This window comes from Poromitra crassiceps (genome assembly GCF_964638095.1).
Source record: "Poromitra crassiceps genome assembly, chromosome: 2".
Taxonomy (NCBI): Eukaryota; Metazoa; Chordata; class Actinopteri; order Beryciformes; family Melamphaidae; genus Poromitra; species Poromitra crassiceps.
In genome coordinates this window covers 20,778,474-20,893,760 of record NC_139624.1, presented here as the reverse complement: position 1 = coordinate 20,893,760, position 115,287 = coordinate 20,778,474, and the positions used below count along the sequence as shown (strand labels likewise).

At 44.9% G+C, this 115,287-nt stretch overlaps 1 protein-coding gene across 1 annotated transcript; it reads left to right on the top strand.

Annotated features, from left to right (window-relative positions):
- Nucleotides 1-54,959: 54,959 nt before the first annotated feature.
- On the top strand, nt 54,960-114,982 carry ptpro (protein tyrosine phosphatase receptor type O; the record flags this gene model as incomplete). The annotated part of the gene is made up of 26 exons (XM_083661364.1): nt 54,960-55,634; nt 62,934-63,204; nt 67,504-67,659; nt 69,772-69,924; nt 72,468-73,013; nt 77,283-77,444; nt 77,657-77,853; nt 80,715-80,835; nt 83,748-83,941; nt 88,873-88,984; nt 89,321-89,484; nt 94,732-94,852; nt 95,750-95,883; nt 99,101-99,239; nt 100,927-101,047; nt 103,222-103,290; nt 105,720-105,803; nt 108,513-108,548; nt 109,642-109,723; nt 110,488-110,578; nt 110,797-110,873; nt 111,515-111,649; nt 112,093-112,215; nt 112,818-112,972; nt 113,675-113,810; nt 114,878-114,982. 26 exons carry the CDS (start codon nt 54,960-54,962, stop codon nt 114,980-114,982), a joined length of 4,359 nt encoding a protein of 1,452 aa, XP_083517490.1.
- Nucleotides 114,983-115,287: the final 305 nt, after the last annotated feature.

The window sequence follows — 115,287 nt, the reverse complement described above, 5'->3', positions numbered from 1 at the left end:
TATAGGAGCTAGCCCACTGGTTTTAACTGACTTTCTGAATCCCTGAATCCTTTGTCGTGTTCAACCTGTACCAAGTATCGCTATGTATGTTTTTACTTAGGACACAATCAATGTGAACACTGTAGAAAAATGGAACAGAGATGAGCTCCCTCATCGCTCTGCTTGCTTCCCTGTGCAGTAAACTAAATTCTGGTGTGGGTTTGGTGACTGGCATGATCCCCCCCTGTCTCTCTCTCATCTCTCTGCTTCCCTGTGCTGTAAACTAAAACATCACAGAGCGGCCGGGTTGGTAAACACGAGCGTACTGTGGTGAGCAGTTTACTGACGTCACCTCGCAGGATTTCTGGGTATTGGATTCCTCAAAATTCAAGCAGTTACCTCATGCTGCTATTTGGGGCTGCCAACGAGTGCAGTTAGCTAGTGCAGCTTCAAGGAAAACATACAGCTCCCTCCAGATGTTCCTGAAGGTTTCCTCATAATGTCTTTCTCTCACAGAAAGCCTTTCACACTCGGGTCTTTTTCTAGAATTCTACCATGGTTCCTTGTTTCTCCGTAGAGGTGATTGACTCATTGAACTGGATTACATGCTGCCTCAATTGATGCACACCTCTCTGGAAGTCAATCTGAAGCAGATAGTAGGGCTGCAATAACGATTATTATTATTATTATTATTATTATTATTATTATTATTATCACCACTAATCGATTAGTTGTTAAAATGTCGGAAAATCACTTTTTCCCCAAAGCCCAAGATGACATCCTCAAATGTGTTATTTTGCCCTGACCAACAGTCCACAACCCAAGACGAGTAAGCAAACCAGAACATATTCTCATTTAAGAAGCTGGAACAATGAATAATCGATTATATATATATAAAAAAAGATTGATTAATCGACTAATCATTGCAGCTCTCGATCATGGCAATACTTTCTTGAGTTGTGCTTGTACCAGATCCAAGGGCATCAAATGAAAGGGCCCCCGGGTGCCACATGTCTTACTATTCCGTTATGTTTGAGTCCATGATGTTTTACTCTGTTTGCTATGTGCTGTGTATGTGCCATGTGTCATTCTCAGTTGCTGATCATCATCGCCGAAGCAATTGTTTTCGCCCCACCTCCTCCCCTGACCACCACCATCGTCATGACTCCTGAAGAATTCCCTATGGGGGATTTCCTATCCTATTCTTCACTGATGACGCCCTCTCATCATCTCAGGAGAGCGTCATCATATCATGGAGTCATACGCCAAAATTAATTTGTATACCCACAAACTAAATCTCACTTCAACCCCTGAGTATACCCACAAACTAAATCTCACTTCAACCCCTGAGTATACCCACAAACTAAATCTCACTTTAACCCCTGAGTATACCCACAAACTAGACGACACCAGTCTGGGTGGATTTCAGGCATTCGCCATATAGTTTGAAGAAAAGAAAAAAAACACTGGAGCAAAACAGGCTTGTGTTTTGAGTTATGGTGCAATAATAAGAATTGAAAGAGCACATTGTCCATCTAGAAGTCTGCGAGTGCGTGTGTGTGTGTGTGTGTGTGTGTGTGTGTGTGTGTGTGTGTGTGTGTGTGTGTGTGGGGGGGAGGTTTCACACATATCCGAAAACTTTCAACAGTTTTGCAGACATTCATTTAGTTTGACAGTTAGAGAGATGATTTGTGTGAAGTGTGGACTAGTCATGTCATCAGAAGGCACTGAATCATTATCTACAGTCTTGTGATGACATCACTGGTCCACACTTAACTCAAGTCAACTCAACTCTCAGTACTGTAACTGTCAAACTAAATGAATGTCTGCAAAACTATTCACAGTTTTAGGATATGTGTGAGATCATGTCCAAAATAAATCTGGATTAAAAAAAAAATATTATTAAGTGTTTGTGGTTCAGTGGTAACATATCATTGGAATATGCTCCTAAATACTCTGCGTGTGCGTGTGTGTGTGTGTGTGTGTGTGTGTGTGTGTGTGTGTGTGTGTGTGTGTGTGTGTGTGTGTGTGTATACTAGACTTCTGGACAATGTGCTCTTTCAGTTATTATTGCACCATAACTCAAAACACAAGCCTGTTTTGCACAAGGTATACATATGTATATATATGTATATATATGTGTGTGTGTGTGTGTGTGTGTGTGTGTGTGTGTGTGTGTGTGTGTGTGTCTGCGTGCGTGCGTGTGTGAGTCCATGCATGCGTGCGTGTGTGCCTGCGTGTGTGTGTGTGTGCGTGCGTGTGTGTGTGTGTGTGTGTGTGTGTGTGTGTGTGTGTGTGCCTGCGTGCGTGCGTGTGTGAGTCCATGCATGCGTGCGTGTGTGTGTGTGTGTGTGTGTGTGTGTGTGTGTGTGTGTGTGTGTGTGTGTGTGTACTGTCAGTAAAGGATTGTGTGTCGGAGTTCTGCGATAATCCCGTCATCTCAGCCCAGGGTAACATTAACAGGACATTGTGTCATACATGGACAGGGTTTGGGGCGGTGTAGATAGAGCATGAGGACATTGTGTCATACATGGACAGGGTTTGGGGCGGTGTAGATAGAGCATGAGGACATTGTGTCATACATGGACAGGGTTTGGGGCGGTGTAGATAGAGCATGAGGACATTGTGTCATACATGGACAGGGTTTGGGGCGGTGTAGATAGAGCATGAGGACATTGTGTCATACATGGACAGGGTTTGGGGCGGTGTAGATAGAGCATGAGGACATTGTGTCATACATGGACAGGGTTTGGGGCGGTGTAGATAGAGCATGAGGACATTGTGTCATACATGGACAGGGTTTGGGGCGGTGTAGATAGTGCATGAGGACATTGTGTCATACATGGACAGGGTTTGGGGCGGTGTAGATAGAGCATGAGGACATTGTGTCATACATGGACAGGGTTTGGGGCGGTGTAGATAGAGCATGAGGACATTGTGTCATACATGGACAGGGTTTGGGGCGGTGTAGATAGAGCATGAGGACATTGTGTCATACATGGACAGGGTTTGGGGCGGTGTAGATAGAGCATGAGGACATTGTGTCATACATGGACAGGGTTTGGGGCGGTGTAGATAGAGCATGAGGACATTGTGTCATGGACAGGGTTTGGGGCGGTGTAGATAGAGCATGAGGACATTGTGTCATACATGGACAGGGTTTGGGGCGGTGTAGATAGAGCATGAGGACATTGTGTCATACATGGACAGGGTTTGGGGCGGTGTAGATAGAGCATGAGGACATTGTGTCATACATGGACAGGGTTTGGGGCGGTGTAGATAGAGCATGAGGACATTGTGTCATACGTGGACAGGGTTTGGGGCGGTGTAGATAGAGCATGAGGACATTGTGTCATACATGGACAGGGTTTGGGGCGGTGTAGATAGAGCATGAGGACATTGTGTCATACATGGACAGGGTTTGGGGCGGTGTAGATAGAGCATGAGGACATTGTGTCATACATGGACAGGGTTTGGGGCGGTGTAGATAGAGCATGAGGACATTGTGTCATACATGGACAGGGTTTGGGGCGGTGTAGATAGAGCATGAGGACATTGTGTCATACATGGACAGGGTTTGGGGCGGTGTAGATAGAGCATGAGGACATTGTGTCATACGTGGACAGGGTTTGGGGCGGTGTAGATAGAGCATGAGGACATTGTGTCATACGTGGACAGGGTTTGGGGCAGTGTAGATAGAGCATGAGGACATTGTGTCATACATGGACAGGGTTTGGGGCGGTGTAGATAGAGCATGAGGACATTGTGTCATACATGGACAGGGTTTGGGGCGGTGTAGATAGAGCATGAGGACATTGTGTCATACATGGACAGGGTTTGGGGCGGTGTAGATAGAGCATGAGGACATTGTGTCATACATGGACAGGGTTTGGGGCAGTGTAGATAGAGCATGAGGACATTGTGTCATACATGGACAGGGTTTGGGGCGGTGTAGATAGAGCATGAGCTTAATCACTTTATTGCAGGGCTGTTAAGGCTTTCTTGGAAACTGGTACGGAGGGAGGGACCTGGACACAGTATGAACTCTTCATTGATCTTTTCACAAAGACAGAGTCCTGGAATGTGGTCATTTTGGTTACCGTGGAAACCACGTCCCTCTGCTACGGCACAGCTGGACAGGAGATGAATAAGAAAGAAGTGTATGCGGCGCTGTTATATACTGTAGGTATGGTTGGGAGGGTTACGTTACAAATGTAATCCGATGAATCCGGTACAATTACAAATGACCTGTTCAAAATTGTAATCAGTGACCATGGCCCCTTGACAATGTCCCTGAATCTCTCTCTTGCCAAACTAACGTAGCCTACTCTTGGCATTTCAACCATTCCTTATTCGCTGAAGGGAAATTCATAGAATATATTACCACCAAATTAAAACATTTTTTGGAATTCAATGATAATAGTGAAGTATCAGACTTCACATTGTGGGAAACATTAAAGGCTGTTATTCGTGGGAATAAAATCATCTCATAGAGTCCGCTGCCAAGAAGGAGAGAGAGAGGCGACTATTGAGATTGCTCTTCCCGCCATTGAAGCGGCATACCAGATCTCAAAATCTTATGGATTATAAGATTATAATAGGATATTGGTATTGCTATTGGTAGATTATAATATGATATTGGTATTGCTATTGGTAGATTATAATATGATATTGGTATTGCTATTGGATTATAAGATGATAATAGGATATTGGTATTGCTGTTGGTTATATATTATAATAGGATATTGGTATTGCTATTGGGTTAGGGTTAGGGTTATTGGTAGCACGCGTACGACGGAGGCTCGGCCCTTTGCATGAATCTGACTCAAGGTCCTTTGCCGCATGTCATCCCCTCGTATTTTGAAGGCAAGGGGCTCGAGCGCAACGCCGAAGAGGGCCGAAGAGAGAGGGCAGCTCTGCTGAACCGAGCGAAGTATGACATCACATTTGCTCTTATGACATCACTGATGATGTCACAATGCCTATGACATCATCAGTGGGACAAAAATGTAAACAGAGAACAGACAGAGAACAAACATTGCTGCACTTTCTCCCTTTCAATATAGCAGATATGCAGCACATAGCATAGCCTAGCAATTACCATGATTTAATTAACATCCTTGCAATGTAGGTTATCTTATTAAAATCATGTGGAGGATGAATCAATGAACCCGTCATGAATGTTTGCACTTAGGGATTCTCTGGGCCTAGGAGTAACTCACTCTGTTATCTAACTTACCGAGCAGGTTCCCCTTTCATTCATTGATAGAGAAGGCAAGAGCCTTCTTCTAAGAGCTACTCTTGCCTCGTATTATGGTGCAAGACTGCCATCTTGTGTTGGGAAATAAAACTACATACAATGTACAGGCTGTTTACATGGAGACCATAACCTCCTTTGCCCCTCTCTCTGGCCGTGATGCCCTGAGATCCCTAAGGCCACCTTGGCAGCAGTGCCCTGCTACCAGCCTGCTACTGTCAGTTGCTTTAAAAGCGTCAGTAATCTCAGTTTAATGTAGCTGCTCTATGCAAAGGATTTGTAATTGGCTCATTTGAACAGACGTCATCATCATCATCATCATATAAAAGGGAGCAAGTGGGCTCTGTTTGTTTGTCTGTTTGTTTACATTTTTGTCCCACTGGATGATGTCATAGGCATTGTGACATCACTGACACTGATGATGTCATAGGCATGGTGACATCATCAGTGATGTCATAAGAGCATTTGGGATGTCATCAGTGAGTGATGTCATCAGTGATGCGAAGTTGGGCAATTGTGCCCTGCGCATGCCAATAGAGCAGGCGAGGCCACGCAGCAGCCAAGCTGCAGGCGAGGCCGCGCATCGGCCGAGCTGCGTATGCAAGCCCGCGTAGCAGGCGAGCTGCAGGGCGGGCGAGGCCTAGGAATCGAACGTGTGTAGCGCGTGAGATTTCTATCGATTTTCAGATAAATCGCTCTTCATCATGTCAGTAGAGCAATTGCCTTTGTGCCCTAGCTGGCATGTGGCCTTGTGCCCTAAAAGAATTGCGACGCCAAAGGCCAGGTGACCTTGCTTCTAAAATGATGAAATTCCCACCCTGCTAACACCCCAAATACACCAGAAGTCTATCTGACGCAGGGAGCTTCATTTCGGTGTCCTTGTTAACAGGAGAGATCGATCACACCGCCCGTGTTGCCTCACCTCGCCACGATGTAGCAAGAGTTTCGCCGTCAGGTCTAATCGAGCATCGCGGTAGTTCAGGCAGGTCAGGTGGTCAAGCCCTGCTTCAACCTAGCCCACAGCTGATTAGAGGTGATCTCAAACCCAGCCCACATCAGCTGACGCATTCAATTGGCTCAACTCAAACAGGGCACCATGTAGGCCTATGCTCATGGAAGGGCAGGGAGCCTCCAGAACAGAGCCATGCAAATAAAAGCTTTAATTTGAACTAAAGTGGTCCTGTATTTTTGACTCAAGTGATGCTGACTGAACTCTATTGTTGACGTATGACGCAAGCGGCCGTGTGCAGCCAGGCGTGAAGTCAATACAAGTTGTGTTCGGGGCGGGGCCAAACAGAGCGAGGTGCGGAGCAAAACAGAGTGCTGCGGGTGTGCTACCCTGACGCTCTGCTTCTGAGATCCTGGTGTGTCGCGGCCGTAAAACCCTATAATCCAGTGTACATTTGTACACTCACACATGGCACACACTCAACCATGCATGTGTACATGTGCAGCCAGACTGTTCATTTGTAATCAACTTCACTTCACACACAGAGGCAGAGTCCCAACTGGGGCCGATTCACAAAGAATGGATTGCGGCCGCTAATAGTACCATGATGAATTGTGTAGCATTTGCTATTTGCTCCATCTCAGGGACCAATTCACATAAGATCTTGTGCTAATAGACTAAGATGAGTAAATGTAATTAGTTACTTCAGTTCAACCCTTTGCTTTCAGTAGCCTATGCCTCTGTCTTTTACTGTCTATGGTAACAATACCACTATTTGCTGGACATTTATTTGACTTTGCAATTAAAGTGACTATGATAAGAACTTGCATTTAGTGCAGCCTTCCATCATCATCTACTCACCCTATCGCACAATGAGAGAAAAGCAGTCACCATTGACTTCTGTACAGTAGCCTAACTGAAGTGAATGGTGACTGGTTTTCTTTCAAGTTCAAGTTCAAGTAGTTTATTAATGTCCCAAAGGGCAAATTGGATTACAGCAGGCATAGAGGCTTGAAACATAAAAACATAGAAGTGCAATACCATACGTACAATGACATAAATAAACAGGATAAAACAACATTAGGACATAAGATGAGCTAACATAAAAGAGCATACGTCTGGTGCGCCCGATAAAATAAAAAATAAAACGACACTAAGCACTTAAGATCGGGATGAGCCAGCGGCTGATACGGCCGATAAAACAGTATAAAAACAAATTAAAAACATAAGAAGAGCTAAGAACATAAAAGAGCCAACTGCTGGTAGGCTACAGCAGATTAATGAAACATTATTTCCTCAGTCATTTTTTCCTTCCTCCAGCAGCATTCAAGGAATACTTATACCTGTTTTTGGTGGTCCGTGGGACACACAAGCGAAGGCCGGATGGCAGCAGCCTATACTCTGAACTGAGTGGGTGGGCACTGTCTGTGCGGATGGACAGAGCTTTTTTGAGCACCTGTCTGTTATAGATGAGGTCAAGGCTCTCCAGTTGGATGCCGGCTACAGTACTGTAGAAGCTGTTTTCACAATTCTCCAGAGGGAGTTTTTATCTTTGATACAGAGGTTACCGTACCAACAGATGGAGGAAAAGGAAATAACAGATTCAATATAAGCACTGTAAAACAGTTTCATCAGGCTCTTGTCTACTTGGAACTTGGCTAGTTTCTTCAAGCAGTAAAGGCGTTGCTGGCCCTTCTTGCACAGCATGTCGGTGTTTAAATTAAATTTCAGTTTGTCGTCGATAATCGTGCCCAGATATTTGTAGTTGGTTACAATGTCCACTGTCTGACCATGGACGACACTATTCTGGGTAATTCGGGGGGGACGTCTGAAATCAATACAGATCTTCTTTTGAGTTGTGCTGGCATTCTGGCACCCCTCTTTGTGTTATATGGACAAACTTCACCTGTGTTTCAACTGGCATGGGGGCGATTGTGATGGCAGATTTGTCATTTTTCGGTGAACTGTACCCAGGTTCTTGTGTTGCCTCACTGATAAACAGTCGCCTCCCACAATGCAGAGTGCAGACAGCTCCTATCTGGCTGCCTCCAGGTTGGTCGGTCTGCTAGAACAGCAGGTGTCTCTGAGGAAGATAATCAGATGAGGGGTTAGACAGTAAAGCAGTTTGTGGCCTTGTTCTAAGAGAGACAGACTCTGCACCCCTCCTGTACAGTGCTCCAGTTGTAAGAGACGGCCAAATGCTGGGTTTACTTTTCATTCTCACCTCAGTGTCGTGTCATGGTAAGAAATGGTGTGCTTGTGCAACAAGCAACGTATTTCACATTTGCAATTGTAGAGTCTGCTAATGCTAATGCTAACAAAGGAACTGATCATGTGATTGTGTTGTTGCAGTTGAGAGTATTGTGCAACCTGCTGCCAGCGGACTATCTGCAAATACAACTGCTCAGACAAACACATCAAGTATTTCTACTAATGGTGGGACTATCTTAAACTTGAGACTTTCTGCATATATTAGCAATGCTTTCTTGTGACTATCAAGTTGGAGACTTCAGTGTTTTTCCCTCCATATTTTCTTTAGATGGAGTCACCCAGATGGCGCAAAGTACCTTACATAACCTAACCCTACAGAACGATGCGCCCTCCTCCCTAACCCTACAGAACGATGCGCCCTCCTCGGGTCGCTTTTCAATTTATGGTACCCAAACCCTACTGCTATTTCTCATGAATTATTAACTGGGCAGCATGGCATCTGGTTGAGATTACATGCTGCATCCCGACCCAGATAATTTCAGTCACTCAATTGTTCCATTATGAACCATATTTGCTTACCTTTTTTTAACACTGTCCACTACAGAAATCAAGTCTTTGTGTTTTTTACGCAGAATTGTCCGGGATCCGTCCCTTCACTCCAGAGCTGGAAATGGAGACCAGGATCATCGGTGGGCGACAGGCCTGGGCCCACTCCTGGCCTTGGCAGGTGTCTCTTTGCATGGCTACAATGCCAGCCTGTGGAGGAGCCATCATCGCCCCTCTGTGGGTCGTCAGTGCTGCACACTGTTTCAAAAGGTGGGGGACCATGATGCTACCGTCTAGACTCAGGACTAACACCGTATAGACTCAGGACTAACACCGTATAGACTCAGGACTAACACCGTATAGACTCAGGACTAACACCGTATAGACTCAGGACTAACACCGTATAGACTCAGGACTAACACCGTATAGACTCAGGACTAACACCGTATAGACTCAGGACTAACACCGTATAGACTCAGGACTAACACCGTATAGACTCAGGACTAACACCGTATAGACTCAGGAGGACTAACACTGTATAGACTCAGGAGGACTAACACCGTATAGACTCAGGAGGACTAACACCGTATAGACTCAGGAGGACTAACACCGTATAGACTCAGGACTAACACCGTATAGACTCAGGAGGACTAACACCATATAGACTCAGGACTAATACCGTATAGACTCAGGACTAACACCGTATAGACTCAGGACTAACACCGTATAGACTCAGGACTAACACCGTATAGACTCAGGACTAACACCGTATAGACTCAGGACTAACACCGTATAGACTCAGGACTAACACCGTATAGACTCAGGACTAACACCGTATAGACTCAGGACTAACACCGTATAGACTCAGGACTAACACCGTATAGACTCAGGACTAACACCGTATAGACTCAGTCAGGAATAACACCGTATAGACTCAGGACTAACACCGTATAGACTCAGGAATAACACCGTATAGACTCAGGACTAACACCGTATAGACTCAGGACTAACACCGTATAGACTCAGGACTAACACCGTATAGACTCAGGACTAACACCGTATAGACTCAGGACTAACACCGTATAGACTCAGTCAGGAATAACACCGTATAGACTCAGGACTAACACCGTATAGACTCAGGACTAACACCGTATAGACTCAGGACTAACACTGTATAGACTCAGTCAGGAATAACACCGTATAGACTCAGGACTAACACCGTATAGACTCAGGACTAACACCGTATAGACTCAGGACTAACACCGTATAGACTCAGGACTAACACCGTATAGACTCAGGACTAACACCGTATAGACTCAGGACTAACACCGTATAGACTCAGGACTAACACCGTATAGACTCAGGACTAACACCGTATAGACTCAGGACTAACACCGTATAGACTCAGGACTAACACCGTATAGACTCAGGACTAACACCGTATAGACTCAGGACTAACACCGTATAGACTCAGGACTAACACCGTATAGACTCAGTCAGGAATAACACCGTATAGACTCAGGACTAACACCGTATAGACTCAGGACTAACACCGTATAGACTCAGGACTAACACCGTATAGACTCAGGACTAACACCGTATAGACTCAGGACTAACACCGTATAGACTCAGGAATAACACCGTATAGACTCAGGACTAACACCGTATAGACTCAGGACTAACACCGTATAGACTCAGGACTAACACCGTATAGACTCAGTCAGGAATAACACCGTATAGACTCGGGACTAACACCGTATAGACTCAGTCAGGAATAACACCGTATAGACTCAGGACTAACACCGTATAGACTCAGGACTAACACCGTATAGACTCAGGACTAACACCGTATAGACTCAGGACTAACACCGCATAGACTCAGGACTAACACCGTATAGACTCAGTCAGGAATAACACCGTATAGACTCAGGACTAACACCGTATAGACTCAGTCAGGAATAACACCGTATAGACTCAGTCAGGAATAACACCGTATAGACTCAGTCAGGAATAACACCGTATAGACTCAGGACTAACACCGTATAGACTCAGTCAGGAATAACACCATATAGACTCAGGACTAACACCGTATAGACTCAGGACTAACACCGTATAGACTCAGGACTAACACCGTATAGACTCAGGACTAACACCGTATAGACTCAGGACTAACACCGTATAGACTCATCATCAGGTCGAGTGGGTTCCTCGGGCAATGATGGATCTCCATTCCTCCCTCGCCTGCATACACGTTCCAATTTCTCCTGAAGTCAGCCCGGTGTCTCGCCTTATAGTGTCCACGTATGTTAGTTGTTGTCTTCCCCTTCTTTTAGCTCCGTGTGTCGGTTCCCACAGTACCAGCTTCTGTGCTGCTAACTCTGGGTGTCTATAGCAGTGTCCAGCAAGCCTCAGCCGCCTGCATCGTATCTTCTCACTTAGCTTAGGCAGCTCTTGGTAGAGATCAACGTTTGTGATATGGGTGCTAGGGTCGATGTTGAGGGCATGCTTAAGCATCCGCGTGTAGCATCCATTTAGTCTGTTCTCCCTCTGTTGACTCAAGGTCCATGTTTCAGAGCCATAGATCAACACTGACTCCACAGATGCAGTGAACAGGGCAAGCTTGATTTTTCTAGAAAGGCCTGTCCTCCATATATTATTCATTGAGTGGAGAGCTTTCCAGGCCAGGGCCTTCCTGACCCTGATGTCCTTCTCTGTACTGGCCACCCATGATCCTAAATACTTAAAGTCTTCCACCTTCTCCAGTGGCTCCCCCGACAGAGTAGTGATGGGATTATCATCTCTGCTGTTTTGAGTTATGTACTGTGTGTACTGTGTGTACCGTATAGACTCAGTCAGGAATAACACCGTATAGACTCAGGACTAACACCGTATAGACTCAGTCAGGAATAACACCGTATAGACTCAGGAGGACTAACACTGTATAGACTCAGGACTAACACCGTATAGACTCAGGACTAACACCGTATAGACTCAGGACTAACACCGTATAGACTCAGGACTAACACCGTATAGACTCAGGACTAACACCGTATAGACTCAGGACTAACACCGTATAGACTCAGGACTAACACCGCATAGACTCAGGACTAACACCGTATAGACTCAGTCAGGAATAACACCGTATAGACTCAGGACTAACACCGTATAGACTCAGTCAGGAATAACACTGTATAGACTCAGGAGGACTAACACCGTATAGACTCAGGAGGACTAACACTGTATAGACTCAGGACTAACACCGTATAGACTCAGGACTAACACCGTATAGACTCAGGACTAGCACCGTATAGACTCAGGACTAACACCGTATAGACTCAGGACTAACACCGTATAGACTCAGGACTAACACCGTATAGACTCAGGACTAACACCGTATAGACTCAGTCAGGAATAACACCGTATAGACTCAGGAGGACTAACACAAATATCTGCCCTCACACTACAAGGGCCCATTTCATTTCCCTCACCCCTTCGACTTTGGCTCCGGGACTCGGTCACACGACGTTACCGTCCGTGGTTTGAGGTGCCGGGGGGGGGGGGAGGGGGGAGTATAACGGTGCTTTTTGTTTCCAACGTCTTATCGCAAATTTTAAGATATTCACATGGACTTACGGATAGTAAGGTTGGGGTGTTAAAATGATAAGCCGCTGCGAAGCAACCGTTTAAATCTAGTATTTGACAGCCTGTGCCGAATCAGTAAGACATAAGATGTGAATATTATGTCAAAATTTGCGATATAACGTTGGAAAACAGGTAAAAACTAGAGACCATCTTGCGATGGGATGACACCAGCCGCGACTTAAAATGAATGTGAGCCAGGGGCGTAAAGTGGGGAGGCCAATTTTGAGGAGGGGGGGGGGGGGCGGTCCTCTTGCTCGGATGACGTCCATTTTCGAACTCGGATCTTCATTTTTATGTCAACTACACCCCTTTAAAATGTCATGACTGCATCTTGCATGGTTTTGATGCTATCTTGTGGGAGAGGGCGGGACCCTTGCTTGGAGCATGCCCATTTTCAAACTCGACCTTAAAGTCCCTGGAAACCAAACACATATTTTTAAATATGTGTTTTGAGTTTGTCACACCACAGCAACATTTGTTTTCATTAACCACCCAGTCAAATTTGAACAGAATTGAATGTCGCCAACTATGTCAAATTAGGAGCTGGAATCTCTTATGTTTAAAGGAGAGAACAGCCAGCACACTTGAATGTCCTTTCAAAAGTTGAGTCCATCATCTGGGCAGTCGGCTACAACGGACGTTTCAGCCAAACAGGCCTTCTTCAATGCTGAAGAAGGCATGTTTGGCTGAAACGTTCGTAAACGTAAACATTGTTTACTGTACATACAAAGAACTGCCGCGATCAGACTTTTGAAACGCGCATTAAAAAAAACATGCTGTATGTCTGCCTGGAGCTAGAGGTTGCGCCCAACTCGCTTCCTCAAATAAAGGCCGAAGTGGGGCACTCTGCAGCGGATGATGCAGGGGGGCTTTCTGGAGCTCAATGAGCGAGTGACAGTCAGTCCCTGCACTGGTGAATGCAGAATGACAGCGCATGCGTGAGTAACGTCTCAGGCTGGGTAGGGGGAGCGAGATTTCTTTTTTTTAAAATCTCAGCTTTGACAGACAACTGAGAGCAGCTTTATCATTCGTTCGTCTTTTTTTTTTTTTCTTCAATGTGACTTATTTATGACTCACAAATATGGGAGATAATGAGCCCTAAGTACCGCCCACTTCAACCCCAGCCTCAAAAAGCAGTGAAAACAGGTAAATGGCAATATTTAGGATTTGGATTTAAACTAATCTCTCCTACTTTTTGATGCTTACAATTAGTCACATAAGACTCTAAATTACATAGTGGGAAGGTTTTGGTGCATTTAGCTTTGGTGCATTTTGCTTGCCAGGGTCTTTAACTTTTATGTCGACTACACCCCTGTACAGTTTTGTGACTGGATTCTACAAGGGTTGACGCTGTCCAGACAGACAGACAGACATATAAACACCCGGCAAAGTAACGGATTCTGCGGTGGTTCCCGCTACAATAGATGTCTCCGAGACCACATTCTGCCATGATCACACACACACACACACACACACACACACACACACACACACACACACACAATAGCAGCCCCGCTGTCGCGGGTGCTAAACACCGTTAAGCCCCCGGCACCTGAACACCATGGATGGTAACGTTATGTGACCGAGTCCCCGAGCCACAGGCGATGGCTGAGGGGAACGTAAGGGGCTCTACCCTCACACATAACATGACATTCTGTTTTCCAGGTATAAGAAAGCCTCATCCTGGACTGTTCTGGCTGGAAAACATGACCTGGATGATGATCATGAACGAGGTCAACAGGTTGGACACGCACACGCACAGTGTATTTAGGAGCATATTCCAATGACATGTTACCACTGAACCACAAACACTTAATAAATAAATAAATCAAGATTTATTTTGGACATGATCTCACACATAAAACTGAATAGTTTTGCAGACATTCTTGTAGTTTGACAGTTACTGAGAGTTGAGTTGACTTGAGTTAAGGGTGGACCAGTGATGTCATCACAAGACTGTGCACAATGATTCAGTGCCTTCTGAGGACATGACTAGTCCACACTTCACTCAAATCATCTCTCTTCTCTTAACTGTCAAACTAAATGAATGTCTGCAAAACTGTTGAAAGTTTTCGGATATGTGTGAAATCACGTGCAAAATAAATCGGCATTGTTTTTTGGTGAAGTGTCCCTTTACTTCCCTATAAGGTGGGCGTCGTCTCCAGGATCGTCTCCCACAAGGGCTACAACACCAGGACCAAAGACTGCGACGTGGCCCTGTTGAAGCTTAAGGCACCGCTCGTATTCGACCAGTATGTCAGGCCCATCGACGTATGGATGATGCCGATGGTCAATTTGAAATGCACCATCACCGGCTGGGGCTCCACCAGAGAAAGTAAAGAACAGTATAGTATATAATATATGCTATATTTAAGCAATATAGCATGAGAGCCAGTGTGTTGTGGCAAATATATCCCGCTGATCAGCTGTTATCCCACGAGGCCGCAGGCCGAGTGGGATAACTGCTGAGCAGCGGGATATATGCCACAACACACGCAGCTCGAGTGCTATATTGCTTTTATAAAACGGTTTCCAAGTATGATAATATAATAATAATAATAATAATAATAATAATAATAATAATAATACTATAAGTCCGACTGGCATGGCATTCTGATAGAGTCAGTTGAAACACTACTGTAAGGCGGGACCTCTAGCAAGAAGATAGACGTGCGGGTGATTTGATTGGATCGTTCTGGAGACTGAAGTTGACATTGGCCAATCCTGGCGCTTGCTGAGAAGCTGAGAGCTTTCTGCAAAGCCCGACACGCAGCTCGAGCGCAGCGCTGCATTCTCAGCGCTTGCTGAGAAGCTGAGAGCTTTCTGCAAAGCCCGACACCAACTAACGTTACGGGGTTAAATGCGAGGTTAAATGCGGGGTTAACAGCCTTTTTTTTGCAAAGAAGACATTAGCCCGCGTCTATTCTTGTACAAAACATAATTTTCTGCGAAGTATTAGTAAAGTTATAAGCGAAGATCGATTCACAAGGATCTGACAGCTGTCTCCGCCATTTGTTTTTTCTACATTGTCATTTGAGGTAACCAAAGCCTTTTAGTAAGAGAGTTGCCATGGCAACTCATAACCCATGGCCATGGGTTATGAGAGTGGGTTACGGTATTTATACAATGGCTGTGAACCAATCAGATTGCTTGATTTGAGAGAGCCGTTTTATAAATGTGTATATATTATAAACAATAAGCACTCTGGGGCTCCACCAGAGAAAGTCATGAAGAGGTTCAAAGTTAAAGGAAGCATTTGTTTGTACTAATGCTAATCAGTGTTGGGAGTAACTCATTACAAAAGTAACATATTACATGTAATATATTACTTTTAGCAGTAACTCAGTAATATAACTTATTACTTATAGGATTTCAGTAATATTATACCAGTTACTTTGTCAAGTAACTCAAGTTACAAATTGAGTTACATTTGATTAAATCAAAGCACATATTTAAAAAAGATAAATCATTTCCTAAACAAACTGTGTTTTTATGCAAATAACCACTATAGATGACAATAACAAAAGGAAAAGAATAACATTTAGAATTTTGGATTGTTCACACTGATTTCAAGGCGGTTGAAATAATTTTTCGGGATGGTCCCGGGGCGGCGATGTCATTCTGCTGCTGCTGTTGTTTTGGTAAAAGTAATGCAAAGGTAGTGTAATAAGTAATGAGTTACTCTACACAGAAAGTAATATTGTAAAGTAACTTATTACTTTCAAATGAAAGTAACTAGTAATATGTAGTATATTACATTTTGAAAGTAACTTGCCCAACACTGATGCTAATGCAACATTAGTCTTGTCTGGAGTGAAGGTTTGATGCTGAGTTGGCACTATGCCCTCCTCTTCTCAGATGGTGCACGGGTAAACAGACTCCAGGAGGTGAATGTGACCATGCTGCCCTCTAACACGTGTAACCAGTATTACCGCGGGAGGATCCGGTCGTCCATGTTCTGTGCTGGAGAGAAAGGAGGAGGTGCAGATGCCTGCCAGGTACATCTTGGAAGGTTTCAAAACCCTGCAGGGAGGTGTCTGAACCATTTAGACCTGTCTGCTGTGATTTAAACCATAGACCTGTCTGCTGTGATTTAAACCATGGACCTGTCTGCTGTGATTTAAACCATAGATCTGTCTGCTGTGATTTAAACCATAGATCTGTCTGCTGTGATTTAAACCATAGATCTGTCTGCTGTGATTTAAACCATAGACCTGTCTGCTGTGATTTAAACCATAGATCTGTCTGCTGTGATTTAAACCATAGACCTGTCTGCTGTGATTTAAACCATAGATCTGTCTGCTGTGATTTAAACCATAGACCTGTCTGCTGTGATTTAAACCATAGACCTGTCTGCTGTGATTTAAACCATAGACCTGTCTGCTGTGATTTAAACCATAGACCTGTCTGCTGTGATTTAAACCATAGACCTGTCTGCTGTGATTTAAACCATAGACCTGTCTGCTGTGATTTAAACCATAGACCTGTCTGCTGTGATTTAAACCATAGACCTGTCTGCTGTGATTTAAACCATAGACCTGTCTGCTGTGATTTTGTTTTTGTTCTGGGAAAATCCACCCTGAAAAAGCCATTAAACAGCTAGTGGCCAGCAATCTAACTTGCATTTCTAACCCCTCAGAATCCAAGAGCTTCATTCTAGACTCTAGATTTTTTTTTTTTTTTTTTTACACACAGTGCACCTGAACGCAACATGCAAGATACCCGCTGAATAAGTGTCCAAATGTTCATGTCATTCTGGCCAATACTCCACTTCTGTTATAGCATTTCAGTCTGGAATATGGAATATCTTTCAATAATCTTTATGACTAAAAGGCTACATTGAATTAGAAATTTAAATAATTAACTCATTGGTTTTGGATTTATTTAGCTTCAAGACTGCATTTTTGTTCATGTGACCCTCAACACAGGCTTTGATCATCCCGGGCCACTTGATACTTATGCTTAAATTAACCCACTCATATTCTGATTTATTTCAAGAAAAACATTTTGGCTAGTGGAAATTCTAATTGGCTGGTAACTTTAAAATCTAGCAGCCATATTGGCAGGTGGTCAAAAAAGTTAATTTCAAGCCCTGAGAGCAGGTGGTGACATAGGAGTGAGTGAGAAAAGGATGAAATATTGGTGGTTAAGACTGAATAATGACATCACAACTGTTAATTTAAAATGAGTTATTCCTCTAAACGTGGCTTCAAATGCACCAAATTTTTCACGCTGGCGACGTTCGCCCCTCAGCAAAACCCGGTAGCGAGGACATTTTTTGTGGCCCTCTCTATCATCAAAGTTACCCATCCATGGGTTACGGCATGACAATATTTGTTCGGCCCCCGGCAACAATCTGGGTTTCTCATGTGGCCCCCCATGAAAAATAATTGCCCACCCCTGTTCTAGAGGCTCCATTTTGCACCAACAGTCACCTGTATATTCCCTGTATGTATCATACAGGGAGAAATCGATCATACATAGATACCAATTTCTCCACAGACACTAGCCTCAACAATCCAACCCAAATGTATTTGTAAAGCACATTTAAAAACGGCACAGTTGACCAAAGGGCTGTACAATCAATCAAGATGGCAAAAAGAGAGAAAGAAAAAGAAATGTAACTCGTACTGAGTGAAAAGCCAAGTTGTAAAAATGTGTTTGGATCATAGACATGCTCCAGCGTTCACAAAATAGCTCGCTATATTTATATGCCCATATACCCATCTTTGATTGCAGCAAGTTCACACACCTTGGGGTTGTCGAAAGGCATTCTGGGAAATGTAGGAAATGACTAGAAGTAGAAAAGGCAGGTTGAGGGGAAAGTGGATACACCAAAAAAGTGAATTGCAACACATCACAAAATGCCTCCTTGACTGTATCCCAACATCACAACTTGATCTAATAACTGCTGAAGAGTAGCCAAGGCTGGATTATTTCTACTGTAAGGAGGACTAATGTGTTTAGCTGTAATCAGTCATGCCGTTGTCCCGGCTGTCCAGGGTGACTCTGGAGGTCCTCTGTCCTGCTTCACTGGCATCAAGTATGAGCTGGCAGGGGTGGTGAGCTGGGGAGTTGGCTGTGGAAGACGCAGGAAACCCGGGGTCTACACCAAGCTACAGGACTACAATACCTGGCTCTCTGATGTCATGAGTAAGTGTTCACAGGAATTTGGTTGTTTTTGGAGCTTAAATGACAACGTCCACAACAAGAACTGGAAGTCTCCTCTAGGAAACAATCCCTCACAAACATGTCACCTTGCGTTATCGTCCACGACTTCTTCTTTTTTTCTTTTTAGGGCGTCTTTGTTAGCCAGCAGGACAGCAGCTAGGTTTACTGTGAAGTCTGTGTGCTTTTTATTGCCTGTTTTGTGTTTTTTACTACGTAGCTATTATTGCTATGATTGTTTTACTCTGTGCCTGTTGGATTTATGTGTGTATTTATGCTTAATAACTAATAACTCTGTAACTGCTTCATGACTATTGATTATGTAAATAAAGCTAATGTAACTTAATTTTCCACATCAACAGGTGAACATAATATGATGCATGCGGATTCGGGCACTCTCACTGATGGTAGGTTTTACCTTTGCAAAATATGTCAAGCCTTGTACTGAAACGAACAGAATTTATTCACAACTCGGCTAAAAACTGTAGCAAGTCTTTCAGAACCAGAACTGTCCCAACTGGTCGAGATCAGGGCTTTACTTTTCAAAGTCTTGACACTGTGGGCCTCCCCTTAGACTTAGACAAAGCTCGGAAAAAGGAGCCCGCTTGCTTAGTTTGGCTCCATCCTGGCTGCCTATGGGATCCTGATTGATATTGATCACATAAACAATAGCCTGATATTGTCTTTGATTTCTGATTTGATTTACTTTATTGTCCACCTTAGTGGAAATTTGTCTTTGGCTTCTCTTCACAGCACATACAGTATGTTACGTATTGTGCACAATCAGCACACCATAAAACATAGAGAACATAGAACATAGAACATACATCATACATGGTGCAAGTTAGCAGATAGCAGCAGCGTGTCATGGAAAAACAAATACAAATTACAAAATACCTACCTATCTAAATACCTACCTACCTAACCTATACATAACACAGCACGCCATACAAAACACATTCATTTATTTATTCAGTGCTAGTATGGCAGGCAGAGGGGCTAAAGGAGTTCTTATAGATATTGCGGCTGGCCCTTGGGACCCTAAACCGACGGCCGGATGGGAGCAGCTCAAACGCCAAGTTGAGTGGGTGCGAGGCATCACCACTGATCTTTCTAGCCTTCCTATTTACAGCCCTGTCCAAAATATTGCAGAGCTGTTTTTGTGGCTTACTAATAATCTTACCTGCTATTTTAACAATTCTAGAGAGTTTGTTTTTACTTTTTTAGTTTGACACCTCAGATGACATTGATTTGTTTCTGACTCTGGGAAAATGGGAAAAACTAACTATTTCCCCATTCTCCTTTTGATAACTGTGATAACTAATGTAATATTTTTTCACTTCCATTCACTGAGCCTCCCCTGAAACTGTTTGGACTCCCCCTGGGGAGGCCCGCCTCCCACTTTGAAAGCCCTGTTTTTGCTCCTCGTTTCCAGAGGAGAAATGTGGTGAGAGGGAGAAACCGACGGCGACCTGTGAGCTGGGGCCTGTCAGTCCACCGGCTGGACTGACGCTGTCCCAGGAAGGTGACGTATCGGTGGGCAATGTGACAGAGGCCTGCCCCAACGTGTGGCCATGGCAGGTCAGCCTGCAGTCCCATGGCACGCATTACTGCAGCGGCACACTGATCCACAAACGCTGGGTATTGGCACCACAGCATTGTAATGTCAAGTAAGCAACATACTGTATACCAACATGCCAGGGGGTCTGGCAATTGTCCGCACACTGTAGCCTATGAATATGCTCCCAGTCAGTAGATTTGATAAACGTTTAGATCAAAGGATCTTTGTCAGAAATGTTCTGGTATCCATCCCACTTTATCCAATCGGGAAAGAGAACTCGAAGAGGATTGTGTCAACATGGTTCTCATTCCCAAGTAGTCGTATACTCTTTGGGTTGGTGTTCTGGACCGGATCGCCGCTTTGTCACGAGCCTTGGCGTCACTTTTATAACCGTCACTTCAAGCCGCTGTAAGTGATTTTAGTTCAAATAAGTGTTAAATATCTTTATATTCTGACAGCAATCACTGATTATAGAGTGTTTGGTCAGTAACATGGGTCTCCCACTCGCTCTGCTTTGTGGTAAACAGAAGATCAACTTTTCTGGTCTCCCATCCTACTTTATGCAATCAGGAGAGAGAAGTCCATAAAGAGGATGGAGTCAACATGGTTCTCATTTCCAAGTAGTCAAATACGGACTCTTTGACTTGGTGTTCTCGACCGGATCACCAACCCAAAGCATCACCAGGCCTGGTGTGAAAACATCGTGACTGTTGTTGGGACATACTGCTCCCCCAACTTGGAATACCTTATGCTGCAGTGTATAGGCCGTTTTGGCTACCACGGGAGTTCATGTCGGTAGTTCACGTCTCCTGCTCGTCTTTCTGTTGTCTCTTGGTCAGAGGTAAAGAGGACACAGTGAAGCTGGCTTATAATGTAGACGGCATGTTGGTAGTAACTGTTAAAATCCTGCTTGTGTCTTTCTGTTATCTCTTGGACAGAGCTAAAGAGGACACAGTGGAGCTGGGAGTCCATGACCTGAGGTTCTTTTCGTCCCAGACCATCCCAGTGGACAAGGTGGTCAGCCTGCCTCAGGACGGCAGCTTCCCCCCTGCCTGCGACCTGTGCCTGCTGCGCCTCAGCGTGCCCGCCCGATTCAGTACTGAAAACCTGACCATTAAACATCCCATGTGTCGTCATAGCCAAACCACACAATACGTCCATTTCCAATTACTCCCAAAATATGAGTGAAACGCTGCGTGCAGTGGATACGCCTCGCGTCGGTTCATTTGAAAACATCACATTGGTTATGTTTAAACGTTGTTCATGTTTGGGCAACTAAAACACCTTGCCTTGGTCAAGGTTAAGGTTTGGGTAGTCAAAACACCAGACCCATGAGTTATTTTGCTGATACACTACATTACTGCATGCTGCAGATCTCTCTCTGGGTCTGATACACTACATTAGTGCATGCTGCAGATCTCTCTCTGGGTCTGATACACTACGTTACTGCATGCTGCAGATCTCTCTCTGGGTCTGATACACTACATTACTGCATGCTGCAGATCTCTCTCTGGGTCTGATACACTACATTACTGCATGCTGCAGATCTCTCTCTGGGTCTGATACACTACGTTACTGCATGCTGGAGATCTCTCTCTGGGTCTGATACACTACGTTACTGCATGCTGCAGATCTCTCTGGGTCTGATACACTATGTTACTGCATGCTGCAGATCTCTCTCTGGGTCTGATACACTACGTTACTGCATGCTGCAGATCTCTCTCTGGGTCTGATACACTACGTTACTGCATGTTGCAGATCTCTCTCTGGGTCTCGGACACTTCTAGCTCCAAACTGCTGTCTGATTCCTGGTCAGTGATTGGTTCAGCCGAAATCCTGGGGGCACCACCACTGACTGTTGACTTTTGAAAACAGGCCACTCATTGATGCTGCTACGACCTGTCATTCAATTTCAACCCCCTAGACCCACCCTCAAAACAGCAGCTGTTAAGTGATACAGACTCATTTATTAGCGACAATGTAATATTTGCGTCTGGGTTACAATTAGAAACGGAACACATTGGGAGGCGAACCGGGTCTCTCGTGATAAGGAAGTTGAAAGACGTGGAAGTTACCGGCCAACCAATCCCACCCATTCTCCTTTGGTTGTCTGCAAACTATTTCAATATTAGTCGTTGCGTTAAAGACCGCTAGAGGTCGCCGCTACTTCCTGGTTAGAGCTCCCGACTCTGGCGTATGCACTGCATACGCCGTCATATGCTTACTCACATGACGGCAAGAGGTCGCATTCGCAAACAATTGCTTGTTTTTTAATCGCCTTGAAAATCGACCAATATTGTCTCCTTGTGAGGACTGGCTGAAACACCGGTTGTCTGAATCCTTCAGACCAGGGGTTCCCAACCTTTTTTGTGCCGCGGACCGGTAGATAGATGGAAAAAAAAAAGTCACGGACCGGTTGTCAATTTATATATATATATATTTTTTTTAATAAACATAGGCTATAATATTATAGACTGTGTGGTAGTTGAAACATAGTTTCAAGTTGACGTTTATTTATGTTTGTAGTTTGTTAGGCTCGTGGCCCGGTACCAAATGCGTTGCGGTCCGGTACCGGTCCGTGGCCCGGTGGTTGGGGACCACTGCTTCAGACGACACATTCCAGATGCAAGATTTTTGTCTTTACATGGACTATCGTCTGCCATGGTTGCACACAACATTTTGTATCATGCTTTCTTCTGTCCTGAAGGTGGCAGTGTGTTTCCAGTTTGTGTCCCTGATGATGATGTGGAGCTTGATGACAGCTGGTCTTGTGTCACAACAGGCTGGGGAGCCACTAAAGCAACAGGTAGGAATTGTCACATCTATGATCTGTTTACACTCAACATTAATGTGTCTGTGGCATGGGGAGTGTCACAGAGCTTCAGATAGTTTAAAGGGATAGTTCAAATAATTTGACGTGGGGTTGTATGAGGTACTTATTATCAATAGTGTATTACACAGTAGATGGTAGGCGCTCTCCCAGTGAAGTAGAAAGAGCTGCGGTGCAGAAGCAAAATGGCAAAGCTCATGTGAGGGGCTCAATATCTACAAAAAAAATAAATACAGATCAATATGTTTGAGTATAAATGGAAAGAGTGTGACTCGAAATGGTTGACAAGCTAATGTTTTGGTCACTCAGTGGTGTTTTGAGCCTGACGTCATTACAGGCAGCGGGATTAGCTAACGGCTAGTTAACATGCCAGCTCATCCTAGAATCAAATTGTCATATGTATGACTATAGCAGTCCATTGAGTCGTACGTCATCTTCCCATTTTAGCAACTAACTTAACTTTTGAACTTGAGCACAATATTAAAGTTATTCATGAAAACATATTTGGCGAACAGTGTGGCTAATAATCAACACTGTCAGGACATGAAATATGAAATATTTAAAAAATTACAAAATACATTGGAGGGGTGCTTTATTAAAGGGGAAATAAGTAAGAATTGTAATAGACTGTAGTAGTGATGATCCATGTTTGTATGCCTTCACCTGTAGTGAAGACACCCTGCAAACCAGACACACTGCACCATGCCAGGCTGGCTCTAGTCAACCAGACGGCCTGCAGACAGAAGTGGGGAGGGCACTTCATCAAAGAGACACACCTCTGTTCAGATCCAGCAGGCTCTGTCTCCTGCATGGTAAGCACCCGTCAGGCTCTGTCTCCTGTATGGTAAGCATCCATCAGGCTCTGTCTCCTGCCTGGTAAGCATCCATCAGGCTCTGTCTCCTGTATGGTAAGCATCCATCAGGCTCTGTCTCCTGCCTGGTAAGCATCCATCAGGCTCTGTCTCCTGCCTGGTAAGCATCCATCAGGCTCTGTCTCCTGCCTGGTAAGCATCCAGCAGGCTCTGTCTCCTGCATGGTAAGCATCCAGCAGGCTCTGTCTCGTGCATGGTAAGCACCCGTCAGGCTCTGTCTCCTGTATCGTAAGCATCCATCAGGCTCTGTCTCCTGCCTGGTAAGCATCCAGCAGGCTCTGTCTCGTGCATGGTAAGCACCCGTCAGGCTCTGTCTCCTGTATGGTAAGCATCCAGCAGGCTCTGTCTCCTGCATGGTAAGCATCCAGCAGGCTCTGTCACCTGTATGGTAAGCATCCAGCAGGCTCTGTCTCCTGCCTGGTAAGCATCCAGCAGGCTCTGTCTCCTGCATGGTAAGCATCCAGCAGGCTCTGTCTCCTGCATGGTAAGCATCCAGCAGGCTCAGTCTCCTGCCTGGTAAGCATCCAGCAGGCTCTGTCTCCTGCCTGGTAAGCATCCAGCAGGCTCTGTCTCCTGCATGGTAAGCATCCAGCAGGCTCTGTCTCCTGCATGGTAAGCATCCAGCAGGCTCTGTCTCCTGCATGTTAAGCATCCAGCAGGCTCTGTCTCCTGCCTGGTAAGCATCCAGCAGACGCTGTCTCCTGCCTGGTAAGCAACAAGCTCTGTCTCCTGCCTGGTAAGCAACAAGCTCTGTCTCCTGCATGGTAAGCATCCAGCAGGCTCTGTCTCCTGCCTGGTAAGCATCCAGCAAGCTCTGTCTCCTGTATGGTAAGCAACAGGCTCTGTCTCCTGCATGGTAAGCATCCAGCAGGCTCTGTCTCCTGCATGGTAAGCATCCAGCAGGCTCTGTCTCCTACCTGGTAAGCATCCAGCAGACTCTGTCTCCTGCCTGGTAAGCATCCAGCAGACTCTGTCTCCTACCTGGTAAGCATCCAGCAGACTCTGTCTCCTGCATGGTAAGCATCCAGCAGGCTCTGTCTCCTGTATGGTAAGCATCCAGCAGGCTCTGTCCCCTGCATGTTAAGCATCTAGCAGGCTCTGTCTCCTGCCTGGTAAGCATCCAGCAGACTCTGTCTCCTGCCTGGTAAGCATCCAGCAGGCTCTGTCTCCTGCCTGGTAAGCATCCAGCAGACTCTGTCTCCTGCCTGGTAAGCATCCAGCAGGCTCTGTCTCCTGCATGGTAAGCATCCAGCAGACTCTGTCTCCTGCATGGTAAGCAACAAGCTCTGTCTCATCCAGCAGGCTCTGTCTCCTGCATGGTAAGCATCCAGCTACATGCTCATGTTGTATGTTTTGAGGACTCAGCTCAGTGGTTAGCGCTGTTGCCTCACAGCAAGAGGTCCCGGGTTCGAAACCCGGTCCGTCCCAGGTCCTTTCTGTGTGGAGGTTGCATGTTCTCCCCGTGTTTGTGTGGATTTTCTCCGGGTGCTCCGGTTTCCTCCCACCATCAAAGACATGTATGTTAGGGTTAATACTCCTGTCAGTGCCCCTGACCAAGGCAATGGCAAAATAACTGGAGTTGGTCCCCGGGCGCTGCACTGCGGCTGCCCACTGCTCCTAGTTCTAGGAAGGTTTCTAGTAGAGGATGGATAAAATGCAGAGAATGAATTTCCCCATGGCGATAAATAAATAACTTGTGTCATGGACTCTGTAAGAATATGGATGTAGCAACCATGATGAGGCTTTGAAGCCTTGAGTTTGGCATCTTGCTTATTTGAAGCCAGAAGCAACTAACCCGAGATGGGCTTTCCCAGAGCTGCAGAGCGGCCTACTATTGGTCTGTGATTGGCCGCGTGATCACCAGACAGGCGACCTGTCAATCACGCGGCATGCCCTGGAGCATAGTCTGATTTATCGTCTATTGTTCTAAATAGGACCATAATTCGCAAAATGAACATCATGCTGTATTTACAGAAGACTTGAAATTAGCGATTGAGACCATAAACTCATTAGGAAAGTGTTTACTGAAGTAACGAATCAATGAGAAGTATGGTCATTTTCCCATTGACTTCCATACATGCAGAAGATCAGATCGTCATCGTCATCTGACCAGTGACGACAACATCCGAAGTCGGTCCCCGGGCGCTGTACGAGAAAGCGACCACTGCTCCTGGCCTGCCCCAGGAGGAAAGGACAAAGCCAGGATGGGTTAAATGCAGAGGACAAATTTCACCGGCCACCGTCAGCATGTGTGTGTTGTGGCCCTCCGTGCATGTGTTGTAGTGTGTTGTGTGACAATAAAGACGGGCTGCCGTCTGAAAATCGTTTTTTTTTTTTTTTTTTTTACAATCTTACTTCTTTTTGCAGACAGTGGAGTCGCTCCCTGTTGGTCATTAGAAAGAATGCAGGTTTAAGGCACTTCTGCGTTGGTTTCACTTTTCAGATATGGAGGTCGCCCCTTGGCTTGTTAACGGACACACACCCTCTTTCTCTCTCTGCAGGGGGATCCTGGTGCTCCTCTGTTTTGCCGGAAGCATGGGGACTACTACCTTTTTGGCCTGGCCACATGGGGCAGCAGGCGCTGTGATGCAGACAAACCTGCCGTCTTCTCTAGTGTATCAGAGTATCATGAATGGATCACTGAGATTACTGATGCAATTTGACTTTGATGTATAATAAGAATAAACGATTTGTTTAATTCGCAGCTACTTGAAGTTGTTTACCTTTACACTCCGCAATGACACTCAGTGGGGAGGACTGATCCGGCTGTGTCCATGTGAAAACATCTTCACTTATTTCCACACTGTTCTGGGGTTAAATAAATGATGCTAATTGACCTGATGAAGGTACTACTTCCTTGTTTGCCTGAGGGGCATGCGCTGTGTGCAGTCATCAGTACAGCACATGCGTATCATCAGGCAAAAGAGGAAGTAACTGGTTACAGAGGGAACCATCTTGGTTAGTTCTCGCTATGGATTTACTTAGAAAATTACCATTTCCCGTAACTTTGGATTATTATTTCATTGCGTGGTGAGTACACGAGTCAACATGTACATGTGAGTGTTTCTGGTGCTGTTGGAATGTGCATTTTGGGTGACTGAATGGTGGGTGGGCAGTGGTACCATAGACTGCCATTGTAGTGCTAAGCTAATTAGTTACATCAGTGGTTACAGCATTATGGCTAATAATCAAAAGCTCATTGCAGAATATGAATGGTGAAATATGCTTTCAGAACCGAGGGGTCACGTGACTGTTGAGCTTTATTCCTCCTCACCCCTTGAATCCTGACTCACCGCCTTCCTATCCCTAGCTACAGCCCTTTGATCACTAAACTCACTGAACCTCCATGACTGAGTGACTGTCCTGACTTTTCCATCTTATGACCCCGGTGGGGCCTCTGGCCCAGCGCCACGGTAAGAAACAAGGACATTGCATTATGAGACTGCATGCTACATGTACAAAGTATTTTTGAACAGTAGATGGCATCATATATGCAGTGTCCTAGCTCATAGGAACAGCAGTTCTCAGCTCATACCACAGGGAGGCGCCACAGACAGCGCTATTGTACCACAGAGTTCATCACTTGTTTGGATGCTCAGCAGCCCAATGAAGTCAAATTTTTTACCTTCTGATATAAAACTACATTACTCCTGAGTTCCACGTAGTCTGAACACAGTCTGCATTCAAGCAATGGAGAGATATACAGTATATGGGGAAAGACCCAGACCTGGATGCGGCTTTAGCTCAGGGAGGTAGAGCGGGTCGGCCAATGACGCAAGGGTTGGCGGTTCGATCCCCGCCCCCTCCCAGCTGCTGTCGTTGTGTCCTTGGGCAAGACACTTAACCGTCCTTGCTCGGTGTATGAATGGGTGAATGTAGACTATCTACTGATTGTAAAGCGCTTTGGATAAAAGCGCTATATAAATGCAGGCCATTTACCATTTAAATAATTCCAGCCACAGGAGACACAATAGAGCCTGTGTGTGTGAGAGAGAGAGAGAGATATAACCAAATAGTCAGAATGTGAGTAACCCAATAAAGTAAAGTTTATCTAAAATGACAAGCCTCTAAAACAGATGCAATAGTCTAGCAGGAGGGGCCCTCAGATTTTGAGGTACCCCTAAAGCCCTTTTTTTCTTTTCTTTTTCTCGTCAGGAGCTCCCATTCATGAAAATGCCCCACCTATGCCTGTTCAGAATGACCTCATTTGGCTGTTTCAGAGAAGGGATATGTCTAAAAGAAACCACATTTGCACTAAAACTATGAGATATCTCCATACAACCACTGGTTATTGTTCAATAGCATCATAGGCAGTTCCATAACATTGCATTTGACAGGAATTCATGTTTTTATAAATGAGGGGGAAATTAGTCATCTTTCCCTAGAACCACAAAAATACAATTTCCAGCTAAACTAAAGCTATTTTATTGAAATATTATTGTGGGTAATTAAACTACATTCTGACTCTGGTGATGTAGGGCAGACACCTGCTTCATACCTCAGCACATCTGATGAAGATATTGAGTGAGCATTCTCAAGACATGGGATTTTTTCTCTTACCTTTCCCCTATTCGGACTGGCCTAATTTTGCGCTTTTTCAGAGATTGGGGTAGTTCTAAAGAACTATTGTTTACTGTTTTCGCATCAAAATAAAAAAATTCCCAACAATCCATTAATGGGAAACTGACATAATAATAGATGACATAATATCCCATATTATGGGATATTTTATCCCATATATATATAATATCCCATATTATGGGATATTTTGTTCTAACTCGAGTAAGGGTAGGCTACCTCCAAATCTGAGGGCCTCTCTCCTACTAGACTAGTACCATGCAGTCCTTCAAGTAATATTATGCGAGCGGGATGTGGGCCCCTCGCACCACACCAAAGACCCGCATCCCTCCTCCTCTCCTCCATCCCCACAGAGAGTTAACGGTGATCCCAGCGGTGTGTGTGATGATGGAGAGCGAGCAGGGCGGGGCGATGACCAGCCGAGCCGAGCCGATCGAGCCTCATCTCCTCCTCCAACAGCCAGCTAGGCGCGGCGCACCATTGATGACTTGACAGCCGACTGAAGAGCACTGTGTCCCGCTGCAGCCTCGCTCTGTGCGCTCTGCTCTAGGGATGTGCGCATCCTGCATGAGAAGTATAACTGCAGAGAGAGAGAGAGAGAGAGAGAGAGAGAGCGTGCGTGCGTGCGTGTGCGTGCTGGGAGCATCGCGCTGTGGCGCTCCGATGCTGCAGAAAAATCCTCGCCATTGTTTGGATGCGCAGCGCAGGCTACCGGGCCAAAGCCGAGGAGATAGACCGGACCTTTCTCATCTGATCTGACTGAAAGCTACCATGCTCTCCACGGCTCTCCTCGCCATTTATCTCCCGTGTTTGATCCAGGTAAGGAGGCCGTTCTATCGGCTAAATATTTGTGTCTGTCGCCGCTCCGCTCCGCTCCGCCTGCCTCTCTCTCTGTGTGTGTGTGTGTGTGTGTGTGTGGATGGGATGTCATGTGAAGCATGACGGTTTATGGCTTTTGTGGGGAAACAGACTAGTAAAATAGGCTAGTGGATTGTATTTAGACGCATGCGTGATATTCAGGCTTATATAATACGAGCAGTGCGTTTTTATGTTTGCAGCTGGGTGATGGCGAGTCGCAGATAACGCGTGGTGGCACCGCCAGTCGGTTTGTGTCTGTCTGTCTGTCCTGGAGAAAGTGGGTCAGTCGGCTGCTCTGTGACTGTGACTCCCTGCCTGCCTGGCCATGTCCCCATCACTGTGTGTTAGGGCCCGCATCATCCACACGGCAGCATCACAGCACACAAACAAAGCCTTCTGGGGGAAATGGAGACACATGTACAGACTAGTGTGGTGGAGGACAGAGATGCCTTCACATCATTCACTCGAACGAGGCCAATTGCTCCCCAGTCGCTGCAATGTTGTGGTTGGGTTACAATTCCCTAGCTGTGCTTGCTTTCCCAGTTTCCTTGAACCCAGACTGCTAATAGCTACTAGCATAGTCCATCATTACATGGTGAATGCAGCTTCATTACAGACATTTTCTGCGTTATCTTCTATCTCCACAAGGAAGGATGTCAAATTGTGATATGAGACTAGATAAATATCGTCTTATATTTTGGATATTGTCATACATCGTATAAGTGTTATCTTTTCCTGGTTTTAAAGGCTGCATTATGCAATAAAGTATTATAGCCTTAACCACTTTATAGCCACATTACTAATGATTATTTATCAAAGATCTCATTGTGAAAATATTTGGTGACTGCAGCAATAGTTGTCAATATTGATATTGAGGTATTTGGTTAAAAATATTGTGGTATATGATTTTGTCCATATCCCCCCAACCCTAAATGGTAAGTTGGAGGACTGTCTAGAAGATTGTATGATATAATAGTGTTAAGAGTGAATCCTAGGACTACAATAGTCATTCATATATTCTCTTATTCTTATACAAATACACTTTACTAAACTGGAATCATTTTGAGTCAATTCAATAATAGTGAAATTCAACTGTTATTCAATTTGCTGGGATCCATTGGAACCCCATCGAGGGCCCCGGCCTGATCCCATTTTGACAAGCGTTGCTCTGAATCAGCATAGAGATAGCCGACCACCCCGTGACACCTGAGCATAATATCATGTCGGTAAAAGTAGCCCCAGGATTCGTTGATGAAGCTAAGCCTCTCGATTGGTCCGAAATGAAAAGTCTTTTAGATTTGTCTCATTGCCCGCTCCAACCCCATCACAGTCCTAATAAAGGTCTATGCCTTTACCCTGATTTCAGCAATTGACCTAAGCCCCATCACCGCCCTGCTCACTCGGACAAACACAGGGCACGCTGACTAGAATAAATGGCAGCCGTCACTGTCAAAGTTATATCCCAAGAGGCTCTTTACAACTTTTTGAGGCCTGATATTGTCTAGAAGCCATCATAAAGTACTTCACTATGCCATGGAGGGCGATGTACAACATTTAAAGCTATCGATAAAAGAAATGCGATAAGTGCATGGAAACGGCTTTAGCGAATCTTTAATCAAACTCCATTCAAAAACATGCAGTTTTAACTGAGGAAGACAGTGGGATAACCAGTAGGGCTGTGAATCTTCACTGGCCTCACGATTTGATTTGATTACGATTCAGAGGGCTACGATTCGATTCAATAACGATTATTGATGCATCTCGATGCATCTCGATGCATCTTAAATCGATGCATAATTTTTTTTCCCAATAGCCTACATGTTTTCTTTTTTCTCACTTTCTTTTTTCTCACTGTGTGGCTACTTTTAAAGTAAAAGTGCATTTAGAATTGCATTGTATTATGATCCATAATTAAAATAAACAACTGCATGTACTTCCATTATATTTTATTTGATTATTATTATTATTATTATTATTATTATTTTTTTTTAATAATCGATTTTTGACATTTGTGAATCGATACAGAATCGTGCAGGTCCGCATCGCGATGCATCTTATAATCGATTATTTTTGACACCCCTAATAACCAGTGGGGATAACAGGCGACTGACATCCAGAATTGACATTTTATTCACTTAGAGTAACCTCTCTGTGAATTATATATATGCCGAATTGAAGAGGGGCGCCTGGTAATTTATTTGATGTACCTCTGTATAATCAAGAAACTTTAAATTGATAGTGTAGTAATAATGTTTTTCATAGCAAGATGACGGCACACACGCATAGGTGTTGCAGTGTAGCAGATCAGCAGAGGCATAGCCTACAGCAGACCACTTTTTCCATCATGTTTTCTTCCTGGATGTTTTATCTTTAGACTACCTCACATTTATTTGGGGAACAGGATTAATTACCTCGTTTTAGGGTTTGACTGGTGTCTGGCGATGTTCTAATCACATCAATCAATGCACCTCCTCTTCACCAACTCCAGTACGTGCATAATGTAATGGCTGGAAACTCACATAATTCAGCATTTCCTTTTACCGACTTTCTGAATACCACGATGATTTCATGATACCTTTGGATCATGGAAGGCAAATGAGGGAGAAGACTCATCTCGCTGTCACCATGATTGCAGATTTAACGTCCAAAACAGCAGCATTGTGGATGTGAGTGGATCTACGTTTACTAGTTTAATATTATCCATTGCCTGGCCTCCCAGGATACCTCGTAATGTTGCATTTACCCCCATGCACATCCTTTGGCCATTTCTCTCAACGTATAACTGTATGAAACACCATAAAACCAGAGGAGAATCCCGATTTCTTCTGCTTCTCTATGCTTCTCTATGGAGCTCTAGGCTCAGGTTGTCCGAGTGTATGTTGGAGCTGCACGCGCTGTGATTTGCTCGTCTGCGTTGGGGGCGGGACTTAGCGATAGGTGAATTGGTTTATTAGTTTTCCGTATAATAAAATAAAATATTGACATAACTGAAAATGTTATGAAAATACTATCACAAGACAGAGTGCACAAAAATAAAAACCCAGTATCTGACCGTACTATGTGCAGGATTCCTTTTCAGTTTCCTGGTAATATCAGGCACTGGCACGCTGTTGTTACATTTGGAAACATATGTGAGTCTGCTGCCCTGTCATCTTAATGATGTATAAGTGTTCACACTAAATGTTAAAGGAGCCTTTTAAACATCAATCATTCATTTTGAGACATTCGTTTAATTACTGTAAACAAACAAGACCATTGCCAAGAGGATTGGCAGGCTCTGCAGGCCGCTACAGGCTATTTCACAGCCACCAAGTTGGATTTGGAGGGAAATCTGCTGGATTGCTTTATGGCACAAAACAGGAAGAGGGCGCTGTAACAAAGGCTTTCAGAGTTTCTGGCATAGAGACTGTATACAAATATGGACGTAGCCACTGGTTTGTGGACTCCCATTTTGAAGCCCCGAGTTTGGCATTTTCATCGTCGCCATCTTGTTTTTTGGAGCCAGAAGCAGCTAGCGTGAGACCAGGGGTTTCCCACAGAGCCGCAGCGTTGCCTCCTATTGGTCCGTGATCGGTGAGCTGCACGATCACTGGACAGGCGACCTGTCAATCACACCCCAAAACATAGTCTGCTTTATCATCTATTTGACTCTAGGGCGGGTTCACACCAGCCTTGTTTAGTCCGGTCTATCGGACCTTTCCCCTTTAGTACGGTCCATAGGGTCGGTGTGACCGCTCCTACTCGAACTCTGCTGCGGACTAAAAACCGCGCTCTGGTTCGCCTGCGAGATTTCTGCCCACGTGACTTTGGTTCGTGTGGGCAGGACTAGTGGATTTTGGCCTTGTGAACGCAAACCGAACCAGCGTAAAAACGAAACAATGTATCATCCTCTTCTCTGGCCTGAACCAAGGACCCGGACTTTCTGATGTGAACGTGCCCTAAATGGGACCATAATTGACAAAATGAACATCATGTTGTGTTGAAGAAGTCTTGAAACTAGTGATTGAGACCATAAACTCATTAGGAAAGTGTTTACTGGGGTCGTAAACCAAGTTGGTTCATTAATTGACTATTGACTTCTTAGGGGTGGGCGATATGGTAAAAATATCATATTACGATTTTTTTCAGGCAGGATCACGATCCACGATCTTATCACGATTATTTTTCATCTTGGTTTTTAAGACTATTTTGCAAGTTACTGAACAGTACAAGTACAACCAAACTAATTTCAGGGTTTGTATGGTCATGAGAAACCTGCATGGGAAAAGTCATGGAAATTTAAAATACAAATTGTTTTATAAATATTTTCATGTCGTTCATTTACCCTGAGTTTACAATAATTCATGTGCTAAGAAATAATGTTCACAAGCATGCACAAGCTCTATCTATCTATCTATCTATCTATCTATCTATCTATCTATCTATCTATCTATCTATCTATCTATCTATCTATCTATCTATGTATTGGTTCACTATTATTTAGGCTATACGGTAGGGTTGGGCGATGGGACGATTATATGGGCTATCTGCGATTTGAGTCCACCGTCGGTTGCTTTTGTTGGGTGATCTTTCACGTGATTGTTGTCATTTTAATTTGCTAGTTTAATGGAGAGAGAGAGAGAGACCAACAGACGGAGAGAGAGAGAGGTGAGCAGAAACACGTCGCTCACCTGGGAATACGAGGCAGGATGACCGCAGATTAAGAGCAATGCGTCCTCGCATTTAAAATAACTGCCCAAATCCGACTGAAGCAAATGAAACTCAAACTGTAAAGCAGCCGTAGATATGATTCAAGATTTTTTTATTGTCACTCCATAGTACAAGTATCACGTGTGAAATTGATTCCACTACTCTACCTGCCTGTCTGTCTCTCTACCCACCTGTTTGTTTAGTGTGCGTCTGTGTTGTAAATAGAGGTGTAAAAATTAATCTTATAATGCAATGCGATGCGGACGCGTGAATCGAATCGAATCGTTGACAGATGAATCGTTGAATCGTTTATGTTAAAATTTCTGTTGACAATCAGATTTTAAGGCACTTTCTAAGTAAATAAGGGACTTGATATTTATCTGACTGCTTGTATTAATTGATGAAAAAGTAGCCATGTGCAGTAATAATACAGAAAATTGAGGATGTGATACGTGGAGCTGCAATACTTTGAGCTGTATCGAGATGCATCGGGATGCATCGTGGAATCTAATTGAATCATTGACAGATGAATCGTAATCGAATCGTGAGGCCAGTGAAGATTCACAGCCCTAGAAAGAGGTTTCATTTGCGTTCGTGTCATTTTCATCGCCGTTCATTGTAACGAGCAGAGTGTGTGTTTAGGCTATTTTTATTTTTTCAACTATCGCCCCAGCTCCATCCCCAAATTAATTTTCATCGTCCCTGATGCTATTTTTCACATCCCCCCGGGATGACGGGAGGTCCTTAGTGTTGAGCCCTGGTTGTGTATGTGTGTGTGTGTGTGTGTGTGTGTGTGTGTGTGTGTGTGTGTGTGTGTGTGTGTGTGTGTGTGTGTGTGTGTGTGTGTGTGTCAAACCAACCCCCCCTCCGTGTTGTCGTCCTCCATGTTGCTCGCACTTTGTGAAGTGAAAAGGGGGAGGGGAGGAAAACTTTGGAAGCGTCTTTCAGACATAGAAATGCAACTGATAGAATGTGCACTGCATGTAGCACGATAATAACGATCTGTCTGGAAAGGCAGATCGTATAGAGACGATAAGGAGAGCATGAGGAGACCATAAGGAGAGCATGAAGAGACTATAAGGAGAGCATGAGGAGACCATAAGGAGAGCATGAAGAGACTATAAGGAGAGCATGAGGAGACCATAAGGAGAGCATGAAGAGACTATAAGGAGAGCATGAAGAGACCATGAGGAGAACATGAGGAGACCATAAGGAGAGCATGAGGAGAGCATGAGGAGAACATGAGGAGAGCATGAAAAGACTAAGGAGAGCATGAAGAGACTATAAGGAGAGCATGAGGAGAACATAAGGAGAGCATGAAGAGACTATAAGTAGAGCATGAAGAGACCATGAGGAGAACATGAGGAGACCATAAGGAGAGCATGAGGAGAGCATGAGGAGAACATGAGGAGAGCATGAAAAGACTAAGGAGAGCATGAAGAGACTATAAGGAGAGCATGAGGAGAACATAAGGAGAGCATGAGGAGACTATATTGGAGAGCATGAGGAGACCATAAGGAGAGCATGAGGAGAACATGAGACCATAAGAAGAGCATGAGGAGACCATAAGGAGAGCATGAAAAGACTAAGGAGAGCATGAAGAGACTATAAGGAGAGCATGAAGAGACTATAAGGAGAGCACGAGGAGAACATAAGGAGAGCATGAGGAGAACATGAGGAGACCATAAGGAGAGCATGAGGAGAGCATGAGGAGACCATAAGGAGAGCATGAAAAGACTAAGGAGAGCATGAAGAGACGATAAGGAGAGCACGAGGAGAACATAAGGAGAGCATGAGGAGACTATATTGGAGAGCATGAGGAGAACAAAAGGAGGGCATGAGGAGACCATAAGGAGAGCATGAGGAGAGCATGGAGAGCATGAAGAGACTATAAGGAGAGCATGAAGAGACCATAAGGAGAGCATGAGGAGACCATATTGGAGAGCATGAGGAGACCATATTGGAGAGAGCATGAGGAGAACAAAAGGAGGGCATGAGGAGACCATAAGGAGAGTGGTCGGAGGAAGAGGAGGGATGCTGAGGTAGACGTTCATCAGTTGGGAAGTTGTTGATTTGCTAGCAGCATGCTGTGGGAAGGAGAGCAGAGGAAGGCCAAACATAGCCTGCGTTTTAAGAGCTATCTCCTGTCCTCACGCACCGCTGGGAGCCTCATTGAGTTTTCGGAGGGGTGTGGAGTTTGTATAAGGAACCATTATGGAAGGAGGGAGCTGCTGTCAACACAAAGCATAGTGCACTGCTCAGTCCTCTTTGTTTACTTTGATGTCAACACAAAGCATAGTGCACTGCTCAGTCCTCTTTGTTTACTTTGATTAAACACCAAAGGGGGGAAAGAGCTCGCAGAGGCGCCTCGGCTCGCAACTCAGCTACACTGAGGCTCATCAGAGGCTGGAGGCAACTCAGCTACACTGAGGCTCATCAGAGGCTGGAGGTAACTCAGCTACACTGAGGCTCATCAGAGTCTGGAGGCAACTCAGCTACACTGAGGCTCATCAGAGGCTGGAGGTAACTCAGCTACACTGAGGCTCATCAGAGGCTGGAGGCAACTCAGCTACACTGAGGCTCATCAGAGTCTGGAGGCAACTCAGCTACACTGAGGCTCATCAGAGTCTGGAGGCAACTCAGCTACACTGAGGCTCATCAGAGGCTGGAGGCAACTCAGCTACACTGAGGCTCATCAGAGGCTGAAGGCAACTCAGCTACACTGAGATTCATCAGAGGCTGAAGGCAACTCAGTTACACTGAGATTCATCAGAGGCTGGAGGCAACTCAGCTACACTGAGATTCATCAGAGGCTGAAGGCAACTCAGCTACACTGAGATTCATCAGAGGCTGAAGGCAACTCAGTTACACTGAGATTCATCAGAGGCTGGAGGCAACTCAGCTACACTGAGGCTCATCAGAGTCTGGAGGCAACTCAGCTACACTGAGGCTCATCAGAGGCTGGAGGCAACTCAGCTACACTGAGGCTCATCAGAGTCTGGAGGCAACTCAGCTACACTGAGGCTCATCAGAGGCTGGAGGCAACTCAGCTACACTGAGGCTCATCAGAGGCTGGAGGCAACTCAGCTACACTGAGGCTCATCAGAGGCTGGAGGCAACTCAGCTACACTGAGGCTCATCAGAGGCTGGAGGTAACTCAGCTACACTGAGGCTCATCAGAGGCTGGAGGCAACTCAGCTACACTGAGGCTCATCAGAGTCTGGAGGCAACTCAGCTACACTGAGGCTCATCAGAGGCTGGAGGCAACTCAGCTACACTGAGGCTCATCAGAGGCTGGAGGTAACTCAGCTACACTGAGGCTCATCAGAGGCTGGAGGCAACTCAGCTACACTGAGGCTCATCAGAGTCTGGAGGCAACTCAGCTACACTGAGGCTCATCAGAGGCTGGAGGCAACTCAGCTACACTGAGGCTCATCAGAGGCTGGAGGCAACTCAGCTACACTGTGGCTCATCAGAGTCTGGAGGTAACTCAGTTACACTGAGGCTCATCAGAGGCTGGAGGCAACTCAGTTACACTGAGGCTCATCAGAGGCTGGAGGCAACTCAGCTACACTGAGGCTCATCAGAGGCTGGAGGCAACTCAGCTACACTGAGGCTCATCAGAGGCTGGAGGCAACTCAGCTACACTGAGGCTCATCAGAGGCTGAAGGCAACTCAGCTACACTGAGGCTCATCAGAGGCTGAAGGTAACTCAGCTACACTGAGGCTCATCAGAGGCTGAAGGTAACTCAGTTACACTGAGGCTCATCAGAGGCTGAAGGTAACTCAGCTACACTGAGGCTCATCAGAGGCTGAAGGCAACTCAGTTACACTGAGGCTCATCAGAGGCTGGAGGCAACTCAGCTACACTGAGACTCATCAGAGGCTGGAGGCAACTCAGCTACACTGAGGCTCATCAGAGGCTGGAGGCAACTCAGTTACACTGAGGCTCATCAGAGGCTGGAGGCAACTCAGCTACACTGAGACTCATCAGAGGCTGGAGGCAACTCAGCTACACTGAGACTCATCAGAGGCTGGAGGCAACTCAGCTACACTGAGACTCATCAGAGGCTGAAGGCAACTCAGCTACACTGAGACTCATCAGAGGCTGAAGGCAACTCAGCTACACTGAGACTCATCAGAGGCTGGAGGCAACTCAGTTACACTGAGGCTCATCAGAGGCTGGAGGCAACTCAGCTACACTGAGGCTCATCAGAGTCTGGAGGCAACTCAGTTACACTGAGGCTCATCAGAGGCTGAAGGTAACTCAGCTACACTGAGGCTCATCAGAGGCTGAAGGCAACTCAGTTACACTGAGGCTCATCAGAGGCTGGAGGCAACTCAGCTACACTGAGACTCATCAGAGGCTGGAGGCAACTCAGCTACACTGAGGCTCATCAGAGGCTGGAGGCAACTCAGTTACACTGAGGCTCATCAGAGGCTGGAGGCAACTCAGCTACACTGAGACTCATCAGAGGCTGGAGGCAACTCAGCTACACTGAGACTCATCAGAGGCTGAAGGCAACTCAGCTACACTGAGACTCATCAGAGGCTGAAGGCAACTCAGCTACACTGAGACTCATCAGAGGCTGGAGGCAACTCAGTTACACTGAGGCTCATCAGAGGCTGGAGGCAACTCAGCTACACTGAGGCTCATCAGAGTCTGGAGGCAACTCAGTTACACTGAGACTCATCAGAGGCTGAAGGCAACTCAGCTACACTGAGACTCATCAGAGGCTGGAGGCAACTCAGTTACACTGAGGCTCATCAGAGGCTGGAGGCAACTCAGCTACACTGAGGCTCATCAGAGGCTGGAGGCAACTCAGCTACACTGAGGCTCATCAGAGGCTGGAGGCAACTCAGCTACACTGAGGCTCATCAGAGGCTGAAGGCAACTCAGCTACACTGAGGCTCATCAGAGGCTGGAGGCAACTCAGCTACACTGAGGCTCATCAGAGGCTGGAGGCAACTCAGCTACACTGAGGCTCATCAGAGTCTGGAGGCAACTCAGCTACACTGAGGCTCATCAGAGGCTGGAGGCAACTCAGCTACACTGAGGCTCATCAGAGGCTGGAGGCAACTCAGCTACACTGAGGCTCATCAGAGTCTGGAGGCAACTCAGCTACACTGAGGCTCATCAGAGGCTGGAGGCAACTCAGCTACACTGAGGCTCATCAGAGGCTGGAGGCAACTCAGCTACACTGAGGCTCATCAGAGTCTGGAGGCAACTCAGCTACACTGAGGCTCATCAGAGGCTGGAGGCAACTCAGCTACACTGAGGCTCATCAGAGGCTGGAGGCAACTCAGCTACACTGAGGCTCATCAGAGGCTGGAGGCAATGGAGCAGTTTTCACTAATGACCCCTCTTTGCTTTTCATTAACTCATGTGGTGTTTGTGTGCCTGCTTTGTCCTGGATGGGAGAATGTTTTGTCAGAGTAGGAGGGAAAAGTCAACAAATTGGCTGAAGAGCAATTCTCTCTCCTCGGCTTCGGCCATTTTCTTGTCTTGCAGCGTTGGCGTGGATAACCCACAGACACTCACTTTACCCACCCTTTGAATTGCAGATGAGAGTTCAGATGACATTAGTTGTGTTTCCATTACCCTCAGAAATGCGCAAAATCTAAATATCGCAATAGAAATTGGGTAATGGAAACACGTGAATTTCGAAAAACCTCCCAAATATCGCAAAAAGTTTTTTCGCTCTCATGAGGTGGTTTTTCAGACGTGTCGATATAGAAGTTTATCGCAAAAGTGTAATGGAAACACATTTTTCGCATTTGCACGTCATGTGACCCATATTATCCCTTGGAAAAGGAGCGGAAAATAAGTTTGGTAAGTAAGGTTCGATAGCCGTGTCAAAACCTCCGCAGCAAGTGGAAAACTTTGAAGCAACGCTACCTAGCAGAAAGACGAGTGTTATGCAAAAGCGTAGCCGGGCAAATTAGATAATGTTTAATGGCAGAAATCGGTCCATGGTGACAGCAGGCTGCCTGTGTGCGCGCATTTGGCACAGCGGCGAGATGAGAGGATGAAAAGCACACACTGGTGCGGTGGTGCTGTCTGAAGTGAATACAGTGACTGTGAGTAGGCTAATACATTGCACACGTTTCAGGTGCAATTATAGAACCAAATCAGCCTTTTCCCCCCTCCATCTCTAAATCGGACCAGTTGTAGGCTATTAGGCTACCTTTTTTCCTCTGCCTGTCGCGCTGACTGCATTCACGCAGCCAGCAACATTTTGCGACTCATTTTCTTTTGAATTGATAATCAGGCTCGTTTATATGCATTGTAACTTCATGTTGGGATTTGCATTGACCATTGGTTGGATTTGAGCATGCAGGGGACGGGATATGGGGCAGATCCCCGTGCGTAATCACTGTGGCAGCTGCTGCAACGGGGAATCACTCAAACGCAACTTCAATGGAAACGCCTACAAGTCGCAATTGTACATTGTCGAAGTTGTAGAAATATCGCAATTCTTTTGCGAAAAACTGTAATGGAAACACAGCTAGTGATGAGATGAGAGTGCCACCTTTTTGGCATGACATCATGTGTGTGAGGTAAATTCATTGCAGACAGTAGGGATGGGCAATGATTCTCCCTCAGAGCATCAGACACTCTGAGTCAGACAAGAATAATATAGCCAATATAGACTCCCTCCACCCATCCACAAATCAAAACCCACTTTTGATCATGTATATCTGTTTGTGCGTGCATGCAATAAAACCCAATGTGCAATAACTGCTAAATACCGCAATTTGTGCAATAATCAAATAATCCACCCAGTTACTCCATGTTACTGTTCATTTTACTGACTGGACCTAATGCAGCTTACTCATTATTGTTACTAAGATGGTAAGATTACATTACATTACATTACGTCATTTGGCAGACGCTTTTATCCAAAGCGACTTACAATAACACATTTTTGTCAGCAATAGAGCAATCAACTATGCAGCACAGTCTATGACAACTACAACTTCTGAAGGAACAGTGGTACAAGTTTAGTTTAGGTTAGTATTTTTTTTTATTTTTAAGAAAGAGAGGGAAAGAAGTTAGATCAAGAAGGGCCCAGATGCCCTGATGAAGAGCTGAGGCTTGAAACGTTTTAAGTAAAGTATTCAACTTTGGAGCATAAGTGTGCGCGGGTTATATTCTTTCTACTATAGTCTGGATATCTGCCACATTCAAATAGCATATGAGCTTTAAACAGGAATCAGGATGTAGGAACCATAGAAAGTGCCAGTAGCGTTGACCTCACCAGTGGTATTCATAGGATAATGGACTTGGTATGGTCCCTGTTCTTGGCTAGTTGGAGCTGTCAATAGAGAGCCAAAGGCACGCCCACTTCCGGTTTAGGCATACGAACCAACGGATTTCATCCGCCATTTATTTTTTCCATAGACATTTCGTGAAATGCTTATAAAATAGTTTGACTTAGTCAAACCAAGCGATTCACCTATATTTAGAATCAGGAGAGACCATAGTAGAACATTTCTCTCTGACCAAAACTTGGTTTTCCGAAAACCAAGTTAAAACACAGACACATTTACGCTTTAAAAGTTACCGGTCATCGTTTGTGAAGATTATCTAGCTGAACACAAAATTTGCTGTTTCATAAACGTTTGTTAACCACAGACCTTATTTCATGCATTTAACCGAAATCTCCATGCAAAAATCCCATTGCCTTTTCCCCTTACAAACCGGAAGTGCTACTTCCGGACTCGTTCCTGTGGTACTCTAATGGCGGATGAAATCCGTTGATTCTTATACTGTACCTAAACCAGAAGGGGGTGTGACTTTGGCTCTCTATGGGCCAGCTCTGCTCTGTGGCCCCGCCCTCCAGAGAAGCAAACAAAGCCTCCAGGTTTGCATGAGAATGTTGGCAGCTGCCAGAGAGCATCGCCCCCTGACCCCCCTTCACCACTCATTCAAAGGCTCAGCTGCAACTTTCATTCACCAGCTCTTTTAATTTGAAAAACTGTGTGTGTACGTGCGCGCTTGTGTGTGTGTGTGTGTGTGTGTGTGTGTACGTGCACAGTGCACAACTGCACATGTGTGCTCTTGTGCCTATATCCTCATGAGGACCAAATATCCTCACAAACATAGTGAGAAAAACTGGCCAATGTGACATTGGCCGGTCCTCACTTCTACAAGGACTAGGTTTGGGTGAGAATTAGAAATAGGATTAACCATAAAAGTGCTAACCATCTTTGGTGCTTAGTGCATCAGGGGATGGGGTGTTTTTGTACTGCACAAAAAATGAAATTTTCTGGTATGTGGATGGATTATTAATTTGCCGTATGTCCAAGTTCACATGCTCTGTTAATGATATAAAAATATGGGAAAAGCATCTTAGTCACGTGTGTTGATCAGAGTTGTGATTAAGGGGTTGGGTCGGATGATTTTCTACATTTCAAAGTGGCGCCCCGGCGTTCTTAGGTTTGGGAACCCCTGGTCTAACACCCTCTCATGCTCGCTGTCTCTTGGGGTATTTAAAACACCTGTCAAAAAGACACTTGTCAAAACACCTGAAAACACCTGTCAAAAGACACTTGTCAAAACACCTGTCAAAAAGACACTTGTCAAAACACCTGAAAACACCTGTCAAAAGACACTTGTCAAAACACCTGTCAAAAAGACACTTGTCAAAACACCTGTCAAAAGACACTTGTCAAAACACCTGTCAAAAAGACACTTGTCAAAACACCTGTCAAAAGACACTTGTCAAAACACCTGTCAAAAGACACTTGTCAAAACACCTCTCAAAAAGACACTTGTCAAAACACCTGAAAACACCTGTCAAAAGACACTTGTCAAAACACCTGTCAAAAAGACACTTGTCAAAACACCTGAAAACACCTGTCAAAAGACACTTGTCAAAACACCTGTCAAAAAGACACTTGTCAAAACACCTGTCAAAAGACACTTGTCAAAACACCTGTCAAAAAGACACTTGTCAAAACACCTGTCAAAAGACACTTGTCAAAACACCTGTCAAAAGACACTTGTCAAAACACCTCTCAAAAAGACACTTGTCAAAACACCTGAAAACACCTGTCAAAAGACACTTGTCAAAACACCTGTCAAAAAGACACTTGTCAAAACACCTGTCAAAAGACACTTGTCAAAACACCTGTCAAAAAGACACTTGTCAAAACACCTGTCAAAAAGACACTTGTCAAAACACCTGAAAACACCTGTCAAAAGACACTTGTCAAAACACCCGTCAAAAAGACACTTGGCCACCGCCGGCATGGCCCCTGTCAAAAGAAACTAGCCACTGTCCTAACAACTTTTGTGGGGAAGTCCTGAACATCGACATTTTTTCTGCCGATCGTCATCTTGTTGTTCCAGTAGAGCTCATCCTGAGGGGAAGGCAAATCTATATCAATTCATTCAACTCCTCGCCTCACTGTTGTCGCCATGGCAACAGAGATGAAAGAAGCGGCACATTGGGGCTAGAAGGAGATACTCATTATGTGCGTCTCCTTCCTGGATCACCAGGAAGAGAGGAGAGGAGCAGACCTCTGGGGCAGCACCATGGTCATGTTCACTTCTGTTCTTGGCCTGTTTCTGGAGGTTATCTGTGGTGGGGAGGTTTCTTCCAGAGGTCCTCTGCATCTATAAGAAATGCCACTTCACACGAGTCTTAGTGGGAATGCTCATTTTTGCATTTCATTTTCGCTGAAAATGATGATGATGTGATTTTTACTGGGCCAAACAAGCATGTTCCCTCACATCTGGACAATATGATTTATAGGCTGGGGGGCATCTCTAGTCTGTAGCACCACAATGCTTCATTTAATGGTATGTAATCCTAAAAGTATTTTTAGTGTCCCATTATGGCCTAAATCAGTGGTTCTCAAAGTGGGGTCCAGGGAACCGCAGGGGTCCTTGAGGGGGTTCCAGGGGGTTTCCCCAGAAAAAAGGGGAATCATTTATTTTCACTATAATTCCATCCATAAGTAACACAATAACAGCATGTATGATCTTGGTCATGGGTTTTCATACCCTTTCTGTAATAAAACATCTAAAAGCAAAAATATTGTCAGATCGTGGACCCTGGGACAAAATCTTCAACCAGGGCCCGACAGTCCGTGGTGTAATTTGTGTCATTTTGGCTGAACAATTAATCAAAATCTTATCGAAATGGCAATATGGCCTATTGCAGTTTTCAATATGGCCTACTGCAGTTTTCAATATGGCCTACTGCAGTTTTCAGTATGGCCTACTGCAGTTTTCAGTATGGCCTACTGCAGTTTTCAATATGGCCTACTGCAGTTTTCAATATGGCCTACTGCAGTTTTCAATATGGCCTCCTGCAGTTTTCAATATGGCCTCCTGCAGTTTTCAATATGGCCTCCTGCAGTTTTCAATATGGCCTCCTGCAGTTTTCAATATGGCCTACTGCAGTTTTCAATATGGCCTACTGCAGTTTTCAATATGGCCTACTGCAGTTTTCAATATGGCCTACTGCAGTTTTCAATATGGCCTCCTGCAGTTTTCAATATGGCCTCCTGCAGTTTTCAATATGGCCTCCTGCAGTTTTCAATATGGCCTCCTGCAGTTTTCAATATGGCCTACTGCAGTTTTCAATATGGCCTACTGCAGTTTTCAATATGGCCTACTGCAGTTTTCAATATGGCCTACTGCAGTTTTCAATATGGCCTCCTGCAGTTTTCAATATGGCCTCCTGCAGTTTTCAATATGGCCTCCTGCAGTTTTCAATATGGCCTACTGCAGTTTTCAATATGGCCTCCTGCAGTTTTCAATATGGCCTACTGCAGTTTTCAATATGGCCTCCTGCAGTTTTCAATATGGCCTGGTTTTCAAATAGCAAGAGGCACACAATATTTGTTAAAGGCAAAATGTGTGTCAAAATACAATTTTAAATCAAATATTCTCACGCTGCAGAGATGTCCTGGCCACATCATTTTCTACAGCAGCGGTTCCCCACCCCAGGTGGGAAGGGAAGGGAACGCGAGAAAAATGTCTATGGAGAAAAACAAAAATGGAAATGAAATCCCTTGGTTCGTATGCCTAAACCGGAAGAGGACTTTGGCACGCCACTGTATATAGGCCATACATGCTTTAAACATGATCATGGAACTGAGCTTCTGTATGTTTTTCGCAATGAAAACATCGTCTTCCCATCTCATGCTGTCTCTCTCGCTCACGTAGGGAAGCATTGTGAAGCCTGATTGAGGAGCAGCCTTATAAAGTAGCAGCTTCAGCTTGGCCTTTTAAAATGCCGCACTCCACTTGAATGACAATGCTGTGGTATTTGGAGAGCGCAGGTCCTCCTGAGCTGTGAAGTTAGCAGACTGTGAAAGCAAAGCCAGAGAGATGAAATGAGATAGGCCCGTGCTGTTAGGGCCAACACCTACTTTATTGGCTGAACTGAAACAGCTGAGAGTGGAGGGGGGGGAAGAGGTAATTGGTAAATTGACAAGTTGGCTTCGTTGGTGGTGAGAAGATCGCACTCAAGAAGACTGTAAACCAGACATTGAATTTAAAGCCACAATTCACTGTCAACTATGCGAGAATAGCCACTCAGTTTAGCCAGGGTTTGTATAGAGTTCAGACTAAAATGAAAAATGAGTCTGTCCATGTGAATTATTGTAAGTGCATTGATGATGTAACAGTTTGACGTGCATATTTGTAGCAGGGATTCCAGTTTATTGCTGGAGATTCTGTTGCATATTATGACTGCTTCAGAGGCGGCTTTTATAGGAATTGTTCAGAGTGGATTAAAAGTGCCTCTGTTGCCCGTTATCTGATACGGGCAACAGAGGCACATGCCTCATCAAATATGCCTGGAGTCTATCCTCGCCCGTGTGTTGTCTATGTGGTTCGGAACGGTTGGCTTTCACACTCGCAAGTGTTTGTTTGTTTAAATGATGAACAGTAAAAGTGTCCTGTAAGCCCATATGGGCTGGGCTTCATTGGAAGCACGACAGTTAAATAAAGAAAATCAATCAATCAATCAATCATGTTCCGTGCCCGGGCACACCTTTTCAAGTGGATCCTGTCACGGTTCCCCGTTGTGCGCCCGGGCGCGGAACGGAATGGATCCTTCCTAGTCTCTAAAGCCTTTTTCTCTTCATGTCTCAACTGTGCTCATCATCCTGAAGAGTGCTGTACTCTAAAGTATAATACAAGTGCCACCTCACCCTTTTATGTAGGGATGGGGCCGATCCGATCCAATATCGGTATCGGGTGCCAATATTGGCACTAATTCACGGATCGGGAGGATCTTTTTTTCTTTTTTCTTTTTTCTTTTTTCTTTTTGCAACTCCAGCGCGGGCCCGCATGGCCATAATTTGTCCATGTATAATAGTATCCTTCTTTGCCTTGTATATTTTCTTAATTTTGTCTGCTTTTTGCAAGGTATATAAAAAAATAAATCTTTAATTGGCCAAATCTTTGCCTATACTGTATATTCAAGAAAAATATTAGTATCGGCATAATATCGGTATCGGCAGATATCCAAATTCAGGTATCGGAATCGGATCGGAAGTGAAAAAATGTGGATCGGTGCATCCCTATGTTTATGTCAGGCATTTTGGTTTGATATCGCTATGTGTTGTTCACAGGTTGACATAATTCCTCTCCATGGGGCAGAGGGGCAGGTAATATAATAGCACAGGAAGAAATAGTGTCCGTCCGGTAGCAAATGATGGTTTCCAGCCAGATCCAAATCATGCCATGCTTCAGTCACATGACCCTCAGCCAGGGTGCCGGCTCTCCCGCTGTCTGAGTTAATGAAAGAGCGCCTCAGGGCCTGTGTCCACCTAGCGTCTTTTTCCGACGTTAAACGCTGGGAGTGCGCTGGGGAATGCTGATCCCAGCGCACAATGTACAAGGAAGCAGTCTGCAAGTAACGTTAGTTCAGCTTGATAGCTGACAGCTAGCAAGCTAACAACACAGGTAGGCTACGCTATTAAAAGCAGTAAGCACAACACTCACCAGAAATATTAAGTGTCTAGCCGATCTGCTCCCACAATTGAGCCGTTCTGTCTCTGTTGCGATAGTTTTTCCATATGATTAGTTACCAGAAAAGGAGCAGCCGACACCAGCGTCTTTCTGAAAAGTTAAAATATTTTCAGCTGGAAGCGCTGGGAGCGCTGGGAGTCGGGCGCACAAAAACGCCGAAAAAAGACGCTGGGCGCTGCCCACTTTCTCTACACGTCCGTGTGCGCTCGCATACGCTCTCCCCCCATTGGAAACAATTGAAAATAGACGCCGGAGCTGATGAAAAGACGCTAGGTGGACACAGGCCCTTATCTGTCAGATATAGTCAGTGCCGCCTGCCCTATAGTGGACTGGCCTCTGTTGCTCATATTGGAGAGTATTGTCCTTTTGCAGGCCGATACAAATACCGACCAATAAAAAGTAGTGCTGCACGATTTGGGGGAAAGGTGCGATTAGGGTGGATCCCTAGTGGACAATATTGTGATTTGCGATTGTGATTGCGATATAATAAACAAGAGGTATCTAGGGATGTGCCGGCAGTTTTTGATGGTATGATAACCTTGGACAAAAATACCACGGTTTCACGTATCACAGACTAAAATACATGAAATATGTTACAATTTAAAATATATTAAAACTAAATAAATAAAACAATTTGAAATAAAATTATCTTCACAAAAAAATAAAACATTTTGAGACATTTGCCTGTCCCAAACATGTAAAAAGGAAACACCAGAAAAATAGAAACTGCACTGTGTTACAGCACATAGAAGATGGCTCAGACTGGCAAAGTTAGTTACATGTCTGTCAAGTAATACAATGTTACACCCCGTTTATTTATTTTGTAGCGACAGATGGCCTTAAACGCCACACTCACGTGACACTTCTTGAGAGAGTGGTCAGGTAACGTGCATATTTCTGCAGACTTTATCGAGGGACCATGAAGGCGTCATGTGACAGGCTAACGCTAGTTGAAGCCTGGAGGTGCTGCTGCTGGCAGCTGCAACAGTGTTTTGCTATCAACCTTGTTAATCTCGCTATATTCTTCATCACAGCGCGTCATTACCCAATGTGCACTTAATCGTGCACTAGTTCTGCATAAGCACCTGCAGCTCTCTCCTTATTTTACTGACGTTCTCACTGATCACACGGCTGTTTACATGCGTTTCTGAACGGCAAGCTAGTTATTAGCATAGCTAGCTGTTAGCGATCATGGATGTTCTCTCTCTCCCTCTCGGTAAGATGTAACTTTGCTGCGCATAACATTACTTATTTGCGGGAGTGCATGGGAGAAGTCTCCCGCTAGTGTTGATGCCCACAGTGTGATGGCAGAGAAACGTGTGTTTGCTGCGTCGCGTGTAACGTTAGAAGACACACACGCACACACACACACACTCCAAAAGACGTGAAAAAATGATAATAATCGCACACTTTTGCGGTTATGTAATCGCACGTGCTGACATCGCGATTGCGATTAGATTAATCGTGCAGCACTAATAAAAAGTAATAATCCACTCTTAAATTAAATGAAAAAGATTGAATCAAAGGCATAGTTCATAATGGAGCACATACAATCATCATGCTATGTTTCAACCACACACGGCCTTCATCAGGGCATAACCAATTCTGATATTTTGGGGATTTTAAAGACCCATGTTGATGATGTTAAATTCAGTTTGTGCTGTTGACAAAACACCTTAAGTGCAATAAATTCACTAAAAAACAAAACACTAAAATGTCACTAGCGTCACCCTAACTGTGACTGTATCCTTTCTATTACCCGTCCCTGTGTGACTGGCCATTTACTAGTCCGGCCTCACTCACAGAGTTGGCATGCAGCCTCTCCTCTCTCTCCCCAGAGCGTTTTCATAGTCCACTTGTGTGCTGCTCCACTCTGCTCTCCATGGTGCTGAACCTGTCTTAAATCATTTTGGACACTAATTTGCCATTTTTGCCCATTTAGTCAGCCCTAATTACCTAATTCAAAAATCTGGCTCGTTAGGTCACCCACAGGCGGGCTCTTTACAGTTCCTGAAAGATTCCGCCCGATCGCACGTAAAATGGCACCGGCAGGACGTAGCACGTGGGAGGATCACGCTATTCCCATCAGTTCCCTTCCACCCCACACAGGCGCTCTGACCGACCAGAGGAGGCGCTAGTGCAGTGACCAGGACACGTACCTCTAATCCGGCTTCCCACCCGCAAACACAGCCAATCGTGCCTGTATGGAGGCGCGACCAAGCCGGAGGTAACACGGGGGCACGAACCTGCGACCCTCATGTTGGTAGGCAGGGAATCTACCGAGCTCATGTTTACGTGACCGTTGAGCTTAGAGGAGTGTTGTTCACTGAAGCATACATGTAAATGCAGCCAACATGAGCGACACTTTATTTATCGTCAGCGACCATGTGTTGAGCGACACTTTCCAATAAGTATAAATTAGGCTTAAGTTGTGAGGTGCAGTAAGGGTTCCACGCAAGGCCGACTCCCCCCTCTCAAAACACCCCAATCGAAAACTTAATCATTTCTCTAGGCCTATTTTACAATTATGAAATAATTTAGGTTACTACAATAATTAGATCTACTTCTTATTTGGATAATTAGGCCTACTTTTATCAATTTCAGCTAAATTATTGACAATTCTGCAATATTCCATGTTTTACAGTTGATTTATTACCATTTTTATTACCAAAATTCATGATCCGTCCGTTTTTTCCGTTTTGCGGAAATCATATGGCCTTAATTTAAGAAGCTGGAATGAGAGAATTTTAGTATTTAGTCTATTCATCGATTCTAAAAAAAGTTGTTAGTAGTTAATTTTCTGACATCGACTAATTGATTAATTGACTAATCATTGCAGCTCTGTTGAAGAAGGAATAGGAAAAGGTGATTGGTTGGAGAGGGCAGCAAGGTGACCTTTGTGTTTTTGGCTGGGGGTGTGGGGGTGACTAACACCAGCAGGAGGCCCAAGAATGAAGCAGGATGTCCTGCAGAGAGTAATGAGATTCAGCCTCTCCTCTAGACACAACCGGGACGCTGAGGAATACTGCGCCGCTCAGCATTTCACATGTCAAACCCTGCACCAGCTCCAACACACATCCCCCACAATGATGCAATATAATACTCCCTGCACCAGCTCTAACACCCCCCCACAATGATGCAATATAATACTCCCTGCACCAGCTCTAACACCCCCCCCCCACAATGATGCACTATACTCCCTGCACCAGCTCTAACACCCCCCCCCCCCACAATGATGCACTATACTCCCTGCACCAGCTCTAACACCCCCTCCCCACAATGATGCACTATACTCCCTGCACCAGCTCTAACACCCCCCCACAATGATGCACTATACTCCCTGCACCAGCTCTAACACACATCCCCCACAATTATGCACTATACTCCCTGCACCAGCTCTAACACCCCCCCACAATGATGCACTATACTCCCTGCACCAGCTCTAACACATCCCCCACAATGATGCACTATACTCCCTGCACCAGCTCAATGATGCACTATACTCCCTGCACAAGCTCAATGATGCACTATCCCTGCACCAGCTCAATGATGCACTAATACTATACTCCCTGCACCAGCTCAATGATGCACTATACTCCCTGCACCAGCTCTAACACCCCCCCCCCACAATTATGCACTATACTCCCTGCACCAGCTCAATGATGCACTAATACTATACTCCCTGCACCAGCTCAATGATGCACTATACTCCCTGCACCAGCTCAATGATGCACTATACTCCCTGCACCAGCTCAATGATGCACTATACTCCCTGCACCAGCTCTAACACGCAATCCCCGCAATGCAGACTTTTGGAGCTTGCCATGTTCCATATTAGCTGACACAGCATAACATTGTGCATGTGATATAGTTGAAGTTGAACAGTGAGAACAAGGTCTCTGCCTGCTAAAGAGTGGAGTGTGAGGACATGGATGTGTGGGTGGGACATCAGATGCATATGCAGTGGTGTGTGTCACGTTCCACTCCCATGGGGCCTCTCATCTGTTTTACAGAGAAGAAGCAAAAGTTGTGTCTTGTATGTTCACTGGCGGCAAGGCATGGAGTGCACTGTCTGCAGTGCCTGTTATAAATGTCACTGTAAGCCTATAGTTTTGTGATTACCGTAAATCTGCGAGATCCATGTTTTTACAGCTCGTGGCCGAGCCATCTAGAACAGGGCTTGTCTGTCTGTCTGTCCCCACAAAATTAGACCAATGACATCTCACACTGCTATGTGCATGACATAACAGCGCTGAAGTCGAAGGAGGCCACCAGAAATGTTCATATCTGTGCAAATAAGCATGCAAAAATAAAAATAAATAAATGTCAATATCTGAGTTTAACACATTCACTGCCAGCCGTTTTTTCAATACTGTAGTTAGCTTCTGCCAAGGTTTTTTTTTGAGGATTCTGGCTCATCTTTCAAGAGCCGAGGATTCTTTTCTGTTAGGATTTTGTGAACACAAAATATCTCAAAAGAACTAATAGAATGTGTGCTTTCTCTGTCTAAAAGAGTTAGTTTGTAGAGTTAGTAGTTATGTAAGCATTAGCAGTTGAATACAGCATGGTTTCAGCGTCTGAAAATTTAAGCTGAGATAAACGGCTTTTTGTGAAATTCGATAGAACAGTCACTTTAACCATTAATTTTTGGCATCAGTAAGACGTCAGACATCTAAACAATAGTTTTGAACAGTAATTTCCTCCATAACAGCAGGAAACCCCCCTCTCCTTCAAACTCCTCCCTCCGTGTGTGTTCTTCTTGGCTGCAGCGGGCGTGTCACAAGCTCGTTTCTGCTGCTGCTGCTGCTGCTCCTGTCTGCTGGCGGCCGCTGGGCGAGTCTGGATGGGGCTCGCTTGTTTCTTGGGGTTTCGGTTGAGAGCTTTGATGAATCTTTTGCGATTCTGGGCTTTATGCTGCGTGTTTCAAAGTGTGTTCCACCCAGTCTATTTTTGGAACCCCCCACCGTTGTGCGCCACAGTTGTGCTCCAGCGCGAAAGCGTTTTCGCCTACAGTATGAGAATGGCTTCCTCAAGCTTTTCCCTGCAGTTTTGGCTCGGATTTCAATAGTCTGGAGAGCACTGTCGCCACTTAGTGGGTCGGTGGAATGGGTTGTACACGTTCGGTGGCTCCAATATTTATATAGGAGATGTAAAAGGTTTAGATCCACGTCCCACCGTCAAAAAAAAATAATCTTTTTTTAAGACGAGATATCTCGTCAACGGCAGTCAACCGTTGGATTTTTTAAGACGAGATATCTCGTCAACGGCAGTGAACGTGTTAATGTTTAATTGTTTAATTGTTTATTGGGGATCCCCATTAGTCTACACCAAAGGTGAGACTACTCTTCCTGGGGTCCAAACACGTAAAATACAAACATAAAAGTCCAAAAGCATTGGAGTAAAAACAACACAACAAAAATAAATAAAAACAAACAAAAAACAAGTGAGTCAAGGCTCTCTCAATATTCATGTCAATTAAATATTAACAGTATCAACTCTTCTCATAAACAAAATAAATTTATCAGTCTTCCTTAGTAATTGCACCAGCAAAAACACTTATCCTGACCTTATTTTTAGGCCAGTGCTTGCACTATGGGAGCATGTGTGTCCCAATCGCTTCATACACGACTCCTGGCACCCTTTCATCAAGATGGGCTTTTACTTTGAAATTTGTTTTATTTGACGAATGTCCGGTTTCAGACTTCCTGTCTGCCCTGATCTGATCTTGTTCAGCTTGACAGAGTCGCTCACGGCCGCAGAGGGTCCGCGCCCATGTTAACGTTACACGCGACGCAACAAATAAACAAACACACATTTCCCAGTGTCTCTGGACATCAACAGTAGCGGGAGACGTCTCCCCTTCCAGCAAATATACATGGATGTTATGCGTAAGGAACATGAACATCTTACCGTGAGGCAGAGAGCTAAGATAAGTAGCTAACAGCTGAGCTAAGTAGGCTATAACTAGCGTGTTAGCCGATCGGAAAAGCATGTAAACAGCGGTGAGATCTCCTTTATTAAAGTATGCAACCATTTCCAATGAACAAATGGCATGTAGCCTTCAACTTTAAAACAAAACAATCTGCTTCTGCTTACTTCTTACATTCAACTCTGTATGGCAGTGAGTGCAGACAGTGCAACACCAGTGGCATGTAGCCCTCAAGTATTTAAAACAAAAACAATAGTGCTTCTGCTGCTTACTTAGCCTACATTCAACTTTTTATGGCAAGGGTAACACATCCAATCTCGCCAAGCACCTGAAAGACAGGCACCCAGACCTGTTCAAAGAATTCAAGGTGGGTTAATTCTTTCAAACGGTGTAAAATAACACGTTTAACAACATATCAAACGGACCTTATCCTGTCACATTAGTTTTTGAGATAGCTGGCAATGCATTGTGTAACCCAAAAACGTTTGGCTAACGTTAACGTTAACGTGTTGTAATGGAATCTTTATGGGACACGGCTAATACCTGGCACAGCATTAGCTAGCATAGTGTAGCACGTGTGCAATGCAAATGGGATCATTATGGCTAAGTTCGGCTATTAGCCGTGTCCCATAATGATTCCATTACACATATTGCATTGCACACGTGACATGTTATTTTACTAAAAATAATACATTTTACCATCATTTCAAGTAGAATGATACCACCCAAGCAAGAATATTTCAAGTGTTTCAAGTGCTTTACTGAAATATTTGGACCATACAGTATAATGATAATACAATTATCTCAACCTTAAAAGGTTACATATAGGTGCCAAAAAGCCATAAATTCACATCAAAGAACAAAGAAAAACAACAATTATAATTCAAGTTTAAACAGTAAGTGTGCAGCTGCAGCATTTATTTAAAAAAAAAAAAAAAAATCTTTATCCTGCATCCCTAAACACAAACAGGGAAAAAAGGTGGAAAATCAGATGACGGCTTATAGACCCCTTATACAGCTGTCAACATTGGAGCTGCGCGCGCATCGTGTAGGCAAAAAGCCGTGAGCCCAGCATTGACAGACATAGAGAACTGTGTAAAAGCCCCGCTGTCAGGACTGCTCTGTGCTCATCTGCGACACACAGTTAGATTTTAGTTTTAAAATGCAGTTCTCGGCTTACTACCACAGCTTATCGCCTAGTGATAAGCAATGTTATGCATCAAAATTAACGTTGTTTAATGGGATATGTCTTACAGACCCATACGCACTGGCGCTGTCAATTGGCCAAGCCTAGTGGCCAGCAATACATATTGTGCATTCCTTTATAACTGGGGATAGCGTAGATAATTATTCTGTAACTTGCAAAGATATATTGTTATGTTGATAATGCACACAACTCAATAATGACATTATGTAACGTTACTTGGTCGTTCTGACCGAGTGATGTGGCTGAGCAGCCTACAGTTTCAGGCAGCTTACCTGATTATGAAGAGCACTACAAAGTCGGGCATTTTTAATGATGTCCTCGTTCCAATCAGTTCAACTCAATAATGACATTATTTAACGTTACTTGGTTGTTAACTAACCGAGCGATGTGGCTGTTACTAGCAGCTATACCTGATATGAAATGAGTGAGCACTGCAAAGTTGGGCATTTTTAACGATTTCCTCTTTCGGCTTGCAACCAAAGACACCTACGGTTAGCATTAAAAGCAGTATGAGTTGACGGGATTCGGTAAAACTTTAGTCCTTGCTTTGTTGATAGTGTAACAGACTGTTCAGTGTTGTGTGCGAGGCTGTGTATGTTCCCTCGAGTTGCGTAGAACAGGATATGTGGGGAGAAGCTTGTCAGCTTGTCACCTGCTCTGTGGCTGGATGCAGGGAGGCAGCCATGTGTTGTCACCTGCTCTGTGGCTGGATGCAGGGAGCCAGCCAGGTGTTGTCACCTGCTCTGTGGCTGGATGCAGGGAGGCAGCCAGGTGTTGTCACCTGCTCTGTGGCTGGATGCAGGGAGGCAGCCAGGTGCTGTCACCTGCTCTGTGGCTGGATGCAGGGAGGCAGCCAGGTGTTGTCACCTGCTCTGTGGCTGGATGCAGGGAGCCAGCCAGGTGTTGTCACCTGCTCTGTGGCTGGATGCAGGGAGGCAGCCAGGTGTTGTCACCTGCTCTGTGGCTGGATGCAGGGAGCCAGCCAGGCGCTGTCACCTGCTCTGCAGCTGGATGCAGGGAGGCAGCCAGGCGCTGTCATCCAGGCGCTGTCACCTGCTCTGGGGCTGGATGCAGGGCGCCAGCCAGGTGCTGTCATCCAGGCGCTGTCACCTGCTCTGGGGCTGGATGCAGGGCGCCAGCCAGGTGCTGTCATCCAGGCGCTGTCACCTGCTCTGGGGCTGGATGCAAGGAGGCAGCCAGGCGCTGTCATCCAGGCGCTGTCACCTGCTCTGTGGCTGGATGCAAGGAGGCAGCCAGGCGCTGTCATCCAGGCGCTGTCACCTGCTCTGGGGCTGGATGCAAGGAGGCAGCCAGGCGCTGTCATCCAGATCCTGTCACCTGCTCTGTGGCTGGTTGCAGTGAGCCAGCCAGGTGCTGTCACCTGCTCTGTGGCTGGTTGCAGTGAGCCAGCCAGGTGTTGTCACCTGCTCTGTGGCTGGATGCAGGGAGGCAGCCAGGCGTTGTCACCTGCTCTGTGGCTGGATGCAGGGAGGCAGCCAGGCATTGTCACCTGGATTTACATTATTTACACCCACACCCGCTCTCACACTTAGACCCACACTTGGATACCCGCACACCAACACCCACACCCACTATCACACTTAGACCTACACACTCAGATACCTGCTCACCAACACCCACACAGCAACCCCCCCCCCCCCCACACACACACACACACACACACACACACAAGCAAGGAAGTCACTAATGAGAGTATCGAGTGCATATAGATATTGGCAGCATAGAATGGTAGACAGTTCCTTTTCCTTATCAATCTAAATGTATATAGCTTTGCCTTTGCTACTCTGCTCACCACCTGTATATGTTTCTAACATTGTAGATGAGTGTCTAACCTCAGGCCAATATATTTAACCTCAGATACCTGCTCAATAGACTAGAGTGACCATTGCTCTTTAAAGGAGAACTAACCTCCAAAACACTTTTTTTCAGCTTTTAACCAATATATATGACTTTGGGGGTGATGTGTGAAGAATTCTGGTCAGAATTTCCACATTTGACACCAAACTGTTGCCATTTTACCATTTGTATCATTTTTCAGCAGCATATCTGGCATAAGCGCCCTCTTAGGGTCAAAGACTGCTTTTTTTTTTTTTCTCAAATGAATGGGAGATTTGGTACAACCTGACGTCAGGTTGTCCCCAAAGACTATGGGATTTCAAGATAATTACTCCCCTACCCCCCCTGTACCCTTTCAGCTCCTCAGAACTCCAAGCCTATTCTTATTGAAGTTTGCTCTTAAAATACTGAACCAAACATTGTCAAAGTTGGCACATGTCTTAATTATAGTTAGTTTCCCGCTGAATGTGTCACTACTTTATTAATATCTTACCTGAATAAGCTCGAATGATGATGTATATATTATCAGTCCGAGACAGCAAGCAGCTGTCTCCAGCCCAGGCATGCGGGAGAGAGTCGTACTCGTACTGTAAACCTCATGCACTAGCTCCAAGCTCCGCGGGCGCGCGCAGCAGAGCAGAGCTCTCTGTGCTCTGAGAGTAGAGAGAGCAGTCTGATATTTCCGCAAACAAATATGGTCGCAGTTTAGCGCACATGTAAAATATAACGCTATACTACGACGTGACAACGTGACAAAGCTTCTCTAAACACATCGGCTACTATCATTTCCCTGCATCCCTCCTACTGAGATTATATCGGTAATGATTTTGGACAGACTGAATGCGCGGAGGAGAAGGAGAGATCTGCAGCTCTGCCCTGAGTAGCCCTGAGAGACACTCGCCTCGCTCCGACTACTGTGCCCGTCTGTGAAAAGCGTCCTGTCCAGTCGCACCTTCGCAAACAGATGCGGGATTCCCTCAATCCTGTACCCAATCTCAGACTGTATTCTCTAAATCGCACACCAGCTATTTCTGTCTGTTTGTTTGTTGCTCCGTGAGGTTACAAGCGCCCCATGCTGTTTCGCCAGCCGGGGTCTGGCAGGAGGGAGGAGGCGCAGGCAGCCTGCACTGCGCTGAGAGGAAAAAACTTTTGCACAACTTTTAACAAGAATCACGAAAAGTCCCCAAACTAAAATGAAAAAGGGACTATATGGCAACTTGGACGAGGGAATGATGTAGAGAAATCTCGCATTGTGTTACCCCAGAACGGGGGGTTTGTCGTATTGTGCGGTGTGCTGCTGTAACGAGCCCATGCCACTTTGCTCTCGTAACGTAGTTTTGACACACTGCCATAGAGTTACATGCAGAAAAATAATTAAATTTCTAGTTCGCCACTGAATTACCAAATTGATATAACTTTCAACCATTTTGAGCAAAGCTCTTTCCATACAGGCCACCAGCGTTGGCTAATTGTTGATATTTATACAGATATGGCCCCTCTCAAATAAATTATTTTTGAGGCAATAGGCAAACTGTAATGGCGTCGATTTCCGAAAAAAAATCTGGACTTCAACACAGCCAAAGAGTCCAGTATAGACAAGAGCATATGTAATTTCTTGGTTTTTTCCATAGGTATTTTCAAATCACTGTTCTAATACATATCTAGGGGGTTAGTCCCCCTTTAAGTTTTGATGCACAATATGGCACCACAGCAACTAATGCCTATAATCCCATTCAGTATCAACTCCCATTGACTGCAGGTTGCTGTATTTTCCACTAGGCGTGATGCCTTCCCCTCAGTCTTCCAAGTCATGAATCATTGAGAGCTGTTAAACATGGTGATGGAGCCTCCCACACGGCCATAAAGGTCATCTCCCATCTTCCCATCAATAGCGCTTAAGCGTGTAAACGGCCATCGCTGATGCTTTGGAGAGAGACCGACAGAGCGAGTGGGGGAAGCAAGTGGAGAGTCAGAGGCAGCCGCCATCTCTCCTCCTCCGTCGCTCCGGCTTACCGTCGTCTGATGCGACAATCGCCCCCGAGCCACAGCTCAAAGCGCCACAGCGCAGACCGCCAGCGAGGCGAGACAGAAGCCCCTTTGTAGAGGCAGAGTTCACCAGGGGGGAACGGAAGGGGGTGGGGGAGGGCAGGGAGGGGAGCAGGGTAGCTGCTGCAAAGGACCAGAGGGGATAATGGTAGGATCTTCAAAGAATCTCTCCAAGGAGTCCTAAGCTGCAGATTCTCCTCTCCTAAAGGAGGATAGTGTTCTGTTTTCATCCAGGCCTGGGCACTGCCTGATAGCAGTGACCTACCGTAATGAGATGTAATGGAGTTTGTATTTTTGTCTCATTGATCCTGCAACTACGGTATGCCCCGAGAGACAGTTAGTATGCCCCGAGAGACAGTTAGTATGCCCAGAGAGACAGTTAGTATGCCCCGAGAGACAGTTAATATGCCCAGAGAGACAGTAGACAGTTAGTATGCCCCGAGAGACAGTTAGTATGCCCCGAGAGACAGTTAGTATGCCCCGAGAGACCGTTAATATGCCCAGAGAGACAGTTAATATGCCCCAAGAGACAGTTAGTATGCCCCGAGAGACAGTTAATATGCCCCGAGAGACAGTTAGTATGCCCCGAGAGACAGTTAGTATGCCCCGAGAGACAGTTAGTATGCCCCGAGAGACCGTTAATATGCCCCGAGAGACAGTTAGTATGCCCCGAGAGACAGTTAGTATGCCCCGAGAGACAGTTAGTATGCCCAGAGAGACAGTTAGTATGCCCCGAGAGACCGTTAATATGCCCCGAGAGACAGTTAGTATGCCCCGAGAGACCGTTAATATGCCCCGAGAGACAGTTAGTATGCCCCGAGAGACAGTTAGTATGCCCCGAGAGACCGTTAATATGCCCCGAGAGACAGTTAGTATGCCCCGAGAGACAGTTAGTATGCCCCGAGAGACAGTTAGTATGCCCAGAGAGACAGTTAGTATGCCCCGAGAGACCGTTAATATGCCCCGAGAGACAGTTAGTATGCCCCGAGAGACAGTTAGTATGCCCCGAGAGACAGTTAGTATGCCCCGAGAGACAGTTAGGGAAGTGGCAGGCATGTACGATGGGATTTGCCACAGCAAGGCAAATGTCTTGTAGTGCAGCTCCTGGCCATAGATAATAAATCAGTTTAAATTTGTTAGCTTGTTAGCTTGCTGTTAGCTTGTTTGTTATATTGTTTGTTAGCTTGTTTTTAATCTGGATTGGGCTTCTTGTTTTACCTCGGATTTTGGCACAAGGGATAGTACTGTAACATCTTGTCCTGTGTATTAATGAATGGAAATATGCCGCTTTTTTGTCCCTTTAAAGGACAAATCCGGCCTAAACACTTAGGGGGTGAATCCACAAGAATGAGTGGCGTAATAAAAATGTACAATTCAAATCTAGTCATCGCGCAGACACACCCATACAATTACCGCTGATTGCAATTAGTGACGGGACCCCCGTAGGCCTACGCCGTTCCCATCAAATAAAGCTGCCTTTCTCTCATTAACCGATATCCCTTTGGTTTACACTTTGGAATGATGCCTCCCGGCCTGTTTCAGCCTGAATACATCCCATTCAGGAAGCAAGACGCTCTTAAAATGCAGTGTCATCGGGACTTTAAGTAGAAGTAGACGAGGCAGGTTGTGGGAAAGTGGATACTCCAAAAAAGTAAAAGCCAACACTTTTTTTGTTTAGCAATTTTATTGATTTTCCTTTCAATCTAACATAGATGATTTGCAGCGTATATTGGAAATGAAAGTGTATGCAAGCAAGCATGGAACAGCTGCATTATTTAAATGATTACAATTATGAAAGGTACCCCACCCCATCCAACTGTATCCCCGTTGGTCTTGGCTTCAAAACGCTGGTCCTGCGTCGTGACTCGTGCAGTGAGAGAGGTTCAAAGTCTTGCGACCAAAGATAGCCTAGGACCAATTCTGACAGTGTCAGAAATTTAGGCTGACAGCTACGATGACGTCTGATAACAATCAATAGAAATTCTGCATGATCATATCAGTAGGCTATAGACCAGTGATACTCAACTTGCGGCCCGCGATGGAATTGCAAAAAATATATATATATATATATATATTTCTTTTACAGTGCACCTGAACGCAACATGCAAGATACCCGGTGAATAAGTGTCCAAATGTTCATGTCATTCTGGCCAATACTCCACTTCTGTTATAGCATTTCAGTCTGGAATATGGAATATCTTTCAATAATCTATGATTTAGCTGCTAAATTGTCAAATACTGCCGTCTGCTCGCTACCCAGGCACTTATGTACCGGTATGTACTTAACCTAACTAACTTAACCTAACTAACTATCCGGTGTGCACAACATTGTCAGACTAAACTCCGGCTCACACCTCAAAAACCTACAATCCGCTACAGAAAAATGTATATTGTTTGTTTATTAACTGGCCCCTGGCCTTCTATCATTTCATGAAAGTGGCCCCCGGGCAAAGCAAGTTGAGTATCCCTGCTATAGAGGCTAAATGCTAGCAGGCTAATAAATAGTTGACATTACCTCTCACAAAATTGGCCACAACCGTGTCCACATTCTCCTCCTCTTTGGATGTTTTCCCAGACACATAAATTCCATTTGGCAAAGGCTTCATTCTTGCTAAGCTTTGTCAGTTCATTGACATTTCTACCAGGCAACTGTGGCGCACATTGATTGATGCGCAGCTGCAGCGTGCACTGCTGACATTTGATTATTGATTATTGACTGCTGATTGACAGGTATTGATGGAGAGACGTGCGTCGTAGCCAGTAGGTGTCATCATCATCCTACAGTCTACTACACACATCAAACCTGATGTCCTACCCAAGGTTTATTAGATCCACCGTCGCACAGTGTGGCTTGCAATAAACTTATAAGATTGCTAAAATCTTACCGTGTGTAGAGGGGCTTAAGTCCTCACAGGTGTTCTGTGACCTTTGACCTCATGCTAGCACATCATGACTTACTATAGAATAGCCGACTGTGTTTGCATACAGTGTGGCTTGGAGGTGAAGCATCAGTGTCCATAACAACCCACAAACATGCTCTTTATCTGCCTACAGACGATCTGTGTCCAAGGACAAACACTGCTTTGTCCCTGGAGCCTCCAGCCAACATGTTACTCTTTTAGAGTGTGGCATAATCATGATGACTCCCTGCTGCTTTGTCCAAGTCATGTTGCAGTACAATCATAGTAAGCCATGTTGCAGTACAAGCATAGTAAGCCATGTTGCAGTACAAGCATAGTAAGTCATGTTGCAGTACAAGCATAGTAAGCCATGTTGCAGACAGTACAAGCATAGTAAGCCATGTTGCAGACAGTACAAGCATAGTAAGCCATGTTGCAGACAGTACAAGCATAGTAAGCCATGTTGCAGTACAAGCATAGTAAGCCATGTTGCAGTACAAGCATAGTAAGTCATGTTGCAGTACAAGCATAGTAAGCCATGTTGCAGTACAAGCATAGTAAGCCATGTTGCAGTACAAGCATAGTAAGCCATGTTGCAGTAAAAGCATAGTAAGCCATGTTGCAGACAGTACAAGCATAGTAAGTCATGTTGCAGTACAAGCATAGTAACTCATGTTGCAGTACAAGCATAGTAAGCCATTGCAGTACAAGCATAGTAAGTCATGTTGCAGTACAATCATAGTAAGTCATGTTGCAGTACAAGCATAGTAAGCCATGTTGCAGACAGTACAAGCATAGTAAGTCATGTTGCAGTACAAGCATAGTAACTCATGTTGCAGTACAAGCATAGTAAGCCATTGCAGTACAAGCATAGTAAGCCATGCTGCAGTACAAGCATAGTAAGCCATGTTGCAGTAAAAGCATAGTAAGCCATGTTGCAGTACAAGCATAGTAAGTCATGTTGCAGTACAAGCATAGCAAGTGTTGAGGGAACATAGTGATGAGGGAACATAGGACTGAGGGAACATAGGACTGAGGGAACATAGGACTGAGGGAACATAGGACTGAGGGAACATATGACTGAGGGAACATATGACTGAGGGAACATATGACTGAGGGAACATAGGGCTGAGGGAACATAGGACTGAGGGAACATAGGACTGAGGGAACATAGGGCTGAGGGAACATATGACTGAGGGAACATAGAGCTGAGGGAACATAGGACTGAGGGAACATAGAGCTGAGGGAACATAGGACTGAGGGAACATAGGACTGAGGGAACATAGGGCTGAGGGAACATATGACTGAGGGAACATAGAGCTGAGGGAACATAGGACTGAGGGAACATAGGGCTGAGGGAACATAGGACTGAGGGAACATAGTGTTGAGGGAACATAGGACTGAGGGAACATAGGGCTGAGGGAACATATGACTGAGGGAACATAGGACTGAGGGAACATAGGCCTGAGGGAACATAGGGCTGAGGGAACATAGGACTGAGGGAACATAGGGCTGAGGGAACATAGGACTGAGGGAACATATGACTGAGGGAACATATGACTGAGGGAACATATGACTGAGGGAACATAGGGCTGAGGGAACATAGTGTTGAGGGAACATAGGACTGAGGGAACATAGTGTTGAGGGAACATAGGACTGAGGGAACATAGTGTTGAGGGAACATAAGGCTGAGGGAACATAGGACTGAGGGAACATAGGGCTGAGGGAACATAGGGCTGAGGGAACATAGGACTGAGGGAACATAGGGCTGAGGGAACATAGGCCCGCTCCCAGTTGGTCTCTCTCCTGATAAAGACCTTGGTGGCTAACCAGCTGTGTGTCTCCTCTCCTCAGAGCATTGCAGCCTTCCAGGTGACTCTGAGCGATGAAGACTTGATCGTAGCGGCCCTGGAGCCTTGGGACCTGCGGGAGAACGTCACAGCGTACGCGGCTCGAGTCTGGGGTGAACCTGGCATCAACCTGCTCCAGTTCCACAACACCAGTGAGCTGCCGCCACCGCTGCTGTTCAACACCTCACACCATGGGCTCTGCTACAGCGTGGGCTTGCTGCTCAGAGAGGGAAAGACCTGGTCCAAGCCAGTCAAGACCGTGTCCGTCCTTACAAGTAAGAAGCTAGATACCGTTAGTGTCGGTCATGCCTTTAGCAATTTGTGATTTTACGATCACTTACGAGAATTAGCACATTTTTACAAATTACCACAATTTCCTTCCTGAAAGGGCCAAATGGCCACTCACAGGTTTCCAACTGGTCATGGAATTCTGAGATGTATTGTGGACCGGGAAAGTCATAGAATATCAGGGAATTTTCCAATCTCTCGAAACAGACTTTCGACTTGCATCGAAAATCTGTCGGCACACTCAGTGAAAAGCTGTATAACAGCGCCTGTAGGGGGCAGGCTCGCATGCTGCGCTTTACCCGATCAAAATGGAGTGGACGTGACCGAGTGTGTCGTCAAACTGACCATTTTCAGCATGTAGCAAGTTGCTACTTGCAACTAGCAACAAGCTAGTGATGTTGTTGTTGTTTCATAGCGACGGAGGGATTTGAGAGCGACACACAGGGAGGGGAAAGGAAATCCATAAATGGTCAGAGCCGGTCGGTTGGAGCCAATGGCAGAGCTTGCACGGAACGGTTTCTTCCGCTGCTGATGGAGCCCCTTGAGTTCCATCTATTCAGACATGAATAGATGTACCTGGAATTCGGTACGGTACCCAAAACGGTACCATTTTCGGTACTTTACACGCTCTAATAACAAAGAAATTATTAAATTAATAAGTCCAAACTTCTCAGAGAGAGCGGTCGGTATTCACTAAAGCCTTCATATCTCAGGCTCTGTAGCACATAGAAACATAAAATAAAAAGCATTTGAGAGCTTAACCCTTTGGCTTTTCGTATTATATTTGCACTAATGTTCATAAAAAAAAAAGATCTTTAACCCCAAAAAATAAAAATAAAAAGATTGCAATAATGCATTTTAAGAAATGTTAATAAAGATTACAGCAAATGTAACCCTTCCAAATAAAAAGCCACGGGTTTAAGCTCTCAAATGCTTTTTATTTCATGTTGATAGCTACTATACAGGCTGAGGAAATACGTTCTGTTGAACCCTTGACAATTACTGCAGCAAGAGTAACGTTAGTGATCTCTGTTTTGCAGTCGTTGTGAAGACAGTGAAAAGCCCCGTTATCTAACAACCACAACGGCAGTGAAACAACTTATCCAGCTAACGCTAGCTAATTAAATAACGTTACCTGATGTTGTAGAAGTCGATGCCTCTCTCAACGTTACAGCTGAGGAGGTGCTGCTAACGTTAGCTGCGGTGCGCTGCCTGCTTCATTCACCCTCAGCCTATCTAAGACGTTACAGTCTTCAGCATTTAGCTAAATATATCTTGTGTTTGACCATGCTTCCTCAAGTTTGAGCTGTTTCCCTGGCCAGCTTTGCAATTCACATCACAAATGTTGCCCAGTGTTGTCTGAGTCTATCTTGGTAAAGTGTAGCCACATTTTCGGCTGGTCTTGTTTGTTGATGTTTCAGGTAGAGTGACGTACTGACGTAACGCGCTCTCGCGTGTTGCCTTAAGGTTCCGTCGGAATTTCTATTTTACCCACTCTCTTCTATTACTCAGATGCGTTCAAGTACCGAAATGAGGTACCGTCTGATTTCATGTGAACTGATACTCGGTAGTACCGCCCCCTTTCGGTCGGTGCCTGTAAAAGTACCGAGTTCGGTACCCATCCCTACTTGTTAGCAAGTACAGTCACACCTTTCAATAAAATAAATGATGTTGCTTGGTTGCTGAAGAAAGGAAGATGCTTTTTCCGCGATAGCAAGCTAATGCGGCTAATGCTGCCATCCCACAATTCCTTGCGGCTGTGGACTCATCAACACACAACCTTTGACATCAGGCTCGTTTGAGTTGACTGCTGCCTCGCCTGGAAAGCAGACGAGAGCAGCCGAGCACAGTCAGGCGAGGCGTCAACAAGCCGAACACCCCTGACTACTCACTCACTGCTGCTTTTCTTCTTCTGCAGTTTTGTTTAACAGCGGTTTGTAAACAAATTAAAACATGCATTAGCGCCACCCACACTCGCAGCTCAAATGACCCAGCCCTTCAGATTACTTATTTCTATTTGAATGTAGGCATTACATATGGTATTTATGTAAAATATGGAGTGACAGCTTGGAATAGATATAAAACTTAAGTTTCTACACTTCACTGTTGGTTTGTGATGCACATGTGTTGTAGGGGTGTCAAAAATAATCGATTATAAGATGCATCGCGATGTGGACCTGCACGATTCTGCATCGATTCACAAATATCAAAAATCGATTATTAAAAAAACAAAAAAACAAACAAAAAAAAATTATATAATCAAATAAAATATAATGGAAGTACATGCAGTTGTTTATTTTAATTATGGATCATAATACAATGCAATTCTAAATGCACTTTTATTTTAAAAGTAGCCACACAGTGAGAAAAAAGAAAGTGAGAAAAAAAATCATGTATTCGGGGGAAAAAGTGATGCATCGATTTAAGATGCATCGAGATGCATCGATAATCGTTATCGAATCGAATCGTAGCCCTCTGAATCGTAATCGAATCGAATCGTGAGGCCAGTGAAGATTCACAGCCCTAATGTGTTGAACCAATGAGCGCTCAGCTTGATGCGTTTCTCGTCATCCTCTGCGCCCGCCTCGCTCTCACGAGAGTCCCGTGGCTCACGCAGTCGGGCAGGTGGAGCAAGTCGGACAACTTTTCTAACCATCATGCAACAGGCCAAGCAAGGCGCTGGTCGAATCTGCGCAAACGAGCCTATTGTTTTGAGAGAGGTTTCAGGAGAGTGACCCCTAGTGGCCGAAGATTGCATACTGCACGTTTAACCGAATTTTACCAATGGGTATAGAGCAGAATGTCATTCATTACATTAGATATTTTTTAGCCCATCTAGAGTGGAAACCAGTGGTTCACCCCTTTGGAAAAAACAACATAAAAAACAGAAAGGAATGAATTGTTGATCATGGAAGCACGACTCCAACTTGGTTATTGAGAGTCCTGGAATGTGACATCACGGCCATAATGGGAACCCTTTGCATTCTGTTGTACAGTAATATCATCATGAAACATATTCAACTGGACTGCTTCCTTTTACTGCTTTTTTACTGTGCTGATGTGGAGTTGAAGGTTTATTTTATTAACACATTCACTGCCAACAGTTTATCCAATACAGTAGGTAGCTTCTGCCAATGGTTTTTTTTGAGGATTCTGGCTCATCTTTCAAGAGCCGAGGATTATTTTCTGCTAGGACTTTGTGAACACAAAATATCTCAAAAGAACTAATAGAATGTGTGCTTTCTCTGTCTAAAAGAGTTAGTTTTTATCATGTTCTGTTATGTAGGCATTAGCAGTTGAATACAGCATGGTTTCAGCGTCTGAGAAGGAAAGCTGAGATAAATGCATTTTTGTGAAATTCGATAGAACAGGCAGAACAGTCACTTTAACCATTTATTTTTGGCATCAGTGAGACACCAGACATCTAAACAATAGTTCTGAACAGTAATTTCCTCCAATATAACAGCACCCCCACAGCACCCCGCAAACTCCTCCCTCCGTGGGTGTGTCTCTGGTGGCTCTGCAGCGTGTGTCACAGGCGAGTCTCTGCTGCCTGTCTGTGCTGCCTGGCGGCCGCTCGTCGGGCGAGTCTGGATCGGGCTCGCTCGTTTCTGGGGTTTCGGTTGTGAGCTGGGATGAAGCTGCGTGCGATTCTGGGCTTTCTGCTGCGTTTCAAAGTGTGTTGCACCCAGAGTCTATTTTTGGAATCCCCCACCGTTGTGCGCCAGCTCCCAGCGCGAAAGCGTTTTCGCCAAACCATTCTCATGAGAATGGTTTCCTCACGCTTTTTCCTGCTGTTTTTGCTCGGCTTTCTCTAGTCTGGAGAGCACTGTCGCCACTTAGTGGGTCGGTGGAATGGGTTGTACACGTTCAGTGGCTCCCATATTTTTATAGGAGATGTAGGGGGCTTTGATCCACGTCCCACCGTCAAATTTTTTTTTTTTTTTTTTTGACGAGTTAACTCGTCGACGGCAGTCAACCGTTGTTGTTTTTTTGACGAGTTAACTCGTCCACGGCAGTGAACGTGTTAAGACTGGAATCTGTACAGTACAGTATTTCCTTTTGCTGTTAGTTATTCCGGTAGATTTTATGATATGCAGTATACTTATGATCCTGGGAAGTTGTTATAAAAAACTGTATCGACTGATTGGTGTAGAAAAGACAATTTGTGCTATTGCGTTTATCTCTTTTTCCTGCCATAATTATGTGGCACTTTTTCTTCTTCTTTTTAAAGTGTGTGTCCTTCCCTGATTGCAGGTTAACCTGTCATGGTCTGTTTTTCCCAGAGCCCCTTCCTGTGGACAGTGTGCTCATATCAGACTATAAGGAGTCTCCAGAGACGGGGGTGGTGTTTGAGATGAGCTCCCCAGCCAGTAACGTCTTCAGCCGGGTTAACATCAGCTACACGGAGGGGCAAGAGAGACGCTCCATGCTCTATAAAGGTAATGCCCATGGTTATAACTGGGGTACAGGGTAGCCGTAGAATTCGACTACTCACTCATTGAACACTCAATCATAGTCTCAAAGGAGCACCCCAATATGGTGTTGCAGGGTCCATTGAAAATGGCCCTACTTGTTCATACATGTAGCAATCACAATAAAACAGTACTTGTCAATCGAACCGGGCAATTCGTGTTCAGTTAAATATTGCATAGTTTCCATTTCTGAGCCGTTTTTGTCATACCAGACCCTGTATTTTCTGTTCTTCCGGATGTGTAATTACGGATTTCCACCCGTTGACACAGCAAAGACGGCGCTGTTTCCCTGCTGGGAAGCGGAAGAACAACAATGGCCATTTTCAATCGAAAAGACAGATAAATCGGTGTCACACGTGAAGCCAATATGTACAACCACCATACACAGTGATGCTACGTTAACCCTAGTGGTGAGCTACATAGCATAATACATGACCATGGAGAGATCTCCTTCTATACGAGGGATCAGCCGAGCAGCATTTTGGTAAACAAACCGCATCACTGGGTGGCAACGGCAATGGGACTCTATGGAGCATGAGCTTGAGTGTCTGACTGTAGCCGGCTGACCCTGTTTACATTTTAAAAACTGCGACAGTTCACACAACTTTGACACGACATGCATATAGATCAAACTCTTGAGCTACTTCTGCTCTCACTCAGAATGTCAAAATATAAGCGATGTGATGTATAGTTTTTGAGATATTAACGTTTGTTTGGAACGACTCATACTAGTTAACTGCTGTGGGGTTAGGGTTAGGGCACTCCAGCAAAAGTGGAGCCTAGCGACCTAGCACATGGCTATTGTTTTGTTTACGGCCGTGGGTCCTTTGGGGGATCTACAATAGGCGACTAAGAATGTGCCTGACGAAAAATGTAGCTTAAAATACGTTCATAGACTAGAGAACGTAATTCATATTATTTTTCCTCATTAATGATACATCGTTTCAAACTGCCTGCAACCCATCCGCTATTAATCAGAATGTTTATTTTTATGATCCGGCCCGCCCGCGGGGCGGGATATCCGCGGTCAGTGCGGTTATAACTGCGGCCCGCGCATCACTACTCTACATGTTGTGACCTCTCCTGACCTCTTGTTCTGTGTGTATTTTCCATTGAAAAAATCTGTTAAATCTTGAATCTAATTCTAGTTAGCATTAAAGAGGTCTTTCAAACTCTTAAATTTGGCTCTGAAAGCTGCAAATACCCTGAGTTATTAACTCATTGAGTGCCAGCCACTTTTGGAGAACGGAGGCTCCCAGTGCCAGAGTTTCAGAGCGTTTTCAGTGATTTCTCGAGGCCCACAGAATATTGTGTGATATTACTATGTAAACACCGAACACGCACAAAGAACGATGAGACTCTCTTCTATCATCTGCAAAAAAAAGTTTATTGATCCCATTTTCCGTTCTTTAGTTATGAGCCAGAGAAGATAGGCTGTTTTGAGCAAAAAGACACTTTTCAAATTAGAAGCTGAGTTATTCCGCCTTTTGTGAAATGCAGCATTTCAAGCACATTCACGGAGTCTGAAGATAATATTTTCTGATGTAGTGACGTGGTGTAGTTGTGTGGTGCCTGCGTGCCCCACCCCCCTCTCCCCCCCTCAGCTGCAAACTCCTCCCCACACTAACACACAGCCACACGCACCCAGTCTATTTTCGGATCGCTCCGTTTTTTTGCGCCGGCTCCCAGCGCGACAAGGAAATGCCAAACCGGACTGCAGGGAAAGGTTTGGCCCTTCGGCGTCGGGTGCTGCCTTTCTGGCGGCTAATCGTGTGAAGAAACTATGCAGACAGACAGACAGAGGCAGAGGGGCTCAGTTGTGTGCGCGGATTGACTGTTGTTCGCAGCCAACATCAGCTGCAAGTCAGAGCCATCTATATGGCTCTGGCTGCAGCATGAGCGGTTTCTCTTTGATCACGGAGGTTTTTCCTGCTGTTTTCGGACCTTCCTCTAATCTGGAGAGCACTGTCGCCACCTAATGGGTCGGTAAAATAGTCGTCATTGGTACTCAATGAGTTAAGGGAGACTTGGATATTCAAGCAGATTTGTCATCATCTTCCTCTTCTTTGTCGTTGGTAGATTTCTACCAGGGTAAAACAGTGTTCAAACACTGGCTGCCGGGGATGTGCTACGGAAACATCACCTTCCAGCTCCTCTCGGAGGCCATGGTCAACAGGACTACGCTGGTCAGACACAGTGACATCACCCACAGTCCCCTCCATCACAGAACAGGTACTCAACTCAGTGACGTCACCCACACAGTCCCCTCCATCACAGAACAGGTACTCAACTCAGTGACATCACCCACAGACCCCTCCATCACAGAACAGGTACTCAACTCAGTGATGTCACCCACAGACCCCTCCGTCACAGAACAGGTACTCAACTCAGTGACGTCACCCACAGACCCCTCTGTCACAGAACAGGTACTCAACTCAGTGACATCACCCACAGACCCCTCCGTCACAGAACAGGTACTCAACTCAGTGATGTCACCCACAGACCCCTCCATCACAGAACAGGTACTCAACTCAGTGACATCACCCACAGACCCCTCCGTCACAGAACAGGTACTCAACTCAGTGATGTCACCCACAGACCCCTCCATCACAGAACAGGTACTCAACTCAGTGACGTCACCCACAGACCCCTCCGTCACAGAACAGGTACTCAACTCAGTGATGTCACCCACAGACCCCTCCATCACAGAACAGGTACTCAACTCAGTGACGTCACCCACACAGACCCCTCCGTCACAGAACAGGTACTCAACTCAGTGACGTCACCCACAGACCCCTCCATCACAGAACAGGTACTCAACTCAGTGACATCACCCACAGACCCCTCCATCACAGAACAGGTACTCAACTCTGTGACATCACCCACAGACCCCTCCGTCACAGAACAGGTACTCAACTCAGTGACATCACCCACAGACCCCTCCGTCACAGAACAGGTACTCAACTCAGTGACGTCACCCACAGACCCCTCCATCACAGAACAGGTACTCAACTCAGTGACGTCACCCACAGACCCCTCCATCACAGAACAGGTACTCAACTCAGTGACATCACCCACAGACCCCTCCGTCACAGAACAGGTACTCAACTCAGTGACGTCACCCACAGACCCCTCCGTCACAGAACAGGTACTCAACTCAGTGACGTCACCCACAGACCCCTCCGTCACAGAACAGGTACTCAACTCAGTGACGTCACCCACAGACCCCTCCGTCACAGAACAGGTACTCAACTCAGTGACGTCACCCACAGACCCCTCCGTCACAGAACAGGTACTCAACTCAGTGACGTCACCCACAGACCCCTCCATCACAGAACAGGTACTCAACTCAGTGACGTCACCCACAGACCCCTCCGTCACAGAACAGGTACTCAACTCAGTGATGTCACCCACAGACCCCTCCATCACAGAACAGGTACTCAACTCAGTGACGTCACCCACACAGACCCCTCCGTCACAGAACAGGTACTCAACTCAGTGACGTCACCCACAGACCCCTCCATCACAGAACAGGTACTCAACTCAGTGACATCACCCACAGACCCCTCCATCACAGAACAGGTACTCAACTCTGTGACATCACCCACAGACCCCTCCGTCACAGAACAGGTACTCAACTCAGTGACATCACCCACAGACCCCTCCGTCACAGAACAGGTACTCAACTCAGTGACGTCACCCACAGACCCCTCCGTCACAGAACAGGTACTCAACTCAGTGACGTCACCCACAGACCCCTCCGTCACAGAACAGGTACTCAACTCAGTGACGTCACCCACAGACCCCTCCGTCACAGAACAGGTACTCAACTCAGTGACGTCACCCACAGACCCCTCCGTCACAGAACAGGTACTCAACTCAGTGACGTCACCCACAGACCCCTCCATCACAGAACAGGTACTCAACTCAGTGACGTCACCCACAGACCCCTCCATCACAGAACAGGTACTCAACTCAGTGACATCACCCACAGACCCCTCCATCACCCCATCCTCAACTGGCATAAAAGGATCAGATAAAGGAAAAGAAAGGAAAGGAAATTTGATTGTTTTCAAATAGCAAATCTGAAAAGTTGTTTGTTGGATCATATGGATTTATTTGGACAGGGTATGATGCATTACTGAATTTACTAATTTAACTGGAGAACTAATAGCTCTGAAAGAATAATTGGTTTCCAGCATCTCTGAATGTTTGCTGTTGAACTTGTTAAACGGTGATTTGTGGTTGAGAAAATGTCACCCCCTGAGCAGAGCATCATAATAACATCTCACTAATGACTTCATATGAGCACTGAGTCAGAGAGGCTCCTCCCTGTGGATGGCCCCCTGCTGGGCCATGCATTATTGAGCTGATATAAATACCAGCAGACATGTCATTACTGTTCCACATCTCTTCATATTGCCTCCACTCATGGCCAGTAGGGAGGGAGTGGCCTTCCTGGAAACCAGATACATTTCTCACTTTACGATCTGAACATCACTGAGAGACACAAGCATCCCTCAGCCAGTGTGTGTGTAATGTAACAAAATATTAATACTTAATCCAGTACTTAAGTATTTGTTGGGAGGATCTGTACTTTACTTGAGTATTTTATATTTCTGTCAACTTTCACTTTTACTCCACTACATTTCCCACATAAAATGTGTACAATTTGAACTAAATCATTTTCTGGTAAGATATCTGTACTTTTACTGCAAGTGTGGCTTTCAGGCACTTCCTCCAGCACTGTACTCTGCCTTGTGTTGTGTTTACAGTGCCCAACCCCCCGCTCAACATTTCCCATAAGATCATCCACCTGAGCCAGAGAGCGTTGCCAGGCGAAGCCCCTGACGACGTCCTTCCCGACGGGAGTCAGGAGAGCCCCCCTGCCCCCCGACAGGCTCGGGACGCCCCCCTGATGGAGGAGCAGGAGGAGGCAGCGGAGACACACGACAAGGGGGAAGGGAACACCACAACCACCCAGGTCCCGGACAACCCGCCCCACAACCTGACAACAGACTACGCCGAGGGCAATGCCAACGTGCACGCCAACGAGACAGCGGAGGAGGAAGCTCTCACTCATCAGCCCTATTGGCTGGATCCAACCGGCGGCCCGTCTCGCGCCAACAGGGAGGAGGAGTTTGTCAACGCGGTGGTCCCAGACTACGAGGACTCCAACGAGCCGGGTTCAGCCATGGGTTTGCCGTCGGAACCGTCAGTCATGCCCACAAGACTGCCACCCATCCTGCTGGAGCTGCGCTGGCTGCCGCCCAGACCCCCCGCCACCTATGACAGCTTCAACATCTACATCTACCGAGATGGTAAGCAGTGAGGGAAGGGCTCTTGTTGGTAGAGAAGAGCCTGCAGACTGAAGCACAACAACGTCCGCGTGGAAACCTACAATTTAATGGAGTGGAGCAAACGGGGACGAGGAACAACTGAGATGAAGAGAAAATAGTTATGTCTAAAATGCATGTATGATACTTTCATATCCTACTGCTATAATTGCCACTTGTGTACTGTCTGTTTGTCTTAGATATACAAGGTGCGCCATTATTGCTCCTCCAGAATTTGCCAAAACACACACACACACACACACACACCTGCATGCATGCATGCACGCACACACACACACACACACACACACACACACACACACACACACACACATACACACACACACACACACATGCACACACACACACACACACACACACACACACACACACACATGCATGCATCCATGCACGCACACAGACACACACACACACACACACACACACACACACACACACACACACACACACACACACAGTGATTGCATATAGTATATTTAGTATATCTTTAAAGTTTGACCTTAAAGTTACGGCTGAAAATTACAACAGAAATAAACAATAAACAAGTTTGCCGATATCTCCGCAATTCAAATCACTTGTCAGTTGTCGACCCGGAACTGACTGTTCTTGTTAGTGCGGCGTCACGGTGATTTGGTCTGTAAAGCGGTCATGTTTTGCAGCTTTTGATGCTAAGCGAAGTCACTGAAAATTAAAGCTGAAATTGCCCTGCCTGCAGGTAACTCTCTCTCTCTCCTTCCCTGCCCTGCTCTGCCTGCAGGTAACTCTCTCTCTCTCTCCTTCCCTGCCCTGCCTGCAGGTAACTCTCTCTCTCTCCTTCCCTGCCCTGCTCTGCCTGCAGGTAACTCTCTCTCTCTCCTTCCCTGCCCTGCCTGCAGGTAACTCTCTCTCTCTCCTTCCCTGCCCTGCCTGCAGGTAACTCTCTATTTCCTTCCCTGCCCTGCCTGCAGGTATCTCTCTCTCTCTCCTTCCCTGCTCTGCCTGCAGGTAACTCTCTCTCTCTCCTTCCCTGCTCTGCCTGCAGGTAACTCTCTATTTCCTTCCCTGCTCTGACTGCAGGTAACTCTCTCTCTCTCCTTCCCTGCTCTGCCTGCAGGTAACTCTCTCTCTCTCTCCTTCCCTGCCCTGCCTGCAGGTAACTCTCTCTCTCTCCTTCCCTGCTCTGCCTGCAGGTAACTCTCTCTTTCCTTCCCTGCCCTGCCTGCAGGTAACTCTCTCTCTCTCCTTCCCTGCCCTGCCTGCAGGTAACTCTCTCTCTCTCCTTCCCTGCCCTGCCTGCAGGTAACTCTCTCTCTCTCCTTCCCTGCCCTGCCTGCAGGTAACTCTCTCTCTCTCCTTCCCTGCCCTGCCTGCAGGTAACTCTCTATTTCCTTCCCTGCTCTGCCTGCAGGTAACTCTCTATTTCCTTCCCTGCCCTGCCTGCAGGTAACTCTCTATTTCCTTCCCTGCTCTGACTGCAGGTAACTCTCTCTCTCTCCTTCCCTGCCCTGCCTGCAGGTAACTCTCTCTTTCCTTCCCTGCCCTGCCTGCAGGTAACTCTCTCTTTCCTTCCCTGCTCTGCCTGCAGGTAACTCTCTCTTTCCTTCCCTGCCCTGCCTGCAGGTAACTCTATTTCCTTTCCTTCCCTGCCTGCAGGTATCTCTCTATTTCCTTCCCTGCCCTGCCTGCAGGTAACTCTCTATTTCCTTCCCTGCCCTGCCTGCAGGTAACTCTCTATTTCCTTCCCTGCTCTGACTGCAGGTAACTCTCTCTCTCTCCTTCCCTGCTCTGCCTGCAGGTAACTCTCTCTCTCTCCTTCCCTGCTCTGCCTGCAGGTATCTCTCTATTTCCTTCCCTGCCCTGCCTGCAGGTAACTCTCTATTTCCTTCCCTGCTCTGCCTGCAGGTATCTCTCTATTTCCTTCCCTGCCCTGCCTGCAGGTAACTCTCTATTTCCTTCCCTGCCCTGACTGCAGGTATCTCTCTATTTCCTTCCCTGCCCTGCCTGCAGGTAACTCTCTATTTCCTTCCCTGCCCTGCCTGCAGGTAACTCTCTATTTCCTTCCCTGCCCTGCCTGCAGGTAACTCTATTTCCTTTCCTTCCCTGCCTGCAGGTATCTCTCTATTTCCTTCCCTGCCCTGCCTGCAGGTATCTCTCTATTTCCTTCCCTGCTCTGCCTGCAGGTAACTCTCTATTTCCTTCCCTGCCCTGCCTGCAGGTAACTCTATTTCCTTTCCTTCCCTGCCTGCAGGTAACTCTCTCTCTCTCCTTCCCTGCTCTGCCTGCAGGTAACTCTATTTCCTTTCCTGCCCTGCCTGCAGGTAACTCTCTCTCTCTCTCCTTCCCTGCCCTGCCTGCGGGTAACTCTATTTCCTTTCCTGCCCTGCCTGCAGGTAACTCTCTCTCTCTCCTTCCCTGCTCTGCCTGCAGGTAACTCTCTCTCTCTCTCCTTCCCTGCCCTGCCTGCGGGTAACTCTATTTCCTTTCCTGCCCTGCCTGCAGGTAACTCTCTCTCTCTCCTTCCCTGCTCTGCCTGCAGGTAACTCTCTCTCTCTCCTTCCCTGCCCTGCCTGCAGGTAACCCTCTCTCTCTCCTTCCCTGCTCTGCCTGCAGGTAACTCTCTCTCTCTCTCTCTCTCTCTTTTTCCTTCCCCTGCCCTTCCTGCAGGTAATTCTCTCTCTCCTTTCCTGCCCTGCCTATAGGTAACTCTCTCTCCCTCTCTCTCTCTCTTTCCCTGCCCTGCCTATAGGTAACGCTCTCTCTCTCTCTTTCCCTGCCCTGCCTATAGGCAACTCTCTCTCTCTCTCTCCTTCCCTGCCCTGTCTGTAGGTAACTCTCTCTCTCTCTCTCTCCTTCCCTGCCCTGTCTGTAGGTAACTCTCTCTCTCTCTCTCTCCTTCCCTGCCCTGCCTGTAGTTAACTCTCTCTCTCTCTCCTTCCCTGCCCTGCCTATAGGTAACGCTCTCTCTCTCTCCTTCCCTGCCCTGCCTGCAGGCAACTCTCTCTCTCTCTCTCCTTCCCTGCCCTGCCTATAGGTAACGCTCTCTCTCTCTCTCCTTCCCTGCCCTGCCTGCAGGTAACTCTCTATTTCCTTCCCTGCCCTGCCTGCAGGTAACTCTCTATTTCCTTCCCTGCCCTGACTGCAGGTATCTCTCTATTTCCTTCCCTGCCCTGCCTGCAGGTAACTCTCTATTTCCTTCCCTGCCCTGCCTGCAGGTAACTCTCTATTTCCTTCCCTGCCCTGCCTGCAGGTAACTCTATTTCCTTTCCTTCCCTGCCTGCAGGTATCTCTCTATTTCCTTCCCTGCCCTGCCTGCAGGTATCTCTCTATTTCCTTCCCTGCTCTGCCTGCAGGTAACTCTCTATTTCCTTCCCTGCCCTGCCTGCAGGTAACTCTATTTCCTTTCCTTCCCTGCCTGCAGGTAACTCTCTCTCTCTCCTTCCCTGCTCTGCCTGCAGGTAACTCTATTTCCTTTCCTGCCCTGCCTGCAGGTAACTCTCTCTCTCTCTCCTTCCCTGCCCTGCCTGCGGGTAACTCTATTTCCTTTCCTGCCCTGCCTGCAGGTAACTCTCTCTCTCTCCTTCCCTGCTCTGCCTGCAGGTAACTCTCTCTCTCTCTCCTTCCCTGCCCTGCCTGCAGGTAACCCTCTCTCTCTCCTTCCCTGCTCTGCCTGCAGGTAACTCTCTCTCTCTCTCTCTCTCTCTCTTTTTCCTTCCCCTGCCCTTCCTGCAGGTAATTCTCTCTCTCCTTTCCTGCCCTGCCTATAGGTAACTCTCTCTCCCTCTCTCTCTCTCTTTCCCTGCCCTGCCTATAGGTAACGCTCTCTCTCTCTCTTTCCCTGCCCTGCCTATAGGCAACTCTCTCTCTCTCTCTCCTTCCCTGCCCTGCCTGCAGGTAACTCTCTCTCTCTCCTTCCCTGCCCTGTCTGTAGGTAACTCTCTCTCTCTCTCTCTCCTTCCCTGCCCTGCCTGTAGTTAACTCTCTCTCTCTCTCCTTCCCTGCCCTGCCTATAGGTAACGCTCTCCCTCTCTCTCCTTCCCTGCCCTGCCTGCAGGCAACTCTCTCTCTCTCTCTCCTTCCCTGCCCTGCCTGCAGGTAACTCTCTCTCTCTCCTTCCCTGCCCTGCCTATAGGTAACTCTCTCTCTCTCTCTCTCCTTCCCTGCCCTGCCTGTAGGTAACGCTCTCTCTCTCTCTCCTTCCCTGCCCTGCCTATAGGTAACGCTCTCTCTCTCTCTCCTTCCCTGCCCTGCCTGCAGGTAACTCTACAGAGATGGCCACCGTGGATGAAAACACCCACGAGTTCTTCAGCGAGCTGACAGAGCCGGGGATCTACCGCGTCCTGGTCACCACGCTCAGCTCCTCTGGACACTGTGGAGCCAGGGAGAGCACCGCCGACACCAGCTTCACGTTCTACCTCAGTACGCACACATTTCCATTCAGAAATGGGAGGGAGAGCGGGGGGGGGGGGGGGGGTGTGGGGGAGGAGAGAGCAGGGAAAGGGAGGAGGTGAGCAGGGCAGGGGGCAGTGTACCCTCTAACACCTGACACTTCTCACATAGTGGTGAGACAGAAGGGTAGATCTTGTGCAACCTAGACTTGGAATAATGAAGACGCGCGCTTTCCTGGACAGGTCCCGCTGGTGAGTGGCTGGAGGAGCCTAAGGAGCGCCCCCTGGTGGTCAGTGTGCGGCTGCTGGGCTCCAGCACTGCGGCTGTGTCCTGGGCTCCCACCACTGAGAAGCACAACGGCAGCATGGTGTCCGTGCTGTCCACCACCTGCCTCAAGCCCAGCCTCAGCCAGCGCATGGAGAACAACTACTGCAGCCAGGTAACTAGCAGGGTTCCCCAAGTCATGGAAAACCTAGAAAGGTTTTTCAAAATCTCGTTTTCCAGGCCTGGAAAAGTCATGGAATTAGGAAAATCCTTGCAAGTTTTGGAAAAGTCAATGGCGGTGAACGGAGAACTTTTTTGATCCCGTTTGAATTGTGCCACAGGGTGCCAACGTTAATTTTGTCAATTTAAAACATAACTTTGCATGTAAAGAAACTCGCAGTTTGTCGTCAAACTGAAACGTAGGGGAGAGATTCGTATAAAAACTATAGCTCGTGGAAGCTCGTGGCATGTGCCAGTCTTCAGCTTTGCCGGTAGAGAAAGTGAGGTCACTTAGGCGACAGTGTATGTAGTCTTTCTGATTTATAACGTATAGTGCAACAGTTTGGCGACAAACTGTGACTTTCTTGACATGCAAAGTTATGTTTTTAACCCTATAACGCCAAGCGTATCATATTTGATACATGATTTTTAGAGCCCTCTAAATCATACGTGCAATATTTTTTTTTCTTGAAAAACCTGATGTATACAATACAATACATGTAATTTGTGGATAATGCACTAGGGGGCAGTGATGTGCGCAACTGAGTGCCTTGTGCTGACATAGCCAAGATGGCCACCTGCAAGGAGTTAAGGTGCTCTTATACTCGAGCAAAGCTCCGTGGGGGTGGGGCCCCGCGAGTCTCCGTGAGTCACCGTGCTGGGGGTGATGCCATTATACTCAGAAAGTGATCAGCATGTATTGTACAATGGTGAGAACAGCCCGTGAAAAGTCGCAATGAAACGCTGTGCAGTATTGAGTGCGCTTTCACTCTCAAACGACCGCACATCAGCACATGAAGGTGGCTCGAAAGCGGCCATGTTTGGAGAGAAGCTCGCGCTGTTAGAAAAAAAATCAGGCACAACGCGAGCGCCCGACAGAGCTAGCGAATAACCACGCCCAACAAATTTACGTAATTTGACGCGCCCGCCCCTCGCTCCACCCCCGCGCCCTTCACGACAGGGTGAGCATAATTCAGCCTTAACCAACATGTGATTTTGCAAGGAACTCTTTGTCAATTTTGAAAAGGTAAAGGTAAGAAATACATTCAAATTGTTACTGAAACATCAATAGGAATAGTTACTAGCTTGATGCAATGTAAAATTACTAGTAGTTAGTAGTAATTAGTAAAACAGTGTTGAAATGTGGAGTATCAAATTATATACTGCAGGTATATAAGGTAATTTATCAGCAAATTGGTCAATTGTCATTTTATTGCATTTCATGCATGATGCATATAATCAAGCAACAGAACATACAGTCTTTTTATGACTCAAGTAAAATAATTAAAGGTTTAAATGACATAATTAGGTGTATTTAGAGTAAAAAATTAAGATATTTATAACCGGTATAATTTTGAAATTTTTTACACAATGCCTTTTAGATGGCAAGAAAATACTCAGTTGAAGATGCTGACTGACTGAGCCAAACTAACTGAAATGTTCCTTTTCCACCCTGCCAGTTCCATTGGTGGATGACTCATTGCTGCGTGATGTAGCAGAATGTAGCAGATGTTAAATCTTGTCTTGTTTTATTATGTTTTTGTTTGTTGAGAAAAAAAACGTGAGGACTATAAGGCCTGATGTATCATATATGAGACTATTTGAAAATCAGACTTGCAAAATGACATTTGATTTTTTTTTATTTATTTTTTTGTCAGAAGGACCAATAAAGACTCCAGATTCAAAGAATTGGAATTTTCTCTAAATTCTTTCATGGTTCAGGCTTTATTGACAAAATTCAGTTGGCACCCCGTGGCACAATTCAAACGGGATCAAAAAAGTAACGTTATTCTCCGTTCACCACCATTCATATTTTTTCCAGCGCTGGTACAGGGAGAAAAGCAGGAAGTGACGTTCACTTTGCCTCTCTATTATGGATCCTTGAAAAGTCATGAAAAGGTTTTGAAATTTTATCAATGAAAATGTGTGGGAAGTGGGAACCCTGAACTGGAGGGATCTACATATGGCATTTAATTTCACAGTAGCCTACAGTACGATATCTAGCAAAATATCATAGTATACTGTATTTCACGGTATTAATCCCCCCCCTTTTAATTTATATGTACTATGACCCAAATAAATATTTTGCTTTGAAGAAAAATACTGCTTTATTCAACTGAAATTGAAACCAAGAATGTTTACACAAGGGTCCTCCATTACGCCTGTGCCCCTTCTGCCCAACCCTATTTCTCAGCCCCCCCCCCCCCCCCACACACACACACACACTGCTGAAAGACGCGCACACAGCTCAACGCTACATGTGTGGGGCTTATGTGTGTGTGTGTGTGTGTTTTAGTATAACGTTCTCTCACTTCCTGTTAATGTCTCTAACTGGGTTTCCCATCCAAAGGTATCGCAACTTTTAATCGAATTTTCAGAAAGTCAGCAAAAGAACACTGCGATATTAGGCACGTTTCCACCCACTACCGTTATGCGTAATATCAGGAATGGTGAAGAGGAGGGGCAATTAATTGACGTGATTAAAACATGGCCAGACGCCAGTCAAACCCTCAAACGGGGGAAATTAACCCCGTTCTCTGAATAAATGTGAGGTAAAGAGAAAACATCCTAGCCTGATATTCAGACTGAAGTGGAGGAAATTATGATGTGGGAAGCTTGGTGATGGAGAGCGCACTGCTGTCTGCCTCTGCCAACGTGCTAACGTTACACATGCTAACGTTACACGTGCGTGAGCCGGGAGCCACCCTTCATTGACATTTCGCTCCATTAATCCCGGAACCTCTCATCACTGCATCTTCAGCTGACTCCAGCTCAACACAAGGTGAACTGATTGCTAATGTGATGTCGTTTTCGCAGGAAAACACAACCAGTGACATCATCACTAACCTGACCCCCGGGGCTCAGTACAGGGTGGTGGTCTATCACACGAATGGGCCCCTCATCAGCCCACCCTCTGAACCCGTCATCATTGATATAGGTGAGCACTGATTCATATACTACAACATTTTTACATTCATAGTTACCAGCCTGTAAAAAAAATCTAATCCAGACTGAGGGCACACTCACACATTCACTGCCCAACGGCATGCGAATTTCGCATTGCAAACGATAGATAGAGAGATAGATAGATAGATAGATAGATAGATAGATAGATAGATAGATAGAGTGAGAGCTCACTTCTCTCAAGAGAAAAGGAGGAGGTTTGTTGGCATGTGAAATGGAGTTAAAAGGAAGAAAAGGGGAAACAATCCCCCCCCCCTAAAATTAAAGCACTTTATTTTAAGATGCACACTATTCCAAAGCACTCTGTTGTGTTATTTTTAAATGCAGCCATTATTTTACTTGAAATGAGAAAAGAACATGTATTTATTTTATTATTATAGTAGGCTTCTTATTTATAATTCATCCAGTTAAATATGAAAATTGTAAATAAACATTGTTGATGTTTATTTTGATTTAGATTTAACAGTCAGTCATTGACTACATACAGACATTGTACTATTAGGCTACTTCAGTCATTGAAGTTGTCGGTGTCATTCTAAATATTCAGTAGCCTGGTGTACAATGCTCCACAGAAAAGACTCTCTCCTTTAGAAAACTTCTGATCACTGTGTCCTACTACAGTGTAATTATTCATAATTACAGAAACGAGGTGGTGCCTCGGTTTTGATACATACACTAAGCCTTATTGATGTACGTATCAAATTATAATATGTCTAAATTATTTACAAAGTAGCCGCTAAGTTCAATGGCACTGAATCATTACGCAAGCTATGTTACGATGTTCCGGACCTTCGCTTGAGGACATTTTCTCTAACTGGACCTATTTGAATTTTAATTGAGTACCCCTGGACTAGAAGAACTGTGTCAAAGCTATACCAGAGTATTAATGGTTCTAGAAAACATACAACAGACTATATTAGACAAAGATGGGAAAAAGAATTGAATACTGAAATTGCAGCTGAACAATGGCCAAATATTTGCAAAACCCAGTACACAACAACAAGCTCCAATACTTGGCGAGAATTTTGCTGGAAAACCATGACACTCCCAAACTTAAATCAATGCAGCTATGTATTCCTCAAACTTAAATCAATGCAGCTATGTATTCCTCAAACTTAAATCAATGCAGCTATGTATTCCCCAAACTTAAATCAGTGCAGCTATGTATTCCTCAAACTTAAATCAATGCAGCTATGTATTCCCCAAACTTAAATCAATGCAGCTATGTATTCCTCAAACTTAAATCAATGCAGCTATGTATTCCTCAAACTTAAATCAGTGCAGCTATGTATTCCTCAAACTTAAATCAATGAAGCTATGTATTCCCCAAACTTAAATCAATGCAGCTATGTATTCCTCAAACTTAAATCAATGCAGCTATGTATTCCTCAAACTTAAATCAATGCAGCTATGTATTCCCCAAACTTAAATCAATGCAGCTATGTATTCCTCAAACTTAAATCAATGCAGCTATGTATTCCTCAAACTTAAATCAGTGCAGCTATGTATTCCCCAAACTTAAATCAGTGCAGCTATGTATTCCTCAAACTTAAATCAATGCAGCTATGTATTCCTCAAACTTAAATCAATGCAGCTAGGTATTCCTCAAACTTAAATCAATGCAGCTATGTATTCCCCAAACTTAAATCAATGCAGCTATGTATTCCTCAAACTTAAATCAATGCAGCTATGTATTCCCCAAACTTAAATCAATGCAGCTATGTATTCCTCAAACTTAAATCAATGCAGCTATGTATTCCCCAAACTTAAATCAATGCAGCTATGTATTCCTCAAACTTAAATCAATGCAGCTATGTATTCCCCAAACTTAAATCAATGCAGCTATGTATTCCTCAAACTTAAATCAATGCAGCTATGTATTCCTCAAACTTAAATCAATGCAGCTATGTATTCCCCAAACTTAAATCAATGCAGCTATGTATTCCTCAAACTTAAATCAATGCAGCTATGTATTCCCCAAACTTAAATCAGTGCAGCTATGTATTCCTCAAACTTAAATCAATGCAGCTATGTATTCCTCAAACTTAAATCAATGCAGCTATGTATTCCCCAAACTTAAATCAATGCAGCTATGTATTCCCCAAACTTAAATCAGTGCAGCTATGTATTCCTCAAACTTAAATCAATGCAGCTATGTATTCCTCAAACTTAAATCAATGCAGCTAGGTATTCCTCAAACTTAAATCAATGCAGCTATGTATTCCTCAAACTTAAATCAATGCAGCTAGGTATTCCTCAAACTTAAATCAATGCAGCTATGTATTCCCCAAACTTAAATCAATGCAGCTATGTATTCCTCAAACTTAAATCAATGCAGCTATGTATTCCTCAAACTTAAATCAATGCAGCTATGTATTCCCCAAACTTAAATCAATGCAGCTATGTATTCCTCAAACTTAAATCAATGCAGCTATGTATTCCCCAAACTTAAATCAATGCAGCTATGTATTCCTCAAACTTAAATCAATGCAGCTAGGTATTCCTCAAACTTAAATCAATGCAGCTAGCTATTCCTCAGACTTGCTGGAGGAACTGTGTTGAAGGGGAAGCGAATCATCATCATGTTTTTTGGGGCTGTTTAGGAATTGCATTTTTCTGGAGGCTGCAGTGATTTTACGACACCTCTTAGCCGTTGTAAAATCACTGTAAACCACAACCTCACGGGGCTTATTGCTTTTATAAAATGGTTGCTACATATAGACGGTTTTAACTTGACAACATAAACAATCTAAATTGCCCCTAGCTTACTTCCTGTTGCAGCGTTTGCTAATACTTGACAGGAAATAAGCTAGGTTTCAAACTGTTCCCGAGCAACACAATTCCGTGAAAAGCGTCTATTGATTGGCTGGATGTGTGGTTTGTTAGAGCCCACAGGAGTGCAGGAGCTGGTGGTGTACTCTCTGAGCCCCACGGCGGTGATCCTGACGTGGCAGAGGCCGTACCACGTGGCCTTCCGGAAGTACGTCCTCCAGACCTTCTTCTTCAACCCCGTCACCCTGGCTGCAGACTGGACCACCTACTACCAGATCGCTGCCACCGCCTCCGTCATCGCATCAGTGGTAACACCAGTGGGCTGTTCAGTGATACGGAAAGCTGTAGTTCCTCGAACGGCCATTTGAGGCTGTATCCAAAAGGGAGTCGTTCCCCGTTCACCCCCATGTTAAAATGCTCGAGTTTGTAACATGATTAAACATGTTTACAGCCTGGCTCAAAACACATCTTTGGCCTATGTAGCATTTTTCACCTTTCGTAACAACTGTAAGAGGGGTGAATTTGAATATAACTCACCCGCTTAGAGTAAGATAGACGATAGAAACGACTATGTTTCTGAGGTGATTGACAGGTTGCCTGTCCAGTGATCGCGCAGCTTACCGATCACGGACCAATAGCAGGCAGAGCTGCGGCTCTGGGACCCCCCTCGTCTCGTGCCGTCTCGCACGAGCTGCGCAAGAACCCCAAGATGGCGACGGCCACACTACGCTTCCAAACAGGAGCCTAAAAGCCAATGGGTGATGTCACGCTGGTTTTGTCCACTTTTAGACGGTTGATGGGTAACACACAGGGTCCTGGGATGGCTGATACTTTTTGAACCAGTTTTCCTTTTTTACAGTATCAATCAATCACATAAGTTCACATTTTGGAGCCGTCACGAAAATTGTATTGATATTCCATCGCAGCCATTTTTCTTTCCACCATTATCAACAAATAGGTTTTCCTCCATATCTGCTTAATTGACCTTGATAGGGTTGAAAAAATATGTCTCTACACCTATGTTCTGCTGGCCATTGAATACAACAGCATTATGGAAAACATATTTCCTGTTTTGTGTTCTTTTATGTTGTTCTATGAGGACCCCCTCGAAAATGAGATTTTTTTCTCAAGGGGCTTACCTAAATAAAGAATTGAAATGGAAAACTTCATAAACTGTACATTGTAAAATGGTAAATGGCCTGCATTTATATAGCGCTTTTATCGAAAGCGCTTTACAATCAGTAGGTTCATTCACCCATTCATACACCGATGGTGGCAAGCTGCGACGCAGGGTGCTGGCACACCATCAGGAGCAATTTGGGGTTCAGTATCTTGCCCAAGGACACTTCGACACGCAGACTGGAGGAGCCGGGAATCGAACCACCGACCTCTTTCATCCAAAGCGTTTAGTGACGACCCGCTCTACCCCCTGAGCCCCAGCCGCCCCATTCATACATTCAATTATGCTGTGTAAAGAAACACAATGCATTACCATATCTTTGACAATCAGCCATACAGTATGAAGGAATGGGCAGTGTTGTATCAAAACATAGGTGTAGACATATTTTCTCAACCCTACTATGATCAGTTCAGCAGATATGTCAGAAAACCCATTTGCTGAGAATGACACCGGCAAAATAGCTGCTACAGCCAATATGTACCATTTTGTTAGCCTGGGTAAACCCATCCCCCACGTGACCTGCTCTCAGACCTGTTCTCAGTCACTATGGTCTGGAATCCCACCATTGTTAATCGATTTCCTGCGGTTGTTGGGCCCCCCCCGATAGACCACTCCATTGCGCAACCATCATCCAACCAGTTTAGTGCACAGAGCACATGCGCAGTGCAGCAGATGGCGTCATCACTCTGCGACCTTTGTTGTTAGCGCTCGAGCTAACTCCACCTAGCTAACTCACTAGGCTACTGCTAGCAACCACAGGTTGCAGGTTGTGTAAGATAAACCTTCGTTCTAAAGGCAAGTTGGGCAGCTGCAAACCACTCGAGAAGGGGGTATTTCTACGCCTGGAGAGGGTTGGTGTGAAACTACACCAACAGGATTGCAAATCATGTCGGATTTGCCAGAGTCTGACTGAGGTATGTACTTATAACCTAATGTACTAGTGCTGCACGATTAATCTCCACTTCCCCCGTGCACTCCCGCAAATAAGTAATGTTATGCGCAGCCAGTTTATCAGATAATTTCGCCGTAAAATGTGTCCAGGTGATGAGAAGCCCCAGCTTGTACAAGCTGTCCTTTGTATGGTCGCTGCCCGTCCGCTCAGACCCGATTTCGATATAGCGTTTGGTGATCTTTTGATCAACAGACCTCATAACGGGGATATACTGTTACGTGTGTCTACCAACATCACTAAAAGATCATAAATGTAACGCTGTTTTAATCGATGGCTACGTTGCTAGCTACTAGCTAGCCGCAGACCAGCTATGAACCCGTTTGGATGATTGCTGCCCGTCCACTAAAACGCGATTTCGATATAGCTTGAGGTGATATTTTGATCAACAGACCTCATAACGGGGATCTATACTGTTACATGTGTCTACTGTACTGACGTCCTCTCTGTTTATTCTTTCAGGTATTAATTCTAAACCCTTCTCAGTCAGCTGCTGCCAACCTGATGAGGAAACAGGCGTGCTTGTTGGACACTGAATGCAAGAGCCTAGCCAGTCTGCAGACTTCATCCTCCGGTGCTGTTCGCCTCAGGACTTGAAGGCCTAACGTTGTACCATGGACTGTATACATTCTGTGCTAATAATGCTAGCATGCTAACATCCTTTTCACACACACACACTGAATATACCGAAATGCTAGATTTGATCATGGACTTAACGCTAATGTTAATCCAAAACGGCCGCAGTCATAACGGTAAGGTGTGTTTGACCTAATTGAAATATTAACGTTAATGCCCTCACATTTCAGCGTGGTTACAGATAAACCTATTTAACGCTAGCTAGCTACATTACTGGCTTGATATCATATTCCAGATGCAACCTAGCTAGATAAGCTCCACACGGCTGTATGAGTAGCTACAATCAAATGTATCAAGCCTTGATATCATATTCCAACGTGAATTCAGCTGAGGGGTTCGCTCCAGAACGAGACTGTTGCGTTCAATATTTGTACACGTTACTGTGCAGTAACTGTGCAACTGTGTACTGTGCAATTCTGTATATTATACATAATCCAGATGTAACCTAGCTATAGCTAGACGTTAAGAGGTTAGCGTGAATGCGACTGAGACCTGACATTACTGAAGTGAATACAAGTGACCTATATTTTTCAATCCTGTCTTTGAATAAAAGTTGTGTTATACTTGAAAACCATGTCTTTGCTCCCTTATGTGTTCACAATTACAACAAATCTGTATGGTTTATCTGTTGGCATTAAACCGTGGTATTTCCTTGGGTGATATTCCATATTTGTCATTAAACCTAGCTGTTCACATAAACCGAATATGCTAGACTTGATCGTGGACTTAATGTGAATCCAAAACGGCCACACTCATAACGTTAAGGTGTGTTTGACCTAGCTAGAAATATTAACGTTAATGCCCTCACATTTCAGCGTGGTTACAGATAAACCTATTTAACGCTAGCTAGCTACATTACTGGCTTGATATCATATTCCAGATGCAACCTAGCTAGATAAGCTCCACACGGCTGTATGAGTAGCTACAATCAAATGTATCAAGCCGATATCATATTCCAGATCCAACCTAGCTAGCTAGATGTTAAGAGGTAGGAATATACCGAAATGCTAGACTTGATCGTGGACTTAATGTTAATCCAAAACGGCCACACTCATAACGTTAAGGTGTGTTTGACCTAGCTAGAAATATTAACGTTAATGCCCTCACATTTCAGCGTGGTTACAGATAAACCTATTTAACGCTAGCTAGCTACATTACTGGCTTGATATCATATTCCAGATGCAACCTAGCTAGATAAGCTCCACACGGCTGTATGAGTAGCTACAATCAAATGTATCAAGCCGATATCATAATAATAATTTCGCCGTAAAATGTGTCCAGGTGATCAGCTCTGAAGCCCCCCCGGCTTGTATGGTCCGCTAAAATCCGATTTCGATATAGGTGTTATTTTGATCAATATTGTATAGCTGGCTAGACAGAGGAGTTTATCTGGAATCAGTGTGACAAGATCCCTGCTGCTAGCTTGTCTGCCTTTCTGTGTCAGAGTATCTAGCTACATTATCTGCATTACATGCTACACCATGCAAATATATTTCGATATAATTCAAACAATTAGCCCACTGTACTACTGGACTGTGTATTGCTGTGAATAAGTTAGATTTGATTGTGTAAAGTGTATCAGCTTTAAATCCAATATATACAGCATTAAACAAACGACCAGCAGCATTCAAATGTGCAAAAACGTTATATTTATTGAAATGTGGTGATCTCATGTCACATTACATAATGTTATGCCCAAATGGTCTACTGCCCAGAAGCGTCACTTTACATGTTTGGTAGGGAATTATTTTAATTATGTTAAACCAGCGTTTATCTTCCATAATGCATTAAATCATAATCACAATGCTATGAAGACATTAGCTGATCACCACAGAGCAGCACAGACAAGTTTATCAGATAATTTCGCCATAAAATGTGTCCAGGTGATCAGCTCTGAAGCCCTGGCTTGTATGGTCCGCTAAAATCCGATTTCGATAACGCTAGGTGTTATTTTGATCAACAGACCTCAACCTCAACAGCTGTTTTCACTTGAATTTCCTCACGTAGTTGCATAGCCATATAGCTAGCCAGCTAGTAGCTAGCTCGGGAGCTATGCTTTAGAGAGGCCAAATGCTAACGGCTAGGTAGTGCTAAGCCGCTGCAGCTGTTACACGTCATTGACAAAGACGCACTCTCTGATTGGCCGATCACGGCAGGACTGATGTTGGCAGTCACGCCGTCACTCATTGGCTGCGGGGTGGCTGCGGGTCTGCGCGGGTCTTTCAATCGCCCCAGAAATCGATCTGAATGGCCCGGAGTCTAGACGCTAGTGACTGGGAACTGAGAGAGCAGGTCACGTGGTGGCTGGGTTTACCTAGGCTACCATTTTGTACCAATGGGCGCCAATTTTGAGGCTTTGACACAAAGCTGAATACTGTAATTTGGACAGTTTCTACTAGACTGCAAGTGATTCTTTGGCCGGCTTTATCGGCTGTGCTTCCCCCTCTCAAGCTTTCTCTTTCATTTCTCCCCAGAGGGTGACCGACCTGCTGCCAGCTTGGTACTACAATTTCCGTGTTTCCATGGTGACGTGGGGCGAGCCACCGCTCAGCTGCTGCGACAGCTCCACTGTGAGCTTTGTAACAGGTACCAGACACTCTGCTCTGTACTCTCTACACTTCTGCTCCTTCTGTGTTTCACTGGCCGTGTTTAGGATGCCAGAGGAAAATGGCTACTGGTCACACTCTGGTGAAGGTCTTCTTCAGGTTAAAGCCCCCTGGAAACCAAACATAAATGTGTTTTTTGAGTTTGTCACACACCACAGAAAAATCTGATACTAACCAGCACCCAGCTGAATTTGAACGACTAAAAATGTCGCCAAGTATGTCAAATTTGTAGTATTGTCAAATTTGTTTCAAAATGAGGTTTCAAAATTGCATGAGCCTCGCTCCTACTGACAAGAAGCCTCCTCTCTTGCTCCAGCTCCGGAGGCCCCTCACATCTCCTCAGTGGACTACTCCCATGGGGTGCTGTACGTGCGTTGGACCTACGGGGAACTCTTCGTCGACATGTCGCACTCCAGGATGCTGCACTGGCAGGTGGTGGCGGTGGGCAAGAAAGGCGCTCAGAAGACCTACTCCATTGATGTGAGTCCTTGCTTACCTCATTCATTCATTCATTCAGTCATTCATGCATTCATTCATTCATTAGACACATTCACCCACCTGACTTGTAATATTTCCTGTAATCCACTGGTGTTCAACCTGTGCCATGGAAGAATCTGCAAGCTAATAGAGTGCCAAAATCACACCTTCTTCCGGGTTAGCGTAGGGTTAGAGAGAGAGAGATTTCATTCCCATTAATTTTTCCATAGATGTTTCGTGAAATGCTTATAAAAGTTTTACTTGATCAAACCAAGCGATTCAGCTTTATTTAGAATCAGGAGAGACCATGTAAGATTTTTCTCTGACAAAAGATAAAAGAAAACTAGCCTGAAGTCTGCACTTGCTAACCATCTCCTCCTCCAATGAACGCCATGCCATCTGTGCTTCTGGGTTTAACCAGGTACTGTATGGAGAGCACGCAGTGTATAAGACAAAAATAAAATGTAAAATTAGGAAAGCCAAGGCCTCTGGAAGTTTTAGTCTTTGTCAAATTGGCATTTTGAGACGTGGCCGCTTCTTATTCCAAATAAATTTAGTGATCAGATTATGTAATTTATCCCAATGACCAGCAGGAGGTGATAAAGGTAACATGGAGCTAAAAAAAAAATGCGAGGCAGGACGTTCATCTTTATAATGGAAGCTCGAGCTTGAAGTGAATTGGGGAGAAATGACCAACGCTTCAGGTCTGACTCCACCTGCAGAGAAATAGAGTTAAAGTTATTTGTAACAATTGCTTGTAAACGGCACGGTGGCTCAGTGGTGGCTCAGTGGTTAGCGCGTTTGCCTCACAGCAAGAAGGTCCCGGGTTCGAACCCCGGTCCGTCCCAGGTCCATTCTGTGTGGAGTTTGCATGTTCTCCCCGTGTTTGTGTGGGTTTTCCCCGGGTGCTCCGGTTCCCTCCTACCATCAAAGACATGTATGTTAGGGTTCATACTCCTGTCAGTGCCCCTGACCAAGGCAATGGCAAAAGAACTGGAGTTGGTCCCCCGGCGCTGCACTGCGGCTGCGCACTGCCCCTAGTTCTAGGAAGGTTCCTAGTAGAGGATGGGTCAAATACAGAGGATGAATTTCCCCATGGGGATAAATAAAGGATAACTTAACTTAACTTAAAGATGGAAAAATATCAATGCCCAATTATTTGAATTTCTGGACCACAGGGATGTTTGCAGGTGGTGTGGCTGATCTCAGATTTAGCCCAGTTGAGCTTATAACCAGATAAACTACTACTGAATTACGGAGTTAGACTGCTTTTCAGTTTTTCACCATTTCTGTGATCATGATTTTTTTGGGGTGGGCCTCAAGAGGTCTCTCGAAAATGCAATGGAGAGACTTAGCATGGCCCCTCCCCTAAGACTATAGACGGTTTTAACTTGACAACAAAAACATTCTTAACACATTCAGTGCCAGCGACGCCATATGGCGTCATTAGAAATTTACCGTAGAGTGCCAGCGACGCCAAATGGCGTCAATAACTCGAATTTTTTTTTTTGACGGGGGGGTGTCGATCTATGCCTCTTACATCGCCTCTTACAATATCAGAGGTATTGAATGTGTCTAACCTATTTTACAGAACCCTTAGGTGGCGACAGCGCTCTCCAGATGAGAGAACGTGGAGTGAAACACACAGAAGAAGTCATTGGGGGGAAGGAAATCGCATCGCATCCGTCCGTATGCAGCGGCTTCATTGAAGCAACGTTTAGCTGTACCCCTGCAGCAGCCAATCTGCTATCACAATTGAGCACCTCGGTGTCCGCTGCAACAGCCTCCGTGTCCGCTGCAACACCCATTTGCATGATCAGCCGTGGATTTGTTATTATTCTCAACTTGAAGCATGGGAGCTGGTACACGCGGCTGTAAAAAAGCAGGATCTAGCGGACTTTTTCAGTGCTGAGCACAGGCAGAGAAAACAGCAGAGCAGAGAGACACTCCTCCCACAACGGGGGGGGGGGGGAGGAGGAGGGGGGGAGGTGGGCACGCAGAGCCAAGTACACAACACAGACCCAGACAGCAGGACAGGGTTGGCAAACGCAAGCCAGAATATCCGATGCCCACCAGCAGCAAAAGATCAGCAAGAAGCTGCAACCAGCAGCGCATGCAGGCGCCAGCGCTGCTGGTTTCAGCTAAAAATATTATTCTTCCAAACAAAATTCCCTTGCCTTCACTGTTTTATTGAAGGAAATTATTTTTGAGGTGTGACTACATCAGAAAATTAGCTTCAGAGTCAGTGATGTGCTTGAAATGTTTAATTTCACAAAAGGCTCATTATCTCAGCTCGTAGAAAAAAAGCTCTGTTTTTCGTTCAATCAAGCTATCTTCTCCGGCTCATAACTAAAGAACGGAAAATGGGATCAATAAACTTTTTTTTGCAGGTGATAGAAGAGAGTCTCATCGTTATTTGTGCGTGTTCAGTGTTTACATAGTAATTATTAAAGAAATTATATGACTGTTTTAAAATGCATTGCGGCCTATGTGGCACAGCAAGCAACCTTTTGCCCAAGGGCCGTGGCACTGAAAGTGTTAATTGAACCCCCGCTCACTTCCTGTTGCAGTGTTTGTTATGGACATAAAAGAAAAAATAACATTCAAGTGCAGGACTGACCATTCTGTGAAAACCCTCTATACAGCTGAGCAGCGAAAACAAAAGTAACGATGTCGAGTGAATATTTCTGCAGTTTGCCGAATGCTGAGAAAAAGGAAGTGCTGTGGGGTTGCGCTCTGGTGAAAACCGTCTATATAAAGGCTGAAGTGCCTCTACTCTGGGGGGGTGAAGGCATAATCATTTGTCAAGTTGCCCAGCACTGGAGGGGGGGGGGGGTGCACTGGGAGGACTTCAGCTTTTTCACAGCAGCAGAGAATACTTATTTTTTTCATGATTTTCAAACCTAATTTTATATACTTGACGACATTTTTTTACCATTCAAATTTGGCTGGGTGGTTAATAACACATTTTTCTGTGGTGTGTGGCAAACTCAAAACACATTTATTTTTGGTTTCCAGGGACTTTAAAGTATATCTATAATCTAATTCTGGGAACCTTAAATAAGTCTCTGCTGTCTATATCCATAGACAGACATAGACATAGTATATCCATCGTGGGTGGTAAGATATGGAACGGTCTCCCGGCCGCAGTAAGGGAGTGCCCTACATACCCCACCTTCAAAAATAAACTTAAGCAATGGTTCAAATCTAACCAACATTGCACCCATAACCAATAACTAATTTCCTTGATTTTGCACTTTATTGTACTTTGTCAGCACTTTATTGTACTGATCTTGTCTCCCGTGCACTTTAACTGTATTGTTTTTATCTTGTTAAGTGTATTGGCTTTTTTTTTATCCTGTGTATGTATTGTTATCCCTTGTGCATTTTTATTTTATTATATTGCTTTTATTCCCATATTGCTTCTTATTTCCGTATTGTTTTTATTCCTGTAGCTACCTTGTACTTTTTTAGTTCTTTATGTCCCGAGGACTACGGGTGAAAACTAGCTTCGGCTAATCCCGGCATATTTACTGTTGACATGTATGGATGATTCGATATGTGTAAACTGTTTTATTAATGTGCACTGTCCTGTCCAACTAAACAATAAACTAAACTAAACTAAACTATATTTTTACCATTTGAAGCTTCTGCTAATTTTGGCTTCCCAATAGCACCTATAGTGTAGCTTGACAGCCTTTAGCAGCTTGTTAGACTGGGGTTAGGTGAAGCTGCTATTGATTAGCTCTGCTGGGTCCTTTTGGGGGTCCAATTAACAGCAGAGGGATGACCTGCTCTTTAACAACAGAGGGATGACCTGCTCTCTCCCTTACTCCGACTGCATGATCTCTCTAACACATCTCCCCCTTTAGAAAGCCAATTATGTTCCCAGCAGACAGGGAGTTAGTGCAGATAAGCCGAGGAGGATTAATTAAGGCCAACTGTTTCAGTGTTGTAGGTGCTGTTTGACTTCTAATTGGCCTGACTGATAGTGCCTACACTCTAAATGCTCAATTATGCTCAATGTTAAATACGGATACAGATACTATGGATGGTGCCTTCTGTCGCCACTGCGTTCATTTCCTGTGTAATTGTGCACGTTTTCTACAAGCTTACGGATACGGACGAAATGGAGCAGTACCGCACATTTGACTCTCTACTGCCCACTAGTGGATGTATTGCTTAACGTAATACCAACTTGAAAGACGCGTGGAAGTATGTGGGCAGTGACGGTTACATTGTTTGAAACGGATGTATTTATTTTCGTATGAAAATGGAGCATAAATGAGCCTTAAGAAACTAAAACAGGTTATAAGCAGCTTGTTGTAGCTCTGAGAGTGTATGAGATTTGAACATTTTCATTTTGGTGTCGCATTATTTATAATTTATTACACGGAAGAGTATCATTGAATAACAGCCATTTAAATTGGAGTTGTTTATTCCTTTCATATTGCCATACTTGGTAACGTTTTATAAAAGCAATAGCTCACTTCAGGCCGTGATATATGCTTAAATATAAATTGCTTAAATATGATACAAGCAATATGGAACGGGCCCTTATATTAGAGCACATACAAAAATAGCATCAGGCCGAGAGTGGCATGACGTCTATATGTGGTAAAACGTGCCTCATTGAGGTGAGGTGTGCTATTACTTTGCTAAGAGATTCGTCATTATGATTAAGTGCGACCCCCCCCCCCCCCCCCCCCGCCATTCACTTGAATGGGGTTTCCCAAAAAAAAGCAGAAGCCTAAAAGTATCTGTAGCTCAGAAACCATGGGCCCGTACGATCGTACGCCTTCATCTACCTGCGCAAAACAGCAACACATTATATGATGCTGACTGATGTGTTTTTCTCTCAATGTGCACGCTCGTTATTTTTCCTTGTTAGGCATAACGGTGCCTGGTGGCTCTACTGAGTGCACTTTTCTAGTTCTTGGTGTCGAGTAATAACAGTGTGTGTGTGTGTGTGCGTGTGTGTGTGTGTGTGTGTGTGTTTGTGTGTGTGTGTGTGTGTGTGTGTGAATGATTCATGCGTGTGTGTGTGCGTGCGTGTGTGCGTGTGTGTGCGTGCGTGCGTGTGTGTGTGCGTGTGTGCGTACGTGCGTGCGTGCGTGCGTGCGTGCGTGTGTGTGTGTGTTTGTGTGCGTGCGTGTGTGTGTGTGTGTGTGTGCGTGTGTGTGTGCGTGCGTGCGTGCGTGTGTGTGTGCGTGCGTGCGTGCGTGCGTGCGTGTGTGTGTGTGTGTGTAGGTGACTCGTAACGTGATGCGGGCCAGCTTGCCTCTGCCTCCGGGAGACATCTACAACCTGACGGTGACGGCGTGCACAGAGCGCAGCAGTAACACCTCCATGCCAAACATCATCAAGCTAGGTCAGCCTCTCTCTCTCTCTCCCTCACACATTGTCAGCACATGTACAGCACAGTACAACACAGTACTAGGCACAGTACTAGGCATCTCGCACGCTAGTACCCGCGCTCAATTCACAACGATCCTGTGAAGATCGAAACGTTGCAATAAAAAACCATTGATGGAGTCTCAGTGTGCAGACTTTATCCCTCTGAATGTAGGCAAATGCAAGGGGCAATGCGGTCGCGACGCGCGGACGCACACTGATGTAATGTTGTGTGACCTTCTTTAGCATGTTTGTAAGTAAAATTTTCTTCATATTTCCACGTCAGAAACACAATCCTGAGAGTGGTCTGGGTGTGTGTCTCTTCTGACATTGCCATTGTCTTGTGGTGTGGCATAGTGGCAGGCATATGAATTTTAGAGCAAATAAAACAAACAAAAAATAAAGTAATCCCTTAATGCAATCTGTTTTAAGGAGAGTAACTGTATTCAGGACTAAAATATATACCACTAATTTAAACTGTAACTGTAATGGAATACAGTTACTCATATTTTGTATTTTAAATACATGTATTCCGTTACTCCCCAACCCTGGTTATTATGGCAATTCATCATACTGATATAATCCTGGTGAATCTTTCAGATGGCTTTATCCTCCATTCACCCATTTAAAATCATCCCCAAAAAAATCATCTCCTATTTCCAGAGCTGAGACAATCCATCGACAAGCCATGTCCACCTCAAAAGTGAATATAAAGCACACATTTCTCACTTCCTCTTACAGTATGAGTGTCGATGTATTTCTGCTCATAGAGGAAGTCTCGGGGGTGGTACTTGTGAAGTATGGGCAGTGTTCTGGGTGTGATAGCAGTAGTTTCTCATAAGCCAAAGGATTTTCTGTGGCGTCTGTTCCACAGACCCGGCTCCGCCCAGGTCGCTGTATGCCGTGAACGTGACCCACTCGTCTGTGACCCTGCTGTGGACGGAGGAGGGGGTGGTGGACTTCTACCAGGTGCTGTGTAAACCGGCCCGGCCCAACCAAGAGCTGAAGGTAAAAAGGGCTCCTTACAATCTCAAGGAGTGGCTGCAGTGTGAGACCTATGTTGTTGTTGTTGTTTAAAAAGGCTTTTTGCTTTTTAGAACTTGTCTTTCACTTTTCACTTTTGTATGAATGCTGCTGTTCATTCTCTGATTTGCTGACAGCGCAGTCTCACTTTTACTGCAAAACAAAGCAACAAAAACAATACAGAAACGCATTCACAACAAAAGTTAAAGAGCGTGGTGCAGGTTAAAAAAAAATATATATATATATTTACAGTTAGGACTCAAGATTCTTGAATTGATTCTCTGAAAATACCCCCAAAAAACAAAAACAAAATTAAAACATGCCCCCAGGGCAGAAATATGGAGGAAAAAGGTGGCATTATAATGGCCATGTTAAAAAAAATGCCATCTGTGCAGATAACACCTGTGACGACACTTGGGCTGCTGTACTTACTGTAATAATAATAATATACAGTCAATGTGTACAGCAGAAAACTTTCCAAAACACCAGATGTACGATAATTATCGTATTTGTACGATAATTTACCACCAAAACCAATAGCATTTCATTTTGACCCTCTGTCTGGTACGATAGTTTGACAATGCCCAGAATGCATTTCGGCATTAACGGGAGAAAAAGAAAACTCCGCTCCATTCCCCCCCAAGGCAACTTTTTACTTTCTGTTTAGTTTGGGCTCTATCTATGGTTAATATGGCACTTTATATTTTCAGTAGTCAAACGTAACTAGTAGTAAAAACTAGTTGCCTTTTGGGCCTCAAAAGTCCCTCAAAACGATGTTCTAAGAGCTACTATGGTTCCCAGTTCCTGCAGTGTGAGAGTCCCTCCAACTGTTCTTAGAAACGCCTAATGTTTGGAAAGTGTAGTGGGAAAGAGTTGTTGTGTTTGATGTGTGTTAATGTTTGGAAAGTGTAGTGAGAAAGAGTTGTTGTGTTTGATGTGTGTTAATGTTTGGAAAGTGTAGTGAGAAAGAGTTGTTGTGTTTGATGTGTGTTAACATTTGGAAAGTATAGTAAGAAAGAGTTGTTGTGTTTGATGTGTGTTAACGTTTGGAAAGTGTAGTGAGAAAGAGTTGTTGTGTTTGATGTGTGTTAACATTTGGAAAGTATAGTAAGAAAGAGTTGTTGTGTTTGATGTGTGTTAACGTTTGGAAAGTGTAGTGAGAAAGAGTTGTTGTGTTTGATGTGTGTTAACGTTTGGAAAGTGTAGTGAGAAAGAGTTGTTGTGTTTGATGTGTGTTAACGTTTGGAAAGTGTAGTGGGAAAGAGTTGTGTTTGATGTGTGTTAACGTTTGGAAAGTGTAGTGAGAAAGAGTTGTTGTGTTTGATGTGTGTTAACGTTTGGAAAGTGTAGTGGGAAAGAGTTGTGTTTGATGTGTGTTAATGTTTGGAAAGTGTAGTGAGAAAGAGTTGTTGTGTTTGATGTGTGTTAACGTTTGGAAAGTGTAGTGAGAAAGAGTTGTTGTGTTTGATGTGTGTTAACGTTTGGAAAGTGTAGTGAGAAAGAGTTGTTGTGTTTGATGTGTGTTAACGTTTGGAAAGTGTAGTGGGAAAGAGTTGTGTTTGATGTGTGTTAATGTTTGGAAAGTGTAGTGAGAAAGAGTTGTTGTGTTTGATGTGTGTTAACGTTTGGAAAGTGTAGTGAGAAAGAGTTGTTGTGTTTGATGTGTGTTAACGTTTGGAAAGTGTAGTGAGAAAGAGTTGTTGTGTTTGACGTGTGTTAATGTTTGGAAAGTGTATTGAGAAAGAGTTGTTGTGTTTGATGTGTGTTAATGTTTGAAAAGTGTAGTGAGAAAGAGTTGTTGTGTTTGATGTGTGTTCATGTTTGGAAAGTGTAGTAAGAAAGAGTTGTTGTGTTTGATGTGTGTTAACGTTTGGAAAGTGTAGTGGGAAAGAGTTGTTGTGTTTGATGTGTGTTAATGTTTGGAAAGTGTAGTGAGAAAGAGTTGTTGTGTTTGATGTGTGTTAATGTTTGGAAAGTGTAGTGAGAAAGAGTTGTTGTGTTTGATGTGTGTTCATGTTTGGAAAGTGTAGTAAGAAAGAGTTGTTGTGTTTGATGTGTGTTAACGTTTGGAAAGTGTAGTGAGAAAGAGTTGTTGTGTTTGACGTGTGTTAACGTTTGGAAAGTGTAGTGAGAAAGAGTTGTTGTGTTTGACGTGTGTTAACGTTTGGAAAGTGTAGTGAGAAAGAGTTGTTGTGTTTGACGTGTGTTAATGTTTGGAAAGTGTAGTGGGAAAGAGTTGTTGTGTTTGATGTGTGTTAATGTTTGGAAAGTGTAGTGAGAAAGAGTTGTTGTGTTTGATGTGTGTTAATGTTTGGAAAGTGTAGTGAGAAAGAGTTGTTGTGTTTGATGTGTGTTCATGTTTGGAAAGTGTAGTGAGAAAGAGTTGTTGTGTTTGACGTGTGTTAACGTTTGGAAAGTGTAGTGAGAAAGAGTTGTTGTATTTGATGTGTGTTAACGTTTGGAAAGTGTAGTAAGAAAGAGTTGTTGTGTTTGATGTGTGTTAACGTTTGGAAAGTGTAGTGGGAAAGAGTTGTTGTGTTTGACGTGTGTTAACATTTGGAAAGTGTAGTGAGAAAGAGTTGTTGTGTTTGACGTGTGTTAATGTTTGGAAAGTGAAGTGGGAAAGAGTTGTTGTGTTTGATGTGTGTTAACGTTTGGAAAGTGAAGTGGGAAAGAGTTGTTGTGTTTGATGTGTGTTAACGTTTGGAAAGTGTAGTGAGAAAGAGTTGTTGTGTTTGATGTATGTTAACGTTTGGAAAGTGAAGTGGGAAAGAGTTGTTGTGTTTGACATGTGTTAACGTTTGGAAAGTGTAGTGAGAAAGAGTTGTTGTGTTTGATGTGTGTTAACGTTTGGAAAGTGTAGTGAGAAAGAGTTGTTGTGTTTGATGTGTGTTAATGTTTGGAAAGTGTAGTGAGAAAGAGTTGTTGTGTTTGATGTGTGTTAACGTTTGGAAAGTGAAGTGGGAAAGAGTTGTTGTGTTTGATGTGTGTTAACGTTTGGAAAGTGTAGTGAGAAAGAGTTGTTGTGTTTGATGTGTGTTAACGTTTGGAAAGTGTAGTGAGAAAGAGTTGTTGTGTTTGATGTGTGTTAACGTTTGGAAAGTGAAGTGGGAAAGAGTTGTTGTGTTTGATGTGTGTTAACGTTTGGAAAGTGAAGTGGGAAAGAGTTGTTGTGTTTGACGTGTGGGGCTGTTTCCCGCAGGCCCAGGAGCCCCAGGCGGCCACTTCGCACCTGCTGACGGTGTCGGCTTTGATGCCCTCCTCCACTTACAACTGTACCATCACCAGCTACAGCTACAACACCCCCAGCAAGCCTGCCTACATCGCCGTCACTACTGTGGGTAGGTATCAGTACCAGTATCCTCATCCCTGCTTTATTCCTTTTCGAGACATTACTGCTGTAGAATTAGCCTTAACAAACGAGACCATCTCCGAGACAAAGGAGAGCATCTCGGAGAAGATGAGCATCTTCTTGTAGTCTCTACATGTCTTTCTTCATTATGTGCCGCTGGGTCAGATTTGTCCGGAAAACGGCTTTACGGCACAAAACAGGAAGTGCTTTTGATTTGCAATTCACAGAATGCTTATTGGCTGTTTTCAAGGCATATTATTGGCTCATATCCCTCTTGCTCTTCAAAACAAATCAAGTAGCATATCCTCTTTATTATGACAGGAAGGAACAGTGTTTGTGGTTGAAATGTGGTCTTTATTTATCAAAATGATACACATAGCATCTTAAATCAGTTCAATACAGTTATGTTTATAGCCCCTCACAAGCATGGCTCAAAGGGCTTTAGTCAAACGCATGTGCAGGAATAGCGTGATCCCATGCGCTATGTATGTCCTGCCGGTGAAACTCCTCACTGACAGTTGAAAAGAAGCGGCTGGTGACTGCACATGTATAGGAGGAAGCATGAGCTAGTCTACAACTCTCCCCAGATCGGCAGATCGACTGCACACTCACTGCTCCTTTTCTTCTTCTACAGTTTTGTTTAACAGCGGTTGGTAAACAAATCAAAAAGTGAATTAGCGCCATCCACACTCACTGCTCAAACGACCCAGCCCTTCAGATGACACATTTTTTATTTTAATGTAAGCATTACATTTGGTATTTATGTAAAATATTGAGTGACAGCTTGGAATACATATAAAACTAAAGTTTCTACATGTCACTGTGGGTGTGTTTTGAACAAATGAGTGCTCAGCTCGATGCGTTTCCCCGTCATCTTCTGAGCTGTGCAGTCGGGTGCAGTTGGTGGAGAGCAGCTGCAGCACCTCGCTCCAAACCTGCACCCTCCACGGCACGCTCTCACAGAGTGCTGCACCCTCCACGGCACGCTCTCACAGAGTGCTGCCCCCTCCACGGCACGCTCTCACAGAGTGCTGCCCCCTCCACGACACGCTCTCACAGAGTGCTGCACCCTCCACGACACGCTCTCACAGAGTGCTGCACCCTCCACGACACGCTCTCACAGAGTGCTGCACCCTCCACGGCACGCTCTCACAGAGTGCTGCACCCTCCACGGCACACTCTCACAGAGTGCTGCCCCCTCCACGACACGCTCTCACAGAGTGCTGCCCCCTCCACGGCACGCTCTCACAGAGTGCTGCACCCTCCACGGCACACTCTCACAGAGTGCTGCACCCTCCACGGCACGCTCTCACAGAGTGCTGCACCCTCCACGGCACGCTCTCACAGAGTGCTGCACCCTCCACGGCACGCTCTCACAGAGTGCTGCACCCTCCACGGCACGCTCTCACAGAGTGCTGCACCCTCCAAGGCACGCTCTCACAGAGTCCTGTGGCTCAAGCAACGGGCAGGCGCAGCAAATCAGACAGCTTTTCTTACCAAGCAAGTCGCTCGTCGAATCTGCACACAGACCTTGCTCATGTCAAACGAGCCGATTTAGCACAGCTAGTAAGGCTAGTAATGCGGTTAGTCTTGATGACTATGTGATGTGTGTGTGTGTGTGTGCGTGTGCGTGTGCGTGTGTGCGTGTGTGTCTGCGTGTGTGTCTGTGGTTGCAGCTAAAGAGATGAACCCCAGTGTGGCAGCCATCTCGGCTCTAGCGGTGCTCAGTGTCCTGTTCATCAGTCTGCTGGTGCTCTTCCTGCTCGTTCTCCGCAAGAAGCATCTGCAGATGAGCAGGTAGATCACTCAACAACCAACCACACGCTCTCATCATTCATGTCACATAACGGCAAAATGAGTTGAAGAGAACAGATACCAAAAACCTTGTGTTTTCAAAATGTCAACTTTTCAGCAACTAAGAAAACAGACATGTTTTTTTTTTTTTTTAGCTTAAAGACCCCCTAAAGTCAAGCAATATATATTTTTCTTTATCATGAGGAACCCAAAAATGCTGAATCAAATGTTTTTAATGCAGAAAAGCTAATTTTGAAGGTATAACAATTTGGATTTGTCATGTTTTACTATGGATTGAATCACTATGTTAAAGCGAAAGTAACTAGAAGAGCAGCAGAGAGCAGAGATTTCTTCCGTCTGCGGATACTGTCTTGGTTGTCCAAAACCACAAACAAATGCATTCTATTGGCTGCCCTGGCTCCTTTACACTCTATGTGAGGAAAATAGGTCAAATGAATGAGAGGCGGGAGCCCAGTGGGACGTAACATAAAAAAATATATAATAATACATGTATTAGAGTGTTAAGGATTTTACACACAGTCAGTTTTCTTCATATGCGTTATTTTAATCCGTCATCTGAAAAAATCGCCACACACAGAAACATTGCACACTGAGTCCGATGCGTTTTATTACTATGTTCCTCGTTCTATTCGCAATACGAGACGAATATTCGTCCTCTCCTGTATCCACATTACAACATGCCTGACAGGCAGCAGCGGTGATGTGGACTGGAGAAGGCAGATGGCAGCAGGTCAGGGAATGATAACTTCATACTGGACACTGGGCTCCATGCTCACCTTCACCTCGCCGAGCCGGCTGTGGTGCGCTGTGGCCAGCTGCTGCAGCACTGCTCCCCGGGGAGAGGGAGCAGAGAGGGGCCAGTGAGGTGGAGTGAGCCGCTCAGACTGGAGTCTAGATTAAGAAAATCTAACCTGTTCCCGAAAACTTTAATGACGTTCGAAAGTTTCGGAGTCAGTGTGTAAACATGAGTGACACAGCATGAGGTCGTATTAATTTTTAAACGTGCGACAATTTCGGAAGAAAAATACGGATTTGGTGTGTAAAACAAAGCCTTAGTGTGAACTAAGATGCACCAGTTGTGCCAGACAGGCCTCCATGTCTTGATGCTTTGGAAACAAAAGCAGGGGCATACTGAATGAACGGGGCCTGTAATCATTAGCATGCACATGTAGTAAGTTATCAGTGATGAATGAGTGGAGATGAAATGTAAATGTGTCTTTATGACAATAAACTTGTTTGACGATACGCAGTTTTAAACTATAACAGTTACTTTCACACCACAGCATCTCTCACTTCCTCTATTCACTGATTTGTCATCAGATAACGCTGACTTCTCTAAAACGCTTCACATATTATACTATATATACATGTTGTCCCACACATATACTATACATACATGTTCAGTGTTTCCCACAGGATTTCGAGTATTTGTGGTGGGGGACCGCAGACCCCCTAGGGGGGTGCGGGGGCATGCCCCGACGTGAGATTTTTTTAAAACATTTTAAAGTAAAATGCATGAATTTGGTGTACTTTGAGAAAGCTTAAGAGCAAAATTAAAAGGCTAGATCTATGAAGAACATGTCATCATTACTGTGCTGTGGGTTTACAATGACAAACTAAATTTCTCCCTATAGGTCAGGGATACTCAACTTGCTTTGCCACTTTCGTGAAATGATAGAAGGCGAGGGGCCAGTTAATAAACAAACAATATACATTTTTCTGTAGCGGATTGTAGGTTTTTGCGTGTCAGCCGGAGTTTAGGCTGACAATGTTGTGCACACCGGATAGTTAGTTAGGTTAAGTTAGTTATGTCAGTACATACATAAGTGCCTGGGTAGCGAGCAGATGGCGGTATTTGACAATTTAGCAGCTAAATCATAGATTATTGAAAGATATTCCATATTCCAGACTGAAATGCTATAACAGAAGTATTGGCCAGAATGACATGAACATTTATTGGACACTTATTCAGCGGGTATCTTGCACGTTGCGTTCAGGTGCACTGTAAACTTTTTGTGGCGGTCAAAATCCTTTTGTGGCGGCCCGCCACAAATTCCTTTATGTATGGGAAACACTGCATGTTGTCCCAAACGTGTTTTGTGCCATGCATTCGTCTGACACCTAATAATATGGCCTGCTGATGTTTGCTCTTTCAGAGAGTGCGGGGCGGAGACCTTTGTCAATTTTGCTTCGTTTGAGAGAGACGGCAAGCTTCCCTACAACTGGTAGGGCCTTCCTCTTTTTTTCTCATCTTCAAATTGGGATTAAATGCACAGCCATTCATTATCAACGTGAACCACATTTGAACATAGGGTTCAAAATCTTTATAAAAAAAAAAGAAAGATGAAAGGACAGATTCCACTTTGCAGTCATGAGACCTATGTTTTTTTGTTTTTGTTTTTTTGTTTTTTTGTTTTTTTTGGGGGGGGGGGATTTATGCCTTACGGCTGGGACGGACCAGAAGCGTCTCCGAAGCAGCGCGTCACAGAAGCATCGAGTAGGAGCCTGGCCATTCACACCAGAAGCGCTCCGTTTTGCTCTGCGCCTCGCTCTGTTTTGCTCACAACTTGCATTGCCTTCATGCCTGGCTGCTCGCGTCACGCGTCAAAAATAGACCTGACGCCGTAACTGTTGCTGCAGCGTTGCAAGGCAACGCCCCGCGGCCGGTGTGATCGGTCTCCCCCTTTAACAAGGACGTTCATTTGAAACTGCCTCTGCGAGGTGTTGCTTCAGCGTTGGATATGCTTCTGGTGTGTTTGGGGTGTCAGCCTCAGTAAACACACATGCAGATTCCTCAGTTTGGATGGGAAAGCCTGACACTTGAGAGTGAGACCAGGGTGGGAATTTCATGGAGGCCACGGCCACCGTTGCCCCTCCCACTGGCCGTGATGCCCTGAGATCCCTAAGGCCACCTTGGCAGTGCCCTAAAACAATTCGCGACACCGAAGGACAAATTACCTTGCCTTTAAAATGACGAAATTCCCACCCTGCTTGAGACCCTATCAGTGGTTCTCAAACGTTTTCACGTCAAGCACCCCTAAAATGACAAATTAGAACATGGACCCTGTGATTTTTGCTATTAGATGTTTTATTATAGAAAGTGCATGAAACCCATGACCAGAACAGTCATACATTCTGTCATTGTGTTATTTATGCGTGGTATTATAGTGAAAATAAGTTATCCCCCTTTTTGCTGGGGACCCCCTGGAACCCCCTCAAGGACCCGGGGCACCCCGGACCCCACTTTGAGAACCACTGCCCTAGAAAGCTCCAATTAGATGGAGGTTAGAGGGCATGGGGGGGTTGGAGAGCCAGATTAGGGATTTGACCATGTTGCTTGCCGACTGATTTTAGCTTTAAAGGGATAGTTCTGATTTTTGGAACCCTAGCCCTATTTGCTGCTCGGTTTGTGGCTAACTATCTGGAGCTAGTATGAGGAACAGCATGGATTGTGCTGAGAAAGGAATCTACCATTCAACAAATCAACGTCATGATTGGTAATAAGAAGCAAATAGGGCTAGGGTTCCAAAAATCAGAGCTATGCCTTTAAGTAGCGCCGGGCAACGATGATGTGCTCACCAAACAGTATGAGGCCCAGAGTGACCCCCTGCCTTCTTTCTTGGTTGTTCTGGTGTTTGTTGATGAGGAGGAAAGTGCGGCACATCCCGGACAAAATACTAATATAATTATACCCAATTCTTTTTTCATGGAATAGGCCAAACCTCCAAAATGGGGATTTTGCACTCTAGCCCATATAGAGGCTTTGATAAACAGCAATCTGGCTGATACATCCAGCATGACACCTTGTCTCAAAACACTCTTGATTAATATAACAGCTCAAAGACGGTCAGTTAAGGCAAACCTTGGCTTCCATCTGCAGTTCTATTGAATTCTCACCATACTCTCATCAGTACTGTAAACGCACATACCCATCAAAGCATCTTCTTAATGTGACAGCATTGACAATGTTGTGTTCATGTGGATCTCATTTCTGCAAAGCTTATACTTGGTGTGCATGGTTAGCATACAGTAGCTGGGTGTTAGCAGCATACCTTGGTGTTAGATCCGTTCCAATGCCACAAGTAAAGCTTGATTCTGTATAATTGGAGTGAAGAAGAGGTCAATTGTGAGGGGTGGGGGGGGGGGGGGGGGGGGTGAGATCAATGAGGCCAATCTGTTGCAATCTACCATTGGATCGCTCTCAGAAAGGTGGCAGTCACTGGCTTTGACATCACTACCCCAGTACACCAGTACCCCGCAGTGCAGAATGTCAACTGTCTCAGTCCTTATCATTGCATTGCTGGGAGGGGGGGGACCAGGGGCTGGGAGGACCAAGTGATGTCAGAGCAGCAGAACTGCCATCTCTACGCACACTGAGGTGGTTCAATCAGACAGAGCGGTCATTGACCTCCACTCTGCAAACACACTCCTATTGTCCTCAAGTCGGCAGCCAAACAACAGGCGACACTTTCTCTCCAAGGCTGCATGTTGCATTAACTGTGTGTTCAGCAGCACTAATTGTCTACCTCTCGATCGCTCTGTGCCACTTTACTAATGGAACACCGTGTTTTGTCCAACCTATCGCCTCCTGGTGTTTTGTTATTTTTTATTTTGTTTTTGTTTTTGTTTTGTTGTGTTTTTGAACCCCCTTCAGGCGAAGAAGCCTCTTTGCCTTCCTTACCCTACTGCCATCCTGCCTTTGGACTGACTATCTTTTGGCTTTTTATATTAATCCTTGGTAAGTAAGCACTGTTGGCCAAAGCACCACTGCATTTCGGGGCATGTCTTAGCAAAAGCCACAGCACTACAGTAAGCAGCACTGTTGGTCAAAAACACCACTGCATTTCAGGGCATGTCTTAGCAAAGCCACAGCACTACAGTATTGATTCTCAACATTGTTTTACTAGGCAGCCTATCCCTTTACATGAAAACAACCTCAGCGAAGGGGCCGCCAGATCACCTTTGGATCCAAAAACACCCCCCCCCCTAACACTGACAGACAGTAGCATTGTGAAATAAAAAAACTGAATAAAAAGCAAAAAGTAAGTCCAGCGCCATTCATGGGGAAAATGGGAAGTAAGCCGTAGCAGATCATTTTTCTGACATGTGGAACATTGTCTTGCAATGCTGTGTCTGTGGTTGGACAACACTGATCTGTTCAAACTCTTAAAGGATAAGATCACCAAAAAATTAAAATGAAAATTATCTACTCCCCTGGAAGGTCGGATGATGTTTTTTTTGTGCCAAAAAACCTTTGTGGAGTTTCCCAGGGAAACAGAGTTTCAGAATTCTCCCGACCGAAACAACTGAAAATAGTGAATGGTGACCAACTTTCAAATGTAAAAAAAAAAAGCCTCCATACTGCTCCTCAGGCGTAATCCAAGTCTTCGAAAGCCACGACATGCAAAATTGACTCAAAAAGATGTCGTTTACCACTTCTTTTTTAAATCTTCACTGTATCCAGGTAGCTCTGAACCTTGTCCTCGTCCACTCGCCTGAAGTGGGCGCACGGGCTTTGAAGGAGCAGTTGAGATCCAGAAGAAGAGCGCATGTACGAGCGTTGGAGCTCATTCGCCCACTTCAGACGGGCTGCACGTGAACGTGACTGGGAGCTACCTGGATACAATGAGGATTTGGGCTAAAGAGTTGTGGTAAAGGACATCTTTTCAAGTCAACTTGGCATGCCGGGGCTTTTGAAGACTTGGTATAACACCTGAGGAGCAATATGTTTTTCGGTGGTTGTTGTAGTTTTTTCTTTTTACATTTGAAAGTTGGTCCCCATTTACTTAAGTTGTTTGGGAGAATACTGCAACGCTGTTTCCCTGGAAAACTCCACGAAGGTTTTTTGGACTAAAAAACGTAATCCGACCTACCGGCATGGGGGTAAGTAGATAATGACATAATTAAAGATTTTTGGAGAACTTATCCTTTAAGTTCCTCCAAGTCATTCTGAGGCTGTATCTACTAACTTGTGTGTAGCATGGTACTAACAGCAGCTTGGCTCTCTGTATGGTGTCTGCATGCATTAAACCATCTTTCTTGTTCTGTTTTTGTAGAATTTATTTTAGGAATAGAGTGGCAGTATGTAGTGGGTTGCTTGTAGCATAGTGGGACACTTGAAAGTAAATTCTAGTAGGCTGCAGGTGCTACTGTATAGGATAGTGCATGTTGCTGGTTGAAGGAGCAGATTGGACTCCAGAATGCAAACATAGAAGCATGGAAGAGTCAAAGATACAGTGTAAGTGTGATAGGCCTCTGTCTGTGTGGTGCAGATAATAGTTTGCGCAGATGACTGCAATGAATAACTAAGCATGATATTCCTATTCTGTTGTTGTGATAGGGTTAGTTATTCAAAAATACTGTTAGGGTTAGACCGATACGGGGGCACGATGGCACAGTGGCAGCGCTGTCGCCTCACAGCTAGAAGGTCCTGGGTTCGATTCCCACCTGGGACGCTGTGAGCGCTGAAGGATTGCGTGCCCGTCCGCATGTCCTCGAGTGTCCACCGCCCGGGTGGGGTCGTCAAAAGGGCCTTTCTGTGTGGAGTTTGCATGTTGTCCCCGTGCCCCCTGGGGCTTTCCTTCATATAGGAACCCCTCACCAAAACATGCAATATCCTGGTCGCTGAAGTGGTGCCTCCTCTGGTCATTCAGGGCGCCTGTTTGGAGGGAGGGGAACTCGTTGGAATAGCGTGAACCTCCCACGTGCTATGTCCTACCGGTGAAGCTTCCTCTGTCAGGTGAAAAGAAGCGGCTGGCTACTGCCCATGTCTCGGAGGAAGCATGGAGCCAGTTTCTGCTCTCCCCAGATCGGCAGAGGGTGGAGCAGCAACCAGGATAAATCAATTAAAATTAGCACTAATGGGGGATAAAAATGGGATAAAAAAAAATCGGGAGGGTTAGACCGATATATCAGTTTGTCAATATTTTCTACCAATATTGGTCTTTTATTAAAGATCTGATACTGTATCTTCAGTGGAGTTTTATTGTCCCATGATGGTCTACATGCTGTTTCAGAGGCTTTTCTGCCCTAACTGTGCCAAAAATGCCAAATTTAGAATATCAGTATAAAATGTTGATTATCAACGACTTGATTGTAAACAAATATCAGTATCAGCTGTCAAAAACCCATAACGGTCAAACTCTTCTGTTTACAGTATATACACAATGCTAGATGGGTGGGTCAATAGAGCTTAACAGTGACCGCCCACCTTTTCACGTTGACATTTAGAAAATCCTTATATAAAGAGTTGCCAACCAGCTACAAGATGAATCGTGACCATAAAACATTTGATTCAGAGCATATATAAATATATATTATGAAACATCAATGGAGAAATGTATTGGAATTTCACTTCCTGAAACCGGAGCCGCAAAAAAAGTGGGTGGTCACTGTTGAGCAGACACATGCAGACATCACAAGTTCTTTGCATCTGTGTATTTTGTAGGAGCAAGACAGCTCTAAAGAAACGGAAGCTAACAAGGTAACACAACTAAGGCAAAGCATTTGTTTTTCAGCTTGTGTACACTTCAGAATTGTGTGTGTGTGTGTCTGTGTGTGTGTGTGTGTGTGTGTGTGTGTGTGTGTTTGTGTGTGTGTGTGTGTGTGTGTGTGTCTGCTTCCGCTATTAACAGCCTTCAGATAGTAATGAAGCCCAAAGCAGGGGACATTTGAACTGCTAATCCAACAGATTCAGATGGGAGCACGACACGTCATCACTCCAGCAGCAGTTGCAATTGAAAATGCCCTGATTTTGACTACCAGCCTTTTATCTTTAATCTCAGATCAAATTTAATTTGAACCCTATTTCTCATCATGACAACTCTAAACAAGGCTGCTTACTGTGAACAAACAATGTTTAATCCACACAGATATTGGACATGTGCAGATTGGAGTTTAATCCACGCAGATATTAATGAGAAGATTGGAATTTAATCCACACAGATGTTGGTAATGATCAGATAATCCACAAAGATGTTGGTAATGAGCAGATAATCCACACAGATGTTGGTAATGACCAGATCCACACAGATGTTGGTAATGACCAGATTGGGGTTTCAGTTCTCCAAACATTTACCGGAGGCAGAATGAACTCAACCAAAGAACTACTCTTGCTCAATTCTCCAAAGTTGCCTACCCAAGCTTGTCATAGGCTTGTGCTTCAATTTAGGCCACACCCACAAACGTTTATAAATGTATTGTATTACAGTTATTCAATGTTTTTTTTTATTACAGTTAGTAAGTACAGTTATTGAATGTTCTATGAAGCCTAGGCTACTAACTGGGGGCCCGGGGGGAGGGGCAATCAAGCTATATGAAATGATCCAGCTATATTAGCTACTTAGCCTACCTGACCTTCCAAGTTCAAACTATACTAGCCATCTACGTAAGCTAGTTAGCTAACTGCTGACCTTTCAACATCACAAATGCCATGGTCTATGATGAATGTATGACAAAAAATAAGTAATTGCCATTTATGTTGTTTTGTTATATTTTGACGAACGTTCCCTCTCTGCCATTCAAGTTTTGAGATTGAACTCTTGAAGATCTTTGTAATTTTGGGATTGTTGTTGCAGCCCTGTCCAGCTGGATGACTTTGACAGTTACCTCAAAGACATGAGCAAAGACTCTGCCTACAAGTTCTCCCTGCAGTTCGAGGTATGGAATACCAAAGTCAGATTGTGCCGCTACGCACGCTCGCAGTCATTTCCACCAGCAGCTGGGGCTGCCTTACATGAAGCGGTAGTGACGGCCTTGTTTCAAAAGACCCCTGAGACATGTTTGAAACAGCTAAAATAGCATGTGGGACATTTCAAGCATGTGTATTACCTTTACCAGGGCTCCACTGTGGCCCTGCTGGAAAATTCCATGACTTTTAAGTCGGCAGCACTTCCATGACCTAAAAATGTTCTTTGTTCATGGTTTGTTCAATCTGGTTTCCACTCCAGGTGAGCTGACAACCATCTAATCCAGGGGTGGCCAAATTATGGTGAAATGATGTCCGTCTTAACTTCTTGGCACAGAAACCAATAGTTGACCATCTCTGCATGTTGTGCAGAAATGACTGACGGATTCACCAGAGAATTTACCTGATCTGAAAACAACCTCCTCAAATTCCATAATATTCTAGGAATCGGGGAGGAATCCTACTTTTAGACCTGACTGCTTCTTCAGTTAGCTTATGTTATTAAATTTGATGGGCTAGAATGCAAACAGACATTTGTGCGTTTGTTTTTTGTTTTATTGCTGTTTAAATGTGTGTCCGTTTGGAATGTCCGGTAGTTGTTGTATATGGCCGGAATTCTCGCATATTAAATGGCCATACTGGCCATGAAAAAAAAGGTCTAGCAGAAGCCCTATTAGGAACTCTATGAGCAGTGGGAACCCTGCAATAAGTCCCATGCAAATGACATGTTTTCCAGGAACTGAAGAGCATTGGCCTGGATCTCTCCCATGACGCAGCAGATCTGCCGGTCAACAGGCCCAAGAACCGCTACACCAACATCCTTCCCTGTGAGTGGCTCCATGGTGCTTTGTGAGACAATTTGAGAGCATCCAGTAAAGAGATAAACACTCTGTCACCTGTAACTAACACCACTCTGTTACCTGTAACTAACACCACTCTGTTACCTGTAACTAACACTCTGTTACCTGTAACTACCACTAGCATGTGAAGGTGATCATAGACTGTGTCCAAAATCATGACTGACAACTTTAAATCTTTCCTCTAGATGACTTCAGCCGTGTGAGGCTGATCTGTATGCACAACGATGAAGGGTCAGACTACATCAACGCCAACTACATACCAGTGAGTAGGTCATGTTAGCTACAAACCAGCCTTAGAACCATAACTGTGAGCTAGAGATGCACTTTGATATCAGCACATCATCGGCCGATAAAAGCTTTAAAATTTAATTTCGGCATCGGCCCAAAACGAACATTTCTGCCGATATGACAGGCCAATAAAATGATGCTTTACTGACGCTAACCCTAACCCAGGGAGAGCATCATCCAAGCATGTTTCAGTACGATGGATCTTACAGTTTTGTTTGAAAGAAAATATTACATAAATAAAAAATAGGGCATGTTTTGCATAACCTAAGTTCAAGTAGTTTTCTTATTTTGCCCAGTGAACGTGTACATTTTGAAAAGCATTGTGTATATGTCTGCATCTGCCAGTGGGCCATCACAATAAGAGTAGACATAATAATGTGTTAATTCCACGACAGGAGATACTTGATGTTCTCTGAAATTAGGTGGGGGGGGGGGGGGATGCATTCATATATCGGCATCAGAAATCATCCAAAACAGTTGGAAAATATTCAGCCTAACGGCAAAAAAATCCAGTATCGTGCATCCCTCCCTACTGTATGAACTATTCAATGAAATTTAGGCTAGAAGGAAGGAAGGAAAGCTGGACAATGTCCATTCTGTCTCTTACCTTCTTAGGGGTACAAGTCTCCAAAAGAGTACATCGCCACCCAGGGCCCCCTACCTGACACCCGCAATGACTTCTGGAAGATGGTCCTGCAGCAGAAATGCCCCATCATTGTCATGCTCACACAATGCAATGAACGGCGAAGGGTGAGTCTCTACATTCATCTCGAGAGGAAACCCGGGGAGGAAGGGGGGGGGGGGGGGGGCACGGTTTCAAATACAGCTGCCTGTATGCTGCCGATGAAATTCCTCACTGTCAGGTGAAAAGAAGCGGCTGGCGACTGCACATGTATTGGAGGAAGCATGTGTTAGTCTACAACTCTCCTCAGATCAGCAGAGGGGGTGGAGCAATGACCGGGACAGCAGAGGGAATTGGGTGGGGGAGGTCCGGGGTCAGTGCCAGATGATCTATTTGGTTTATATGGAAGCATAGAGTATAAAATAGATTGTGGAGCTAATCAGAGGCCAGTGCAGAGATTTTTGAACTGATGTGATCCACATCCATATCCAACTGCTTGCTCACTTATATGGCGAAGTCATGGTCTTACGATAATGTGTCATAGTTTCTACGCTGTATGCTTTGTTTGCAGGTGAAATGTGATCACTACTGGCCCTTTACGGACGAGCCTGTGATGTATGGAGAGATCAGTGTGGAGATGCTCTCGGAGACAGAGTCACCAGAATGGACCATCAGGAGCTTCAGACTGGGATATGTGAGTATAGCACAGCGCAGGCTACAATTCAAATTGTAAAGTACAGTACAGTACAGAGAGGCGTTGAATTCAGATTCAACGCAATCCAGATTCAGATCACTACCTCCTCCTAAACTCAGCTGAACCCCCCCCCCCCCCCCCCCCCCAAAACTGTAACTCATATCTAATTGAATGCCTGTTTAACTGGGACTGTAAATTCATGTAAATTCCCTGCACATTTAATGCCTATTTAACTTAGACTGTAAATTGAATGTACATTCAATGTAAACTCTTATTTAACTCCGACTGTAAATTCATGTAAATCTATTGCCTATTTAATGCCTATTTAACTCTGTAGATCTCATGTAAATTCAACGTAAATTTATTATCCACGGAACACTTCTCCACTCATGTACATATTGTATATATTTACTCGATTTGATTGCACTTGCAACTTTGTGATTGTCTTTAGTTATCTTTCTTACTTCTTATCTCTGTATATTGATCTGACTGCTACGCTGCATACAGACACTAAGACAAATTCCTCGTATGTAACTTGCATACTGTGGCAATAAAAGTGATTCTGATTCTGATTCTGATTCCTGTGTTGTCGCCCCCTGCAGGCGGATGAGACTCAAGATGTCCTGCATCTCAACTACACATCCTGGCCGGACCATGGTGTTCCCACAGTCAACGCCATTGAGAGCATCCTGCAATTTGTCCACATTGTCCGCCAGCAGGCCAACAGGACCAAAGACCCCATCATAGTCCACTGCAGGTGAGGAGAGGAGGGCCAAGGGGACATACTGTAGGAGAACGTCACTGAAAAACAATGCTCATTCATTTTGCACATGATCTCACACATGGCCTGTCCAAAAACTGTAAACAGTTGTGCAGACATTAATTTAGTTTGACAGTTATTGAGCGTTGTATTGACATGTATTGTCAATTCTCCAGTGGACCTCACTGGTTGGTAGATTTGAGCCGCAAAGCCTCTACTATACTGTAGCAATGCTCCCAGTAATTTAGTGTAGACTACATTGAGTCATAGATCCAAGTAGATGATCACAGTAATGGTGTGACCAGCTTCTCAGTATTGACAAAGCAGTCAGAGGTAGAGAGCAGGACGATGGCTGATATCCTTAATGTCAAGTCTGAGAGGAGCATAGATTCATGGTAATGGTGAGGGCCATGTTTGATCTATTAATTACAACCATAAAAAAAAATCAATAATGTAGGTATGATGTCATGTCTTCTTGTATAGTCTGTCATTATTAATATTGGAATGCTTCATCCCTCCATTATATACAGATGTACATGAGTTACAGTCATGGTACTTTGTGTCAGTTGTCCGTGCTTTTTGGCTCAATCTCCCTTGGAAAAGATCACTTTAATCTCAATGGCACTTCCTGGTCAAATAAAAGCTATAAATAAAATAAAAAAATTATACCCTGCTGATGGTGTCCGTGGTATTCCCCAGTGCTGGAGTCGGGAGGACAGGGACGTTTATCGCTCTGGACCGTCTGATGCAGCACATCAGAGAGCACGAGTTTGCTGACATCCTGGGCATGGTGTCTGAAATGCGCTCGCATCGCCTGTGTATGGTCCAAACTGAGGTAAGGCCTGAACTAATACTGCATTCTTATATCATACATGTCTGATACTCGGCACCCAGAATTGGTCAAGTACAATTGGGGAAAAAAAGCCAGGAACATTGTATTTAAAAAAAAGAAAAGAAACGAAAATTAAATCCAAGGAAGTTTGAAGAATGACGTACCAAGTTACAACAGACATTTAGTGCATAGTGTATGAGACATTTTAACGTGCCTCTGCCTGAACAGACAGATCTACTGTATGCCACACACATACAATGGTGTGTGGACAGTAGGAAGTAAGTGGAAACCACATTAAGACCATCATGAGACACTGAACTCTCCATTAAACCCAGGCTAGTGTTACATGTAGTAGCTTTAAAGCCCCCCCCCCCCTCCAGTCACTTTTTCCTACCTGTACAACATTGATGTTCTATGAAAATGTTCATGTGCGCGTGCTGTAACAAAGCATATTTGCGCCAAAGATCGTCTATTGATAAGAACCGAAGGCTTATACCTTGTTCCACTGCAACATCATGGCTGGAGCACTGTTGTCCAAAAAGGATAAGAGCCTCGCTCCTGCCTGCAATATACGATCTTTGTCTCCCTTCCATGTTCGTCCAGAAGCCAGAATATTGTTATAAATATCAACAACCAGCCAACAGATATCAAAGCTGGTGGACTTATATGGAAAAGATATGGAACGAGCGTAACTCAAACTGGTTAAGTGACTATTGCGGCGTTTTGTGCCTGGTGAACACTTAGTTAGCAAACGTAGGCTAACACCAAGCTAATGGCAGATGGTATTTACTGTAGTATTAAATATTGTATTCGTCTATGACACGTCACTCGTGACGTCAGCACCCTTTTTTACCACCAGCTATATTTTAATACTTTGATCCCAAAATAAGGTTATTTGTCAACAAAATACAGTGGTGAACACTTTGGCTAATTAGCAGAGCAGGAAAAAACAGCTACACATGAAATAGCTTAAACATTACAAAACTGAGTGGAGGGGGGCTTTAAGTGAAGAAATAATTGGGCAAAAAACATCCACCGATTCACTTAACCATCTGGTGCTCTCTTTCTAGGAGCAGTTTGTGTTCATCCACCAGTGTGTCCTGCTAATGTGGAAGAAGAAGAAGCAGCACTCCATCAGCAGTGATGTCATCTACGAGAACGCCAGCAAGACATAATGCAGGCAGAGTCTTCCAGAGGTAAGGACAACCCCGGAGCTCCATGTGTTTATTAGCCTGCTTAAAACCTATGATGGCAGAGTCTTCCAGAGGTAAGGACAACCCCAGCAGCCTGTTGCACCAGCTGAACGTAAGTTCTGTCTTAAGTTAGGGTGTAAAGTCGACACTAACTGCTACGTTCAAACTAGTTAGTTTGACACTAAAGTTGTGTCTTTGTTTGGTTGCACCACGGAGACGTAAGGTACATCTTAACTAGTAGACCCTAAAGTCCATACTAACCAAAATAGTGTCGCAGACAATGACGT